Source organism: Brachionichthys hirsutus, chromosome 8, assembly GCF_040956055.1.
Source record: "Brachionichthys hirsutus isolate HB-005 chromosome 8, CSIRO-AGI_Bhir_v1, whole genome shotgun sequence".
NCBI lineage: Eukaryota > Metazoa > Chordata > Actinopteri > Lophiiformes > Brachionichthyidae > Brachionichthys > Brachionichthys hirsutus.
This window is the reverse complement of record NC_090904.1, coordinates 10,176,532-10,301,075: the sequence shown is the minus strand read 5'-3', so window position 1 is coordinate 10,301,075 and position 124,544 is coordinate 10,176,532. Positions and strand designations below refer to the sequence as shown.

At 48.0% G+C, this 124,544-nt stretch overlaps 3 protein-coding genes across 5 annotated transcripts; 1 reads left to right on the top strand and 2 right to left on the bottom strand.

Annotated features, from left to right (window-relative positions):
* Positions 1-1,322: 1,322 nt before the first annotated feature.
* On the bottom strand, positions 1,323-7,199 carry acad9 (acyl-CoA dehydrogenase family, member 9). The gene is made up of 18 exons (XM_068742355.1): positions 7,003-7,199; positions 6,242-6,335; positions 6,041-6,142; positions 5,849-5,955; positions 5,660-5,760; positions 5,307-5,385; positions 5,041-5,212; positions 4,889-4,962; positions 4,728-4,803; positions 4,548-4,618; positions 4,351-4,470; positions 4,147-4,275; positions 3,607-3,686; positions 3,337-3,463; positions 3,102-3,179; positions 2,253-2,381; positions 1,777-1,849; positions 1,323-1,523 (listed from the first exon to the last, which is right to left on the bottom strand). Exons 1-18 carry the CDS (start codon positions 7,162-7,164, stop codon positions 1,423-1,425), a joined length of 1,875 nt encoding a protein of 624 aa, XP_068598456.1. The 5' UTR covers positions 7,165-7,199; the 3' UTR covers positions 1,323-1,422.
* A 4,163-nt stretch (positions 7,200-11,362) lies between these two features.
* iqsec1b (IQ motif and Sec7 domain ArfGEF 1b) lies at positions 11,363-89,475 on the bottom strand. Of its 2 annotated transcripts, XM_068741927.1 has the most exons (18): positions 89,260-89,475; position 88,705; positions 87,195-87,222; positions 79,345-79,368; positions 70,964-71,071; positions 23,178-23,451; positions 20,258-21,516; positions 19,046-19,207; positions 17,944-18,066; positions 16,908-17,074; positions 16,348-16,487; positions 15,704-15,733; positions 15,460-15,585; positions 15,266-15,365; positions 14,587-14,748; positions 14,288-14,464; positions 13,122-13,171; positions 11,363-11,887 (listed from the first exon to the last, which is right to left on the bottom strand). In XM_068741927.1, the coding sequence occupies exons 1-18, from the start codon at positions 89,458-89,460 to the stop codon at positions 11,363-11,365; spliced, it is 3,657 nt and encodes a 1,218-aa protein (XP_068598028.1). In that variant the 5' UTR covers positions 89,461-89,475. The 2 variants fall into 2 exon arrangements, with proteins under 2 accessions (XP_068598028.1, XP_068598029.1); XM_068741928.1 differs by lacking the exons at positions 70,964-71,071; positions 79,345-79,368; positions 87,195-87,222; position 88,705; positions 89,260-89,475 and adding an exon at positions 57,504-57,544.
* An 8,893-nt stretch (positions 89,476-98,368) lies between these two features.
* On the top strand, positions 98,369-111,652 carry hdac11 (histone deacetylase 11). Of its 2 annotated transcripts, none has more exons than XM_068742545.1 (11): positions 98,369-98,502; positions 99,581-99,641; positions 99,760-99,908; positions 101,157-101,257; positions 101,915-102,031; positions 104,045-104,087; positions 105,259-105,335; positions 105,506-105,568; positions 108,233-108,329; positions 109,739-109,917; positions 110,472-111,652. In XM_068742545.1, exons 2-11 carry the CDS (start codon positions 99,607-99,609, stop codon positions 110,712-110,714), a joined length of 1,104 nt encoding a protein of 367 aa, XP_068598646.1. In that variant the 5' UTR covers positions 98,369-98,502; positions 99,581-99,606; the 3' UTR covers positions 110,715-111,652. The 2 variants fall into 2 exon arrangements, with proteins under 2 accessions (XP_068598646.1, XP_068598645.1); XM_068742544.1 differs by having other exon boundaries at positions 109,715-109,917.
* The last annotated feature ends 12,892 nt before the right edge of the window (positions 111,653-124,544 follow it).

The following is a 124,544-nucleotide window of genomic DNA, read 5'->3' as shown; positions in this document are numbered from 1 at the left end:
GGGGGGGGGGGCGTTTACTAGACTGTAAACTTCTTACATTTACGAGTGTGGTCATATGCATTTTGCTCCATTGGGGGCCTTGCTGTCAGAACTAAGGTCTCAATAAGTTAACATGCCAGCTCTGATTCACTTTGACTTTTCATGGTTGGTGTATAAAGATACCAAGGACAATCTAGAACCTTTTGGTGCCGATCCAGATCACCATGTGGACGGTGCAGATCCAGTTAGGAGGGGAATGAGCTGCTTGGAGGAGGTCTGTGCTTTTCTAGTGTGATGATGAAGAGGGGAGAACGAGTGTGTTGGACGCAGCATAAAGCATAAAGCCCAAGAGTCTCCAATACAGACTTTTTTCCTCTAACGGTCAGGACTCGGAACGTTTTCTCAGCACCGAAGGCAAATATCGATATGTTCCAAGTGAAGCCCCAGATGGCGCCGACTTTCAGCCAGAATCCGTTTTTCTTTTGCTCTTTAAACACTCCCACGCTGGACAATCGATCTGCCGAAGGGGACCTGTTGCATTTCCTGTCGCGAGCCAGCCAGCGAGGGGAAATGGATGCTTTAGGTTTAGCCCATAAACGTAGAGCTTCGGTGTAAAAGCTACCGGCTCACGAGTCCGCCGGGCCGGTTGGGCGTGTCGCTGATGCTCAGGAGACCTTCTGCAGCGGGAGCAGCTGGAGGCGGCCGCCGAGCGGTTCAGCCGCTGGATGGAGAAGCTGCTTCCTGGCGGGAGCGCCAAGCCGCCAGGCGAGGGCCCCTTCCCAGAGTTCAAGTGTCACATGGGAGGAAACGGTGAGAGGACTCGGGATATTCTGAAGGATGAACCCAAGAAGTATTCGCTGAGGAAGCCCGGCATGAGACTGAAGGTGCAGCATTTTGGGTTCGGATCTCGTCTTTGACACGTGAATTCTTTTCTCAAAAGTTACCTTGATGTTTGTGACCCGTCAGCCTTTGCCTCGCCTGTCCGTGCTGAACCTCGGTGACGAGGAAGAGGAGGAGAAGAAGGGCGTGGCCCTGGCGCCAGGCGACTGCACGGACTGCAGCCTCAGCAGCACGAACGTCATCCCCAGACACGCCTCGATGTTCCGCCGGTACCGCCACCCGTCAGTCAGAAATCCAGTTTGGTTTTATCCAGAAAGACACCAAACATGGACCCCGAAGATAATCCGAGGTTTTTGTCTTCATGCATGTTTCGCTGCGTCTTTCAGGGGATTCCCGGCGCCGCGGTCCTTCCTGTACAAACGGACCGCCCTGCCGCTGACCGACGAAGAGAAGAGCATCTTCACTCTCCACAAGTAGGAACCCAACAAAGCGGCACACAGCAATAATCATAGACCTTTGAATTTATTAAGCAAACCTACAGCCAGAGTCAGAACCGGAGACAACCAATCAGTGGAACTGTGCGTGATCCAATCAGAACGACGCTCAGAATGTTCTCTCCAGGGGGTGGGAGCAGGCGTAGGCTCGGTTCTCCAGAACCTGTTTGGCGATCTTCGTGATGCTGGCGTCGTTGTTCTCAGGAGAGTCTGGAGCAGATCGAGATACAAATTAGAGAACAAGCGCTAAACGACATTCCGATCTGCCCGGATCGGGTCACCAGATAACGCGGATCACACGCAGGCCGTTAAAATAAAAAATCTGCCGTGTGAAAATGAAAAGCAGCGGGGGGTCCGCCGTTGGTATGCGGGACTTGGCGGGGAAATTCCGCAACACGTGCAAGTCTTTTGTTCTCCAGATGCGACGGGGCTGTTCTCAATTAGCACTTTGTGTCGCACTTACGTTTTTGCAACTGAGCAATCATGTAGTTGTTCTTGAAGAAGGCCTCGGAGCAGAACGTGTTCGCGAGCAGCACCTGGGAGACAACGGCCATTCATCAAAGCCCTGCATGCGTGAAGCTGAACGCAGAAATCCGAAACCGAATCAGAGGCCGGGGGCGGGACATGTTTAGTTAAAAGCAAAATGAATCCACCGGAAATCATCCGATACAAACCCGAGTGCAAACGAGCCTCGACGTAAAGGGGACGAAAAGTCGTCAACTCAACAGGCGAAAATAGCTCGTCTAAATCATCCAGTCTTAAGACAGGAAGTGCTTCCTCTAATCAATTTAACAAGGAGCTAGCGCTGCTGCTAGCATGAATATTAACCAGCGGTGTGCAAGATGAATGAAATGTGCCTGAACTGATGTGTGCACCAATCCAGAGGCAGGGATTCGGGAGTGACGGTCAGATTCCCGGCGGGCGGAGCTCCTTCCTCACCTCGTGGTCGTGATTCTTGAGGCCGATGCTGATGGAGCGGCTGGCCCGGGACAGCACGGCCGTCATGGCGTACATGTTGATCAGCACGTCCGCCACTTTCTTCAGGACGAGCTGTTCGTCCACTATTGTCTAAAAAAAAAAAAAAAATGGATGAAAAAGGAAAGGATCGTGAATCAATGATTCGTCCACACGATTTGCAGTCGATCACGTGATTCAACCATTTTCCATAATTGGGGTGTAATAACATCAACACATCCGTGGTGCCTACGGTTCTGGGTCAGGACAAGTCCAACCCTTCGTTTGGCAATTGTAAAATCTTCTGAATCCTGTTTTGGTTTATTTTCCGGTGCCTTGTTGCCATGGTGATTAATGGGTTCTGTATTATTGTAACGTCTCCATTGTAACAGAGCAGCAGTGTGTGGTAAACATCTGTCTCCACATTTTCTATCCATTTCAGCAAATAAAAAAAATCTGACCTTTTAATAAATGAAGAAAGTATCTCGCACGAGTTGTCGACAATTAAAGCTAAATTTACTTTAGGAACTTTGAACTTCAAAGTTCTCCGGAGAAATGAAACCCTCACGAGGACATTCCGAATGCATCGGATCAAAAAATGACGTCAAATGATGCAGGAAGTAAGGATTTAGAGAGCGGAGCCGTGTCCGGGAGATTTATAGCTCGTTTGAGAAAGCCGTGATTACGAACCCGCAGCAGCTGTCCGGCAGGCCGACGGCACCGATCGGAGAAACGGACCGAACAAACGGAGGCGTTCAATCTTCAGGACCAATTACAAAACCGACTGAGCGGGAAAATCCCACAGCTGCTCCGGTTTGTAAAAGCAATCGTTACCTTTCCAAATCTGTACAGCAGGTTCTCCACCGTCGATCCGAAATAGCTGACGTTGACTTCCAGCTTCTTTGCACTTTCCTGCAAGCAGAAAATTCCAGAGTGTCAAGGAAGCACACCTCCGAAGGGGGCCCTTCAGGCAACCTGGAACGACGCCCCTGCTGCGGCGGGGGGGGGGGGGGGGGGGGGGTCGAGTCCGTTCCGAACTCCCAGCAGAGTTTAAATCCGAACGTCTCACCGTCAAGCTGGGATGCACCACGCCGTCCTTTCCCGTCAGGCCGTGGTCCTTCGTTCTGCCGACCAGGGACCCCAGTTTATTCCCAAACAGGCTCAGAGCCGTGCCGATATTTCCTTTCTTTGCTTCCCTGCAGGCAGAGCGAAGGAAACATTGATAACGCGTCTTTCACGGCCGCAGTCGCTGGTAATTGTGACGCTTTCCTCTCAAATGCACGTCTCTCTCTAGGAGACTGATCAGCGTCCCGGCGGCTTTGGAACCGCTGCCACTTACTTGATTTTGTCTGTGAGGATTTTGCCGGCGTACTGCAGCCCAGTGAGAGCAACGTACATCCTCAGGATTTCATTGGTCCCCTGTAAAAACACAGCATCTAGTACTAATACGAATGATCGGTTTCACATTTATGAACGGGGAATGTGGATGGAGAGCTCTTCTTTAGTTTATATACAATGCTGTGTCATCTAAAAAAAATTTTTTAAAGAATTTTGACTAGTAATCCCTACCTTCAGAGGAAGTGACAGAACAGAAACTCATCAACTCCCAACACAGATGCGCCACCTAGTGGCCGCCTGACCAAGGTAATAATACCAGAGTCCAAATTTCCCACTATAAACAGTAAAAACAAATTCCAAATTTTCAAGGCTAACTTTGGGCAGGAGGCGGAGTTCATCCTGGACAAAACACTGTTGGACCACACGGAAGAAGAAAAGGTCCCCAGTGCACCGACAGCACTCGGCTTTGTTGGCTGGAGGAAGCCGGAGAGTCCGTGGGTGCGTTTCACGTTCTGGCCCACGACCTTAATTCTCCACGTACCTCAAAGATGGGCAGGATGCGACAGTCCCTGATGTAGCGCTCGTAGGGGTAGTCCTTGGTGTATCCCAGTCCTCCGAGGACCTGAAGCGCTTCGCTGGCACAAATCCAGCCTCCCTCGGAGCTGAGCACCTGAACAGAAGCCGGAGAGCACACGCTGGGAGAAGCGCTCCCCACGGACGACGTTTAAAGACGGCGCCATCCGACCTTAACCATGGCGGCCTCGAGGGAACAGTCTGGGACCCCCGGTCTGTCCATCATCCCTGCCGTCAGATAGGCCATGCTCTCCATCACAAAGGCATTGAGAGCCATCAGCGCAAACTTGTCCTACAACAGCAGGACAACGACTCGGCTTATTCGCCTCCGAGCGGATTAACGATCCAGACGGGGAAAGTCGTCCGCACCTGAATCATGCCGAACTCCGACAGGCTTTTGTTGAACTGCTTCCTGGTTGCGGCGTACTCGGAGGTCAACGCTACAGCCAGACGGACAGACAGGCAGACAGACAGGCGCGATGTCAAAATGGAGGTATTTTGAACAGCAGACACAAGAAAGCTCTTAAGGATTTCAGTTTTTAATCCTACCAATGAGTTTCTTAATCATCCCAGCCGAGGAGCTGCCCATACTGAACCTCCCCGAGTTCAGGATGTTCATGGCGATCTGTCCAAACACAAAGCAAGAAGGTTTGGCGTTCAGAGAACCAACACAACCGCTAAGACAGTTTATGCAACGGCACGAATCCCACCTTGAATCCACCACCTATTTCTCCGAGGACATTCTCCACCGGCACCGGGACGTTGTCATAGGACACCTGGCAAGCTGAAAATAGCCACAAAGAGGACATGAAACGGGACCAAGCGGGCCGAGACACCGCCTCCAAACCCACGCGACACTCACTGTTGGAGCCTCGGATGCCCAGTTTGTCCTCCGGCTTGCCGCTGGTGACGCCCCCAAACGCCCTCTCCACAATGAAAGCAGAAATCTTATCCGTCTTCACGCCGTCTACTGTCGCCGCCGTCCTGGCGAACACCGTCATGACATCCGCAAAGCCGCCGTTTGAAATCCAAATCTAAGCAGACAGAGTAACCTGGACTTTAAAAAGGCAGCCGCTGCAGCCGCGGTGATTTTAGGATGTGAACGGCGGCGTCCTGGACGGCGCTCACCTTGGAGCCGTTGAGCAGGTAATGCGTCCCGTCTTCCGACAGGGTCGCACGGGTCTGGATGGAGGCGGCATCACTTCCGCTGAAATGTCCAAGACGAACGTAGATGAAGCGGATCCGACCTCAACACAAAGTCGCGATCACATTTGATCCTTCCGGTTCCCGGTCGATCAGAAAGACGTGCATTACGATCTGACAACGGTCGCATCGTTTACTGCGAAAGAGAGATTCTAAATAAAAAAGGTCCGACAGATGCTACTCGAGTCCAGTAAACAGGCCGACGGGATGCTAACATTAGCATTCAGCTTCTGCAGTCATGTGTCAGGCGCCGGCAGCGCCACATAAACCCGTTTTACCTTCCAGGCTCCGTCAGACAGAAAGCTGCAACGTGTTCTCCTGAGGCCAGTTTGGGCAGATACTTCTGCTTCTGGGCTTCGTTTCCTGCGATCAGAATTCCCTGGAAGCGCCGAAGAGACATTAGCGAATCGCACGGAGGCATCGCCGCATTCCCCGTCAGGATATGGACGGGCTAACGGCGGACCGACCTTCAGTCCGATGGCTTGATGCGCAGCGAGTGTCACGGCAATAGAGGCGTCCAAGGAGATGATCTCCGCGAGTCGGGCGTACATGGTGTTGGACAGTCCGAGACCTCCTGGGACGGAAAGACGAAGCCCAGCGAGTTCAAGGCGGGGGGGCAGGAAGAAGAAGCGTGCATCCACGCACCGCCACCGTCTTACCGTACTCCTCGGGAACCATGATTCCAAAAAGGCCGAGCTCCTTCAGCCCGTTTAACGTCTCTGCAGGGATGTGGGCTTCTCGGTCGATTGTCGACGAGTCGACTGACGGGAAGCAGAAACGAAACTCGTTCTCCTCTTTGGACACGTCATCGACGCTCGTTGCGTTCGCTCAGCTTCTTCTACTCCGGATTTCTCGCTTACCTTTCTCGTTGAAGAATCGTTCCACCGGTGCAACAAACTGGTTGAGCTCCTCCAATTCCTCATTTCCAATTTCTGGATACGGGAAGACCTCCTCCTATTGATGAGAAAAAAAAAAAGAAACATAAACACAAACACACGACCCAAATCGGATCTTTTCAATTCAGATTTGGGTCACTTGCATGGGGGGGGGGGGGCAGGTTACCTGTGGTGTGTGGGAGCTGCACAGGCCTTTAACAATTATCATTGTTAAAGGTCAAATGATGACCCCAACCTGTTTTAAATGTTTATAATAGTTAATAATTATCATTATTAAGGTCTAATGATGACACCAACCTGTTTTGAATGTAGGATACATTTTGTTTTGTCTTCCAGAGATCATAGTTGCAGGTCGAGTTGGCGTGCATCATCGCAGAGACGTTATGTTGCGTCAATTAAATAAATAAAACACTCAATCATTATAGTTTTCATTTAGTGACCTGATGCTGTTTTTTTTTTTTTTTTACCTATTCCACCAATTCTTTTCTTATATCGTGATAACAATAATCCAGATTATGACTGCTATGGTCATTCTAGCAACTGCAGAATTCTGGTAGACCGAGTGTTAAGGTGCGTCAGGTGTCAGGTGAAGCATCTCAGGTTGGGTCCACATTGTCTGATCCCAGGTCAGGTAAGGCAAAGGAAGCGAGCCATCCTCCCCCACGCCCCCGCAGGGCTCCGCCCGTTCCCCGCTATGAGCCCACTCGTCCCGTCAGTGACGTTACCTTGTTCATCTGACCGAGGAACAGATCTTTCGCGTACGCGAGGCTTCTTGAATGAGTTTTAATGGACCTCCGCTGCTGCAGCCGTAAAACTTCTTTCCCGGCATTCCTCGCGGTACAGGCGAGCAGTCGCTTTGACGAGACAAGAAACCTGCTTACATTCATAATTATTGCTGACACGAATCTTAAATCGACTTTATGTCGTCCCTGCTCAGAATGTTACAAATAGCAAGCTGAATGTCGCCCCTTACAACGATGAAGGCGCAAGTTTCCGCCTTCTCTGTCTCTGATTGGCTATTGTCTGTGCTGACGTCACTGTAAAGGTCCGATGATTTGCTAACCTTATCAGAGTGAACCAATCAGAGGTAGAGAAAGGCGGGCTATGGCTTCGGCATAGTGTGACCCTAACATGCGCAGGCAGCATACCTTTCACCCATTTCTGTCTCGGGCTGATGACGTCACCAATGTGTTGATAAACAATATCTATGCAAAATATTTGTATATAAGAATGAAAAGTTTGGAAATTTACGTAATTTATATATTTATTTTGTTTGTTTATTCTAAAAAAAGTAATTAATAAATTTTAATCAGTGCTATAGTATAAACTCAACAAAAAACAAACAGACAATTTATTTTGGTAATTGTTATTACATCCGGTTTCCCCAGCAGTCTATGAACGTTACATGAATATACGGAAAGGTCAATTGTAATGGCACAAGAAGGCCTCTTGGTGACGCAATAGCCTAATCCATATATAAATACTTTAACTAGTCGGCAGTGGCCCATAAATCTGACTGAGATAACTTGGTTAAAACTGGTTTTACTTTCATCTATAAACACAAACAGCCCTTTGATAAACTGCGTCTACAATGCAGAGGAAACTTAGCCCTTTGCTCGGCTCCTCCCATCAGCATGCTGACGTTTTCATGCTGTCATGATGACGTGGCCCTTCAAGCTGGGGTTTATTTTTAGCTGCAACATCAAGAGCCGCAGACAAACAGGGTGAACTATCACTGGGCGTGATGGTTCCCCCCCCCTTCCTGCCTGCACCGGCTGCAGGCAGGAAGGGGGGGGGGGGGGGGGGGTAAACAACAACAATGACAATTTACAAAATGACAAAATTAGTTGAATGTCTATTGAGTTGTTTTCTCTTATCTCAAATCCTAAGAATGTTTTATTGCATGCCGATTAAAGACATACCAATAAAGGAAACCCTCGACAGAGTTTACGGTAATATGAAGCCATGATACCGACATTAAAATAATACCTCATCCTGAGAAAGGAAATAGTGACACTGAAACCTTTGTATTTGAAAGTCTTTTTATGACTGTAGTCATAGAATAAATATATTTTATTTAATTGGTTGTACATCCACGGGTCGCTCCGGTCCATGAGGAGGAGGGTTACGGCCGCACTCATCGCCTTTGTAAGTAGAATAGAAGCATATTGGACAAAGTAGAGCAGAAGCAGCTCTGGTTTTACTGTATGTCACTTTATTTTGTCACAGTACTAGTTTTACATCAACTGTTTTTTTTGTTTTTGTTCTTTTTTTTGTCTACGTAGAAACAGAATGCATAATGAAACAAGATCACGCCTTCCTTCCCTGCGACTTCAGAAGTGGTCTGCGAGTGTGAGAGAGAAGCGGGGCCATGTCAGGAAATCAATCTGAAGCGGCGTCAACTGTAACAGTCGGCTGTTCGTCTCCGAATCCTATGATGATTCGGTCCTGTCGGAGGCAGAGAGGAGCAGGAACCCAGCTTCAGTGCAACTGCAGGATTCAGATTAGTAATAATTTACAGACTATTTACATGTGTTCTCTTTCTTTACAACACTGTTCAAATGTTTCCTCTCTTCCAGACTCATCAGGTTCGCCCCGACGGATTTGCTATTTACAGCCGGAAGTGAAGAACTGCCCCGTTTTTATACTGTACAGCGGAAATAGAGGCAAATGCATGCCGGGGTGACGGGGGGGGGGGGGGGGGGGGACCCACTAGTGGGCCAGGATTAACCAAAAGTAAACAAGCAAATCAAAAAGCTAAAGTGGAAGTTTAGGGGCGGAGTCAAAACAAGTCGCCATTTCAATGAAATGAACCGGTGGGCAACAACAAAGGACCCAGAATCCGGCCGGGATACGGTGCTGGACTAAACGCTGTGCTGCGAGTCTGATAGAGAGAGACTCTGGAATAATTAAACATAGTTCCACTGAAGCTCCTTTAGAGACGGTTGTAACTACAGTCAGATTTCATTCATGATTTAAATCTCTTTTCCCTGAGTGTGAATGTCTTGTTTTATAAAAGGGAGTACGTTTGGTGTCGTCATTTATTATTTATTTATATTTTAAATAGTGTCCCAGCCTCTTTTATGTATTTATTTTGGACTTGTGGTTCTTCTAGGCTAGTTAGCAGTTTAGCTCCCACAATCAGCCGAGCTGCTGAACGACTCTGGAGAATGTTTGGAAGAGCTTATCAATAGATTACCAACATGTACAGCATTGATAAATCATTTAAAACCCATCAATAAAGTTAATTAACATTACGAACCGTAAAAGGCGCCGTATTGGAAAGTGGTACCTTGAAATTGTGCGTCTCATGCTAGGAGACGTTGATCTTTTTGGACATCGTGTGAGACATTGACTGAGGTTAAATACACGGATGAAATGGTTTTAATCCCTGCTTGGACCTTTTCCATCTTGTAGCTACGCTAAGTATCCGGGAAGCTAATGTACGTGGATCAGGAAACTATACAAAAGTTGTCCTCCGCAGTAGCACAAATACGCACTGGAGTTGAGTTCGCTGTAGTACAGGAAGTCCAGACTACTCTACCATTCATTTAACAGCTGTCCACCGTAACACGGAGACAGCTCGGGAGTACAGAGGAGAGTTAGCTTTGAAATACATTGCTACATGCAATTATTGTCTCTGATGTTCTTCCTCCGAATAGAAGGACGCGTCTCGGATCCGCGAGGACGCTTCGCTGAAACGATGAGGAAGAAATGACAAAGGACATCGAGCGGGAAGACAAAACTAAAAGAACAGACAACAACCCAAACTGCAACTGCTCTTCGTCAAGGAAAAGTAAAGACATATATTATTGCACATAAAAAAAAAAAAAATCCCTCATAGTCCAAGAAGATATCGACTAACTTCTGCTGCTGATATTAACTAAGTAGGAGTGCGTCTCTGCTCCAGGACAGCGTCCCTGCCTCCGTCTGCAGACACTGAACAGGATAGCCGGGGGACGCTCAGCCAGCCATCCCATAATATGTCACAAAGACGATTGATATAAAGCTGCGGGCGACGCTCAGAATTATCACCGTCACACAATGATAATTGTTGATTTTCTGTCCTGCGGCGTCCACACTCAGCCAGCTGAGAGCTTCACGTCATGACACCCCAACCGTCGGATTGTTGCCGCTCCCCTGTGTCACCTCCGGTATCCAATGGAAACCACGTCCCCCACCACCTGCAGGACAGACGTCCACAGTCCTGCCAGTTTGCAGTCCAGCCGCGCAGTTCTCGTAGACCGTTTCCTGTTTGTTGGACTCCAAAAACAAATAATGCATGTTAAAAAAGAAAAGAAAAAAAAGATGCCGGACAAGCAGCTGGTCCAGTCCTGAAGGGCTGGACATTCGGATGAATCAGTTTGCAGAGCAGGTCGTCATGGCGATGAACCAAACACGAGACGAAGATGAGACCAAGAGCAAGTCCGTTCACCGAGTTCTGGCTCAAAGGCAACCGGTATCGTCCCAGCTCGCCGAACGCCCGACTATAAAACGCTGTGCTCGTTCTCATAACGGTGGAACTATGCCACCTATGTGTGAGTGCGGCACTGCACGTTGGTTCTGTAAATATAATCAGAATAAGTTGATATTTTATAAAATACTATGCACAATATACATAAAGCATTTCTGTGACTAAAGTTATAAATGCTTCAACAATTGGCACATTTATCACCGCTAACAGAAATCACAGTGCGCCGTGAGCTACCGCTACGCTAAATACTCGCACATCTACCGCTGAGGACGAGCGTCTGCCTCACGCTAGGTGAAGTCAATTTGCAGGCATGAGAATCAACAGGAGTGTTTGCTTATGAGGCGAGATGTTTGATCGTCGTCCTTTGACTTGCTGAGGAGGAACAGTGGGCGTGGTCTTTGTGCATGCTCTCGTGTTCTTGTCCGTTACTCTTGAAGCAGGCGGACGTGACTTGTGACCTGGAATGAAATCTGTTTCTACCGGATCGACTGTTCCCGTAAAGGAGGCGCAGGATCCCGTCTGGCGTCCCGTGACCTAACCGAAGATGCACAGTGCGAAAGTCTCAGAGTAAAACAAGACCTCAGTCAGAGAACCCCCCCGCCCAGTGCGCCTCAGACCACCGTGCTGATGCCGCTGTGCTTGGGCTTGGTGCTACTGGTTGATTGGGAGGCTGGTGGAGGTACGCCGTGGTGGTGGGCGCCATGGGCTGGGTGGGAGGAGTGGGCCGGGTGGCCCCCGTGGCCGTGCTGCACGTGTGGCGGATAGGACGCCTGCTGGCTGTGAGAAGGGGGCGGTTGGTACTGGTGCGGAGGGTGCTGCAAGTGCGCCGGTGGGTGGTAGTGATGATGGTGGTGGTAAGGCGGCGGGTTCTGGGTCACGTGGCAGAACTGGGCGTGGTGCATGGGACCCGGCGTGTCTGTCTCCACCCGGGCCGTGTGGTGCAGGTTGGTGGGGTGAGGCGCGTGGGAGATGAGGGTGGGATGCGGGGTGGGGCTGGGCGACTTCACCCGTCGGGCGCCGAACAAAGACCCAAGCAGAGAAGAGGAGTTGGGCAGGGACTGGCCGCTGTGGCGGGAAGGACAGTCTCGGCTGGACGGGGGTCTCCGCCGCATGTGAGGACTGCTAATGATGGACCCCTACAAAAGAGAAGACAGTCAGACGACAACAGGAAAAAGTGTAGGCTTCCCATTGGACCGTCAACCGAAAGACCGGCCGCAGCTAATTCTAGATTTCACACGGACGCGGTGTTGCCTCGTGAAAGCGGCTCGCTGTTTTCCTGCGCTGGTCCCCCCGCCTCCGTCTGCCCATCCACGGCGACGTTTCACTGTCGATTCCTAAATGGTCCTGGGGCTCGGTTTGCTGAGCTCGTCAGAGTCTTTGGAATATGCACCGTCATGACACCGAATCTTCAGACTGGCGCCGTTGGGAGTTCCTGTCACCGTTCCATCTGGTTTCCCGGACTAAAGTGCCCTCTTTAATTGTTATCCCCCCCCCCCCCCCAAACACACACACTTCTAAGCCTTTACGGAACAATCTGAAATCTCTGTCGAGCATCTCAATTAGTATGCAAGACCACGTAGGAGCGTTGACTTCAGGTTCACTGCGAGTGTGCTACGGATTTGACTGATGTGTTTTGACGTTCCCACTCAGCAGGATAAACACTTTAATTTACTAGAAATTATAGGGAAAATTTAAATAAGTGCACATTAACACAGAATAACATTGACGTGAAAGAGATGAATCAAAGCTGATCTTTGAGAAGCATGCATGGCATGCAAATTACATGGCCACTGTTAGCATTTTCACGAACTCTTTCATTCTGTTGAAAAGGACAATCCTATCATTTATCGATTCGTCCGACAAAAGCAGTTAGTCTTCCAGGACGTAATGATCTCCGACAGAATGCATTCATCGTCTCATGTCGGTGCCTTTATGCTCACATTTATTCACGCCGGTAAAACGCTGCCTGAGAGAAACGATAAGAGAGGAAATAGAGGAGCCTCTTTTCGGGGTCAGGGGTCAGTGAAAGGAAGCAGGGTGAGTCGATTCAAACTTTGAGGCATGCAGTAGATGGAACTGACAAAGCACAGCCAGGCCACTTCATACATGTACAGGATTACGGGCAAAAATCCAAACCCCGCCACACAAAAGAGAACGACTCAAAGGTGACAGTCCGACATGGAGCAGCCCTGATGCGAGTCGGGGGTATCGACGGTTGATGCATGCAGCGGATCATTCCGTTTCAAGCCCAGTTCATGCACAACGACAAAGGAGCTCGCATCGGAACCACAAGAAAACAGAAGAAATTCAAACGGCAAAGAAACAAACACAGAGACTTGTTGGATTCAGCGTCAGATGCATCCTACTTACTTCCATATTGCTGTCTAGTGATCCTGCACTGCTGCGTCTCCCACGCTTGCCTGGCCAGAACATGTGACATGACAGATTAGACACGCCTGGCAAAGACAGGAAGATGCACATATCCCTTTCTGTCTCGCACTAGGGTGACAAGAAAATAAAACAACAGCCAAGGACTAGCTAGCAAAGGATCGCCAGTATGGGAGGGGGGGCAAATAGTGACTAAAGGAAAGGGCACAAGCAAGGTCGGTGCTAAAACTTCACAACAAACTGGGGTAATTTAATCTTGAAGACTTTTTCGACATGTCAGGAGACCGTCCCATCAGGGAAAGATGCTTTGAATTACTTAACAGATTTCACATGCATTACTTCGTAATACTCGCCAGACAGTATCCGGAATCTTAGTCCAATATTAGGACTTGTGAGCTCAAAAACACGGATACTACGTTTCCCACAATGCAACCAATGCTATCTTCTCTTCCTGTTAAAATCAAAATCTTTCAAACTGATTACTTCCTGAGAAATATTAAACAAGTGTTTTCTTGGACCCCACAATTAGCACAAACCCGTCAATAGGTTACTGCTATCGGTAGACGTAGCGGTGTTAGCATGAGCCAGCGAGAAAAGTAAAAAAGGACCTCAAATCACCAACATTTCCTTGGAAAACTGGGCATCTAAGATCCAGAATTGGTTGGGCTCTATCTCAGGCCGCTATACAGTGTCTCATTCAAAAAGCTAATTAAAGAGCAGCTTGACTGGTCTGAACCGCCTTTCACGGGCCCCAGAGAAGCTCCTTGGCCAGGAGCCGACACGCCACACCTTGCCTGAATCAACCACGCCACATGAATTCTTCTTACTGCTAAGACGGGCGAACTGATCACCGTGACCAACATAAGGCTGCCTCCTTCCCCTCCAGCGAAGCGGGATCATCAGCTGATAGCCTGCAGTAAATTACACCTGGGCCCATTAGCAAACAGCCATTCCTTTCTCCGCACTTCATTTGCTTCCTGCCTTGCGGGGATTTCCATTCAGCTGCCGCTGCCAGACAAACTGCGGCAACGGGAACTCTTCCGAGTAATACCCCGAAATGAGGGAATAATACCTTCCAGGGTAGATGCTCTACTTTGCCTAGCAGAGGGATGGGATATTATGTTACCATGACAACCCTTGATTTTCACCTGCTTCCGAGAGGTCGCGTAGGGAACTGCTGAGGGCGCTCCTCTTCAAACCTTCGCCGATGGCGTAGCTGTCGTCCAGGCTCGCTCGGCTCAGGTTGCCGTTGCCCGTGTCCTTCTTCAACCCTGAACTCTGGGACATGCTGGGTCTCACCACCCCCTTCTGTTTTTCTAGTTCCGCTGCGTAAGAGACGGATTCGCCACAAGAACATTAGTCCAGCCAACTCCTTCTCGCCATTTCTCATTTAAGCTGAGATAGGAGTAGTCATGTTGGAATAAGGATATTTATTTAGCCTACTCACACTCTATCCGGTACTTCTCCATCTCCTGGACTTCAGCAATCGATTCTCGCAGATCGTCAGTAAACTTTTTGCGGTCCTGAGGATTGGGTGCATTGAAGTTGATGAGGACTTTGATGTCAGCTCCAGGAATGGCTGAAGTCAATCGGACTCCATTGGGGTAATCTAGAGGGTGATACAATCAGATCAATGGAGAAGTCCACACAGTTGAGTTGCGTCAATAACAGACAACAGTTCTGCCAACAAGAAGGTGTCAGTATGCTTCAAACTCAATGTTGGTTTTCGGTCCAGACTAACTTTCCAATAGTCGTGGATATCTTTAGGCTCTATCTCTGATTGGCTGCATCGGAAACATTGACACCAAGGCGGACATGCGAGCGTTTTTTTTTAGCATGACCCGTTGATGTCAACTGCTGTTACGGTTGCTGTCGTGTGGACAGTTTCCAAATGGCTCCTGTCAAGTCGTGTTCCAACATTGTCTAGTTGGCGATCCCTCATTTCTGGGGTGTTCCTCAAATGAAGCACAATCAGAATGACAACTTCATGTTCTGGCAATGGGCAAAACTCGCCCGCAGGCTTTACTGCCTTTGAGTTTGGCCGTTTTGAATAAGACATTTGCATTTGGACAAACGTGTGATTTGAAGCAAACCGAAGGTTTTGTGCAAAACTGACCGACACTTACACTGATTCTCAAAGAGCAACACTTGCATGCCATAAAGCGAGAAGGACTGACGGAAGCTGTACGTCACAGAGTTCTTTTTCTTTTGGAAAATCTTTGTAACCTATATGGAAAAGTGCAGCATACACAGGGGATTAGACTATTTCAGCGGAATGCCCAATGTGTTCTCAGCATAAGGGAACAATAAAGTCCAGTACCACAAGCAGGTCATTGAAGAGGAAGATCTCCCTTTGGTGCAGGCCCAACTTTTGTGGTTTGTTGGGGTCGGGTACTTCAAAAAGTCTGCAGTAACACACCAGCCTCCTGTGGGGTAGGGATAGTACCTGCACACAGAACCCAACATCACGGCTGATAGAAAAGTAACTTTAGACATTCCGCGGTGTTGAAATCGGCTCCATTTTCCAAACTCAAACCGAAAATGACAGAAGGAGGAATACTTACGCAGCCCAGGCCGTGGTGCAGCGAGCCAATCTGTGTGAGCGAGAGGCATTTTACACGGATCAGCGAACACATGTGGAAACTTTCAAAACCCACGATCGACTTAATGTTCAAGAAGAAGCATCGGGCCAATTTAAAAGCAGCGACTCTAAATAGCTCACGAAGGAAACGCCGACGTGTCCTTCAAAAAAACTTTAGCAATACATTTAGTTTCACATTTATGATCACGACATCGTCAAGTTGCCTTGGACTTGGAGTAATTATTGTCACTGCAGCAAAGCGAGCTTGACGAAGGGGACGTCACTTGACAGAAAGGTTTCAAGACAGCGCATTCAGGATCATGGGGCTGTTTATCTGATTTATTATCACAGCACTTGTCAGGCGGCGCTTTCCTCGGCAAGCACTTGTCGCAAGAGATATGACAGTCATTCGGCATGAAGGTCTTCTGCCCCGAAGAATTGATGTGCTGCGCAGTGACGAAAGCAAGTTCAGGTAGAAATACTAACTCATGAGGAGGACCATGACAAATAAAGTACTGTCTGCAATTTGGTTCGGCACGCTGCTGCTGCAGTCGCCTCTTGAAATGTAGGGGAAGATAAAAGTGGTCACACTCGACCGCGGCAGCCCAAGGGCACGCTCAAACTTACCGGCTTTTTCCCAACAATGAGCTTTTCCACTTTCTGAACCTGGGACACATGGTCTTCATTAGTCTTGAGCTCCCGCTTGTGAATCCGCTCATATATTCCTACCAGCATCTCTCGGGGGATGTCCTCCCCATCGTCCACTCCTTTACGAAGACGAGAGGAAAAGAGAGAGAAAAACGACGGATTAATGGTTAATGCACAGATTTATGCGAGCTGATGAAGCGCTGAATGTACTCGCATACTGCTGGACTGCAAATATTTCTCGCAGAAATGTCCTCCAGAACTCTCTGAGGAAAAGTATTTCTCCTTGTCTCTGTACTGTACTTTAATGACAAACACTCCAATGGGCAGAGTAATGAGTCAGCCCCAAAGCCCCTCGCTAATACCCTCAAAATCTGTCAGGGGCAACTAAAAACAGCTTAGACTCAAAAGCCGAGCTTTCTTGTCTTGGTCTTCAAACAAGGTAAAACACATAAATGCAACTCAGTTCATCCCTGGAGACTATAATATTGGTTTTGTAAAGTGGACCCAAAGCAGGAGGTGGGGGGGGGGGGGGGAAGTACCTCGAAGGTTCTTTACAAAGTCTTCCAGCTTCATCTTCCTCTCTGGCTTGACGTTGGGGCTGTACATGTCTGTATTGAGGAGGATGATGGCAAAGGCCAGGATGAAGATGGTGTCAGGGTTCCGGAACTGGCGCACCACGCCAGGATTACAGATGCAATAGCGCTGGCTGTGAAGAGAACAGAAGGACGCATTTTCAACAAGCTGCTGCAGGTCCTGATAGATGAAGTGGCTTTTTGCATAATGACTTTCACTCCGTAGTGCATCCTGGGGGTCAGACGGCGGCTCTCTGCTCGATGGCATAGGACACGCCCACCCAAAAAAACTAAATGTCTGTGTGAAAGCAACACGTTTGAATCATTGTTGTTTACACAAAAAGTGTTGAGAGCAATCAATAGATCTGAAAGCATGAAATCATCAGTATCCTCCAGGGCAAAGCGAATCAGCAACATCCCGTTAGAGATCCCCGACATCAATACCGAGGCTGAGGCAGCGCCGCTGATCACGGTCGCTCCGGCCTGCAGTCGTCCGACAGAACATTTCACTTCTGCCCGAGTCATCATAGAGTGAATTCACGATCGTACCTGGACTGGGCTCGCCTAACCATCATTTACCGTTCTCTTCGCTATGTAACAGTGACTGCGGCGTTTACTGAGGCGCCGATCGATGCTAATTCTCAGAGGGCAAAAGTATACAGCTTTCTACCAGAGGTTTAACGAAAATAAATGAAGGAACAACGTATATCCGTCAGCAGCTCTGGGGGACGCTTTCCTCCCCTTTCGGAATTCCTCTTTAATGGCATTTACTGCAACATCCCGGCGGAGTATTTGGGCTTAAAATGAAGACAGCGAGATTTGTAAAGGCCAATGAACCTGATGAAAGGGCGTCACGTAATCCTCAGATGGATCAGCGATGATGCAAGACCTGATGTCCAAAGGAATGTCAGCTGCGGGAAGATTACGTGACTGGAGATGATTCTGTTCCCCATCCAGCCTTCATTGAGCACAAGCTGGAGATAAAACCTGGGGGGGTCGTTACCTGTAGGCCTCAATCAGCCGCTCGACCTTCTGGGCCTCGCCCTGCACCCTGATGTGCGCCTGGAATTTCCTGAGCGCTTCATCCAGCTCCATCGCTGAGAAGTCCATTTCATCCACCACACAGCTGGAGGAAAGGGAAGTGAACAGAAGCGCAATGCAATCAGATAAAGACGATCACAATCCTTTTCGACAGGAATCTATAATTTAACAGAAACACAAATTAATTTCTGATTTGGGTGTTTCTGCTTTGTTTTTTAAACAACAACCTTTCCCAGTGGTGAGAATCTTTTAATCTTTTATTTCCCACCCTGACCAATCACTAACTGTTAGTTTAATCTCGTGATTTACGCTCATGTTTTTTTTTTGCATTTGCACAATGACATACTTAAACAACAATCACATTCAACGCAATTTTATGGCATACATTTTGCGCCCCCAAAAAATCTGCGTAGTCAAAATAATTGAAGATTCAGCCTTTAAAATGTGCAATTACGCCCAAAAAGATGATTAAGAGCTGAGAAGGCAGGCGATTGGACACCGTGGGAGGACATAATCCCCTGTTTATGGTTCATTCTTGACTTTGTGACATATTTCTCCGTTGTGCCGATGACGCTTTGACTTATGTAAACGTAGAGCCTCTAGAGTCTGGATATCTTCATGCCCTGTATGTCAGGATTTAAAGCTTTCTCGAGAGGCCTTTTAGATAAGGTTTGTCAAACTGACTCTGACGGACCTTTCCTGGCCTTATCCTCCAATGAATCTCAGCCGGCTCTCATATCGAGCGACTGTCTTTGAGATAGGTCCATTTGAAATATTCAAAGGAATCCTACTGGAAAATACAAGATGTTTTCCTTTGCTCGACTTCCCTGCCCGATTGAAAGGACTGAAGAATATAAAAGCATTCGTGTTCACCAGAGGAAGTTCCTGAGTGGATTCTATTTCTGTTTACTTCCTGGATACAAGTCAGGTAATTATGTGCTTCTCAGAAGCTGAAAGATTCTTTGAATGACTGAAGATTGCAAACTTTCAACCATTTTTATTTTTTGCAACCAGGTTCGCCCTCCTGGAGCGGGATTGAAAGGAGGGACTTCTTGAACACTCACTCAAGGACATCTCGGTTAAACTGCTTCTGCCTGTTGCCCAGGAACTCGCCGATCATCTGCCGACTCAAGCCTTTCCTCTGGAGCAGAAAGTGGGCCACGCCCACTGGAGTGTCGGGGACAAAGTTCCTCTCTATCAGATACTGGATGCCCTTTTCTGGTTTCCTGGAGACACCGGAGAAGAGAGAGAGAGAGAGAGAGAGAGAGAGAGAGAGAGAGAGAGAGAGAGAGATGGATTGAAGGAGTTAGGACAAAATCCAAAAGCAGTTTTTTTTTTTGGGGTGGGGGGGGGTGGAAAGAAAGGAGGAGGGAGCTAGTCTCCTCTCTGTGTTCACAATCATCTGTGATTAAATGGAATCACATAGAGTCCAATCAGTTTTATTGAACCCATCACTACATATTGATCATGAACAGACGGTCCTCGTTTAACGACAACTCAGAGTTACAACAGGAAATGTACGTGTTTAGTGTCGAGGAATCGCTGCAACGACAAGCAGGATGCACTGGTACGGACATATTACTACTACCGTACTTGTCCCCCGAGGGGTCGCCACAGCAAGCCAACGTCCTCCACTTCACCCTGTCCTTTGCATCGTCCTCCCCAACACCAGCCACTCTCATGTCCTTCCTCACTACGTCCATGTATCTTCTCCTGGGTCGACCTCTAGCCCTGTTCCCTGGCAGTTCCATCATCAGCATCCTTCTACCGATATAGTCCCCGTCTCTCCTCTGGACATGTCCAAACCATCAAAGTCTGGTCTCTCTGACCTTGTCTCCAAAACGTCTGACCTTCACTGTCCCTCTTATTGTCTCATTTCTAATCCTATCCAAGCTGGTCTCTCCCAAGGAGAACCTCAGCATCTTCATCTCCTCCTCTTCCAGCTCCGCCTCCTGTCTTTCCCTCAGAGACACTGTCTCTAAGCCGTCCATCATGGCTGGCCTCACCACTGTCTTGTAGACCTTTCCCTTCATCCTCGCTGACACTCTCCTATCACAGGGGACACCTGATACTTTCCTCCAGCCTGCCTGCACATGATGCTTCACTTCCTTTCCACGTTCTGCGTATGTAGTACGCATGTACAGTATAAATTGCATCTATGTATGCAAATATAAAAAAAGGTTTTCACCACACAAGCCAAGTTGTCGGCCAACAGGGGTTTGGTTTAGCGACGGGGCCGCGTCTTGTCTTGTCCCGTGACCGTCGTTCATACATACTTGTTGAAGAGGTTCAGCCCGATGCGGTAGTGCCTCTTGCGAATGATGTCGTTGCTGAACGCCGGAGAGTCCCAGCTGTTGCGCGTCTCCTTGTGGTACGTCTGCTTGCTGAGCGTCTGCTCCCTCAGGCTGTCCCTGGACGACGACTCGGAGCTGCAGTTGATGGTGTCGTTGGAGTTGGACGTGCTGTTGACGCTGTCGTTGTCGCCGTCGGAGAAGTCAGACTCGGACTTGCTCTGCCGGTTGGCGGTGCCGTTGATGGCCAGGTGGGCCTCCAGCTGCCGCGGCCGATGGCGGGCGGCGTCCTCTTCTCGAGGAAGCCCCCGGGGCGGCAGGCCGTGGCCGACGTGTTTGGGGCTGCTGCTCTGCGGGTTGCTGACGCTCCGCTCGTAGGCGTTCTGCCTCTTCAGGGAGCTGCGATCAGAGCGATCGCTCAGCTCCACTGAACTGTCGCTCGGAGGCTCGATGGTCAACAAGGGTAGATGGTCGACTCGCAGCCGCTGCTCTTGGCACTCCAGGGAGGGGGTACTGCGGCAGCTGGTGTCCGTGTCCCCTTTCTCATCCTTGTGGGCCAGGGACCAATAGTCCTGGGATGAGTTGAGGGAACGATGACGCAGGTCCGATTCTGTGCTGGAGGGCCGCTCTACAGACCGAGACAGCGGCGGCGACAGCTCCTCTTCATCGATGTAAAGCGTGACGTCGCTGTAAGACGCCGTCATCTCGTCCAGTTTGCGACGTTCGGAAGCACTGTGTGAGGGTTTGACCGGGCCGCTGACCTCTCTTTCCAAATCCTGGTGGCTTCTCCCTGGTTCCGATTGGCTGTCGTCACCGTGCACGCTGCGACAGTTCAGAGCATCGTCTATGGACTCGGCTAAAGATTTGACCTGTCTGGAGAAGGCATCCTCTAGTTCCGTAATAGCATCTGAGAAGTCGCTCTGCGTCGTGGCGCTCGTGGCCGGCAGGCCCAAATCCCCGGCATGCTCCGACTGAACCAGCGCTCCGACTTTGGCGTTGTCGTCCGATAGCGACACTTGCTTTCCCTCGAAGTAGGAGCTGTGGACTTTTTCAGGTCCTTCAAAGGAGAACTGCATTCTCATATTGGATAGCACGATCCTCCTGGACATGCGGTTCTCAGACATAGAGCTTCGGAGACGCTCAAAGTTTTTGTTCATCTGGTACTGGCGGAACGCCGTCTGGATGGTACGGGCTGCATGCCGGGTTATGAAGCGCCCACCGTATTTACGCTCTAGCATCTCCACCTGTAAGAACAGACAGGGAAGTTACCATCATATGTGTACTGTGTGTATATATACCGGTAGTTAGAACAGTATATATAGTCTCTTGGCTGTAAAATCCAACCGTGACAATGTTTCTCTGCAATGAGACGAACGGTGAAGCACAAGCGGTGCTCTAAAAGGTTCTGTGCTTTGGTTTTAGAGGACAAACACTAAAGTGATGGATCAGGCAGAGGAGGCGCCTCTTCCTGTTTGCGTTAAAGGTTTCTGTATTAGACACACTCGACTATATATTCCCAGGAGTCACAGTTCAACTCCGTCTACTAAAGGCGCAGCGCGGAAGAGGAGTTTTATTAGCCTTTAGCGAGCGCGTTTTGTCTTGTAAATTTATCACGTTTTTGTCCAGAGTATTATTTTAAGCATCTGTTCGGCTAGAAATTTTCACCTGGCTGCAAAAGCGATTACCACGGAAACGTGAGTGGCAGAATGAAGAATGACGAATGACGCCGCCCATGTCTCAGCTTGGGTCATAGCTTAGATAAATCAAGATCGAGTGGCCGGAATTTAGGCTGTTATGCTCCAATAGACCTCCAGGGAAGAGGGGATGTTGATGAAAATGCAGTTTGACTGATGAACTGGGAATTTTAACAAGAGTCAGAGGAAAAACAAACCAACTAAAATGTAGTACAGACTTGCCACACACCGTAGTTGATATTTAAGTTATATATATATATATAGTCTACTGCAAGTTTCCAATTACAGACTCAGACTCTGCACCATGTCGGGGCCGTGGAGGCCAAGGGCGTCAAACTGGCCACGACACCAGGACACCGAGTTTCCCCAAGAAGCAGCTTTCGCCATTTAATAAGAAGGTCAGCTTCCTTCCACAGAGACGCCGCCGACATGGCCACAAGGCCGAAGCAGACCACAAATATATGGCGTTGATTTGACCGCCACGAGAACCTGGAGACTTAGATGAGCCTCAAGTCATATAATAACCTTCAGATAATATAATCACGCTATAAAAGGAAGGGAAATGTAATAAACTTGTTAGATTACTCGCAATTTGTCACAGTGGGGGGGGGTTGTTATCTGATACTTCCACTAAATAATTCAGACGGTTGTTTATTAGTGTGATTAGATTGGACGACATTTCATGGGTCCAATCGGTTTGTCGGGTTCCATGTTTATCAGCGTGGGTCTCATTTCCTTCAGGATAATGAAAGTGTTCATCTCTGTCAACATGCAATGACGCGATAGATAAAAACAGACTCACGACTAGGTCGACCCGGCGCATCGGGAACCGCCCTTCATGGGTCGGTGGACTATCTGTTCATACGTGGATCAGACTGGTTGGATAAAGTCCGTTTACCCTTGAATTAACTTGGTGATCCAAATGTCCAAATAATGGACACTACGAGGATTTCTGCTTCGTAGTGCTTGAATAAAAGAAATACAACGGGGCAGAGCAGGAGAACTGGACGTGCGATTTGCTTCTCTTCATTTAACACCGGACAGTAATTAGCCACAGCTAGATAATCAAATACGGGGATTGATTTTGCATCGTTATCTTCATGATCCGAGGTTGAACTTGACAAGAAAAAACAACCAACAGCTAATTTTTGAATTGCTCTTTTGTACATTTTCCATATCATGACACGTCCTTTTATTGCTTTCCGTCTCACCTGCTTATCCTGCAGGTCTGATGAGAGCTCATAGCTCTCCGACAGGGAGCGGGAGCGCTTGATTGCCTCCTCCTCTGCCTGCTTGCGAAGGATGGACTGGGAGTGCTGTAGCTTGGGCCGGCGGGGCCGTTGGTGGCCCGGCAGGAAGATGTTTCCGTAGAGCTGGCTGTCCAGGTGGTCGGGACCGAGCCCGCCGCTGTGGGTCACTGGGACACAACTGTAGCCGGGGTCCACAGAGGCACCCACTTCGCTGCCAGGAGCATCACCTTCCACACTGAAAGACAGATGGAGAACTCTGGGTTAACCTGCTGACTCCTCTTCCTGAGAGCATGCGGCGCTCTGTGCTTCAGTGAGAAACACGTGACGGATCTAAAAAAAAAAAAACGAAAAAAAGGTGAACTTTGATTCCGCCGGAAGGGCATAAATCTGAGCGAGAGCATTTTCAGCAAGCAGTCTGCGCACGACCGAAGTCTTTACATCTTCCCGTCACGATTCAGAAAGCACAAGACGCACTGAGAAACCACAAATTAAAAGTATTTGACCAAATTATGAATAAAAAAAGAACCGAGGTAAAGCACAACAAACTAAAATCCCTATGATCTGCACCGGGCAGAGTTGCAGGCTGCAGCGGCTAAATGCCAGCCACACGTCGGGGTACTTCTTCCACACCTCTCAGACTGTTATGATTTACCTGAGAAGGCTAAATGCACTGCGCTCTGGAGCTTGAACGCAGCTCAATAACATTTATTTGAAGAATCAAACCTATTTCAGGAAGAAATAGGAAAATAAGTCAACTTCCTTTGTGTAAACTAAAAAAAACGTAGCTGTAGAAGCAAATCAAACACAGCCAGGCGCCATTATATATATATAGACTGCTGATTTCCAGATGTTCACCTCGCCAGTTACAATTTATGGTGTGGCGATGACAAGTTCTCTCTTACAGCAATCTTTTTCTTAGCCAAAAAATTAATCGCTATCATTTCATTTGGTTTTGTCATGAAAAGTGTAAAGGCTCAGAACAACGTCCACCCGGAGGCATCTGTCGCTGTGCACGACCTTGTGAAATGGCTCCGTGTGCGCGAGAGAATGTGCTGAGGTTAGATAATAAAGGCAGAAATAAAAGGCTATATTCGGAAAGAGATTAGATGTCAAGAGCAGGATGTACGTAGTACATGCAAGGTGAATGAGCAGTACAAAAAACGGTGCCCGTCATTAGCCTGGTCTTTTTTGTCCCTGACAAAAATAATAATGATGATAAAAAAAAAACTTGGTTCCTTTTTATCTGCAAGTCACAAAGAGCAAAGGGGTTCATATATGTGACACATATTATAAAGCCCCCCCCCCCCCCCAAGTGAAAGCTATGATTCTGGGCTAGAGATAAATAACTGTCTGAAATAAAGGATGATTTATAATCGCACACTCAGATGAAACGATCAGACCAGAAACCTTTATCAAAGACCTTCCTGCATCCTCTTCATCTTGAGTATCATAAATGAGAAATGTGCCCAATAGATAGTATTCATTATCATCTAGTGCCACAGCCTGCACGCCAAAGACACGTCCTCACAGGGAAAGCAGCAGCTTTTTCCTTTGTTCCCTCTCAACAGGACAGCACGGTGACGTTGCACAACCTCGCGAAGGAAAATTGAATTTTTTTCTTGAAAATATGCTTATCCGTGTTCTCGTCAAGAATTTGACCAGAAGGTCAAGAACACACATTTCTGTGAATTAAGTACAGAGTTACTCCAAAAAAGGTTCCCCAAATAATAATAATAGTTTGTTTAGGAAAGTATCGTTTTGTATTGTATTTCTTTGCATCGTATCGTTTTGAATCGTGTCATAGCACCATGTAGCTTAGCTTAGCTGCACCTGAAAGAGGTCTCGCACAAATACTGAAGAGGTTTTTGTTGCTTTGAAGTATAATAATTAGTGAACACAAAATCTGTACCTGTGTGTTCAAATGTAACTTAAAAGACTTACTTTAATCATAAATCATTTCTAATGGATTTGAAAGGCGAATCCATAGCCTCCCGAGTTACACAAGGCTAGCATTTCTTTTTGAATTGTTCTTAAAGATTTGTTGTCACCGCCGGGCAAACTAGAGATCTGTCATCTCATTATGTCTCAGCAGATAAAACTTTCTCCCTCAAAGCCATCTTGACTATTCCCATTTATCTTTGATGTAGTTTGTGTACTAAAAGGACCCAACCTAATCAGACTGAAGCAGTCCTTTAATTATACTATGGAGTGGGCTGTTTACCTCTACTCCAATTGAGGGTGTCTAATTGGAAATGTCCATTTGTTTAGATGGAAGAGAGGCTTGAAAATATAGCACCAAAGTCGAAGGAGTCTGCAGATGCCTCTAGGAAGTCTGGATGAAAAGCATGCTCGTCTTCTATTGGCTGGGTTTGTAGCATTCAATTCATGAACTGGACGTTTCTTGTAGTAAAGAACATGCAAAGCATTTAAATACATGTAAACAGCTTCCTCCAAAAAGAGGTAGGGCTGGTTAAGGATGACTGTTCTTTGCAAAATGTAAAACGGCACTTTAAATTTCTAAATGCTCGACGGCACTTTTCTTCATGCTAGCAATCCGATCCAATCCCTGTGGACCAGGCGGAGCATGGAGATGACCTTGGTTCAGACCCGCTGATTTACGAAGAGACCTCTACGGTCTGAGTCGAGCGTTCTTCCAGCCTCATAAATAAAAAAAATAACAAATCAAATTTTAAACCACAGTCGCGCTGCATAAAAATGGTGGCAAAAGACAAATTAGAGTGCAAGTTCCTAGAATAAAACGTGACTGAAGGAACCTCGTTCTGAAAGATAAAAGTCATCTTCACAAGAATGGAAAATCCCTCCTGTAATTAAATGTCATTAGCTTATCAGAGGAGAAGAGGATATCAAATGGAAAAGAGGATATCACGCCCCCCCCCCCCCCCCCCCCCTCTCTCTCTCTCTCTCTCGCTCTCTCTCATCCCAACCGGTCAAGACCGATGTCCGTCCACTACTGTAAAGTGCTTTGACATTACTTTGTTACGATCTGATGCTATAGAAATAAAAATGAACTGAATTGAATCTCATTTTATCAACATGCTACCGTTTGCAGTTGCTATTTGTAATTGTTTTCCCTGACAGATAAAGTTAACAAGGAATTCTACTGGGTTCTCTCATAACTCACAACCAACCAACCAACAAAATGTAATCGTAATTAACTGAGCCTTTCAAGGATGCACGTTGCATTCAAATGTTAGAAAGGACTGCAACGTTCCAACTTTTGAAAAACTGTAAACCCAAAACTAGGCTGTTGGTTTCCAACATGAACGTGATGCCAGATTTATGCACTAAGAATAAATCCAGCATCACGTTCGTCTTCACACTCACTCAACCTGACAAAAGGTTCCCGAGTTCTGCATTTCCAACCTGGAGTTTGTGGCCAATGGGATTACTTGTCACTCGGGAGGCATGGAAGGACATGGAAACAGCAAGAATGTCCACAAATATCAGCTTGTCTTTAACACAACAACAATGATTTGTAGGACGGACCTCTCATTAAAAATGTATAGTCTAAACTCCGGCTGACATTACATGAGTGATGTCACCTCGGAGACATGACGCAGTGTTTTCCCAGACGCTGCGGTGCAATGTCTCTGACAGGTAGGTCAGGTTCTATAAATTCCATCAATCGCTCTTTGCCATTTTAAGGCTGCTGCGAGACAAAAAGGTGCCAAACAGGCTTTTGAAAACTCTCCTACTGCTATCAGTAAACCTTTATTTGAATTACTCCGGCATAAAAAAGATGTAAACCAAGCCTCTGGTCTTTATTTAGGCAGGTAGATTACAGCATTCCCAAATCCACCAAGCACTGCAGGATCTAGTGCAAGTGCATGAATTGCAGGCTGATAGAATTTGAACGAAGTCTCTGTCGTGCGGATGGATGGCTCCGGAGAAGAGGGCATGTGATGCGAGGAGAGCTCCGTTGTAAACGTCTACCCTGGAGACGCCCTCATTGTGCCGCTGAGTGGCTTCTTCGAGTGGAGCCTCTGTGGCTCAGAATAAAGGGTGAATTAATTACTCCGACCAGCCGCTCACACACACACACACACACACACACACAATCTGCCTCTTCTGTTTTTGTGTGTACTCGCATAATTATCACTAGTAAGTAACTTTTGGAATTAGTTTAAGGTGGAAGGCGATGACTCGGCTGCCTTCGCTTGTTTGGCCCCTCAGCAGGAAAAAGCAACCGTTTTGTGCTTCCTCAATGAAGCACAAATCTTTGCGGCATCACAAACGAAGCAGCAAGTCAATTTGATCAGCAACTCTCCTCTGGCATAAAGTCCAATACAATCAAGGCAATTCATCCAATAAAGAGCAACGGCAATTCTGTGCGAGTTTAACAAATGCTTTCTCGATGGATGTCAGCGGATTCTGGCAGCCCCTGGACAAATGGGCGGCCATTAGCAAAATGCACAATCTGCATGATGAGGCAAACTCAAAGACAAATTGGACCGCAAGGGCATGTTGAGCAACAACTATTTGAAGTATCGACTTCGACACAATGCACCAGTGTGCACACTCAACGTGAGGCTTACCAGCCATCTGATTCCAGCTCCAATAAGGACTGCGTCCTGTCAGAAGTGCACTGCAGACACCACATGCTTTCCTAAACCAGATCCCGTCACCGTCCCGCCCTCTGTTGCTCCATCCCTGGGCAAAATGCAGCTTTGCAGCCTTAACCACACAGCTTCACTCTCGGACACCTCTCCGGCTCTGGTCTTCCTTCGGAGACTTGCGAGGAAGGGCGTTCGCAGGAAGAGGGAGGGAATTCCTCCAGAGGAAACTGGGTCGTGTGGCAGCGGGAGCACTGGTGCCCCGCAGATGAGGAGGGTCTTAAACAGGAAGGGGCAAGGAGTAAGAAGTAGAAATGGAGGCGAGACACAAGAGCCTGGCGGTGATGGCATCAGATAGGATTTATTAATAGCAAGAGAATCTGGGTGGCAGAGACGGAGCCTGGGGGAACCCCTGGATGTACAGTTTTAGATGCAGTGACTGGAGTAATGCGAGCTCTACCTCCGTACAACAGTCCTCAGACACACTGTTTAATAATCCCTACTCCAGACTAAAGACTAAGAAGTGATGAAAACGGTCCAATCAATATCAAAGTCTTTGGATAATGCGATACAGGGAGAGCAACAGCTGCTTGGCTGCTCGACCCGCCGAACCATCCTTTAAACAAACAGCCAAGTTAAAGGGGAACGTTTGAATCACAGCCCCTCCCATCTTTGTGCTGATGTCTACGGTGATTTCGCCCACTCCTATTCCCCTGCCGTGGTCCAAAACGAGAGCAGCAAGGGGCAGATCCCATTTCCTTGTAATGACATCATTACCCACACAACGGACATGCATCAACTGGACCAAAGATCTTACTGAAGCAAGGCAACCACCCAGCATAGAGGAGTCGGATAACACAACTAATAGCCTTGTTGTGGGAAGACATTTGTTGTGACTGGAAAGGTTCTGGAAATGTCGTGTGATAATGTTCTGTAACCACCGGTGAAGAGAGAACTACACAGCGCCTCGAAAGGACTCTCAATAGTGTGGGAAATAATTCTAATCAAACAGTCTGGATTAAGTAAGAGTGGAGAGGGAGCCGTTGGAGAACACCTCTCTGATTGGTCATTGCAGAGCTCAATAAACAGAAGGGAAATGTTTCCTTGGAATATAATAAGTCATGATAGTTAATTATAAGATTATCTCATAGCACAAACGTGTCCAAAAACTCTTGAACCCTCCTTTCTGTAATACCTAACAAATGCAAAAATGTGAAAGACAGAGATCCTAAGAATACAGAATCATTCAGAGGGAGTTACAGGGATTAAAGACGGCCTCTCAGAGGACACAGACGGAAGGAAATTCCCTGACGCTCCTGGTGAACCAGGGAGCTCAGGGAGATTTTGATTAGTGCCAGAAAGTCCCTGTATGGCCAAAAGATGACATTTCCAAGCGATGCACAAACATCAAACCTCAAGCTGCCCAATCAAATGTGCATTTACTTTAAACTGGACACCAATTTAAACATTCAACCCAGCCAAACGCAGGCTATGCCAGCTGGTTCCCTTTAGCGCCAACAGCGGCTGCGAGGGCGAAGCTGCAGCAGCTCACAGGCAGACTGCACCGGTTTGAACGTGGACAGGGATAGCTGGAGACAGCTGCCTTTAATCAGACCTTGGGTTATTTCTGTCCCTCTCATCTGTATCTTGACAGCAAACTGCCAGACTGTACACGCAGCTCTCAGAGACGTGGTGTTGAATCTTTGCCATCTGCTAAAGGGGAGGCACTCGGCAGCATAGCGTGGCTCCGTGACAGACCCTCCCCTCAACAAACACATGTGGCAATCCACTAAAACACTAAATGCAAAAAGGTCATTTCACGGGCGAGTTTTTGGTTTGGTTTGTTTCTCCACGTCAGCTGATTAGAAACTAATTCAGTTTACGCCAGCAGATCCTCTGAAGCCATACACGCTTTCAAAAGCTACTTAGGGGATCCGGTAAACAACTGGTCCTTCTCGGATAGCCGAGTAACTCCTAGCGGGTCGCTTTCATGGCGAGTTTGCAGGCGGACGACTCTACCGGCTGTTTGAAGGGCTTGTGTTTCGGACACACCTGTCGCACTCCGTCTAGACTCCAAAGTGTAAACAGCCAGAACCCGTCGTCCTTGAATTAATCCCGACATCAGTTGCAGCTCCTCGGCTCGTGGGCAGAGGGCGGAGACCTTGCCCTTCTCCCTCCAGGACCGGATGTCTTCACCTCCTCCGATGTTCAGGGAGTGACATGTCGCCACTCCCGCCGCGGGGATCCATTTCACATATTGTATGAGACTGGTTCTAATCCCCCAGAGACAAAAATAGCATCATTGACAGACACAGCATTTTCTGCTCTGCTTGCCAACCAGATTGACCGGCCTGGACGAGCGGGGCGGGAGACAAATGCGTCTGCAGCGTCCACCTCCTGAGATGCTTCAAGCTCAGGCCTGGAAACAACAGCGGCTCTGATTAGAAACGAGGAGGTCCGGCAGATCCACGACAGAGAAGAGACATTGGCGCGCCGGGAGATGACTCCAGAACCCAAACGGCAAAATTAAAAGGACATTAAAAATGATCGCCTGACCTTTCTGCTTTGCATCTGTGGAGACGTGCAAAATAAAAGAGCCGTGTCGCTTCTGTAGCGGGTTTGTTGCAGCTCGTGAATAAAGAGAGATTATATTTGACCTGATTCTTTTGAAAACCAACTCCATCTTATTTATGAGCCCAACCTGAAGGTGCACAAACCCAAACAACGACTCGTCGTGCCCTCGTGATACTATTGGTACAACTTGGACCAAAACACGCTTTGCACAGGGATTCATCCCCTGGTGTGAGCGTCGTGAACACACACACACACACACACACACACTAGGGAATAAGTTCACTTGAATAAAAACCAAGATCTGGGCAGAGGCTGGACCTCGGGTTCTGGCCGGCCTCCAGGTTCATTACCATCCCCGCCCCGGTCCGACAGGATGACTGCATCGCTGGAGGTTTGCAGCAGAAGCCGTTTGGCTCCACTTCAACCCGTTAATCCCTGAGCTCAGAACCCACCCACGTGTGGCCTTCAGAGGCAGGAGGGGGCCACGGCCACCCTCTCCACCAGAGAGCGAGGGACGCAGGGAGGCTTACGTGGACTAACCGCTGCCTCCTATGGTGCATTTTGAGAATAGCTGGTCTCTGTTTGCTTTCAAATACATGCACTAGTATGTCCAGCCAGTAGAAACACAATGACTCACCCTCAACTACAGCCACATTATGACATCATAAAGTATCAAATACCTGCTTCATGGCCAAAGCGTGCAAAATATGACAACAGCAGGACGTTTACAAGGTCTGAAAACATTTATATCACATCCTTGTCTCTTTGTTGACGCTGCGTATAACATTATTTGTGAATACAGTGCGCGTAAAGCAAAGCAACACAGATCCACTAGTGATTAAAGGCCGACATCACTGCGGGGTGTCGTTTCGATGTGTTTTGATCCCCGTTTTAACTTGGTGAATTTTGTTATTAATGAGAGGAATGGGGGAATAAATCTGATTTAGATTTGGTGGAATTTCATCCCAGCTAGACAGAATAGCATGTAGCTCTGCTTTTGCCTCAAAAGAAACTAAAAATCAACCCCAGTCATCCTCTAGATAAACCCTTCAACGTTGCTCAGTTGAACTTGTAGCGCTGACGTCTTTAAACTTCTTATCGTCGATTCCTATCTTTGCCGTTTGTTATTCTCAGCTCTTAAAGCGTCGCAGACAATCAGAGCTACCCCGATGCTATCTGGCGACAGACAGGAAGCGTTTTGAAGATGTCCTCCACAGATACCGAGCATTGTCCTGAATCCCCGACCAGATCCGTAACAGATTCGGCCCATTAAAAACTCCTTGAAACGGATTTTAGCGAATGAATATGACAACAGTTCACAAACATCGGCGCTTCTCGGAGGACATCCTGACACGATCGGAGAGCCTCGTGGCGACGGTGACCCGAGGTACTCCCAGACCAGCTGCCGGTTCATTTGTGTTCAGAAACGTTTTGTTATTCCGGGAAAGGAAGCCCAGCTGAGCGTGCTCAGATTGTGTCTGAGAAAGACTTCAGCTACATGGAGGAGAAGACATAAGACAAACACGGAGGAGGACGGACAGCACGAGGACGGCTGAACCCAGGGAGGAACAAACGGGTCACGGCTATAAATACCGCTTCATCGTGACATTTTGACTTCCTCTCCGATCCTTACATGAAACCAGGAGTCGACATTAAAAATGCATGGAGGTGTTTTTATCTTAACACACCAAACGGGACACACTGGACTCTTTTAGCGGGCAGACTGCCATCCCAAACAGGATTCAGGACCTAAAATCCACCATTTCAGCTAAACGTCACCCTCTTATTATCCAAATTATAGCATCCGACCCGTTTACCCATTAGCAAACGTTCAAATAGCTGAATTGCCTCGTCGGCAGGCTTTTGTTGTTTGTTTATTTTGTGCCAATAAATGAAAGTTTCATTGATTTTGTACCGCTGCGATCCGTCGATGCCTCACAAAGCTCCAACATCATCTTAGGACAACTCCTGCCTAAAACACGTGCTTAGATGCCGTTGTTGTTTTACGGCTATAGTGGGATCTTCTTTCCCGTCGATTGATCCGGGTTCTGAAGCAGCAATTAAAATTCCCTCGCCTTGCGTCACTGGTGTTTTACCTGGATGTTAAACTGTCTGCTCCTGCGATCAGATGTGCTAAACTGTTTAGTCTGAATGTAATTGTTGCCAAGTTTGAATTCCCAACACCTCTGTGGAAACTGTCCTCCTGATCCAATGTTTATTTTATTTTATTAGAGAACGCTCATTCACAGCAGAAATGAAACGCCAGTGAGCTTAACCCCTCCGGTGAAATCAATGAAAGAAGGTTGAAGTCACTGCACCGGTCTCCTCTTCCTCCCCTTTAAACCCCTTTCCTGCCAAAGTGATTGATGTCCCGTCTCCGAGCCGGAGCATGAGGGCGACATTATGCAGCCTGTGATCCGAGCAGAGCGATCATGACAGGTTCTGGATCCATCTGCTCCCCCCCCTTAAATGGGAATTTATGTCTCGACTAAATGAAACCCGGTCCTCTTGAATCATCCAAGCAAATGAGTCACAGGAAGAGCACAGCGACCAAACCTACCTGGTCGAGAATCTCTAATCTGACAGGCAGATCAAAGCAACCAAACCTACCTGGTCGAGAATCTCTAATCTGACAGGCAGATCAAAGCGACCGAACCTACCTAATCGAGAATCTCTAATCTGACAGGCAGATTACAGCGACCGACCCTACCTGGCTGAGAAACTCTAATCTGACAGGCAGATTACAGCGACCGACCCTACCTGTCTGAGAAACTCTAATCTGACAGGCAGATTACAGCGACCGACCCTACCTGTCTGAGAAACTCTAATCTGACAGGCAGATTACAGCGACCGAACCTACCTGGCTGAGAAACTCTAATCTGACAGGCAGATTACAGCGACCGAACCTACCTGGCTGAGAAACTCTAATCTGACAGGCAGATTACAGCGACCGAACCTACCTGGCTGAGAAACTCTAATCTGACAGGCAGATTACAGCGACCGAACCTACCTGGTCGAGAAACCTGCTTCAGCCTGACGTAACCAGCCCGAAGAAAATTCCAGAAAGATGTCCAAACAGGCTCCGGACCGCCACACCTCTGACTGACGGGGTGTCAGAGTGAATCTAGTTCTGGTAGGCAGCTCCCCGCCCCGGTTTTCCTCTGGCAGCTCCTGTGCCGGCCCTTTTTCCTGCGGTGTGGGGTGCACAACGAGGCTATTGAAGGACAGGCGGCCGCTCTGTCCGCCCGCTGGCTTCGGGCGTTGTTGATGTTGGCATCTGCGATAAAGGCCGCCTTTCTCTTCCCATGCGTGCCCCTCCTGCCCTCCTGCTGGAGTTCTCACCTCCGCCGAGGCTGAAATGCCGGCAGTTGCGTGGCTGCCGTCAGGGGAAGGGAGTGGCAGCCTGGTGGGACACTCTAGATTACACTGGTTGATTGGGGATGTGGATTATTTTTGGCTGCCGTTTGGAACCCTCCTAAAACTGGAACGGCACGCTGTGTGTTTTCTCCTGTAATTACATCCTCCAGTTGTCATGTCGGATTTACTGGCATTCACCTGCCTCCAAACGCATTCTGCATCATAGCCGGTCTGAAAGTTCAGGACAACACCCAGAACTTCCCCTCAGTGCGTCAGCTGACACCCTCGATTAAGAAATAGAGAACTCAGTGTGGGACACGCCCACTGAGAGGTGGTTAAGTAGTGACAGAGTAAATATAGCTCGCCGTTCATGAGAATAAACCATCAGTCGTGTGACAGGCTGCAGTTCTCTCATAGGCGAAATGAGCTCATATTAAATACTAAAACTTATTTTAATGGCTGCTAGCATAAACTACCCTCTAATGAAGAGTCATTTAGTTGTGAGTCACAGACAAGCAGCAGGAATTTATAATCTGGACTTCCCCTGAGCTACAGAAGATGCTTTCTGTTTGGTTTTTCTTTACTCTAATACTGAAACCAACTTGATCTCCCTGATGTTGAAATTTAATAAATGCTCCCATGAACCATGCCGTTAAGTCCCACGTCCAACGCTTCCACCCCGGTGAGATTATCAGGAAAAACCGTACGCAGTCAACACAGCCTCAGAAGGGATGCTGCAGCCTGGAAAAATGATCGTCGGTTCAGCGTAATCCCCAATGCTCCGAAAATGATTCTCTGCAGTATGTTAAGTCAATCTGCATAATACACTCCCCATTAACCTGCTGATGCAGGCTTACTAATGGCCGCCTTAAATCGCGCTTGGCAACACTAAAGCCACTGCAGAGCCAAATGCATTGGCCCGTCTGATCCGGGCAGCGAAGCGGAAACCGTCCTGAAGGTCCGGGCAGCATTTGGAATTAGAATAATTGTGAGTCCCATCTGGCAGAGCTCAGTTTCCGGCTTAATGAGGAAACTTCCGAGGTATGTATGCAGATACATCCAGACATCCACGCTTGGGAAAGTTCAAGGGGGATCTGTCTGATCTGTTCTGAAGCCGGGCTGGCACTCCGGAGTCGCGCTCTGGACACCTCCGGTTGACCCTTCCCGCCCCCGAGGGATCCATTATTCCCACCTTTCACTGCTTCCCCTTCAGATCCGACTTCTGCTGACCTCTTGAACCAGAACTTTGTCCACACGTCTCCAAACAGAGGGGCCCGCCTGCAGACCAGTCCACCTCGTGGACAACTTGTGCTGGCTTGTCTCCACGTGTGGGAAGGCCTCGCTTTAAAAGAAACGCCTCGGCTAAACCCCAAAAACATGACGCATCCGAGATGGAAGGCGAGGAGCGTTTAAACATGCCGGTCTGGCATAGACTAAACATTGCCCGGAAAGAAAGACACGTCTTCTTGCACAACAGGGTGTGATCGGAATGTCTTTTCAAAGGAAAAATAGTCTGTGTAATTTACCCAACAATGACACTTCTGATTGGTAAATGGGTGGTAAGTAAATCCCGTAGGATCTCCAATATGCTGGCTCAGCATGGCTGGAGGGATCGAATTCACTAATGTGCGGGAAGAATCTAAAAATCTCAGCAGCAGTGAATTATGATGTTGGACACGCGGCACAAGCCGTTTCCCTCGGCCGCGAGAAGGATGGGGAGTCGTTTGTTTCTCAGGGTGAGCGGTGAAACAAAAAACGGGAAGGAGCATTCCGGTTCAACATTCCTGAACGTTATTTTCCAGAAACGACTTCTTTGAACGGTGCTTTAGGGGTAGTTTTAGGGTGAGCCGACCAGCTCTTCAGTGGAACGGCCTGCGATGATGGGACAGCCTGCTGCGTCTCCGTAACCACCAGGTGGGAGCCCCTCCTCCCGTTGCGTTGCAAAGTCATTGATTGCAGTCAAGCATCTTCAACCTTTGCATGGAGCTCAACTTTCCACAGCTCTTGTGATTTCAAATAAACAGAGCTACGTGCTTTACAGAATCTATTTGGAAGATGCCAAAAAACATTTACTGGTGAATCTGTCAACTCTACATTAGCATATTAGCCTCTTGCTAAGGTGGGAGCAGCAGCTATTAGCCTGAGAGTCGCTTCAGTCTTCACCAGGTAACGTGTGTCTTTCTCTAAAGATCTATGCAAAGCCAGTAATCGGTTACAGGAATGATCACGACGCGACATGCCGACGTTCCCAGCGCACGCCGTCTCCAGAGCGCGTATTTCTGCTGACACCGACTGGTTATAATCGGAGGCGGCAGAGCGAGCGCCAGCAGAATAATCTCCTGCAGCTTTTCCCTGCCACATGTTAGCGGGGCTCATGGCAACATGCTGAGACCAATCCCAGGGACCCACGGGACGATGCCGGGCACGCGCGAACAGTCCATAATCCGAACCACACAGATAGAGGAGGAATGGGCCTTTGTCATAGCGCCAGGCAACAAAGGTTGGAGGTCATGAGTGCTCATTGGTTTATGAGACAAGATGACAGCAGATATTTGATTTAATGCAGCTTCCGTTGGATCTTAATCACATTTAAATTTCGTGTCGTGTCCCGATTCTGGAGCCCTTTCCCCACTTTTATTAACAATGCCAGCTCAAAACTACCAATGAGAAGCTCGATTCCAGGATTCCTAGGACAACGGAAGATGGAAGGAGGCAGAGCTGAGTCACCATGGTGACATCATCACAGTGCGCTCCGGTTCCAATGGCGGCAACACAAAACGGGAATGAGTTCTTTCAGAAGTTAAACCTTCGCCACATTTTGATCGCTAACATTATTGCCACGGTTACAGAGGCATTTTCTGATTTTAGGCTTCGAATGATCCGAGCAGCAAGCAAAGCTCTTTTTTTTCCAGCGGCGACAGGAAACAAATTCCCAATACAAGGTCTTTACAGAAGTAAAGGGAAGACGGATTCGGGAACTGTTGACCAAGGAGGCAAATCTCATTCATGACAGACGCGACTCCCAGAATCAAAAATCCCCAAGAAGGTGTATCCAGTAAACGAGGCTTGGATTCTCGGGCGTGTAAAACAGCAGATCTCATCCCGTTTTAAATCATCACTGTAGAATTATCTGATAGCAAGCAGCTTAATGCGGCATAATCTACACAAACTGAAAATCCGGCCCCGGAGGATAGAAACCAAGAACCGGCAAAAACAGATCTGGCCTTGGAGATGGAATTATACCGGCTAAGATCACACATAATCCTCGCCGGGGGCCACGGCCCCCAAAACTCATTATTGATGAATTAATGTGTGCTTTGCTAAAACCTATTAAACTCCATGAAGATATGCATGATGAGGAGAAACTCTAAAGCCAGGAGGGGGGGGGGGGGGGGGTCATCATTTGCAGTGATGGGGAGTAGGAGGATCCACTTCGGACCACTTGTCTAGGTCAGCACAGAGGAGACTGATGTAATCAACTATTCCTGGCGCTGGTTAGCGGATCAATACGGAGGCATTTGGAGATGAGCATACGGAACCGGGATAAGGTGGAAAATCCCCCCCCCCCCCTCAGTCAAAGTTATTCAGAGAGGAAGGCGAGTGGACGTGAAGGACGACAACAGTCTCAGAAGTTGTAACGTCCCTTCTGCCCTCATCTGCGGCGAGCGGCGGGTGTCCTCCGGCGCAAACATCAGCTGCCGTGACATCAGACTTAAACGGGAGAGATGGGAATGGGCGAGGGAGATGGGGCTGGAACGGGAGGCGGGGGACGAGCCGGTGCAGCTGCTACAGTTATCTCCGTTAAACCCGCCTGGATGATGGGATGTAAACAGCAACACGGCACACACGGGACAAACACGCACAGTTTGCACGCCAGAAGCGGGATGTGTAAGTGGATGACATTCAAAACATAAAAGCACAGAAGAAGAAGAGGAGAAAGCGGAGGCCCTACCGGCGGGAGGAGTCAGCGAGCAGCCCAGGATGCAGCCGACGCCGGTCGGATGAAGGCGAGGGACCATCCTGTCACATTCACCTCCAGCTTCAGAGAGAGACGGGCCCTCTCCTCCTCCTCCTATCTGCCTCCTGCGCTCTGAGCCCCCCCCCCCCCGCCTCCCCCGGCCCCTCCTCTACTCACTCTCTCACACCGCCTCCCTCTCCCTCAAGGTGGAGTCCAGGCGGATGCAGGCCGGCCTGCTAGTCCTTGCCGCCGCTAGCGATGCTGCAAGGTCACGGTCTGCTTCTGCACCAACGAGTCAGCCGGATCCCAGAGAGAACAAGTCATTTCGCCGGCTGCCGTTTCGCTCCCCGGGTGGAGTTGAAGTAATTAAGGGGACGAGCTGCTCGGAGCTTGATTGCCGGGAAATGCACAGATGTCTCTCGGAAAATAAAAAGAAGGGTAAATCGGCAGGGACGATGCAGCGTCGCCACGGACACGGATCAATCCGCCGTCTGAGAAACGGTTTGCTTTCTGCGTTCCGTCTTCCTAAAAAGGCCCGGTGCATCAGAAAGCAGAAGATTGATCGATACGATTTTGGCACAAACTGTGCTGGCTGTAAATTTCAGCATCAATCGAGATAATTATAGATTAAATACTCTCATTGTAGCGACAGAAAGGACGACTGCGCTCTCTGCCCATCATGAAAGACATTTCAAGATGGATAAAAGCAAAGTCTGAAATTCTGCATCGATGTCAAATTGTGTAACTGCTATTAGTCGGTTTGGTAAAAGGTTAGCGATCCAAATCTCCACCTTTAACCTTCGAGGGAGTGGAGAGACGGTTACGGTGCATCACCGATGTTATGCTAACCATTGGCACTTACACTGTAAAACTGTTAGACAGGTCTGCTAACATTAGCATTCATATTCTACAGATGTTAGATCTAACACTAGCTTCGTGTAACACTCCTCGTTATTGTTCCTTCAATTTAAACCAAGCGGTCAAACAAAACCTACCGCGTAAACAAACCATTTCTCATGATTTAAACAGACATTTGGTCGTTTTTGTAAGAAGAATAACACTGAGGCCAACATGACGTCATCATCAACAACACAGCAGAGCAACAATTGACACGAAGGCCTGAGGTTCCCTCTGTACTAAAAATGGTTCGACCTTGTGGGAATCATCCAACCAGACAATACGGGGAAGTTCAACCAACCGGGTCTGCAGGGAAAAGCATTCTTCGTGCCGCAGAGAACAAGACTTACTGCTGCGATTGTAAACTGCAGCTGGCATGGATTTAATATCCTGAGCGATCCTCCATACAACTGGGAGGACATTTGCAAGCGGCCGTGCCCCCTTCTAACCTTGGCACTCAGGGATCCGCCGCCACGTCAGTCACGGGGCGACCGTGGAACAGCGAGGGAGAGCGTGGAGGCCGGTTGCTAGGTTACCGCTGGGATACCGCTATAGGATTACGCGTAATGGGATTTCCCTCTGACAGGTGGCGCCCCGTTTAATTCCAGGTTCAACTTTAAAAACACCAAAGCTTTTCTCACCTGCTGCCGTGTTGTGGAAATATCCAAGTTAGGATGGCGTTTAGATCGCCGTGGAAAGATTGACCTCGGCTGCAAGCTCAGTTAATTATAAAATCAAGTCTGACAGACGTCACCTTAATGAAACATTGTAATGCGTTAACGTGAAAAGCCTCGGGCTGCTGCTGTTAGCACCTTTCATAAAGGACAAGTTTCAACAACCTGCTCCAAAGAGGCATTTCATTGATTCCGTGGCGAGGAAAATGTCTTAATAAACGACTGACCTAATCTTCCTCTCCTGCCTCACCTGACCTCTCCTCACCTGCATCTCTCTCTTTTCTCGTCTTCTCGTCAATCCAGTAAATTACAGGTCACCCAGCTTCGGGGGAAAGGGCAGAAAAAGTGAGGCGGCGCGAAGCTGCAGAAAGACAATATCTGGAGGCAGGTCGCAACGCGATGATGCTAATGGGGATAAAGCTGCTCGTTATCCTTAAGCCCCTGAAAGCAGGACAGCTTGTGACATCACAGGGATCAGCAGCACACTGGACAGGGAGCGCCGTGCGAGGTGATGATGAGGATGCTCAAACCCGACGAAGGGTACGAGAAACTTTACGCCCTTCCACACACAGACATCCGTCTGTAGAGGAAGTAGAAGTGGAAGACAAAAGAAGAGGCTGAGAAAAGCAGCCTCAGAGCGTCATAAGTACTACATAGCAAGACTGTATGGACTTTTTAGCTCTCGGGTACGCCTGGCAAGGCACAAGCAGGTGGAGTCTGTTAAACTTTAGATCTCAAGTTTAAATATCATATTAGACTTTTTTAGATACAAATAATACTTTTTTTTTTAAAGCAATCAGCGACTCTTTTCAGGGAAAGTGATAAAATGTCATATTTTTTCCTGACATCATTCTGGATCCAATCCAGACAAACTTCAGTTGTAATCTGAAGTTCGAATGTATCAAATTCCATCAGTCAATAATCAACCAAGATATTGAGGAACACATTTTGACACTCCATGCACTACAATGTTAACAAAAATGTCAAAGTGATCCAGAATCCAGGATCTCTTCTGGATCATCACCAAAATGTATTCATCTGAGTTAAAGCTGCTTTTCCCTTGTCATGCTGGCATGTGACCAGTAGAGGGAGTCATCATTCCAGACTTTCAGGCCCTTTGGAGGCCAGGAGCAAGAAGAGCGCTCTGATAATCAGTGCCAAGAATGAGAGGAAAAGTAGGTGAAGAACCAGCAGACGTTCGGTGCATCTCCTAAAAAGCGCACCTGACACCTCTCCCCTCACATATGCCCTCCGCCTCCGGCTCGGGACGTGCTCGCTGATGTAATCCCCAGGCTTGTGCTACCAACTCTAATTAGGGTGAGAAGCCTTTGCATTCGGACGGGGTGGAAATTATTTTGACCAAAGCATTGTCTCCTGTAAATCTCAAGTTTTTTTTCTTCTCCCACCAATTAGAGGCGGGACACGCTGAGCGAGGGGGAGGAGAGAGGACGGGCCATCTTCGTCAGCACGCTAACCACTCAGGGGAGCTCATTAGCGAGGCCCGCAGCCCAGGGGCTCGCCGTCGACTTGGCACTACTTCTGACACCACGTCCACACCGTCGCCGTCGACGCCGCAAAGATCCAGAGTGAAAGAGCGAGAGCAACTTTCAACCGCGCCTCCTGACAGCCCGCCGCTGCGCCGAGGTGTCCAGATGTGAGGTGTAGCCGGTGTTCTGAAAGCCGAGTGGATGCAAGACCCGTCCGGGAACCGCTTCATGTGAGCGGCCCTCCGAGGTTCCCGAACCAAATCGAGGTCTTTGATTCAAAGTAACGCAGTTGACGCTCAGAGGGCAGCGATTTCCAGCATCGGGAAACCACCGGTGGCGTGATCATTCTGCCACCGTCTCCTCCCCGGATGTGCAGCCGGCAGGTGGAATCTGAGGCTGTCGCCAACCTGGAGGACAAGAACAAAGTCTCCCCTTCCAGACGAGAAGCAAACGCATGCGAGCTGGAAGCGGCTTCGGCGCTCGAGCTTCAGCCGCTATCAGGGCAGCTCTGTTTCCATACAGGAAAGACGTGGTAGCCTTGATAGCTGCAGCAGCAGGAATGGCACGCCTGCAGCACAAAGGGCTGGCACGCCACGCCGCCTACTTCGGTGGATGGCCGCACTGGGTGCTGGATGAGGTCCAACGACTCGCAGAGTCAACAGACGGCGTGCGTGCAGAGGCAGCGCTGGCGAGGTGTCGGACACATCCTGCTGTCAAGGCTGCCGAGAGCCGCCTCAGGCCCGAAACGACGCCTCGCTCCGGGGTCGTGACCTCCGGGGTTAGAGGTCATTCATTTCGGCTTGGGTCTCATCTCAGAGTTTTAACCTTGCAGCGTCAAGTTTAACGACGAGCCTCGGGTGGAAGCATCTTTACATTTGCGTCACGGCGCTCGGCTTGACTTTTTAAAGAGCTGCCAAGCATTGAAACGTTTTTGAAACGCGTCGAACACGAGGGTCATTAGATCTGATCAGTAACCAGTTTGATCATCTCGTCATGACACGAGGGCGATTTAGGGAGTTATCAGAATCAGAAAAGACCCCGTTGGAGGAAGACGTAATGCAAACGAGCCTTTTTCTGAGTTACATAGCAGGAAGAGCAACAAACAAACAAAAAGGGATTGATCCGAGATTATTCTGCCTAACCGTCTTCGGAACAACTGCCGGTTCTGAACAAACATCCATAACCGGATGATGTTTGTTTACAACGTGCGTCAGACGGCGCTGATAAACCCGAGCGTCACCCAACAGGCGACCGGATAAAACGTTCTACACGGCTCCCTTTAAAAAAACAAAACGAGAAGCCTGTCAGATATTAGATTATTTGATGGCGCTTGAAAAAAAAAAAAAACACACACAAAGAATATTTAAGCTTTAAAAAGGTCGTCTTTCACCAGCGCTTATCTCTGGTGAGAAACGCAGAAGGGCTGAATGACATTGGCGATAACTTTGTTGTGAAAAACACGGATAAAGCGTGAAGTTAAGGAATCAGTCAGAAAAAAGGGCTAAGGAGTCTTCTCTCAAAGGGAGCTTGTGTTGACACGACATGAGAGCAGATTCCTTTCGAAGGGTTCGGATGAGAGAAATGCTGCTTCCATGCTAAAGGAGGAAGCAGCAGCAGAGGAGGGAAACCAAAGGAAAAGATCTCACAGCGAGGGAGGGGTGGAAAACACCGCTGACGGCCATTGTGCCCCCCCCCCAATGTTCATTATCATTTCTGTTGTGAGGCTAAATCTGCTATGAATTTCTCTCGTGTCATCAAATGCTTCATCCGCACAATCCATCAAGAGGACGCTTCTGCAGCGCCCGCAGAAAGGCACGCCGATGAAAGCGTCACACCTGCGCCACAATTGAACACGACTAGGTGTCCGTGTAGGTGCCCGTCATCAAGCCACGCCCACATTAAAAACCAATCGGATGTAAAAAAGCTTTTCATTCGAGCCTGACGAGGACGGATTGGTGCGAGGGGACCACCGGCTGTGCATTGCCCAGTAATGACCCCCCCCCCCCCCCCCCGGTCAAACACCTGCCCCCCAGTCACACAGCCGTCCCGTGCTACTGCTCCTAAAACACGCTTCCATAAATGAACCTTGAGCCAAAGCACTGACCACAACGTCAGCAGCGTTTCAGTTTCATCGCCAGCGACGTTCCGGCTCGGCCGGCGCCAACGTCCTGAAGGCTCCTCCCCGGCGTCACACAAGCATCATACGAGCAACAAATGGAAAGAGGAAAGAGAAAGGAATATGATTGATGAATTGAGAATATGATTGATCACAGTTGTTTTATTTGAACTATGTGGCCATTTAAAGCTGCAAATTGTTCTGTGCTGACAACGTGAGCTTAATTATCTCATTTTCATAGAAACCATAGTTTACATTTTCTAGACGAGGAACTATTCTAAGATTTCCTGCCACCTTGCCGCATGCAGAGATAATTAAACACCTCCCCCCCCCCCTTTCTTTTTTTTTTATTACCTAGCTTCTCTTTTTGCAGCGTACTTGCTGCGTTGCTCCTGATGTGGTCAAAAAACTAATTTAGGCTAATAATCTACAGCTAGTGAGCAATGGGCTCATTTTAGCTTCATCTAACAGTCAGGGTTTTTATTTTTATTTATTTATTGTTTTAAGGGTCCGTTGGTGAACCGTTGTCTATACATGGATTTCTATTGACTTTTTTGTCCGTCATTATTAAATTAGATAATTTTGAATTAAATGTGCCGTATTTCGATTACATAACTGAAATAACGACTAATTACTGTGCAGATATTGATCTGATTATGATAATACAGCACTGCCCCTCAGTCTATGGAGTGTCGAATGCATAATTCATTTAAACACTGCATTCGTTGGATTCAGTGGCAGCTGTTTAATTTATGACATGCATATCGGATGAGTGCAGTCCAGATGAGCAGGAGACGATAAACCCAGGAAATCAATCTCCTCTGCATTATGACGTCAAAGATAAAAGGGAGCGTTTAAATGGGAGGAATCGCAAATGAGCAGGAATCTACTGGGCCTCCTGTCACGCTCATTGATTGCAGACTTCATCCTGCAATGATAAAAGAGGAGGCAAGAGAGAGAGGGAGGGAGATAATTAAAGCTGGGTAGAGGTTAAAGGCTGGTCCACCTGGGGGAGGCGGGGCAAGAGGAGGGGAAGATGCAAGTAGGAGGTCAAAGGAGTAAGAAATTGTTGGCCAATAAACAACCACGATTACCGGTTTGTGATTACTGTGCATAATTCACTGGGGTTTTCACAGCAAATAATTTGAAGGAGTGAGAATCCAGAGGTTGTTACCCAACATCTTGGTTGGGTAACGGATTTATGGAATTATTTCTTTTACTGATTTATACCGTAATCAGCCTTAGGGAAAACGAAACATCCTGCAAGTCTGAAAAAGTCAGTCAACATTTAAATATATCTGTAATCTAGTCAGAGTTTATCGTGTCTGATGATTCACATTGTTGGCATAAATCCGTATATTGATAAATATCAAGTCGTCTTGGAAGAGCTATTAGTAGCAAACAAAAGTTACGTCTGGTCTCCAGCACCAAATTCCAGGATCCTCGAACGGCAGCATCCAGATATGATGCAACTTTATCATAACGAGCAAGTCGGAATGTTTGAATTCAACAACATGCCTGCAGTAGGAGCCGGAATCATCCGGCCATACAGTGAAAATTAATGGTATTTACCCAGAATGCTTTGCCAAAGGGGTTGTAACAGCAGGGGGCATTCCAAGGAATTATTATCCCCACAATGATTTGTTACTGGATGGAAATAATTAACGACATTGCTGTGATATAAACTGTCGGTCTTGAAGAAAATAACTAGCAAACAAATTCCTAACTTTATTGTTGTTGTATTAAAAAACAAGACCTCCTTACATTAATTTTTTTGATTTAGTTGTTTACTGGGTCTAATAATCCCGTAAAAAATGTCATTAACTAAACCAGGAAAAAAAATCAACCCTCTTGTGTTTGTCCAACCCCTCCATTTGACTTTCCTGCGGTTTGGGGCAACAATTTCTGTCAGTCCGTGATGAATTTAACAATTACGTATGTGACTAGCTGGATGTTGGTGGTGGCGACATAATGATGGTGGAAAACCCCACGTGTTTCTTCTGGGCCAGCTATACAAACACTCACAACCACAATCCAGCTATCACCTCCTCCGGCCTTTAGTCGCATTTTAGAAATCCTTTTTTGAAAGGGATGGACTTTCTGACGACGCACTGGGAAAAGCACTTCGGGAGACGAAGGTCATGGAGAATGCGGTCAACAGCTTCGTCTCTAAGTGGCTGCAGGGTCTTCTGAGTGCTGCTGTGTCTCTAATCTATCAGTGACATTTGCAGAAGGCACATGATTGATATCAAAGACAGGCTTCACCGAGCCTCGCAGGGTATCCGGGTCGGTGGTAAACCCTCCCCCCCCAGACCAGGGTCGGACCATCGCTGGATGTGAGCCATTAATGTTAGATGAGTTTAGCCTCATTGAAATGCATAAATATGGCTGAGGACCCCAGGTGGTGGCTGCATCCCTGAAAGCCCCCACTGCTGTCCAGCCATTATTGACTGATCCACGGGTCACCACTGACGCAAGGACCGGCCCAATTATAGAACCTGACAGCGATGCAAAAGGACTCGGGGCGCTGATGACATCACAGTTATTACGGTGACATTTACTCATTGTTTGGACAATTTAAATCCATTCCAAGTCCATCAAAGCACAAGAGCAGTCAGCAGATGTGATTTGTGCTCAGATTTTCTCAAATCTACTGCAAACACCACACTAGAAATGTGTCGGGAATCTAAAGAGGCAAAATTAAAGTGAACTACAGGCAGAAATACGACACTGAAATCCCAAAATATTGAGAACAGACTATGACAATACCGGCAAACAAGTCAAACACGGTGCAGAAAACAAGAGGAGACAAGCCTAATAACGATGAGAGAGAATTCTTTGCATGATAAAGAAAACAACCTTGCAATCAACTGATCACAGAAGCCAGGCTCGCTGATGGATGTCCTAAAAGAGAGCCGTCAAGTTCTGCCAATCACACCCATACCCACCGGACATCGAGGCAATCCTCGCCTTTGCCTCAGGCGTGTTACAGAAGAGCAGGAGGCTCCTCCTGGGATGTCACCGGCGCTCTTTAAGGGCTACAGGGAGGTGCTGGGAGGCAGCGCCCGGCCTTCATCCAACTGTTCTGTTGACAAAAGATAAACCGGCGATCCAATTCCGCTCCTGGCCGAGCCGTGAGCAGAAATGTCTTTACCGTAAAAGCGAAGCCTTGTTCAGAGAGCAAGTTAAGCCTTACTTCAAGGTATTGCAAAGCTCACCGCGTTGCCAGGAGACCGACGAGACACCAGACAATCAGTCATCCAGTTCGGAAGAGATATTGTACTCCTGTTCCTCAGGGAGACCACGGTCGAGCGGGTCACCTCGAACTGGCAGCTCCGACTCCAGCCCATAGTTAAATAAATAATACCCTGAGCTCCTCTGGTGTGAAGTCGGCAGATCGGGTTCCCTGACCTTTACTGATTCAAAGGCAAACCTTTTTAGAGCCTGCGTGCCTTTAAAAGGGTGAATAGTCGATCGACAAAGAGAGCAGTCACAAAACTATAAAGGCTATTTATTACAAAACAGCACTGGCGAGGCAGGTTGAATATTCAACACCGGTAGCGAACGGTCGCCGGGTCAGAGGAGAACGAGAGCTGCGGTTACGGAGTTATAGAGGGATGACGGCGGTGTTCGGGAATGCAGCGATGGTAGACAACACCGACGTCTCCGCCAAGTCCATCTGTCAGTCCCAACAATAACACCGCGAAAGGCCTCAGGTGTTTACAGAGACACGACAGTAGCCTCGTTTCCTGGAGCGCTCTATGTGCGGCGATATGAGCGGGGCACGATGAGAGGAGTCTTTTGCCGGAACTGTGGTTTCCTAGATACAGTCGGAGATGCGGGGTTGTTTGCTTATGTTGCCAGAGAGACGTCGGTCCAAACCACAGCAAGGCAAATCACCGAGCACAATATTTTCTTCATATATTGTAGCAGATTTGGACTTGTGTCAACGCATCAGAGGTTTGTGGGCTAAGAAGGGCAATGACATCACCGCACTCAGCTAGCTGGCTAGCTTCATACATGAAAAACAGCCACAGAAAAATGCCAGTGATCTTTTCAGGCTTGCAAGACTAAGATGTTAAAGAAGAAAAAAAAACACATACGGTTATGTGCCCGGTTGTAAAGTAAACGTCCTGCTAACAGCAATCAGAAGGTGATAATATATTAAAATCAATGAACCCAACTTCTACTGTCTTTGACACGGCCCTATAGCTAAAAAAAAAAAAAAAGAAAAGGCGTGGAACTTGATGCTCAAGTGACACCAAATATGGACAAATAAGATTCAAGCTATCTGTACAAGCACCGCCCACTTGACCTCGATCTAGATGTGCTGTTTACATGGGTGACTATCAGAACAGACAGAAGAGACTCTGAGCCAAGAGGAAAAAACATGTCGCCATATCGTTCATGAGAAATCAGCACGTCTGGAAAATGTCTGCTGGCCAAGTTACACTGTTGTTCCAGACAGGGATAAGTAAGGCAATAAAACTGGACCCACCAAGAGAGGGGAACATTTCTGTGTTAAATCCTGAACTCCGAGCTGTGGCTGCAGACCCACGGAGACTGGAATTACAGACCAGTGGAGTTTATGAATGGTGATTGGCTGCTGCTGACTCAGGCTGCTCTCGCCACAGCGCCCACTAATTTTAGTCTTGCTGTAGTGGAATTGCTGTGTGGAGCCATTAATGCTTTAACCGGTCCCGTTTTTTATTGTAACAATCAAATAACTGTTTAATGGCCAAAAACAAAGGCATTTTAGAAGGCAAATTAAAATTGGATCATTAAAAGTCATTATAAAACTCTAAAACATGCAAAAAACAGTGTTTTATTTTACTTTTAATGGTATATATGGGCTACAGATGGTGAGGGCTTCGAGAGAGACAAAACAAAATTGCTGGAACATTTTCTAGATCCAGCTTCCCAAGAAGGAGGATGTGATTCCTTCCCCAACTCCGATGATCAACAGCTGTCAAAATAAGGTCATAAAAGTCTTTGTGCAACTTCTATCAAGTCAGAAGAAGGCTCCTATAAGGAGTCACTTTAAAAAACACCAACCCCCTGATTTCCTCATCTCCAAACTCCGGACGGAATGTATGTTTTCCAACCAGAACTAGAACCAGCGCAACCATCGTTCTTTCGGAGCTCCGTAACGGAATCCACCCACCTTATGGTCCGCACTGAAATGCAGTACTTCCACATTAGATTCCACATGCCGCTGACATCGCACCACAGGAAACTAGAGATTCCGTACTGGTCGCCTTCTCCGACGGGAGGCCGAGCGGTAAATCGGAACCCAGTGGTTCTCCGGGCTGAAAACTGCCTGCATGAAAGAGGAGCAGAAGTCCTCCGACCAGCATCCTCTCCTCACTTGGACCACATGTGGACTTGTCGGTTCTTGCTCCCGAGGACTAACGAGTGATCCTCTCTCCTGGTGGGAGGTGGGTTTACTCCCGTCACTGCTCCCCTGTTTTGTCTTACTGAGAGTAGACGCAGCAAGCGGTTCTTATTTCAGGAAATCTGAGCAGAGATTTGGCGAGCATTACCAAGTAAGGAGGGAGTAAAGGGAGTAAACTCCCTCTTTGGTTGAGCATGTAACACTAGTGCATTTTCACATTCCTCCATCCGGCTGCTGCCCCTTCCTCAACAGCCCATTACTCACCCCCGCCATGCAACCGCCCCCCCACACTCTAAATCATCCATGTGATTCTGCACAGGAGTTCCTCTTGTGCTTTCTTGGCATGTCACTCCCACGGTGTTAGATCTCACCCGAAGGGGCTGAAACTTCTCGCAGCCGCTTTTTTGGATACGCTGCACCGTGTCTCGGTTTCGTCATTCCTTAAACATTCCAAAACAGAGTGGGGGGGGGGAGAGAATAAGACATCACACGGAAAGCGTTAAGTCATTCCGCTGAGTCAGCAGAAGGAATGTGTAGTGAAAGTAGCTGGATGAAGATCTGCTGCCAGGAGGTCAGGAACAGGAGGTCGGTATTGAGAACGGGCCTGACGCCGCCATGTTTTAGAACGATGTTGGGCTCCATTGTCGCGTCCATCAGGATGTCTCTGGTGGTTCAGGAGAGACAGGAGGTTGTCCACTAGTTGGAACCGGACAGGAAGGTTTGCTGCTGGTGTTCTAATCGTTGGGAACCACGTGACTTCAGTCCGATGTTTACCTCCGCCGAGGCCGTCCGATATGAACCATCATGCAAAATGTCTTCTGGATCTGATCCAGAATGGGGTCTCAGAAAGAAATATCTTTTTTTTTTTACCATTGAAAACCCGTTTGTGGATTCAAAAATCTGTTGAAAATACACATAAACTCTGATTCACTTTTACTTTTCAACGACAATTTAGAACCTTTTGATGATGATCCAGATCATGTGGACGGTGTAAATCCAATTAGGAGGGGAATGAGCTGCTTGGCGGAGGTCTGCGTTCTCTGAGTGCTGTTCTCACTTGGTTCTCATGAGTCCAAGAATTAGCTCAGTTGAGATCTTGATGGCTCCAGCGTGCCAAACGCGACACCCGTAACACGAACCGTACGTCCTCGGCGCTACGTAATCGATCAAAGTTAGTTACAGCAAATGTTCAAGAGCTGCACGTTTAGAATACGCTGACGCACGGTAAGGCAAATCCCGACACGCTCGCCTTTGTTATTTTAAGCGCTTAGGCCTCGTTGGCCTTCGTCTTCGCAGCTGCTAAACATCTCTCTGTCAGTTTCCGCCTGACTCGCTCTCATCTCTGGGTCAGCTCTAATACTTAAGGAGATTACGGTCGGGGAGAGGAATTCCTTGCTTCCTCAAGTTTGTTGATTCCCCTGAATATTCAATACACGGCGAAGAATGAAGATTAGAAGCAGACAAGCATTGGCAGATATAATCACAGCTAGAACAGCATAATCAACCAAGGCAGGGTCGATACCACTCTGCACTCATACCGGCTTAGAGTTTGTGCCGAGCACATCAGGTTTTGAGGTTTCCAAACCGACAGCTACGTAGCGTAGCCGCAGCTGGGAGGCGGAGACGGTATGAACCGATGCACGGCGAGTGCCATCCACACAGCCTGGATGGAACAAAAACCCACAGCGCAATCAGTCATTCACCAAAATAAGAAACAACGCACAATGCTGTCGCCTAGATTTATTTTTTTATGGTAGCAGTTATCACCAATCCAGGGAGGAAGGGAGGGATTTGTGGCTTTCAACATCCAATCACAGAACGGTATTTAGATTTGTGACTTTCGGGGCATTAAGCCTCTGGGGTTTCCTCCCCCAGAGACACAGCTGTGGAAGAGAGCGTGGGGGATGGATGCATCCTAATGTGTGATGCCCCCCCCCCCCCCCCCCCCCCCATCAAATATTCCTCTTTTTGATTAAAACTTCCTCAACGAGAAGTTTGCTCACTTCAAATGATCCCATGGGTTTATTTCTCATTACAAGCAGAAAGAGTTGAGAAAAGAAGCTAAAATGTACTTTCAGACCAAGAGTGAGTTTATTTTATTTTATTGCTATATATCCCAAAAACATTAATTTTATTTATATATTTTTAATTTTCAACAACAGCCTTCAGTGGGGTTATTTGATAAAATATTCTAGTCTAGCTAGTTTTATATTATTTTAGCTTACAAAGGAAATTAATTCATATAAATGCAATATATATTTTTAAATATATAAAAAAATATTTTTAAAATCGATCTCAGTGCTGCGCTCGAGCTTGTCGGGAGCAAACCACAACAAAAAAGCCCCCCCCATCCAGACCGGCTGACCCCCCGACACGTGGGTATTGTGTCCCATTCGAGCCGCTCTCAATGCTGGAGCTCGTCATCGTCTATTATTCATGTGATGACACTCACTTAGCACCGGCTATAACACGTTACAATGCATAATAACATATTAAATAAGGCCCGTCTTTGCCGTAGGCTTGATAAAGATAAAAATGAGAGTGGACAGACTGGATAGACGGAACTCGTCTTACCTTCTGTAGAAACCATGCAGAGGCTGGAGGCAGAGGAACTGCCAGTAATCCAAGCAAAGCGCTTTCAACTTCAACATTTTGTCACACAGTTATAAAGTTAGTAAAATACTGCAGCACATCAGATGTCTGTAAAAAGAAAAAAAAACTTAAAAGAAAAAGTTTTTTCAAAAAGAATGGCTTATATCGAGAGGAACAAAACAAATCCTGCATATTTAAGGCTGTGTGGGAATCATCCCGATCCCACATGGCGAAGTTCCATCTGTAGCTGCTCTACGTGGAGGAGACGAACCTCCATCCTTCTGCTGCCCGTCCTGTTCTCCCGCTACGTCCTCCTGAAGCTACTCCGCCCTCTGTCCCGGTCAGTCAATAGCACAGGAGTAGGTCTGCGTCTCCGTCATCACTGCTCCTCGGAGTTGGGCTACAGCTGCTCCTATTGTCTACACGGCCACGCTGACAAGGTCCGACGCCGCTGCGCCTCACTGGGCCAACAAAGCACACAAAGGCCTCCCTCGGTGGCCATATCAATTAGGCTTTATCAGATGCGACAGAGCTCCTGCCAGCCTGGGCCGCTCTGAGACAAGCTAATCAGGACCAGCACATGGTGCACAGAGGGACCAAGCGGCACCCACGAGGGCCAGAAGGACAAAAACCACACGCACACATACACAAACGTGCAACGTAGACCCTGGGCTGGTTGCCCGGACAACACAGCAATAAAAGATGCTGATGGAACCCCACAATCTGAAATTTGGTGCAGAGCAATGAATATTTTTCTGCATTTCGTGAAAACGCAAACAAAACATAGCAGAAAGTCCGCATGAAGAGGAAGAGGAGTCAGGTGCAGATGCACGGATGAATTATTGGCGACTAAAGAAACACGAGTCATCAATATGCCCCACAGAAATACTAATATATGCAACAAAAATATGTCGTCTGAACTGTTAAATCTATTCTACCGATGTTAAAGTGACAACAAGGACCTAGCGCAACAACAGAGCTGCATGGTCGCTCGTTGTTTGACGCAGAAACCGCCGCTGGACGTGCTCCGACGACCCGGATGTCAGCCATAACCTGGCAGAGATGTCGAACAACAGAGGCTGGACGCGATAGAGGCGATCCTGCAGCGCCAGCTCCCGTCAGCTCCCAGTGACCGGGGCCGGGCGGGGAGCTGTGCAAAGCGATACGGCAATTATTCAGCCTGGCACCGAGCTTTGAAGTATAAGAACAGACATCATTTTGTAAAAGGCTGCGAGTCATGAAGACAGCGAAGGGAAAGTTACAGTACTGAGCTCCAGCGGAGAAGCACAGGGCGCCATGATGCTGCAGACCAACACCCGAAACGGCGTCTCCTTCCACACGTGATACGGACCGAATAGAAAGGTCCAGATGAATGAATGTGAAGCACTTTAATGCACAAGATTTTCAAGTCAACAAAACACTTGAATCCAATGAATGCGGGCTGCACAGCTTAATGGAAATGCTAAAGGTCTCCACAGTAAATTAGCGTCTCATTTCAAGCTGACATTACTGCAGCAGCATGTAAAAAGGTCATAAAAGGCATGAGTAAGAATAAGAATGGAACATCGATGGTTTTCCCCTCTTATTCCGGGAGCGTGGTTTTGTTTCCGTGTTGCCGATGACACGTTTGTGAGAGAAGGCCGAAGATATAGAACGGCTGACTTCAAAGCAGAAGTCAGGAAGTTGAATTATTTCTGACATTTACTTTGACATTACAGAACTTCCCAATCACGCAGGGACAGAGAAGACAGCCCCCCCCCCCTCCGTGTTACTCTTGTATGCTCTTACACGCCTGTCGGGTTTGTAGAACATGTTTCCTTCTGACAAAGTCATTATTGGAAAAAAAAAAATACAGTGTTTTGTGTTTCCTCGAGAAAAACCATCTGAGGCAACAAAAGCTCCGCCGGCAACCACGCCGTTCTGCCGAGTCAGCGGGCAGAACGGATCCCATTATCTTGTTTATCCTCATGGAAATTTCACAGTTTGCCGTGTGACCTACATTTCCCCAAACAGATTTAGGTCTCAAGCGGTTGAGCCCAGAGAGAGTCGGGACATTTCCTTGATCCTGCAATCAAGAGTTTGAAGCGTTGCTGGTTCAACCGGAGACAGAGTGGGAGACGCATCGGCGCCTCAACCTGACATGCACTCCGGGGTTCATCAAGAGCCTCGCTGGTTCCTGTCGGATGCAGGGCGGGTTCCGTCCCCACCCGCTGCGTCCGAATGTGGTCTTTAAGACCCCCGCCCTGCCGGCGAGCACCGGCCTTACCACCACCAGCTCAGGAAACCACTAAAGATGCCCCCCCCCCCCGACACATCTCTGCTCTGGCCCCAACGCCCCCCCCCCCGTGAGCCTTTGTAATTGCTGCTGCTATTATGAGGCCGCGAGGATCCAGCTGAGGTCCAAGCAGGAGCGATGAGGAGTAAGAGGAGGTCCGGTACCCCTCCTCGCTCCCTCGGGCTCCGACTCCGAGGATTGATCTTCTGATTGAAGACCTGGACCCAGAAGCTGACTACACATCCTGACATTCCTGGCCCAGTGAGAACAGAGATGTATTTTTGGATGGGAAAAAGAATGTCACAAAAATGAATCCATAAAAGTGCAGAAAGTAAAACTCAGTATGACGCCTCAATTCTCTCTCAGGCTGCAGCAGCTTGTTTTCAGGACCAATCAGCACAATCATCCATCAAAGCGCCTATTTTCTATTTATCCAGAGCCATTATCTACGTCATCAAGTCTCCCATGCAGCCGCCTGGACCGGGCCGAACCGGAAGCCTCGCGGCGGTGCGCCCTCTAGTGGACCCACAGCTCACTTCCTGACAGCTGTCAGGCTTCTGTCTTGACCTCGTGGAACCTTTTTCTAAAGAGAATTGAGATTAATAAACGACACAGATAGCGTTTAGGATGGCCGTCAAGCTAATGAGGTATAAATCTCCTCGGATTAATACCGTAATCGATCGTAAATCAGCAGCAGACTGATGTGGAGTTTCCGTGGAGATATGACTTGTGAGTTTAATGTTTTTAATGGTGATTTATTAGTAATTAAACAGCCAAAGTTACCTGATCCATGCTGTTATTGTATTTACTGTTATCTTTGATAAGACAGTTTACGCCCAGGTACTTTTTTAAATAAAAGACAAAAGTGACGACAGCGTCTCAGGATGTTAAAATGAATTAAATCAATGTTAATAAGGACAAGAGGGCAGTGCGCTGGCACAGTGGGTGGCGGTGTTGCCTCACAGCAAGCAGGTCAAAGGTTTGAATTTGACTTGGGACCTTCCTCTGAGGAAATTGTTCACACTAAAATTGTCCGTATTTGTCTGGCGGCTCATCCAGGGTGTTCCCCGCGTCTCACCTGCAGGCAGCCGGGATAGCCTCCAGCAACAGTTTGGAAAAGGAATGAATGGATAAGGACAAGTAAAAACACAATGCATTCATCAAGGCTGCTTCTTTTGCTCTTAGAAATAAGTCGACTCGGTAATAAAACAAAAAATATAGGAAATATCTTTTTAAAGAAAGATTCTTAACACATTTCCACACGTCCCATTTTCCATCCCGGCAGGCAGAGAACAGTTTTCCTGTGTCGCCTGCAGGATTTCTGTGTGTTGTTTTGCATTAATAAATAAGCATAAATGTTAAACGCGGCATTAAATGTTTGTCTTGAGAGACGCGGCAGTGTTCGGCGCTTACGGCGCCTCAGGCCGGTGAAACAGACGCCTCGCTCTCTGAAGCCGCTCTCTGAAGCCACTTTGAGTGACAAGTGTTGGGAGACGCCACGGAGGCGGGGAGAGGTGAAACGAAATGTCACCGGAGCCACACTATCGGCTAAACGCCGCCTCGACCCACACGCTTCAAAACAAACATTTTGTGTGCCGTTCATTTTCCACACTCACACTAAGAATGAAATCATTTTGGAAAGGGATGTTACGCGTTTGAAATCTGAAGCAGGGCCTCGTCTCTCGACACGCAGACGGATGCGATCGATCCCCAGGGAATCTTTGCTGCCGATAACAAGTCCGATCAAATTTAATCTGGAAGAAATCTCCATTTCATGGCTTTAAAAAAAAAAAAATTGCAATCCTCTTTTGTAATGCATACGCTATTTTAGCAATCAGTCAGTGAACATCCTCCGCCTCGCTCTGCAGGGAAACAGTCATTAGGTCCGTTTGGAGAGCGACGCAAAGCAAGAAAAGATGCAGCAGCAGGAAGCAACCTTTTCCTCGGAATATACAACATGGCCTTTTGGAGACGTCTGCAGTGAGCCAATAACTGGAAACGTCCCAAACGTCAGGCTTCCCCCCCCCCCCCCCCCCCCCCCGGCAGAACCAGAGAGGAGCAGCACAGCCACGGCGGTGACGGAGCAAACCCAGCGGCTGAAGGCTGACGGATAAATGTCGACCAAATCTGCTTGGAATTCGAAGAAAGAAAGGAAAAATCACAGCGGAGCGAAGCATTGGGACCGAAGGCGGTTTTTAAATCACAGATTTGTGTCAGGAAAATCGGAATGTCCTTTTATGTCCCCCCCCCCCTCCCCGACCGCTAGATATCCTAACACCGTTAATCTTCCTGACAACTGGTCGGCGATAGCGATGAATGAGCGTTTCACGGAAACAAACAATCGTGCTGGCGTGGGATCCGGCAGCCGGAGATCGCCGTGTTCCCGCCACGGAGCAGACGGGCCTGTGACGAACGGCGAGGCAGCGCCGCGTCGCTCTGATCATGAGATGCGTGTTTCTAAAGGTACATCCAGAGTGTTTACCGCAGCCGGGTTTTGGCGCCATGCGGATTCATGGGAAAACGCGGCTGCTTTTGATGTCTGATAGTCGCTGCCGCGCTCCGAAGCGCCGCCATGAAAGAGACTTTTCAACTAGATCAATTCAATGCAACGCGCGGCGGCAGGAGAGCGAATCAGAAGCCTGATCGATGGCGACGCTCATATGAGGTTCCTCTTAATTAGCCCGAATGTCTCTGCTTTTATGCGCCAGCTGACAATTTCCATCTGTAATTACTGGCTGCTGGAAGCAGCTGCGTCCCCGCGGGCGCCGGCTCTTGTATCGCCGCGTCCATCGACGGCGGCGCAGCTGAATGCTAAACGCAGACGCGTTTCCCCCGTGACACACGCCGCGGCTAAAATAAAGCAGCTCCCGCGTCGCTTGCTTTCCACGCAGACCTCGGAACAACCTGGGCTCGCCGCCCGCCATCTTTGAAGACGTAAAGGTGAGTAAGGCATTAAAAATTAACCAGCCGTCGATTTTTTCGTGGGTCCATTTATTACAGACGGCGGGGCAGGCTCGGGATTGGTTCACGCTTTTTGATAACAGCAGATTGGGAACAATGTTGACTCCCGAACGTTCTGAAGTATGTTACCGTGGAAACGCAACGACAATAAAGTCCAATCAATCAATCTCCAAGCAGCGGCGCAGCTCTGGCGGCTTTATTTGATACCGCTGTCATGGAGAGTGATATATGTGGCCTTATTAGGCCACACACACACAGAGACACACGCACACACGCACACACACACACACACACACACACACAAGGGCGTTACCACAGGATGTCACCATGACACCACGACCACAGAGGGTAATAGTTTGAGAAACTGATCGGAACAAGCTGAATTTAGCAGTTAAAATTTATAGTGTGCACCGTGGCCTCACAGCAAGAAGGTGCCGGGTTCAAATCCCATCTTTGTATGTTCTCCCCGTGCCCCTCCCTCTCCGGGTTCTCCGGTTTACTCCCACCTCCAAAGTAAAATCCATGCAATGCAGGTGAATTGATGACAGCATAGTGTGTGCGTGAGTGGTTGTCTGTCTCCGCAATTCACTGGCGACGCAGTCGGGGTGTAACCCCGCCTCCCGACCATAGCAAGCTGGGATAGGCTCCAGCAACTTCCGTGACCCGCAAAGTGGAAAAAAATGGATGAAGGGATAAAAAAAAAATGGATCGACTGCATTGCAGTTCTGCTGGTTTCCACGGCGCTGAACGGGAACATAAACCCATCCCGCCTTAGCGGCGAGCCGCGGGTGGAGCTGATGGAGGCGCATTCGTTCTTAAAGAACTGGTGAAGCAGAAAATATCACTGTTAGATGAGGAGAGGAGCTTTGTGGACGACGAACAGCGGGATCAGGAGGAGGACAAGACGGCCTCCGACCCAAAAAGAAAAGCCCGGGCCCGCAGATCGGAAGCATTTTTAAATATGTGCAACAAATCATAAAAGACTGATGCATGAAAACATTCTCTCCAGTTCCTGCAGCTTTCGAAAACCAGGTGTCATTTTTAGGACAAAACAGACAAATTAAAAATATGCATAAAATCGAGCCGCGACAGCTAGACGTCACAAATGGACAAAACGGGTGAGATTAGAAGAATGAGAGAAGAAGATGGAATAACTCTAGGAAGGAGAGGAAGAACAGCCAGCCGTCTTTAGACCTCGTTCTAAAAATAGCCTCTGGCGTGACGTCATCAGTGCTACGCAAACTCCGTCCACCTTTCCCTCTGTCGGTGCAGAAAACTCAGAGTGCCGTGTTTTATTCGACGGCAGCACACGCACATAAAGAAAAATCTACCTCCCTGAAATGTGATTTTCCCCTCCCACACATCACCACAAAAACACCTCATCCGTCAAAATATCCCAGCATGCAACATTTTACAGTCGTACTCACGTGTGGCGGAGGCGTCTGTGGGTCATGGCGCCGCTGGTCACTTCAGCGTCGGGTCTGGGGGAGCAGGAGAGCAGGAAGCTGAGGCGGAGTGCAGTTACACGCACACACACACACGCACGCACGCACGCACACATACACACACACACACACACACACACACGCACACACACACCCCTGCCGCTGCTCATTCAAGCGTTTCTCACACTGGGGACGATGGATTTACGGATGGCGGTTTCAGGATGTAACGGACGCCACGTGCATCTCATTAGCGGACCGCTAAAGCGTTTACCCGACTTGATCCGTATTCGTGTGTGTGGACCGGTTCTGTGGGCCCATTAAGACTTCTTAATCCTTTCTGTAGGGTCAACAGCTGTTCGAGTTTGGAGGTGCTGCAGGTCTCCATGGAAACATTCACTGCGTATCCCGGTGGACGTGATGCTAGTAGATGCTATACATCCCCACCCAGTAAGAAGCTCCACCAGTAGCTCAGGAGGGATATCCGGCCTGTTTCACGGACCGCCGTGACATTCCCGAGGACGGTCATGGTCCCCAGAGGACGCATCCTGCAGCTTTAACCTTCGGTTTGATCGTGCGCCCCTCAGGATGAAACGCAACACCTTTAGTGAAGCTTTAACTTTTCAATTCATGCAACGATTAAGCCAAATCTAATGTGTCCAATAGATTAGGACATGCAACAGTCCAGTTCCAACCGTAATCCCTCCCTGCAGATACGTTCACATCGAGGCGTCGGGAGTCACGAGAAAACTTCCGGGACTAACATGGAGCCTGCAGGCGGATGCTGGGGCTGCAGGTGCAGGAAGCATTATGGGAAGCAGCCGCGTTCCCAGGCGAGGGGAGAGACGGGAGGCGGCGCAAATACTCCGTCAGGTCAAACGTGGAATGTTTGAGGAGAACGAGGCCATCGCTTCGACCTGGCCACGTCTACATGGATGCGTTTTCCGACTCGGGTCAGGAGAGCTATTCAGGAATAGAGAACGGTTTCATTTAGCAGGAACTGGAAGTACCCGATCCCATCCGCTGGAACATTCGTAGCCTAAAACACGGAGGCCAGCTGGCCGTTGCACCGCTGGCATTTTATCCACGTCTTCCATCATCCCCGTAGCTTGGAAGGTGCATAATCAGGGCTAAGGAAGGGATGCTGGCTCGGGACAAAAACACGCTCAGCATCGCTCATCGGATGTTTCCCACAGGAACGCAAGCCGTGCAGAAAGGACCGAACCTCTGACACGACAAGAGGCGAGGCGGAGGGATGCGTCCAAACATCAATCACAGCAGTTGTCATGGCAATAGTGGAGTGTGAAGGACCATCCCCCCCTCTGGAGACTTACTGACATTCATTCTGACTCCAGGTAGACGCAGACAGGGGAGAACCTCGCCATAGCGCCCCGTCCATCAGACCCTCAGCCCCCCCCACCCCCCGGACACCGTTTAGTGTCCCCGCTGGTCCTGATGGGGGACGCTTTTAATCGTCTCGCAGCCAGGGAGACTGCCAAGGGGGAAGCTCGACAGTTTGATGGATGGCGCAGAATCGGTCGTGGCGACTATCCATCGTTAATTCGTGCTGGTCCGGCTTCCAGCAGACGAGAACCCCCCCCACCCCCCCGTCATTAGAGGGCTTCAGCAACAACGGCTGAATTTGAGCACAAGCTTGACGCCGGAGCTTTCCTGTGATCTTGAGCTAGTTTTGTCAGATAAACAGAACTTTGACTGGATTTAAAAGGCTCGGCGGAGGGAGAGAAGCGCTGCTGGACACGCCTGCTGGAACGCTTGATGTCAATCAGGTCTGCCTCCGGTCGCTTGAAGAGGAAACAACACCGGATGCATCCGTCCTGTAATCAATGGAGGACAATGTCTCCGTCCTCCAGTCTCACCCTCAGGCCAGGCCCAGCCCAGCGACTGCTGGTAGCGTCACTGCTAACGTTCAACGCCACCAAGGAGGTTCTGTTTGTTGCTTGTTTGTTTGTTAGCAGGATTACAGAGAAACGGCTGAATGGATCGTGATGGAAAGAAATCTGAAGATGAGTCTTGTTATAATTTAGATCCCGTTATATTTTGAGAGCGATCCGGATTCCCCTCTGGATACAAAATTATCCAGATTTTCCCATTTACTTATATTTGAGGCTTTTTCAAAAATCATATTTTTCCAAATCTGCATTCAATTTACTCACCAAAGATAACAGTCATAAAGGGGTCCGATATGAACCGTCACGCAAAATGTCTTCTGGATCTGATCCAGAATGAGGTCAGGAAAAAATAATAATTACATTTTAACATTAAAACCCATTTATGGATCAACCCTGATTCACTTTTCATGGTTGGTGTATAAAGACACCAAGAGCAATCTAGAACATTCTGGTGCTGATCCAGATCACCATGTGGACGGTGTTGATCCAGATAGAAGGGGAACGAGCTGCTTGGAGGAGGTCTGTGCTCTCCGGGTGCTTTTCTCGTTGTCATCGTGTATAATCGGACTGCAAGGCTTCACACTTGTCCCCAGGACAATCATTCGAGTTTGCACCAACAGAGGGCAGTGTGTTTTCAGCCAACCTGGCTGTCCCTCCGGGCGCCTGCTCCACAGCAGCGCCGGCGAATCGCTAACTTAAACTCTACTTCATCATCGGCTGACATCAAGCCAAAGGCAAACCGGAATATTTCATTTTCATTGTCCCGCAGCTCCGTGTTTATCCCGCACTGCTTCAAAACCGCTGCTTCAAAACCACCTCCAGCAGGACAGGGTGCGACATCGTGAAGCACACACAGTCCACTTCATCACAGCATTTCAAGGAGCGCCACCGCTTCTCCAGCACGCCTTTGGAAAGCGAGTGAAATCTGGATCTGGGTGGGAATATCATTTAAATTCTAATCTAATCCGTTTCATTCAGTATTATTCATGTCGGGTCAGACTGGTAGGACATGAGACCAAAGTGATGCTCGCCGGTTAACGGCTTCGCTCATGGACAACACTTCTCTTCTTTTATCATTACTGTAGGATGGAGGAGGGCAAGGAGGGCAGGGGGGGGGGAGGAGGAGGGCAAGGAGCGGGTCTTTGATGCCTTAAAAGCATTTTCCTTTCGTTGCAGAGGGAGTCGTTTTAACTTGAATCAAACGCTCCCACTGCCAATTAGCTTCATGATCAAAAGGTGGAGGGGGGGGGGGGGGGGGTCACTAAACCCAGACTAGAATGCAGGTGCCCCGCTCTGCTGGCGGGGGCGTTTAGAGGCAGTATAACTGTCAGTTTGTGCCACGCTGTTTGTCGGGGGGGCCTGACCTCTTTCCAGGTGGACCGCCGAGGCGACCCGGTGGGGGTCCGGGTTAGGCTGATGCATTAGACGCATCCGTCTCTCGGGCCGGCTCCCGTCAAGGACGGATTCCTCCTGGCCGAGCCATCCTCACCAGCAGCAGAATGACAGTTATGGATGTAACTGTGGTTCTATGAGTTCAGGGTGACCGCCCAAAGTTCTCTGTAGCCTACGTCAGTCAGGCGACTGTTAGCATTAGCACATGAGCCCATCTGCAGCTAAGTAACGGACATGCACGTTATTAAATAATAATCATGTAATATATATAAGAGCAATATTTGTAATTGTTTTAAGGTACAATTCAATCATTTGTGTTTGTGCTGCAGTTCTTTTCCGTTCATTGGAGAACTTTGAACAGAAATTAACAGTTTCATCGCGCTCAGGTTTTCAGTCCCGACGTCCTCTCCATCATCTCCGAACAAACGAGGAGGAAGGAGCTCCTCTCCATCCCATCGCCCTCGACATCGCCACTTCCTACTATGATGTCAAGTCACAACCAGACTACAATGTAGTAATGATTAAAATGATGCTAATCGAAGCACCGAATGGCGGCCATTATCATCACAGTTAATTACCCCCCCATTCCACTGTATGGAACGTGTGACAGCGAGCGATCACATCCAAATGAACAAAGAGCGGAGCAATAACCGGGGTCATTAGAATGGAGTCTGCGACTCTGCGGGAGTCAAAACTGAATATTTCCTTTTGATTTTGGCGTACAGTGATGCACCGCTGATCCGACTCAGGGGATGCTCACGGGATGCCACAAGCAGACAATCATTCACACACACCTACAGATAATTTAGCATTTCCAATTGACTTCATTAGCATGTTTTTGGAGGTGGCGGGAAGCCGGAGAACCTGGAGAGAACCCAGACTACATTTTGGGGGGGCTTCTTTCCCCCTCGCTGCTCAAACAGACATGGGGAGAACGTGCAAACGATGGGCAATGCTGTATTAATTCGCAATGCTAGCATGCCCGACTAACAATTCTACTGTGCCCACTACCGGTACTTCATCAAACAGCTGTGTTTTATTTATTTATTTACTTATATTTTTGGGAAGTTTAAACTTCCTCAAACCATCAAATATAGAAAGCTTTCAAAAAAAATGCAGGATTGAGTTAAAAATAAAAGCAATTTAACAGTATTATCATAAAATGCAGAGAAATATCACTGCTTTATTTCCCATCCCAGCGACTTCTGTCCGATTCTTCCATTGTGTTTCTTATGAATGGACTCATTGTGAAGATATATGATTTCCATTTTTTTGCCAGCGGAAGTCAAACACGTCCGATTACAGTGGACCCAGCATTGTGCACCCCCCCCCCCCCCACCACCACCACCACCACCACCCACCCCCACAAAAGGTTGACTACAGTAACAAAGAACAGAAAGTATTTCTTCTCCGAGATACAAGACAACGTGAGCTTCGCTCCACGGGGGCTGACTCTTTAGTCAAACAGAACGAGGCCACGCTGTGTGCACAACATTTCAGCTGGCGTGGATCAAAACAAGCCGTTTGGAAGTAGGCTAATGGATGTGGAACATCAGAACCAGCTTCTTCTCGGAGCGTCGCTACGGATGTCAGAGCTGAGCGAGGGAGCGATCCCAAGATACAACATTTTGGGGGGGCTTCTTTCCCCCTCGCTGCTCAAACAGAAACACAAGCGCTGATCCATCGTTCCTAATCTTTATGCACAGACACTAAACCGTGTCATCGGTCTTTTTCTGCAAAGATTCAAACAACCGTGCGAAGCAGTTCAGCAGTTCAGGTAGAACGGATGCAGGCTTTACCTGGAAGCTAAAATCTGCATCGACTTGATGACATGTTCCAGAGCCGATTCGATTCGCTCTGCGATGCAGCTTCTCCACAAAACACGTCTCACGGCAGTTAAAACAATAGACAAATAGATGCAGGAAAAAATATTGCATGTCAGACATTGCTTGTGTTCATTTTCCAGGGATCTAATTATTTTTTCCCCTCTGCTCTGGAGAAAGATGACATGTCCCATGTTGAAAACAATGGTTGAATGTGTTTACAAATGTGGAGCAGCACCGCCGGGTGTGTGTGTGTGTGTGTGTGTGTGTGTGTGTGTGCACGCTCAAATTCTGACAAATTGTCTCGCCGGCTGTCAGAGGAGTCGGAGCCGGTTGGAGCTGCAGACTCGAGGCTATGCTAGCACTCGTAGCATAGCGCACCTTAATCGCAGTCTGAGCTGTCAGTGTAAACTTGCATTGTGGGTAAAGTAGTTTGACAGGTGATGTGTCTGCAGGAAGGAGAATGGATATCATAAATAAATACAAATACCCATGGTTCTAAGAGGAAGGAACCCGTTAAGGCCCTCGCAGCTCGTCAGGAGATGCTTAAAGGGACTAAACGTAATCTGAGCCCAGCGTGATTCCAGCCCTCCTTTTCATTCCCTATAATGCCGCCTGACACAATCTGACATTTTTCCTCATTCCGTTTGGAAATCCAGGACAGGATTACAACATGCCGAGATGGAATTAGAATGGCATGGCAATCCAATTTTTGGTTGCAGGGATGAATGGATCAGCGTAATGCCCTCGCCGTGCAAATGGCTCCGTGAACTGGGGCATTCTCGGAGTCCTTCCCTGCATTCAGCGCGTGAAAGAAAAGCAAATGATGCTTCTGTTTGGGGAATAGAGGGCAGATGAGAGAGCACATGAAAAGGCGCTTCCAATTTACACGGCAAGGCACATTAAACAAGCTGTGTTAAAAGAAATAGAATTAACATGAGGATGTAATATTAACCCGAGCGAGTCAAGCAGTTGATTAAGTCAGACGCTGCACCTGCAGTCCCCCCACCAGCAGAGGGCAATAGGCGAGCACCATTACGGATTTATTCAGAAGAGGAAGGCGTCCCACAGGGAGACTGAAACGTAGCCATAGATTGCATAAGGAGTGAGCTTCATACGGAAGCTCTGATGGAGGTGTGTGCTCTCTCGTTTGTTTTTAACGGCGCTTTTAGAGATTAGACCTAATCTGGCAGACAGGTGTTCCTGAAACTTGTGCAAACAGCAAAGCTTTTTGAAGTTCATATTTCACTTATTACAAGATCACACTCAAAACACACAAAGCAGCCAACTTTCTCTCAGCATCACCGGTTAGCAGTTTGAATTAACCCGAGACAACCGCTGTTGGAGGTCTCGCCGGGGACGATGCGGGAGTGTCCCCACGCCGAGAGAGACACACATTCCTTCCATTCATGCACCTACGGTGTGGGTTTCATAGAAAACGGAGGAGAAGGTGTGAAAAGAAAAGACTTAAAGCTGCAGGATTGACACGAGACAGAAATCTGAACATCCTTTTCCTGTGCGGATGGCAGACGGGAAATGAAGCGAGCAGCTGCTGCTCCTTCGGCTCGGCCGGAGGTGACCTCCGGATGGACGCGGACGTCCACAGCGACGAAACGCAACTCTTTACTTCACAGAAATTAATGAACGGTTAATCCGACCGCTTTACTTTTTCAATTTATTCCTGTAATACAGCGGAAGAAAATCCAGATCCAGATTGAACAATCACTCCCCATCTGTTCCAGACATTTGAATACATTTGTACATTTATAGAAGAATCCATTCTTCTTCTGCTCGACCCGCCGATCAATGCGTGCTTCCTGTGGACAGCGAGCGCAGCAAACATGCGGCGCTGCGTGATGCTGGTTGGCGATCATCACAGGCGCACCAGATATTCTGATTTATTCAATGCGAGGGCACCATCCTCCCTGAGGGGGGGGGCATCGAACCCCCAGAGTGGTGGCAGAGATATGGATCTATTATAGGTCTTCACATACGATCCCTGGTGGTTACAAGAATATGCTTGGTTTGTGTTTGTGTAGGAGGGGGGTATGTTGTTGCACCGATGCCAGACAGGACTGCTGCAGCTACAGAACTAGAAGAAACTAGAAAAGCACTCCGAGCGTGCAGACCTGCACCAAGCAGCTCATTCCCTTCCTAACTGGATTCACACCGTCCACATGGTGATCTGGATCATCCCCACCCTACACGATTGTGCCAATAAACATCGGCCAATAATCAACCGAGAGTTTGAGGAAATGTTGAAAAATCGACAGATAATCTCAGGCAAAAAACAACCTCCTTGGCCGAGGTAAAAAATAATCACCCCCCGGAGACCGAGGTGGACAATATTGTCAAAAGGTCATTTTTGCAGCGCGGCAGTCGGAAGAAATGTCAGGTTTCATATTCTGACATATTCTCCATATTCTTGGAGGGAGAGAAAGCTTTGCTTTAAGTCACACTGTGCTGCGATGTGTTAAATTACTCCCACGTCAGAAAATAACAGCCCTTCACAGTGCAGCACACGCCCTAGTCATTAGGGGAGGCGGGCGCCGAACCCGGGCGCGCTCCGTCAGCGGGGGGGATTCGTGTGCGAGGATCTGGGCGGGCGTGTGCGTCGTACTGTTCATGGAACTGCCGCACATTTCCCTTCGACAAACAATCCATCATTAATTGCTTTTCACGCGAAGCACACGACAGCAAAGGCGCAGATGTGATTCAAAAAACAGAACTACAGGCGAGGGAAGCTTCTGCTCATAAACCGGTGGAGCGTGACACGTCGTTTTAACAGGTGGAAGCTGACCTTTTGTCACAAAGGCCCGGCAGCAGAGAAGTTACACAGTTAACCCTGGATTAACTGATCCGCATTGATCCAAACAATTTTTGTTTAGCTCACAGCTAATATCTGTTAGCTAAGCATATTTTTTTGTCTTTCATTAGGTCAGTTATCACATCTCTTCAACTGTGTGTGATACATTTCAATATGGAACACTCGTCACACGTGGCAGTAAATTACCGTGGAAATCCGCTGCCGAGGATAAAGGATCCAGTTTAACTGACAGTGAATAAACTGCCTCAGGCTGAAAGCAATAAGTCATGTATGGAATAATCTGCATCTCCGACCCAGACTCTCATTCAAACCTGGGAAAGGCAATTTCCATATATTCAGCAGTGCCTGGATGCATTTCAGAAAGATCCCGTAGCGTCCTTATTACCAAAGAGAAGTCGATGTTGACATCAGGAAATTTATAGGCTAAGTATGATATAAGCGTCGTCTCCTGTGAGCATCGAGTGTAAATAGAAATGAAGCAAGACGTTTTCACGGTTCGGTGCTCTGAAGATGCTCAGGCTGATGAGTACACGGAAGACGAACATCCTGCAACGTTGTCGATCAAGTGCCGCTTGCCTCGGTCTGAGAATGATTCGCCATGGCCCTGTAGCCGGAAAATACTTTAATACTTTAACTGTTGCTTTAGGACAGAACCGTCTGACCCGGCCTGGGGGAGGCTAGCACTTTAAAAAAAATTGTGCATTGGAATTCTAAATTACAGAAGCTGTTTCCAGAGGGAGGAGCTTTTATTTTCTCCTTGTTGAGGCTAACTGCAGCAGCGAATGCCACCGAGCATTTGGACGAGCTCTGGCAGCCTCCCAGCATGCCAGAGAAGAACTAACCATGCCTGCAGAAAAATCCAATATGCTGTCTGTCCAAAAAGCCGGGGTGAAACTGGGTAAGTGAATACTCAGGGATTACATTTCAGTCTCTAACCTCCCAGATGGCCTCTAATCTCAAATGACAAACTGCCTCTCGAGAGCTGGAGAAACGTGCTGGACTTTGGCGCTGAGGGTCGTCTTCTTTATCCACCTCTATAGGAGCAACCGCTGACAGGAGAAACTCTTTTTAGATATCATCTTCCTTTCCTTTCAGCCACAGCAAAACAAGCTTCTCCACTTCACCCTGTCTTTTGCAGTTATATATATTATATACATCTAAAATTTATCATTTTAAAGGTGATCAATCAACGTAAGTGCGAGCCAATTTGTGTGGTGAAGTTTTATTTTGTTTTTTTATTCAAAAACACAGAACTGTATCCAGGCTGACAACTCGCTCTAATCAAAGTTTACGCCAACATAATATGTGGTATAATGTTCGTTGAGGTCTTCTCTATCCATAACAGCCATGATCCTGCATTTAAGGCTGAACCTTAAATAACATGGAGTTGATTTTCGGGGTTTTGTTTTGCTGATCTGCATCAGCGTGAAACTGCATTCAGGCACATCGAGCAGCGAGAATGAACGGATGTGAGAATCTGTCCTAAAAACTGAGCGCAGATTAACGCTTAATTAATTCGTTTCTGCGCTTGTTGTTAAAAATGAAGGTCAGAAATGTGCGAAGAGAAAACTACGCACACATTTTACCGGGTGTCAAACACATTCTGGCGTGGGTGGCGAGCATATTGTGTGAGCGACACCAGCTGGGAATTTGTCGAAGACGAGTAAGCGGCGCATTTTGGCGCTTCGTTTCATCCTTCCTCGTGATGTGGAGCTTCTGTGTCATCTGGTCAGGGCTAATGAAGAGAAAGCAGGGGGATCGATGTCGATGTCGCTGCAGCAGCTGGCTGGAAAATACTTTGCAAATACTCTCACATAGTGCCAAATAGTGCCCTGAGAGTCTAGTTCAACACGGAGAAATCCCGAAAGGAATGCAGAAAAACTACCCAGCAGAGCCAAATTCAATCGATCTGCTTTTGCACGTCACGCCACTCGAGACGGCAGAGGGAGGTCTGAGTATTTAGGAGCGTGCTTCAGCCATGTGGCCGGCTTAACTGAGAGAAACTAACATCACAGCGATGGAGGACTTCTTCCATAAAGCGAACATTTGTTGAGCAAAAACAATGGAGATGAGCAAACGCTCCGCCAAGTCGAGCGATTGCGACTTCAGGGAGACTTGCAGCGACGCTCTACCGTATGGAGAAGAGGACTCTGCCAGGGTGAAAGGACATAACGAGAGCAGCGGCGTTTTATTGAGCTGGAGTGGACTCACAGGCATTCAGCAAACGGAAAGGTTGTCAGAGCTGGTCTGCTGGGCGGGACAAGTCCCGACCAAATGCCACCTAAAGGTTCGCCACAGATGTTTGCAGAGTTTACACCCTGTGGACGTTGCGTCGGTGAATGCTGACATGTGTATGACTTTGGTGGAGGCGGAGCTATCTGAGGAAAAGACAGGAGGAGGAGCTAGAAGTGGCGGAGATGAAGATGCTGAGTGCTGAGGTTCTTCTTGGGAGTGACCAGGTTGGGTAGGATTAGAAATGAGACAATAAGAGGGACAGTGAAGTTTTGGATACAATGTCAGAGAGACCAGACTTTGATGGTTTGGACATGTCCAGAGGAGAGACAGGGACTATATCGGTAGAAGGATGCTGAGGATGGAGCTGCCAGGGAACAGGGCTAGAGGTCGACCCAGGAGACGGACGGACGTAGTGAGGGAGGACATGAGAGTGGCTGATGTTGGGGAGGACGATGCAAAGGACAGGGTGAAGTGGAGAAGCCTGGGTTGCTGTGGTGAACCCTCACGGGGCAAGCCGAAAGAAGAAAAAGGTATTTATTATTGTATGGATGCTGTCGTTTGTCGTCTGACAGCACAGGAATGTGACCTCCAGAACCTCCCAGCGAGTTCCGATGGAAAGTTAATTAACTGCCTTTCGCAGGCGGCGGGCGCGTAATAGCTGGCCGCCGTCGCGCCCCTATTACCCAGCCTTTAACAGTGATGAATTAGCGCTCTTTTCCCGCCGCCTGCCTCCACCTTCGGCGTCTTCAGCCTGCTGGGACGGTGAACGCCATACATCACCTGGCTCCCATACAGCCATGGGAGACGCAGGAGAAATTAACCGGAGAGAACTATTAAAATGGCACGAACGAAAAATCACGGACGCTCTGAAGGGAAGCGAAGGTGTTTCAACAAGGCTAAAGATGCGCTCAGTCGAGGCCACGGACTCAGGTGGAAGAGCGTACTTCTGCCAACGCTCGCTTGTGCTCAGATGAAAGCAACTGGGGCAGAGCATTCACAGAAATCTATAAATATCCCCGCAGCTCCAGCGATAGGCATTGTGGTTATTTTTACATCCCATCCCGCTGAGTGTTCCGAATGCTGCGTCATAATCCCAAACAATCACACAGACGGAACGCGACGATCTGCAACTTTTTGGGGTTTTTTCCCCCACCACATACAAAATTGAACATTATTTTAATTACAAATGACAAAAAAAAAGAAGAAGCTGCTGCTGCTGCTAAGAGACAGAAAGGAGGCGGTGGCCTCGCAATCAGGAGCCGCGGAAGCGCAGACGGGCCGAATCCCAAGTCACACATTGTTATTTTGAACGACTTCAGTAAAATCTCAGAGCGAGAGGGCCGATAATGACGGTTTTGTTTTTTTCCCCCATGTCGGTGCCACAGAGATAGAGGCGGCGCAGAATGGGAACTTAAGCTGACAAGTTTAATAATGGAGGGCCGCAATTTGGAAGGGGGGGGGGGGTGCAACGGTGATCCAATCAACATGAAAGTGCAGCAAGACGAAATGTAGGTGGCGGCGTGAACGCACGCCGCCACTTCCATCCCACTTCTGAGGCAAAGCCGCTCAGCCGTTCGTCGAGGCTACGGCGGCTTGAGTAAATGAACCGTTTACTCTGCATCACGGCACAAAGTATCACCGAAGTGAGCCGGAGGCCGATTCAGATTTTGAAGCATAACGCCGTCCATGAGCTAGTTTTAACGTTAAAACGTGATATTCTTTCCAGACCTCATTCTGGATCAGATCCAGAACACATTTTTCAGAACACATCGGACCCCTTTATGACTGGGATACTTGGTGAGTGAATTGAACGCAGATTTTACAAGATATGATTTGTTTCTTCTTTTCAGTAAATTGGAACATCTGGATTTTTGTGTGTTCAGATGGGGACCCGGATCGCTCTCAAAATTGAATGGGATCTAAGTTTTATTCCAATAATCCCCAAAACATTGCCGCCGTCCCAATGTTGGGTCGATTCTCATGCATTCTGCAGAGGTGCTTGAAAAGAAAAGTGAATTCAATACTCTGTGAGGTGTTTGAATCATCATAAATAATTTGAGAGACTGAACCCAGAGAGAGACGTAATAATCGGCATGGAGCGGGATTCCCGCTACGCTAAATGCAGGAGAACAGAGCCTTCTCAGCTCCACCCCGAACGTCTCCAGCTTCTGGAGACGCTCCTTTAATGTTGTATCTGACAAACATGAATCCGGATGACCCTGACTGCGGAGCTGCTTGACTACACGGCAAGCAGACGGCTGCACAGCGGGAATCTTCCTCCCCGCGATGGGCTTCTACTTTCATGCATCTCCTACTGTAAGCTCCGGCTCGCCATTCCAAACACAAAGCCCACGGGAAAGTTTAATCGACGTGCGCTTGTTATCCGCGTTGCTCTGCAAATGACTTAATAGAGTGGGACAGCTCACGACCTCACTGTAATCACAAGCGTTTAGCGCTCCTTCTTCGCACTCTCTTCATCTCCACGGCTAATTAGAATCAATAAACATGGCGAACAAACAAGGCTCATTAGGGGCTCTCGCTATCTTTGTCCTCCTTCCCCCCCCCCCCCGACCGTTGGGGTGAAATGTTTTTGGAGCCCCGCTCCACGAACCTTCGTCTCAAACTGCTCCCCGCTCAGTTCTGGATGCTCAACGAGATGCAGCGGCTTCTGCAACAAGAATATTATAAATCCTTTGAAATTGCCACAAAGCTTTTGAAGCCCGCGTCCCCGCTGCTCGCAGGGTTTTCATCTCTCCTCATTTGCTGAGGAGCTCGCGGGGGCCTGGAGGAGCAGCTGTAACGAACTCCGGGGGAAATCATCCACGGGGAGGCGAGCCGCATCAGCGTTACTGTACGGTACAGTATGCGCAAGATGTTTTGTGCTAACGCGCCGCAATAAGCAAAGCTGTAAAACAGAGCAGCCTGGAGCCGGGCCTGACACTCTGTGTCTTAGACGTCCTTTGACTATTTCACCGCTTGTGAAGCAACTCTGTTCCCCGACCGCGCCCTGTGTGCAGCTGCAGTAGGCGTCCTTCAGCTACAATCGGAAGGGATTTGGGGGGCTGAGGCGCCCTCCCACCAGGTTGTGCACAGTAGGAAGTGGAAGTCTCTCCAGGAGGAAAAGGAAAAGACTGACAAACAGAAAACTCAGCACCGTCACGGGGATGGCAGGGATGTTTCTGGACAGAGTGGCTTTCCAAACTGGCAAGAACTTGGATCAATATGAATAAATAAATAAAAACAACTGTACAATTTTACCCAAAAGATGCAGACTTCCATTCGTGACAGGGGTAACTTCTTCTACACAGAGGGGCAACGAGGCTTAGGGGAATCTCTGAGACCGCTACGGGCAACGAGGCGTGCCGTCTGCAACACAAGAAGAAAGAGGCACATTGAAGAGGTTGGTGACGCACAATTCATCCAGTTCACGACAATCAGATGCACAACTCGTCCGTGGATGATGACAGCGGGGAAATGTGCGACAACGCCTACCGAACCGGAAGCAGGAGCAGGAGCGAGACAAGAGGAAGAACAGCAGAACAACTTCCTGTTATCCAACTTGTTCTCGTAAAACCGTTCACATGTTCGAGTTCCAGTACGGGAACTACCAACAATACACGTTGAATACAATGCGATAGATCAAGACGTCTTAAAGTTAGCCAGGGGCAGAAGGGGCAGAACGGGGGCATCAGGGGTAATTCAGGGCTGGGCACCTCTTGTTGCCTAGTAGCAGACGCCGGCCCTCCTGAGGACAAAGTGAAACCTTGTAAATTCAATCTCCAGCTTTTGTTTTTACTTTTTTTTTTGCGGTTCGGATTCTTTTCTTGCAGCAGCAACCGTGTCGGCGTCCGTCAGCGTCTGACACACAAGCACCGAAGCGATCACACAGAGGCAGAACATTTTCTACCCATCAGAGGAGCTCGGGGGGGGGGGGGAAGCAGCCAGATACCCACAGCTGCCCGCGGGAATGAAGACGCCTTCAACTCTTGGACAGATTATAACCCTCCAAGAGTGACATAAGGATGTGCATTTAATAAACCAGCGCTAAACACTGACATCCAAGCATTAATGTACAAGCAAGACATTTATTAATGTAAAAGGCGGCACCAATAACGACATCCTACATTCTGTGTGAGCCGACGTCACAAAATGAGGATAAGAGCCTCTTTCTGACATCCTGCCTCATTAAGGACTCTCTGAATAGGTTAAAAAGAAAGAAAGTACACTATGAGAAGAATTTCCCACTGTGGCCAGTTATGTTTAGATATATAGGCTGAATGAACCCGTTACCGTGGAAATGGAAAAAAGAGCCGAACTCTATGGACGGAGATGCTCCCGCGTCGTCCTCCTTGCGTCGCTCTCGGTGGGGATAATAATAAATTATCTACCGGGAGCTGCCTTCACAAATGCAAATGGGAAACTTGATTTCCTTGAATTGTGACGCAGCTTGCGAAGGGGAAAAACCCGTCATATGGAAATGTGACAGCGGTGCGGATGAACGTGCCCCAAGGACGAATAGGTTGAGCCCTTTTGTGACCCACAGCTGCCAGTTATAATCTCCCATCCGCGGAGGTTAAGAGCTGGATGGAGATTTCCCACTGCCTGCCGTATAAGCCTCCCGTTATCGCCGGAGTGCAGGTTCTCCGCTTACGCAACACGGGCGCTCCCAAAAACTTCCCAACCGCCTGGCAGTAAGTAGCTTCAAGGACTAATAGAGCTTAACGATTGTGAAAATTCTGTAAACACACGATTAATCACAACAGATATACGGTTTCTAATTCTGCTGCTGAAATGAGCTCACGTCACGTGAAATAAGAAGATCGTGTTTTCCCACAAAAAAAACGACTCAAATGGAAGAAGAGCATTTGTAAACTGTCCTTTTGTCCAGAGTATTTTTGATTACATATATGGTGCATAAAGTTTGTAGAAGTTTGTAGAAATATTACTCCGAGCGCGCAGACCTCCGCCAAGCGGCTCATTCCCCTCCCAACTGGATGATCTGGATCATCATCAAAAGGTTCTAGATTGTGCCGCCACGCCGACTGTGCACTGCTGCATTCGGGTTCCTGGGTGGAGGGAGGGGGTCGGGTTGCAGGGGAATTGGTGTCGGAGAGGAATCAATACGCTACACCAAGGTCAGTTCATCTGGAACGCTCCGACACTATCCATCAGGGCTCAGTGTGAACCGGAGGCAGCTTCCAGGCGAGGGTGAGATTAACACAAACGCAGGATTGTCTGAGCATCACTTCAACGCAGCATCGTTGAGGGAGGCGGGGCTTTCTGGTGACAAATCCCCCCGCCTACACACTCACCTCTTTACTTCCTGGCAGGAGTGTACTTCTGTAGGTTACGCAACGGCCTAACGTGTGCCGCGCTTCCTAAAAAAAAATCTGGTTTAAGCGGTTTTGATTTACATAAAGCACAAATCCAAATCTTTACACAGGATAAGCAGCTTCATGCCCCGCCCCCTACAACCGTGGTATTAGTACTCCAGAAAGGAATATGATTGATGCCGGAAATCCTAAAATACTCTTATTGGATTATTCCAGGGGAAGTCTGGGAACAACAACCATCAAACAGTCCCGTCAGAAGTTGTTGTGCATCAAATATGACAAGATCAAATGATAAAAACCGTGGCAGGGTGAGAGAATTAAACACTATCAGGTTTACAGAATCCAATTAACCTTTGCGTCCGTGTGAGGACTTTGGAGATCAGCTTTGCCGTAATTCTCCTCGTTGTTATCGCTCCATCAGTCTCATCAGCATCACATCGGTGGAGTCCAAAGCCTCTCTACGGAACACCCTGATTTCATTACTGCACGCCCCCTTATCCTAGATAAGGGGGCGTGTCCAAAATGAAGGCTACCTAATGATCATCACGCCTTTGAGCGCTGGGATCCATGGTACAGCAAAGGCGACTTGGCGTTCCACTGGGCTTCCTCTCCTCTGAAAGTCCGAGAACGACCCACTTCGAAGCGCGTTCGTGGACTATAGCGCCTCCTCCAGGAGCGGATCAAGGAACAGAATATTGAACAGGCCTCGTAGCACACAAGCATAATCAGGAACGTGGGAGCTAGGGAATGGAAGATTTTAGGATTGAGAGTAGGGACTTGGTGAGTTGGGCTAGTGTTGGGGAGGGGGCTGCAAAGGACGGGGTGAAGTGGAGAAGGTTGGCTTGCTGTGGCGACCCCGGACGGGACAAACCAAAAGTACAGCAATAGCATCACGCAAATATTAACCATCTTAAAGCTGTCAGGAGTTACAGGAGCTCCCACAAAAATATAATTTGCCTCATTACTATGCAAACATATGCGCCTCAGGACTCTAATGAGGTCGTTGCCTTGATGGTCAGAACCTTTAGAGTGGAAGTAAAACTTTCAATCATGTATAGTTCTGGACTATGTTACTCAGTGAAACACAGCAGGGTTGAAGGCACCACATGTTCCATTAGCTCAGGGAAATTGTCTTACTCGGGTGTGTTGGTGCATAATATTGCACGCCGCTGTCGCCCAGTTACCCTTGACCCGCCCCCACCGAAAGGCGCCGTGTCGGCATGTGAAGCGCAGCGGACTGGTTTGAGTCTGGGCTGTTTCCACACATAAGGCTAACGCGGAAAAGCAGGCGACGGTGCCGGCTCAAGTCCGACATGTGGGGCGACGAGGCGGCAGGACGCCAGATGAGGAAGAGGAGGCTCAGGGCGAAGCTGTTCTCAGGCCTGCTTGGCTGCTAAATGACAAACCTGGACCACCTGAGTTGGGAAGAAGCGGCAAGAAACTGAATGGATGCAAGATGGTTTGATCAAAAATAAGCACATTTAATATAAATCGGGATCCACGAGATTTAAATGATGATCGCAGGTCGACGCGTTTGATTGAGACGACTGGAAAACCAAAACAAGGAGCTAAAATAAGATGCAATGCTCTGCAGAGCCGAGATCCTCAAACACAACGGATCATGGATGTTAGCATCTCCGGCAAACAAAAGAGCTGCTGTATGGTGGACTCTGGTTGTCATGGCGAAGAGATAACATTATATAGAAGTAAAAATCCGTCCCTTAGCCTCAGCGTGAAACCCAAATATCAAAGGTTTCAGAACGCCCCTCCGTTTGACTGCAGGCCACATTCACGTATTAGTGAGAGTTTCCACTTAACCTTCGCAACACAAACAAGCTAAATTAGAGTTTGTGTCTCGGGGCTTTCATTAAACTGTCAGGAGGAGGCAGGAGGAGTTTTGGAGAGGCTTATCTGAAAGCAATGAGCAGCAGCAAAATGTCAAGAACGGAATGAAGGCGTCTGGACCGGCCTCCTTTCCACACAGAAATGACGCTAAACGGTTTGTCTTGCTGGCTAATGCCAAAACGGCGTTGTGCAGACACGAGTCCAGGAACGGAATGTTAAATCTGAACCGTGTGACCAACATGCAGGGTCGCAATCTCCTCTGGAGTCGAGGAGGTGACGCCAAACAAAGGAGGTACCAGTCAACAAGGAGCAAGCCCAGCATTAGCTGAAAGCTATCCATGCTAGACCCTAGAAAGAGTCGACCAATCAGAGCTTTCGTAGAACGGATTCAGATTGGGACAGTAAACGCGATCCCACCTTACATTCGACATCGATTCCTCTGACCGGGTCGTTAATAATGAGAGAAACTTTTCTTTTTGTGAATTGCAGCACACATTGTATTGATTTCATTGATTAAATTGAGATGACAGTCCTGGATGTGAAGCTCCTGAATGGGTGGTCCTGAGATGATCACAACAACAGGAGTCATCAGATGGTACCCCCCCCCAATCCAGTCTCCGTGGGTGTCTAAAAATAGACTAATTAGCTTATCGGAATCAGCTTTGTCTCTCAAACTGGAGTTGAGGTCACCGTCTAACCTCGGAGGAAACGGCAAGTCGTCTAACGGCCTCGCTGGAGACGTGCCGAGAATACTGCTGAACAAGTCTGTTTACTAGTCCTCTAAAATTATAATGGGTTAACGTGAGAAACTAGAAACTCAGCCTGTGATTGGCCGATAGAGCGAGGCGTCGCCAGCGCCAAACTCTCAGGAAGACCTTCGTGTCATCTGTTCATGTCGTCCGACGGCGAGTGGAGCGACACAAAGGCAACGTGGACCAACCCCGGAGCAGTAAACCCTCCGACGGGAGTCAGCTCCTCGCACCGACATCCAGGATTCGAATGGATTCCAGTGACGCGAAGAAAAACACATCAAGACCCGGCGCAAAGAGTCACAGATGCAGCTGTGAACATTCAAAATAAAGCCTAATGGGGCGCTTCTTTGGCGAAAAACAAAAATGTACAGATTCTAAATCACTTTTCCTGCTTTTGTCGGTTGCAGAGAGCGATTTGCCGTGCGGGCGTATGGAGAATGGCGGCGCACGGTGTGAAATCAATAAAAGAATGTGCACATCTACAGGGCTCAGCGGGAAGACAGACACACTCTGCCTCACCAGAAACATTTCTAAATGCAAAGTAGGTTACAGATCCCCGAGATTTGCCTCAATATCTGAAGTCTGAAAGTAAATTAGTTACATTTGAAAGCAGAAAAGTCATCAAATGTTAAACTAAAGATTCACAGACGTCTTCATAAAACAAACAAATAGCACTTAACTTGAAACTTTACCGACTCCCGACAAATCCCTTCGATAAGCCACGCCATCCGGCTCCACGCCAGCCTCTCCTCCCTCGGCCTTCATCGGACGAGCGTCGCCTCTTTGGCTTCACCGAGGTGGGTGACACAAGCGCTCCCACGCCGAGGACACGCTTCCGAAGGCCACGACCATTTTCAGAGCACAAGCAGAGCAAGGAGAGGGGGGTGGGGGGACCCCAAAGGGAATCATGAGACGTCAGCGTGAGACCAACAAAAAGATTCACCTGTACTTTGTCAAAAGAGGAATCGATGCTGGATTGTTAAACAACCGGGCCGCGGTGGGAGGAGCTCTGACCGGACGTCTGAGGCCCAATCAGAAGCGACGAGAGCCAAGAGGAACGGCCAGGATCCGTTTTAATCGAACTGACAACTCGCAAAGATGAGATAGTCACAGGCCCGGATGGAGAGATGAAGATCAGTGGCTTGATAGCGCTCAGTTAATGATCTGACGGCGGAGGAGAGAAGAGCGTCCCTCAGATTTCATCAGGGCTGAAGCGCCGAGTCGGGGCGATCGGAGCGGCGTGCGTTGGTTTGTCTGACCGTCAGCAGGACAACTCACAAAGTTATACAGATTTGGGATTTATTCCGCCCTTCCTCATAAAGGCAGCCTGACCTGACCGGCTGACCGGCGGCTGGGCTCCGGCCGCAGCCGGTCCAATCGCGGCGAGGATTAGTATAATGAGCCTTTTCTACGGCCCCAGTTTCTCTAACACGTTCAAAGTTTTAATAACCACAGAAAATGAAGAGGGTCTGGAGGGAATCACGCAGCCCACTTGCTCCAGCACTTCATCTCAGTGGAAATGACCTAAAGTCTTTCTCTCGGTCAGTTTCAGACGACAATGAAACGGAGCTCAAACCGAACCAGAGCGACGCCTCGGCTCGGCTCGGCTCTGGGCGGGCAGATACGGAGCCTTCCTGGTTTCCTGGCTGCAGCGAGGACGGCAGACCCTCTTCATTTTCTGTGGTTATTAAAACTTTGAACGTGGTTAGCGGCGCGGGCGAAGGCGAACCAGGCGTCCTGTAATGAAGCGTTAAGCGACTGCAGTCAAGCCAATGAAATGATATGATCCTGCCAATAAGTGGTTCTCATTTCACGAGCTGAAGAAAGCCACGCCGGCAACGAGGAACCCTCGCGGCTTCACTCGCAACTTCAAGCTCACCACAATCGCCGGAATCTCAAATCTTAAGTGCCTTTTTTAAAAAAGGTTTAAATAGACGCCTCACTTTCTTGTGCGCTGCAAACAGCAACCTCGCTGCGAACGTTTCCGCTTCCCCATGAGCGTTTCCGTCCTATTGGAAGGAGCCACCTCGCTCTGCCGGGGCTCGATTACGACTCCTCATTCTGTCAGTGCACGACGCGAGTTCTCCCGTCTTTGATTGGACATTTTGGAGGGTCAACCAACCAACTCGAGTCACTTCTCAAAGCGATAATTGGCTGGCGGAGCCGCAGTGAAAAGAGAAGACGGGGCCGGATGCCTGCTGCGTTTGCTCTGAAGTGGAACGAGGAACTTCCCATCGTGACTTCCAGGCGTTTCCAGCGGTGCGACTGTCAGACTTTACATGCGACGCCGTCCTGTTTGCCGGCTTTAACAACTGCTAAGCTGCTTTCACACGTACTTCCTGTCTGATCACTGCAACATCCTTTCAGACGCCACGATCGATTTCCTTTACTGCATTAAGGAACATGTCCGTCATGGTGATGCCAGAGTAGGGTGGGGCGGGGGGGGGGGGGGCTGCATCCGTGGATGCAGCATCCTGACAGCCAATCCAACCGTCGGATTGGCCTTCGCGATTCGAAGGCAGCGGCCACGAAAGGAGACGGCGACGAAGAGCAGGTTCCATCCGTCAAGTGGATTTCTATCGATTCCTCGGCGTACGACCTCAGCAGGTGACAAACGGCTACAAGAGCTAATTCAATCTGTAACTCACACCCAGTTAAATCCTGATTTTAGATTTTGTGTTTTCTCCTCCAATTGGATTCATTTATACATTTTAAGTGTTTGGCCTGTTTTCAGACTCGACTCAGTCAATTCTTTCTTGCCATACAGACCGATTTTACTTTTTCCTTCGTCCAGGTATCGAACCAATCTGTGCGGTTTGTGGTACCAGGAATACGAAGGAGTTAAATGGAACTCATTGTTTAGGAAAAATGCCCTAAGAATTCTAGCGACAGTGAATATTTAGTAGCTATTATAGACGTGATTCCAGGATCGCTGCGCTGACAAACGGCGCCGTAATTCAAATCGGTTTTGTGCAATCAGCATTCTTTCCAAAAGAAAATAAGAATTAAGTCAAGACACAATTTCAGCATTTGAAGTGCATCCGTTAGCTTGTTAGCGCTAATTAGCTGCAGGATATTTCATTTCGCATTTAGACTTCACTTTTAATTTGACATTAGCAGCAGTATTTTATCCATTAAATGTTTTTTTTAAAGAGGAATAAAGCTCCAGAGGAACTTTAGCGGCAATTTGCGAGACATTATCAAATCAATAAATCATTTGGAGAAATTAGTATGATTAGCAGGAACAAATGAGATTACCTTTGAGAGAGGGCCTGGCAGGCTCTGAGCTATTCTCCGCTTTCGCTCGAGCGCTCCGCTGTGGAACATTTGGCTGCAAATCCACTGGATCGCTCCGACGGCACCGAAACAAGGCGAGGGCCTGCTGGAGTGCCGGTGCGGATGGAGCTAAAGCTGTCGGAGCGTTTGCCAGTGGCAGATGGTGGAAAGAGGAAAAAGCAAAAAAGGGACTGAGGAGAGGAAGAAGGACAACATCCTCTTCAATGAGGCCGGATAGGAAGACCCTGGAGCGAGGAGGTAACGTCCCGTGTGCGACCAAGCGGGCGACGGGGTTTCACTGCGAGCTAACGGTGAAAAAGATCTGTTCAAGTGTTTGATTTCTGCACGCGATAGAAAGTTAACGCTAATCTAAAATAAATAAATAAATAAAAACTATTTGCACCAGATTTAACACATCAAAAGGAATATCTACTTATCTTGGATTACGTTTGGGAAGCTGGCGTGTGAAATTTAAGAGACAATTATATCGTCCCGTCGTGTTTGTGTCACGGGAGATAAATGTGGCGCGTCGGATGCTAAAGACCCTGCTCTGCTTGTGCAGGAAGGATGTCCTTTGTTTACTATTGTCCTGCGCCGTTTGTGGACACACAAATAAGGATGTAGACGAAGTGGAGGTCACGCTTCCTTTTCTTTTGCCGCCGTCGTTGCATCTCTCTCTCCCCCTTTGAAATAATGATTTTGTTACATTTCTTCTTTGCATGCGACGATTAAAAAGGTCACAGAGAGCCACGGCTGCCTTTTTAATCTGGTCTACAAAACCGCACGGACAGTGGTTACCACGGCAACAGGAGAAGCATCTGGGTATGCGGTCGACGTCGGGGATGAATGCATTGCACCTTCCCAACTGTCTGAAACAATTCCAACCTGGAACTTTTATTTCACGACGTCTCCACTGAGCTCCGCCTCTTTGTGTCCCGCAGCACGGAGGCGTCCAGCGAATGCAGTCGTGCTATGAGACACCAGAGGACTCTTTAATAATGGATGGAGGCTCTGATGTCATTCACGGACCCTCGGCTGCACAATCCGCAGCGAAGGCCATCTTTTCCTGCTTCCTTATCGCCTACGCCGCTCACTTCCTGCCATTCAGACCTCCTTCCAGAGCCGCGCTGCAGCTCCGACCTCACTTCCTCTGACATTTCCTGCTTGAACCCCGCTGACCGATGCAGGTGATGCACGACATGACTGCGTGACGATGGCGTCTGCGAGACGAGAGCGGATCCGTTACCTGCTGTGAAAATTAAAGCTTCTGAATTTGGCAATTCTGTCCAATCATTTGTGATATTTGAAGTGATTTCTGTATCTGTCTGTTCGCCTTTTCAAAAGGGAACAGCAGCTGCACGCGGGTTTTGTGTGCGTCTGCAGGTGGATGTAGAGGATGATTAAAGCAACGTCTTTGTCATTTAATCTCCCGGATTTATTGATCAAAAGCGACTCGCATCCGCTCCACGACGGACAAATGAAACGTCTCCCGGGAAGCAGAGGGGACTGACGGATGGGTTTATTCCTTCAGCATCAGCATCCCATTCACAACACATCAAGAGTTTCGGCTAGCAGTCAGTGGAGCTTTTGCAACGGCCCATAAACATCAACCAACACGGAAATGAAACTTCCTCTTTAAATATCAAGCCTTACATTTCCTCGTAGGAACAAACGTCTTCTTTAAAACGGCTTTTATTGCTTCCGCGTTGACGTGAATGTGTGTGTTGTGGTCGCCTGAGTTCTGCCTCCATACCTGTCCGCCGCCGTCCGGGGGAGGCGGGGTGGGGGGGGGGCGGCTGTTTGCTGTCATTAGCAGGTATTCCAAGCAGACACAGTCCCATCTTGGAAGGCTCAGATGAAATGGCACAAATAATGAGGCACATTATCAATCACAGGCAGGGGGCAGCTGGTTCAGGCCGTATGTGCAGCACGCGCACACACACACACTTCTATCCCAGCCTCCGGCAAAAAGAGCGGCGCCGAGGAAAAGGCCCAATAGCCCCACAACAGAACCAGAGATCATTACCCGAGCAGCGCTTTGATTCAGCTCTGACAGAGCAAGGTGTTGCAGCCAAACTAGCTTCTGATTGGGTGAAAGCAGCTTCCGAGTGTCGGAATATTCCTCCATTGGACGGCGTGGGAATCAGAGAGAGGATGAGTCTGGATATGATCATCCGTGCAGGACCAAATTCAGGTCCAAGTCGTCACTCAAGACAGTCCAGGTCCCGCCGTTATCCGTGCGCCCACAGACGACAGGCTGTCTGCTGCCGTTTCAATGTTTGAACAGCCGGGCTGAACATTTTCTCCCACCAAAACGTTATCCATATTGTCCTTGTGATTTATTTAGATGTTACATTTGGAGAAGGTAGAACGACCATCTGAGAAAAATGGTTTCCATGGAAACCACAACAATTTGGACAAACATCCCCCCAAAAAAGGCGCTTCTCATCAAGTTTAATTTATGTGTAAAGACTAGAATTGAGATGCGACGGCACCTCGTGGACCCGTCTCAGAGATCACATTGCCATGGAAACCAGAATAGAAACCCATTTGTAGCTAATTCAAAAGGTCAAAGCATCAAAAGACGCAATTTGGTGAGGAGACGCGATCCGGACGCCAAATGTTTGCTGACAGACGGATGTTGGGACCACAATAAAAAAAGAAACAAAACTGAATTACTGAAAAGCAAACTCGATTCTTTCCATTATCAATGGTTGCTTAACTTTATACGCAGGTGCCGTCGTAATCCGTCAAATGCGTAATCCAGAACGCTGGGATTATAAATCCATCTCTGCGGCAGCCCGTCTGTTGCGGGATTAAAAGATACGATCGCTGGGCAACACATCCGTGACCGACGGTCAGCGTAAAGGATGCATGTTGGATAACAGGCCTGTCCAAGCTGACGTCAGCGCACGGACAGAGATCACAGGAAGCGCCTTGGTGTCCCTTCCTGTCCGCTACAGCGTCCAGAACACGGACGTCCCTCCGCAGGCTCTGGGCAGTGATTCATAAAAACGATGTGTTCAGTTTGATTTATGTTCTTACCCAAACCTCCCGGTCACACTTTAACAAAGTCACTCTCCATTTACAAAAAAAAAAAAAAAGAAAAAGCTGGGATTATAAACGATGATGCAGATCTACACGAAAATGTTTGCCATCGGCTGTGAACTGGACGATCCGCAGAGAGTTAGACGGATTCAGTCCTTCCACTGTCGGGGGGGGGGAAACAAACATCCAGTATTTTCTGCAAGGAAACAAACCACGCGGCAAATAGGATCATTTAGTCATTATCCCAGCTCCTCCGCTCTCGGTTCGGCAAGCTCGGGTGCAGAAAGACGATCCCAGCATTCCGTAATGGAATAAATAGACAGTCAACAAACACCGTCGAGTCGTCCTGTCCTCTCTGGACGTGGCGTCACATCACAAACCAAACCGAGCAGCCAGAGACTATAAGGACGACCTCCTCGGCCTGGATCAATACTTTGATCAACAACGTTTCAACCCTTCCTCTAGAAAGGTACTTGACCCTTGTGCTACACCCCTGGACATTCTTGTCCATTTCAGAAACTCAAAACGTGATTTTTGGTGAGGCGGTGTCATTCCCAGAATGTTACCGTGTATTCCATGTTGAACCTGTCCGTGACCCCTCGGACAGAAATGTCCAATATTTTCTAGAAAGTGTGGGTGGTGGGGGGTAATTTTGGGTTATATGTGAAAATCTCGATTGCCAGAAATAAAATTCATAATTTAATCCATAAATAATCCGTAATGCATTTTTAAAATCATCCGTGACCCTTCAAGTGGACGAAACTCTCCGCCTGTTATCTGACTTTGTACTTATCATTCTCTAAATATTTGAGTTTCATTAAATCCCCTTTGATATGGATTTCAGAATTTTAACCCCTTCCAGGCCATTTTGAACACGTCCAGGTGCTAAATGATCCCCTCTTGCTAAAGAATCATCCCCATGTGACCTTTTCTTGAACTTGGACACTTTCGAGGCATTTTTGTCCACTTGAAGGGCCATAGATGGAACATTTTTCAAGCTTTAAAGTATCTTTTGACAACAAGTACTGATACCGGCGTTCATCCGTTAACATTAAGTGACTGCACTAAGAAGTACCGTGGCACCCTCGCTGATGGACTGCAAGTTCTGGTTCCGTCTTGGCTTTAACTTGTCTGTTAGCGAACCTTACATCCACCTGGAACCAGCCTCTGATGGAGGCGGGCTTGTTTAAACGATGCCAAGTTCCTCCTCGGGAAACGCATCTACGCCAGCTCGCAAGATAGGTGTAAGCTCCACCCGACGTTTCATGGCTGTGATTTCATTCGGAGTATTCGGAGCGAGGCAGCTGAAACGCAAAGAGCAAATGAGTCACGGCTCTCTGGCAGCCAGTGAAATACCAATAAGCCTCATTATAGAAAAATGTAAGTATGTGAGCATGTTGGCATTCATTATCCCGAGAAGACATTCAAGATCTCTTCCCCTACAAAGAACTCCGAAAGGAAACGTGGGCTTTTGACTGGCGGGGAGGCAAAGGTGCAGCTGGCAGGTGGGGAATGGAGGACATGCTTGCTGTAATAAAGTCTTCATCACCGACTGCTTCGGAAGACATCACTTCGAAGTCTTTGGAGGACAAAAACACACATTATGACGACCGCTGTTCAGATTTCGATAGATAGTGCTCGACTTAGTTCAGATAATCCTGAGGCGAAACTTTTGAGAGAGGGAAAGACAATCCAGGGATCTTTAATCAATGAGACGGTCCTTGGCTTTGTCTGCCTGAATGTCTTATGGATGCTTATTACCTTCATGCAGGGCAAGAGCGGGTCAGCCCTCTGCCTAATTAGCCGGCACAAAGGCTTTTCCCCATTCGGCCCCCTCGACAACGAGCTGCAACTCGAGGACGAACAAGGAATCATAATGGATACGATGCCATTGAAGCAAATATGGCCTGTGGAAACGCACTCGTTCAGAAGGACACGGTCGTTTAAAGGTAGATTGTGTTTTGGAGAATAAAAGGAGTGATATAATTACAGCTGGACCCCGTCGCTAAAACAATTTCATCATTAAACAAAGCCCCCGCTGACGGACAACTTGGCCGACCTTTTGCGTGGCATACGTATCGTACTGTACTTATGTACGAATACCACCCTTTTTGTTGTGCAAAGACATGAAGTCACACTCCTTCCATGCGTGCTGTAATCCAAGTTTCTGCGTTCTTTGTTTCGGAAGCTGGTCCGGCGGGTAGGTGTCGGTACACGCGTGTCGGTACATGCGGCTCGGGAACACGAGTCCCCTTTAGGAAGTATCTCAAATAAAAACTTCTGACAAAGGCATTGGTATTTAATGAATTAGATTCAGAGTGAACTAAAACACGAGCCTGAAATCATTTCAAACGTCTGTATCCGACGCCTGTCCGTTCCATCGTCCACCCCAGCAAAGACAGACGTGGAGCGCCGACGGACGTTGAGATCCAGAGCAGTTTTCTTCAAAAAGATTATTCAGAACATTTCAAATGACAGGAAGAGAAATTCTGACAGTAATTCTGTGAGCGGACCAGCAGGTAATCTGCCAGGAGCTCGTTTACACCCACAGCTGACCTTTAGATATTCTGGACGGATGACAAGTACCTCATCAACGCAGGACTGTTGATGCAATGATGGAGGAAGGGAGGAAAAGTGTCTGGTTCTGGTACGGCTGGAAGATCACAGCTGGTCGGACCGACGTTCGTCAAAGACACGAAGGCGCTCATGTGTTTCATGGAAGGGAGGAAGAAGATGGAAGCCGGGACACGCCTGGCTTACGTCCTCGTGTATGTGAAAACACTTGAAGAGGAATCTCACCCATCATTCCTCTTCTCAGACGCAGATCTGGACCGGTCCCTCGCCTTTAAACGTTGCCAGCCTGATCCAACGTTACATTTTGCTTAAACTAGTATCTGAGAGATCAAAATCATAGCCGGGTTTAAACAACACTTTATTTTCACGTTTGTTTTGTGTGTTCCAAATGCCGAAGGTCCTCGTCCGGCTGCCATATCGATTCAGGATTTAATTCTTCATTACGTGAATGAAAGGGGAATTTGTCACGTGAAGCCTGAAAACAACTCGATGGTCTCGTCTCGGGAGAAGACGTCTCAATCCACCCATGGTTGCGCAGCAACAATCAGAGTGATACCTCCTGTCCCTCGTGCAATCTTTACGGGCTGCAGGGAGCACTCAAACTCAACAACACTCATGTTTTATTAATCGTCTCATTTCAGATTTCATGTTTTCATTCTGCACAAATCGCCCATGTTCAGCAGGGAAACAGCTGGAATGCGAAACAACTGATTAATCACCAGATCAATCAATGCCTTTTATCATAATCAACCAACTATTCATTTTAAAGTAAAGAAAAATGCTCTGATCTATGAAAGCGCTTTACATTCATGGTTTGAGGTTGGTCTACCTGAAGTAGCACCAAATGCCATCCCAGTCCTACGACGTCGCCTCACAATAAGAAGGTCCTGGGTTCAAGTCCATCGGGGGCTTTTCACCAAAAGCATAAAGGAATGGATAAACCTTTCCTCGTCGGATGAAATAGAGGACAAATGAAAGCAAATTCAGAAGAGACCACTTTTAAAAATCAGCGTTTTCCGGAGCCACACGATGAATACTGAGAGACGACAATGCTGCCTCAGACATGAACCCGTCTCATCTCTACCTTATTGTTCTGCTCCTGTAAACAATACTCCACCAACCTATTCCGACGATGATCAATACGCACGACTCGACACAGCCGTCGGATGGATCCGGTATCATATTTCAACTTACCGGTATTTACATTTTAATATTGTTTCTAAAATGCGGCGGGCAAAGTTCACGAGCCTGAATCCATCCATGAGCGGGACCGATCGGAACGAGTGTTTCCGAGTTTCGCAGATATTTCGCTCCTTGAATGCCACTCGACTAAAAGGTTCGGGAGAATCCGATGCAACCCGAGGCCTCCGTGTGAACGCTCGACGTGGGGTGAGGCCGTTTGGCGATGACCACGAAGGAAGAAAATGTGTTTTCAACTGGAAATCAGATCCGATTGACATTAGAGCCCGGAGTGAAGCCGTTACGCGCGCGCAGATTAATTAACTTTCACAATCTCATATGAGGATTTCACAGCCGGGAGCAACTTCGAAGCGAACGGTCTAAACCGGATTCAGAGGAATTCCTATCCCTTACACGTGAAGACCTGCCCCTAGAAATTTAGAATCAGGATGAGTTAAAAAGCAGGATGATCCGGATCGCTGCGGGTCGTTCCTATTCGGCCCATTTTGAAAATGTCGGACTGTCGAGACTGCCGTCGGGCCTGCAGCGCTTTCTCCGAGTGAAAGTCGTTCCTGCTCCGTCTTTAAATGCAGCACAGCTTGCCCGCAGGATCTTTGCCCTTCGTTGTGTGTTTACTCAGAAAGTCAGAATTCCGTTATATTCCTGACCGGTCTTCACGTGTCCTCGGGCGGCGTTGGCTTCCCTGCACTGTCTGAGCTACGTATCGCCGAGGGCCCGTTTCCTGCAGCGCCACGTACGTGTAAACACGCTAAACCGATGGGTGGAAAAGCTCTCGGTGAGACGAGGCTTGGAGCCGAACATGTAGGAAGTTCCTCATTGTTGATTCCACAGGAAAGGTCTTCGGAATAGTGTGGATGAAGACACGTCGGACAGAAAGTCTGTCCGTCCATCCCTTTCTTCTACTTATGCGGCGTTCCCAGGACACGTGAGACAAGTAGTCCCTCCAGCGATGTCGGTGTCCACCCTGAAGGCTTCTCCCGGTGGGACCTGTCTCTAAACCGTCCATCACGTCTGTCCTCACCACTGTCTTGAAGACACTCTCCTATCACAGAGCACACCTGACACTTTCCTCCACCCATCCCAAAACTCTCTGTATCCCGCGTCTCGTCTTCAACGTGTCGGCCGTCTCCCGTTATATTTAACAATCCACCCGTGGAATCTTTCTAACAACGCGGCATCTACGAAAGTCTGACCTTCACAACAGATGTGAGAACACCGACGGCTAAATAAAGCGCCGAGCAAACACCAAACAGCTGCCGCGCCACCACAGATCAACTCATGAAGCCGAGTGCGGCGGGGACAAGACGTTCTGACTCCATCAAAGCAGAAGCACGACGGCGACGCGCCTCGCCCCGTTCACTTCAGTCAGTACCGGGAGCAGCGGGTCGACCTGCCGGGCCGTGTGGCGTGGAGGGATAGAGAAATATAATCCTGTGTGTGTCAGAGCAACAGAACTCCAACACCCCCCCGTCAAGGCCAGGACGGCATTCTGACCGTGGTCGGCACAAAAAGAACCGCTGACATGGCTCAAATGTTCACAGAGCGTTCACACCTTCACTGTGTGTGTGTGTGTGTTTAACCCAGAATATGTGCTTGATTCGGAGCCGCAGAGATGAACCAGTCAGGAGGATCCAAACACTTATCTGTGTCCTTTACCACTCGGGCGTTAAAAAAGGCAAAGCCCGGATGGAAAAGCAAGAAGGTTCCCGTCATCCTCTGCCGTGCACCGATAACTATTTATAGCCCCGCGCAAACGATGAGCGAGCAAATATGGTAATGATGTCAAAGGTTAAAAAGGCCTTACGGTGATGCGCTCAGCACAAATACCCAGATTGCGGGTATTGCTGCAGCTGCACGGGGGGGGGGGGTACATTTTGCGTAGACAGTCTTTTCAGCAGGAGCGGGGTAACCGGTGGCGACCACGCGCTGGGATCACAAAACCGTTAGCCTGCGCTTACGCCGGTCGCCGTTGGAGACGCTGCAGTTTCATCGTCACACGGAACGGGAAGGAGAAAATGCAGAAGTCGCGGATTTGAAGGACTGGATTACAGCGTGATGAAAAGACTCGAGAGTGAAGTTCACCTCGCTCAGCACGAAGAGCACGACTGGTTGAAGGTTCAAAAATAGCTCCGGTGATGTCATTTGTGTTAGCTTTGCTTTAGCTGGAATCATTTTCTCCTTAAAATTTAGGCCAAACCCAGGACGGCTTTCTGCGTGGGGTTTTTTTTTTTTTTTTTTTTCCCTGGAACTCAGACATTTAAAAAAAAAAATCATCCAATTTGTTGCAGAGAGACGGTTGAAAACACAAATTAATGTGTTAATTACATTAATTAATGGGGGGGGGGGGGGGGGGCAGGAGCTATTGGAAAGTGATAAAAAGAACTTGTTTTTTTATTTGTTTAAAATCATACAAACCAGGATTCTAGAGGTGACTTTTCTTCCTCGACTTCACCAATCATCATCATCATCATCATCTTAACTCACTGGTGGCAGCCATCTTTGACTTTCCATTGATTGTGTTGACTTTAATGAAAGACAACCGACCCAAATACCGATTCTCAGTTTAGCAACTCGCTACGCAGCGGTCGGAGCGACCTGCTGACAGCCGGAGGCTCGGATCCAGACATCAGTTGGGATTAGGGCTGGTGTATTTAATCTATTCATAAAAAAAAGAAAAAGAAGCTTCCAAGAGCCAAACATGTTGTCTTGAAGCTGTTTATTGGGGCGTGACCCACAGCCTGGAGCCCAAAGGAGACTCAACCCAAACACGTTGGGGAAAGTTCCAAATCCTCTTGTTAAACCAGGGAATGTTTCAGAACTACAATGTCCATCAGTCCAGCTGTCCGTCCTCTGCAGGGCTGCAGATGGTCTTAACCGCTTTATCCAATAGAAAGAGGTTATATATTCACCTGCACGGTTTAGGACTGTGAGGAACCCAAACACACACACGCACACACACACGCACGCACACGCTCACACACTCACACACTGTACCGCGGCAGGCGGCGAGTGTGACGACACACCTCTGATGGAACATCTGTCGGCCGTGACGGCAGAAAGGCGCAGCTCTCCAGAAGGACATTTAAACCTCTCTGCGCGCGTGAACCGGACATCAAATCGATATTCCCAAAACGAGGAGGATCTCAACCAAACACTGGGAACTTCATTTCTGACAGAATTGAGATTTCCTCCCCTGATCGTCACACCCTCCGATCCGGACTTCTGCCTTCCTGCCCCGGGTCCGGTTTGCGCTCCTGGATGAATGGCGCGACAGAGACGGCAGCGCGCCCGACGGGGCTCCGCGTTACGCAACGCGCGTGTGAAGCAGCGTGGAAACGACACGGACCATTAAATGACCGATGCGTGACCAAAGTGGCGGAGACGCGCGTCAGGCGGCGACGGCGCAAATAAACAACAACAAACAATCCGGTGACGCGAACGAGCACCGTGAACTTTGGCTTCGCCCCCCCCCCCCCGCCCCCCCAGAACCATGTGGCGGGAACGCGACTCACGTTTCCTGCGTGACCCTCTCCCTGCAGGTGGCCAGGTGCCGCAGGTGCTGGTCCGCCAGGCACGCGTTCTCCTGGCACAGATCCGTCACCTGGAGCTCCAGCTCGCCGATGCGGACCCGCTGCTGCTCCAGCAGCCCCCGCTGGGTGTTGATGATCTTGTTCAGCTCCTTCAGATACTCCGCCGCCTTGCTGGGGTTCTCCGTCGGGTTCTCCATCGCGTAAGAGTCCACGAAGGCGAGATCCACGCAGCCAGAAAGCAGCCCCGTCTCTCCCCCCCGTCACGCGCGCTCAGCGGGGGTGAGAGCGAGCGCCGTCACATCCAGAGAGCCTCGTCCTCCGCGCCGACATGGCTGGCTTTGACGCACGGTGCGGCTGTGAAGTTGGCCGGGTTCGTGCTTTTCTTCACGCCGCCGCCGCGTCCACAAGCTCCGCGCCGCCGAACTCACCCCCGGTCAGCCGCCCCGTTAATGGGGCGGGGGCTATTTAACTCTTTCGGGGCTGGGAGTTCAGCGCTCCGGCTGCGCGCTCCGCCGCCTCGTTCGAAAGGTTCGCACGCGTCGCGGGAAGAAGACGCGCCGAGTTTTGCTCGATGCGTGCGCAGCCACTCAACAGGTAGGCTGGGTTTTCTGTTGTGTGCAACACACAGGTGTTCATTCTACGCACGGTGTCAAACGTGCGCCTGGTCACGCGTGACGCGCGGACGCGGCAGGTCGATTTCTCCTCCAATGAGCCAAGCGGCATGAAGAGGGGTTTGGTCGTTTATGTAATCACGCGTAATATGGTTCTGCGTTATATAAGAATCATTTTCCAACCTTTCTATCAAATTATTACGTGGGGGGGGGGGTTGTCTTACATTTGGCAGAAATGTAAGACAATCCATCATTATTCCATTGTTGTGTAATCACAACACGGAACTGTTCATACTGCGAGCCTCCCTTCCACGGATCGATGGAGTTCAGTCGTCAGTGACTCCAAGCCGTGACCTTTGACACGCATAGAACCTCCCCGAGGGTCGCTCCATCCACAGCCGGTGATTTACCGGTGATTTACCGGCTGCGTCGTCACATCATCCACTCCTGACCTTTGGAGGGTAAATGGACAGATTTAAAGCGCCTGGTCACTCGGGCAGTTCCTCCTTCAGTGTATTTCCATTCAAGCTTTAACTTTACTACCCGCTGCCCCACCCGCCGGTGACGTCAGAGCATCTCGAGCGGTTCCGCTCCATCCTGACAGGAAGCGGTGAGCTTCAAAGTCGTGAAAGGCGCCTTTTGATTCATGCAAACATTCAGCAAATCGTTTCTCGTTTGATTCCATGTTAACTGAAAATCGTGTGTGTGTGTGGGGGGGGGGCAAAATGCAAATGTGAAGCAGCTGGTTGCAAATCAGGTTCTTTGCATGCCTCTTGGGAGCGTCTGGTTGTATTACTGCAAAACTATCTTTGAGCTTCCACTGTGCTGCGCAGGTCTTCTTCCTCAGCCAATCAGAGGTAGAACGGCGTAAAACAGAAGCTGACTCATAAACATCGCTCAATAATCAACCGAGATTTTGAGGAACACATTTTGAAGCTCCATTTACTGCAACGTTAACCAATATGTCAAAGTGATCCAGAATCCAGGATCTCTTCCGGATCATCACCAAAATGTCATCATCTGTTCCTGGAAACATTCCCAACATTTCCTGAAAAACTCCTCCTGTGGATTTCATCGCTTTTTGAGTTGTGGTGCTAACAGGCAGACAGGCGGGGGTAAAAGCAGCCGCATGCGTCAGAGAGCTGCTATTACCCCTCTGCAGCAGCTGGGCGGTTATTTTACAGTGATTGCCCTCTAGTGGTTTGCCACACTAAGAACACGCTGCAGGACGGGACTGGTGCTGTTTGACAACTTGGAATCAATTTTGCAGCTCGATATCCGACTCCTTGTGCTCTGCGTTAAATCTGTTCTGCTCTGCTCACATTGTCCACGGACAGGCGCGGCGCGGCGCGGCGGGCTAAGTCCTCCTCCTTCACCTGCCAACCCGTCGGATGCAGGTTCCCCAAACGTGCGTGCACAATTCACAGAAAAAGATTCTGTCCCTTGCAGAAATCTTCAAAGCGCTGACGTGTATAGCAGAAAAGGATGTTTCTCCATTTTCCAGAAGTTCTATTTAGAGTCAAAGGAGGTTTGTTTTTCTTTCTCCTCTCTCCTCTCTTGATGCCGTACAGCCGAAGCAAAAGGCATGCAGCTTTCTGATGGGTGTAATATTTTCTCCCGGGCTGACGCCGGTCGGAGAGTTTTGGGATTCATCTGACAAAAAAGGCGAGCTATATCAAAGGTTGCTACGGCAACAGTGACAGCAGCAGCTGTAATGATAAATCCCACATGTCCTCCGAGATGACAGAAGGATGGGGCCGGGGTGGACGAGGCAGTCGCTCCATACTCCACCAAGCTATTTAGGATCCAGCTGCTGTTTTGGAGGTGACCTTTGACTCTTGGAGAAGCATCCTGAGGGTTAAAAGGCCATTTTGAATTTTTTACCACTGATAACGTGGAGACGAGATTCTCCTCTCGTAGATGAACGGGGTGCATGACCGTGAAGCTGTAACTGAATAGGAATCGGTGCACGGTTCAAGCATTGCTCAGTGACTATGGGCCGTCTTTAGACACACGACGCCTGGAGAATACAATGCAATGCAACTGAAATTGCATTGTCAGCGTCTTTGTGTGCCTGACAAAACCCTGTCCTGGAGCTCGGTTCTCATGTCCATCAGCACCAGTGTGTTTGATTTTTCTTTGCTCGGCATGGTGTCAGCGTGGCTCCTCATTATCTTTCTCTGATGGATGGGCATCGAGCCGGAGCCGCCGGCGCTCACGCCGGGGCGCTATCAAGCATCAGACGCCCCGGGTGGGCCTTTGTAAACAGGACGAAGACAGGCGCTGCGACTCGCCCTGGTCCTCGGTCAAACAAAGACGACGGCATCCGCCCTGCTTCGCGGCCATGAAATGTGATGGTCCGATACAGAAATGTTTTATTCATCTAACAAGACAATCAGACATAATTCTATTTGTATTTGTTTTTGGAACATTTGGTGCAGCAGTCGTAACTAAATCTCAGCCCGGGTTTGCACCGGCTTCAATAGACGAGCATTAATGAGATTTACAGATACCCAATTAACCTGCATGTTTTTTTGGACTGCAGGAGGAAGCCGGAGCACCAGGAAGTCCCGCCCACTGACACTGGGGATAATGCAATGGGTGACGCGGTGGTTTAATGGTTAGCACTGTTGCCTCACAGCAAGAAGGTCGTGGGTTCCAATCCCAGCATTGTTGCGAGCGGTTCTAGCTGGCCCGGTGTAACCGATCCGCCAGCCCGGCCTCTAGACCCTTCTTTTCAACGCTAACACTCCATTCTAACTAATTCTAACCTTATAATTTGGTTGTACAAATCTGGACTGCTCTCTGCTCTAGAGTTGCTACAGAACTCAACCGAACATGCACGGAATACCGAGCGATATTATCAGCGTGTAGTCTCAAAGTAAACATAGCCTGGCCTGGAGAGTTCTTGAATGCATCACAGGATGTTGCTGCGGCGATACGGTCTGGATTGCTAACGCAATAAAGCCCAAACATGGACACGCCGGATCTCTTCACACTAATGGGAGTTATTTATCTGTAGAGCTGTTGAACGAGGCAGACTGAAATAAGTCGCCCCTCTGGGGTCAGTAAAGACGTCAGGATTGCGTTAGACTTATGTTTAAATAAATGCTAAATTTAAACCTGTGTGCATAAGTGTTAAATTGAGGACTGTGCAGTTAAAATGTGCAGCTATAATGATATTAATGCACACCCCCTCATTTTAAATATTATGTAGTTACTTAAGGGACATGAAGCTGAGAGGTGTCCATGGTTTTTCCAAAATAAAATATTAATACCTGCCTAAGATTTTCTTCCAGAAATCTACTTCATGCTTTAAACTCTTCTTGAAATTCATGTTTGTGAACTTTGCAGGATGAACAGAGGACATCAGAGATTCGTTCCGACACAAATAGACATTTACCTGCGATCAAACTGCAAATCACGCCTCAAATTTCAGCCGGCGATGTCATTAAAAAATAGAGATGCCAAATTTAATGAGCAGCCAACACCCAAGGTTGAAACAGCACAACACATCATGAAAATCTGCATATATTTGTGATTTAAGACACGGCTGTCGCCTGAATCCTCTTTTATGCAGTCATTTGACTGCTCATTGAAGATTAGCATTGATGACTCACCTGCATCACAATGGATGGACGACCTCAGAGTGTGTCCCCTGGCAACAGGTGATGCATATCACATTCATTTGTTGCGACAACAGAGAAAAGCGACGATGCGCTTTGCATGGCCGATTAACGATTCTGGAGCTCATCCTGCAGCTAACGTTAGCTTCTTGTGAGTGTGGCGGTAATCAATGTAAAATATACTTGACAGACAACTGATCATGCACGATTGATTACAATTATCCTAAAAAGGTCTTGTCTCAACTCAGTTGGGAAGCTTTGCGTCTTTTGTAGGAACAAAATGCTTCGGCAATTCGCTCTGACACCAACGTCGCACTCTGACTCGCAGCGACCATGAAGCATGAACCCATTCGGCAAAGAGGATGCGGCGCACTCTAGACTCCCGCGGTGTCTAAGGAGGTGAAACGGAGCCTAATTAATCTCATTTTTCTCGAGTTTTTTTAACCTGTCTTTAGGCGGCACCAGAAGGGCGCGTGGGTTTGATGAGAGGAAATCACTTAATATTGTGTTCAACTCCTTGTTGAGCGCAAAAGAAAGAAAGAAAACAGCAACTGGGATTTAGACTGAGGCTTTTCACAGTAAAAGCTTCTTTATTATTTACTGTAGTTTCTAATGGAAAGTTGGTTATAGTGACAGTACATTCTTAAAGGGTTTGTTCCAGGTCAAATTAACTCATTTTAAACTCAGGAGACTTTTCAATTGAAATCTAAAATAACAATAATTATTTTTGGATAATTGGAGACGAGACTATAGTGTTCACCGGCGTCGGTTGGGTTTGTCTGTCTTTTCACAAAATAACTCAAAAGGTTACAGACGAATCTTGACCAAATTTTTAGGAAATGTTGGGAATGTCACCAGGAACATTATGCAGCTTTATGGCTGCATATTATTTGTCACCTAACGTCATGACTTGGTTCCTAAATGCATCATGGTGGGATTTAAACCCTCCCTTTCTGCTCCCAGCGCTTGGGTTTTGTTCGCCGTTACGTTATCACAGCACAAGAAGATTGTGGCGAAAGTCTCAGCAGCTGCAGATTTCTCACCGTGGCGTTGTTGCATGGCGGCGTGCAGCAGAGGGGAGGCCACGATATTCGGATCATGCTCATCAGACGCTTCCTTAATGTTAATAGTATAAAAAAAGACACCAATCTGATTTCCTATATGCACAAATCTGAATCCTTTCGGACGTACATTTACCATGGAGATCATGGACATTTACATTTCGCCCGGTGATCTTCTGAGAAGGATCAGATCAGGATTTCCTCAGCGTGAGACTCGGCTGAGGGATGTCTCACAATAAAAAAACGGTCATTCAACAATAATCCACCCGGATGAAGGCGCCCTCGTCGTTCCAGACTACCCATAAAGCTTCCTGCTATCGCCTCCTCATTCATTTATCACACACTGGCCATTTAGCGCCGGAGCCTGCAATGATTGACTGTGCTTGTTTGGAGCCTGCTGTGTGACTGGTGAAGTGAAATGCATGCGTATAGCGTCCTGTGGATGGCTGTCACGTTCGCTTGAGGGCTCCTTCGGCGCCACAGACGGAGCCTTGCAGGTGAGACCACGTTAGCTTTTACAGGATCCCCCCCCCCCTCGCTGCTCTTTATTAAAAAACAAAACACTATTTTATCTTTAATTGAAACGCTTAAATTCAGCATATTTACCAGATCGGCCATCTGGACAGCGGCGACGGCTCCGCCTATGGGGAGCAATTGGTTTTAGATTAAGCATTTAAATGAACTCAAGCAATGTGTGAGAGCTTGTAACATGAGACACCAGGTGAAATGTGAAGTAAGGGACTACTAAAATAATGGTCACGTAATTAAAAACTGAGCTTCAGAGTGAACTCCACTTGTAGTTTCCATCGGTGAGAAAAGGCCGGATCCTTCAACGTAGGGTGAACGTATTTGAAATCTCCTGCGTTCTACATTTCCATCACGCTCCGTCTGCCATCCGCCGCCCGACACTCGACGATCACGGGCTCTTATCCGCTGGTGATCCGGATACTGCATGTGCATGAGGTTGGGGTTTGGCATCCGACGGAGCCACAACAGAAGGTTGGACGGATGGCAAGCCAAACGACCGCAGAGGCAGTTTCATGAGATCGGCGCCTGGCTCAGGTGTCGGTTTGATGTTTGCATCGGGCCAAGCAGATTCTGCAGTGGTTGAAATCTGTGACATTAATGTTGAGATAATTATCACACATTTCAAATGAATCCAATAACGCAGCAGTTTGGCAGCGGACCTTTTCTGATGGAAGTTGGATCAGATTCAGGCTCCCCTTGAAGACATGGACGTATTCTAGTTCTCTAGAAACCTGTTGCTGCTTCCGGTCTCGACTCCTGACAAACCGGACCTCATTTATAAAGACAGAACCAAAGAATGGGGGGGGAAACAGCACACATTCTCTGAAGGGCAAGACTACCGAGCACGTGTTGGGAGGGCAGGTCGTTGGAATCGGGATCGGATCCATGTCGGGCTTCAAACCCAGCACCGTCTTGCTGTGAGGTAGCAGATCTAATCTCTCTGGTGTTCGGTGCCAATCGAGGCAGCAGCATCCGGATGGGATAAACATCTGGAGCGCTTTAAGGTGATTTAAACACCCGCATCTCGTTGGAAAGCGATCCATCTCCTTTGAATAATGTAGATCATCTTGTCTGAAGCTTAAAGCGTCTTTCTTGTTTTTTTGATTGCCGGTACCAGAAATCTTCCTTTGATCGAGCGTTCAGGAAATAGCCGGTCCCTGCCTGAGATAATTGCTCCTTCTGGCTTTGGCGGTGCAGATGGAACGCATCATGTTTGCTTCTCCAGATATCTCTCCGAAGACGTCTGAAAGCGGCGGGCTCGTCCCACAACACAACAACCAGGAGTGATTTTGTTCCCTACGGGTTTATCGCAGCCCCGCCGCAAAAAAATAAGTGCAGTAAATCAGGATTCGTCAAGTGTTACTTTAGATGTTTCAGTCCGCTCATACCGGCATCCGAGTCTCATTCAGCAGCAGGGCTCTTTTCTCATTTACTCTCGCTCATATCGGCGGTGTCAAACGTTTGACAGTCGCTGTGGAAACAGATGCTCGCTTCTTGTTACAGAGGCGTTTATTGCCCCTGGAAGAGCGTCCAATTCACGCCAATCACATCTACCGGAGGTAGAAAAATGTAATTACAGGCAAACCAGGAGAAATAATTACGAGTGTCTCACATATTAGCATGTAGCACTACTGTACAGCACTGCTGGAGTCACAGCGGTGCGTCTAAACCAGGCTGCAAATAAGTCATCAGGAATATCTCAGCAGCAAAAGAGAGACGGCGTGAACTAAGGAGGGGCCCTGCCCCGTAAAAGCTGGGTCAGGGTCTCCTTGGATGTTCCCGCTCTGGAGGGGTTAGTGCAGGGAATAATCAACAAGATCACGGGCGGGCATCCGAGGGGAGCGGAGGCGAACCCCCTGTACTCTGATCCCACAAAAGAGCAAGTTGGTCTACATCGCCTTTCAGACATGAACATTTGGTGCTATTCGTAGCCATCGGGCCCGTCGGGGGCCAATAAACCGGATTACAGTTTGATTATAGGATTACAGGTAACGTCTTGCTCCTCTGTGGTGAAAACTGTGGCGTGTGAATTCAATCTGCTCTGTGAAAAGGAGCACTCAGGAAAGCTATTATGGCAAATTCACCGTATTGCTCCTTCTGAAACAAATGAGATGAAACTTTATTGATCCCAGGAAACGTTCAGCGTGCCTCTGAGCCAAGTGTAAAAGCTTGCTCCTCTTCCCCCCCGATGATTCTTTGCTTCACATTCTCTCTTTGCAGACAACGCTGTGTCGATCCAACTGGTCAAACTGGTTCCGCAGCTTGCAAAAGTGCTGCTGAAATAATAATAGTAAAAAAAAAAACTTACGTGTGAAGGAAAATGCTATATTAAATACAGATTAGTAGCTCTTATGTCTGTGAGAAAAGTTATTGGTAAGTATTCGAAACTTATTTGTCACACATCAGGGCAGTTTTGTAAATAATTAGCCATCGTCATATTTTAATCTTAAACTATTGTCATTATCTTGGTCCGGGTCCCTCTAATTTAATTTAGTACTTCTTTTTAACTAGCTTTATTATTTAAATAAGCAACTGTTTGTTACTTAACACATTTAGCCCTTGATTGCTGTTCTGTACTTTGCAATGTTTAAAACTAATTTAAAAAAGCAAATTAAAGTGATTAACTTGTTTACACTAAAATGCTTGAGTCTTTTCTTTTACCTTCCAGCACACTGTGATCAAAATGCCACACAGTGCTGGATAACTTTGAATATTAAAGCGTAAATTAACACCAAGAATAAAACCATCGAAGATATTTTTGCTGCTCTACAAATAAAATGTCAGAAGGTGAACTGAAGCCACAATTAAATTACACACCGAATTCTAAACACGATTAGGCCTCAATAAACCTTTAATTACATTTCTTTCATTGCTCTAAAAATATACTAATATACAGGACACAGACTTTGGCTCCAACACGGAAGTAATTGTCTTACTAGAACATTTTAGTAATGTACTTTTGTTTATTTATTTTTTACTTGTATTCCACTACATTTCACATGGAATGTAATTTTATATCAGGATGTCAGTATAAGTTCACACTTCATCCTACTCCTTTTGAGCATCCTAAACATGTTTCTGAAAATGTGTTTGTTTATTTTATTTTTTATTTTTTTTGTGTTCATTTTGAGTTTATGCCTAATGTTTGATGCTCAAATAAATAAATAAATATATTCACGTGCGTCTACAGCGCAACGAAGGAAGGGCACTTGCACGTAATTCTACGTAAACACACGCATCATACGTAGGGTTACGCACTCTACGTAGCGGTGGAGGAGGAGGGAATGGATACTAGCTAGCTAGCTAATAACAAGTCACATCGCCATTCCCTGTCGGTGAGGACAAACGCTGGCGATATCCCGTGACTGAATTCCCACGAGCTTGTCCGCGTTATATTCCGCGTGGAGTAGCAGGTGAGTCAAATCGGCTGTTTGCGTCTGACAAAAACATTCCCAATCTTTTTCCATAACGCAGTGGGAATAGGATCGTTGTGTTTATTTCATGCTAACCCCGAGCCGCGTTCAAACATTTGAGGCCAACACACTCCGCGGAATCACTTCCGTATGTTGTTGCGTCGGAAATAAATAAAGTCACGGCACTGCGCATGCGCCCAGAATGTAAACACCAGCTCTGGATCGTTTCATCCCGAATTCTTTCACATAAATCCAACATAAATTATGTGACGTCATTCATTCACGCTTACACATCCAATGTAATTACCGTTTAAATCTTGTTTTTAAATAATAATAATAATATGCTTTATTTATATAGCACTTTTCTAGAAATAAAATTCACAAAGCGCTTTTACAGACAAAAAAACAAAAAAACCAAGAACCATACAAACAAAAAATACATAATCAATAACCAAAACAGTGCAAAACAGATTTTTAAAAGCAACAGTGGCGTCAAGGGACACTGAGACGAGGTACCCAGTTTAAAAGCAAGAACCATAAAATAATAAAACAATGTTAAAAAAAATAAAAAAATAAATGAAAAGTATTTAAAATAGAGGACACCATCAATTAAAAGCCAGTCTATATGAATAAGTTTTCAGAAGTGTTTTAAAAGAAGTTACTAAATCTGCAAGCCGTATATTATGATGAAATAATTTGGTAAATGGCTGTTTAAGACGTAAGGCTGCTGGAAAGACCTTAATAACAGAAACACAATAAAGGACATAATGTAAAAATAACTTGGTATGTCCCAGTTATGAAATATAGAAAGTGGGCCCAAAGATAACGAGCATCCAGCTAAACACACTGTGAATGGATGAATAATAAAATGGACGCCACACCTGCATTAATGGAGCAGCAGGTTACAGACAAGGAATGCTAATAGCTGTACCCTTCCAAGTCCCGGTGTCCCGCAGGGAATCGGTGCACACCTGGGTTTCATTGCGTCATCCACATCGCAACAATCATTTATGATCCGTTGAGTGCCGCCGTAAATATTTACAAGCTGTCTGTGGATAATCTCTGCCCTCGTCTTCAGATTGAAAGAAGCGATGCCTGAACAACATGTCTCACAAAGAAGATAACGAAGGCGAGAAAAGGTGAGCAGCACGAGCATGACAGCCCCCCACGGCACTCATCACCCCGCTGGGGGGAAATCACCTCATGGAAATGCAAGGCAGCGGTGGCGAGTTGAATCATCTTCTCTCTCTCTCTCAGCTCTCACCAGACGGAGCTGTACGCCGGCGTCCCTCGGACGTGTTTGCCCATCGTGTTCCACCCGGAATACAACATCACCTTCATGGGCCTTGAGAAGCTGCATCCGTTTGATGCGGGGAAGTGGGGGAAAGTCGTTGGCTTCCTGAGAGGTAAAGCGCAGGGCACAGCGAGCGGCATGTGGGGAGTGGAGGCGCTCAGAGCAGTGGAGAGGTGGAGAAGGGAAAGGCAGAGCAATGGCGCACAGACAATTAGAGCAGCGGTCCCCAACCTTTTCCCCGCCACAGACCGGTTTCATGGCGGGGGGGGGGGGGGAATTAAATAAAAAAAATATGAATATGATTTTACCAATAAACTTTATATTATGCACTTGCAATAACTATTAAACAAGTATTACACAATATCTACTGACCATTAGTTGTGGTCGCAATAATTGCTGTCCTTCATGTTCACGTTTTTTTGTTTCATAAATTCCACATTCTTGTCTTTTACTTCAGGGTTCTTGGTCTATCTGTGCCAAATCAGCTTTGACCCCTTTATTGACTCGTTAACAAAGCTAATCAGCTGGAGATAAACCGTGTTTTATGTCTGACTCCTGGTTTGTCTGTTAAAAAGAAGCCTCCTCAGTTGGGCTTTCCCATTAGCAAAGAAGCTCTCCAAAGACGTTTGTTTTTTATTAATCTTCACTAGTTCACGTCTGTTTTTAGTAACGTATCACGTAAAGCATGAAAATTCACAGGCGATTGTTACGTTGGAGAAAATCCGGTCGTTTTTCAAAATAAAACACCTTTTAGACGCTAATAATCGATACAACAGAAATTGAAAACGTTAGTTATTCTTACTGTGCGGCCCGGTAACAAATGCCTCACGGACCGGTACCGGGCCGCGGCTCGGTGGTTGGGGACTGCTGAGTTAGAGGACAGACTCCCTGTGGGATTCTGTGCAGGTTCCACAGACGAGGCCGGCGAGCCAGCGAGCGTGCTGTGAAGCTGCGCTGTGGAAAGTGCTGTACACAGCTTAATGAATGGACAAGACTTTCAGAAGCTAAAGAGTGCAAACAAAGAACGAAGCCCCTGCAGGGGGGGGGGGTGCAGAGTTACTCGCCCTGTATTTAGAAAATTGTAAAAAGGACTTTGTTGCTGCAATGGATTTTAATGAGCCCCTGATTTTACAGTAGAGTAACACTCGTTCTGTGTTCCTGCAGTAGAACAGCTAAAGTCAGGAACAACCTGATCAGACAGATTCTCACGGCGGTATTGATTGATTATTATCAGTAAGTCAGGGAAACCATCCACAAGCATCGCCTTAAAGCTGCACTGATACCAGAATACCAGGATGTCGGTATAGTTTCAGTCTGCTCGGCTTCCGATGACCCTGATCCCTCCGTGCCTTTGTCTCAGAGGAGAAGCTCGTCACTGACGGGAACATCGTGGAAGCCCGGGAAGCGACGGAAGAGGATCTGCTGGTGGTCCACACCAAACGCTACCTCAGCAGATTAAAGGTTCGTGTGAATGTTCTCTTTCACCAGACTTTACCGTCGTCTCCGCAGGTCTTCACGTTCCGCGTTTGCGCTACGTTTTATTTGCAAAACAAGCAGGTCAAACTCGATTATTCCGTAGAGGAATTAGCCCTCATTCAAATGAGCGATGTCACAATTACGGCGCCTTTTTCTGAGCCATTAGAATCGATGAGAGTTTTTACACTTGTAATCCGTCGGATGCTTTCGTTTCCTTCTGAAGACGGATTTGCCGGCTGCATGTCGGTTGTTTGTGGACATGATAATGTGGAAATGTTGAAATGCGATTGTCGATCTCTCGTAAATAAGCGCCGGCTGGCAGATAAATAAAGCAGACAGCAGAAGTTCTGTCGCATTTAAAGCTGCGGTATTCATGCCGCATACACACGGCTGCATGTCGGCGCGCTCAAGTGGCGTCCGGCAGCCGTGTGCTTTGAATTCCTATTATTCTGTGCTGTCAGGGTTTAATGCGAGAGCTGCAGCTCAAGCTCAAGCCTACCAGCAGCTTTATTATTACATCTTCCTTTAGTCGGCGCTCCGAGACCTTTACCTTCAAGCCCCCAATAAGAAGGTGCTGAACCATGATGCACTGTTTGCCTCCCCCCCATGTGACACCTGGGCTTGTTATTTCTCTCTCTCTAGTGGTCCATGGTGGTGGCGTCAATCACAGAAATCCCACCGCTCATATTTCTGCCTAATTTCCTGGTGCAGCGGAAGGTGTTGAGGCCTCTGAGGACGCAGACCGGAGGGACAATTATGGTAGGAGTCTCAGAACCTCGTTTCCTCCGTCTTCACGGTTAAGGGCGGTGCAGATTTTTAATGTTTTCTGTGTAATAAAATCTCACCTGTGGCGTGAGCAAATGTTTAATGAGATAAACCTAGAGAGAAGCAGAATTCTGGCCTTATTTTGTCCTTTAATTGGTCCAAATCGAGACAATTGCTTCATTGACCCTCCGACACTGGACAGCGCCCTCTGTCTTTGTGATCGATAGTGACGCAATGGAAACAGAGTTGCCGTTTCAGAGTTGGTGAGAAGCTTTTTTCACAGCTTAATGTTTTGTCCTTGTCGACAGGAGTGAAGCTAACCGCCTGCGATTGAAGGTTCGGGTAATGACTTCTGTTGTCATTCTGTTTCAAGGAGAAAATGTAATATCTGCTTTTATTGCGTTCTTCACAACCAGTTATGTTGACCAGAAAGAAAGCCGTAAGACTTCTTCTGACGCCGGCTAATATGTGATTCAATTACGGATTCACGTCGCAGGTTTGGAGTCGGGAGAGAGATTTCAGTGACTACTTCTCACAAATTCTACATGATCTCCCAGAGGTGCGATAACAGAAGTGGGCCGAGTACTGAGCCCTGATGGCTTTAAACTCGAACGTAAATGCAGCTGCTGGTCAGAATCGTTGCTGTTAACGGCTTGTTACATGAAGCTGATGTTGTCACATCTTCACCTTATTTCATGCCGAGAGATGCATTCTGGTTCTGATCGTCGTGCAGATGCAATCACGGGGCTGAAGTCAGATATGTTGCTGCTGTCATGCTGGATTTCACCATGCAGTGTTGTCATGGCCAGAGTGAGTGCGTGCACTTTGATGTGTGCTATTACTCCTCTATCAGAGCAACATATTGGCAGCGACACACAATCTCCTCGGCTCCTGTCTTTACTCGTCAGGCACAGCAGGAATATATTCTGGATGTCTGAGCCTGAAATGAGTTTTCATTTGGAACCCGTCTAGCAAAACTACTTACTGGACACTAAGTAGTTCGCCCTGCTCCTATTAGGATTTCTTTACGTTTACATTTACATTTTTAGTTCTCCATGCAAGATGTTCTGGCCATCTTCTTAATAACATCCACTAACGATTCATTTTAGGCCAGATTACAACTCTGTGGTTTGAAGGTTTTGTAGCTACGTTGCTGAGAACGTCATTCGTCTGCGAAGAGTTTCTGGATCAGCCCACAGCGGTTCCTTGAGAGAACGATTCAGTGGAGCAGCCAGTTCTAAATGACCTGTTCTCCATGCAAAGCCATGCACATCGGGATTGAGGACGATCAACATGCAAGACAAACGCTATCGGCGTCGTATCTCATAGGAAATGAGCTATTAGGGAATAAACGTGGCGCGAGGCAGGGCGGCACCACGACTCCCTGTGGGATCCACGCTCAGTGTCGTTCAACAGGGTGGACTCCGAATGCAGCAAACACATTCTTATTTAACGGTTCGGGATGTTGGAGAAGATATTTTGCTCTTGGTCCGAGTGTGAAGTTTAAATATCACAGGTCTGTCCTGCCTGTTGAGGACTGTAAAAACAACAACAACAACAAACGGGTCGCTGCGTGTTTCCACTGAGGACATACGAACCTCGGTTCATCACCTGGTTTATTATATGGGTGTCATTTTCACGAGGTCTTAAAGGTCTTTAAATCCATGAAATTAAATTTCTATACCTGTGTGGGGAAAACAACACGCAGGGGGGGGGGGGGGCAGCCTTGTTTTTCTGACTGCAGCTAAACACTCGGATACGGTCGTGATATCGATGATCTCGTCTTCTTATTTTAGAGTCAGCAGATTGAGGTTCCATATTGAGCTCCAGAGCTAATGGGATTCCACTGGATAGCCTATACCCGTCTGATTATCCAACACTGTTTAGGGTTTAGAGGTCAAAGGTCAGTGTGCAAACATCAGATCTGAATTTGAGCCAGTTTATTAATCGATGCTTGAGAATGGTTTTATTATTATTTTACAAGTTTTGTCATTTTGTCGTCCGCAGGCAGGAAAACTGGCTGTTGACCGAGGATGGGCCATAAATATCGGTGAGTTTCAGGAACTGACCAACGCTGCTGTAGATATGTTTTTTTCATACTAATGAGAAGCGGCTGAAACATGAGCCGTCAGTTTGATGCGAGTTGGACAGTTTGGACAGTTCCCAGACGGTTGAAGGACGAGCCTGTTGTCCGAGCCAAGCGCTCCGCCCCGGCGTTGGAGACGGGAAGTTAATTTGACGTGCCTTGTGATTTTTCTCAGGAACGCTGCCGTGTGTCAATGTGCAAACACAGCGCCATCATCTCTGCTGTTAAATAAAGATCATTATTACTTTCAGATACTCCTCTAATCCGTTTCACGGAGCTGTGATCTGATTGGATTTACCAGCAGTAACCGAGCAACCCAACGACTGTTCAATATGTAAAAAAATGACCGTCTCAACTTTCTGCTTCCGAACGGCACAGAAAGAAAGAAAGAGAAATCGGAATCTTCTTTCTGTCGGAATCTTCTTTCTGTCAAGCGATCAGGCCCCTCCTCCCTTTAAACTAATTTCTTAATCTGATCATCACATGACAGAAATCATGGCGGTCGTTAAACGCTCTTTCATGCTGTCGTGATCTGTCGGGGAGTTTTTCCTGACTGACGGCCATCGGTGGGGTTGAAAAGGAAGATCTTCCTGACGGTCCGGGGTCATCCCGGGATTTACCAAGCGAGGAACAGGAAAGACGCTAAGCTCTTAAATACCTGCTGTTGACTTCTCGCGCTCTTTTGGATGCATCGGGGGACTTGAATAAAGATATAAAGGCTATCTGACAGCCGCGTAACGTGCGTCTCAACAATATGAGGACGCAGACTTGAGAAAAGGACTGTTTTTTGGAAGGCAAGCAATAAATGATAATGGCCTTTCAGCCGTCGCCTTTCCGCCCTACGCTATAGCTTAATGAACATGAGCACGCAGGGGGGACGGGGGGGGGTGGACCGTAACTCTTAACCTGAATGAATCGGTTGCGTCTTTCTCCAGCCTGGCCCATTGCAGACGTTCTAGGAGCGATCGAACGGTCCACTTTTGGTGTCAAATACCCCCACTGTGTTCCCGCAGGGGGAGCGGCAGCAATTTTCATGCGCCGCAACAAACTCAATGACGGCAGTTATGAGCGTTTAGAATAATAGACTTCCTCAGATGTGCAGTGACCCGCTCAGCTTGTCCATTCTGTATCCCAGGAGGAGGCTTCCACCACTGCTCCAGCGACAGGGGAGGGGGCTTCTGTGCTTACGCCGATATCACTCTGGCTATCAAGGTAAGACTCCGGCTATCACCCCACGTCCTCCTTTTCACCCCTTGATGCTCGAGTTGCCCCTCAAAGAGCGTGAAGAGGGGCAGCGGAATAGGAAAAACACGCCACACAAGCCTTGAATCTCGCTTGAATGCATCATCAGCGATAACACACACATCCCTTTCATCCCTCAGTTCCTGTTTGAGAGGGTGGAAGGCATCTCCAGGGCGACCATCATCGACCTGGATGCTCATCAGGTGAGCCGATACCTTTACCTCCGTCTGTGTCGATGTCGACGGTCATGACGGCATCGGCCGTAGCGCCACATCCAACATGGCCGCCGCTGTAAAGTGGCCCTCTTGAGCGTCGTCTGGGTTTCGTGCTTCAATGTCGGCTGTTTGTAGGTTTTAGTTGAACACGGAATTAAACTAAAAGGTTCTGAAAACAATCAATGCAACTTTTACTTTTAACAGAACCACAGTGGAGCTGCAGAGCAAAAGAATCATTAGAAGATTTAAAAACAAATGGACGTAAACGAGTAAAAGAAACTGAGGATTGCACGGATTTAGGTTTTATTCTGCAACACAACCTTTCATTCTTATTTTGAAGAAAAGTTTAAATTAGAAGAATTTCTCATTTCTTTGCAAAACTGACAGCCGAAAGAAATCTTTTGATCTTTTGATTCCATCTGAATTAAAAAGAAAAAGAAATGTCACAGTGACCTTCAGCGGGACAGAAGTGTGTGTTCAGTTCGTAAAGTTTGATCCGACGCCGTCTGACGGTCCGTGTTTATATTACAGGCCTTTAACCCTTCGTGCTGCGGCTGATAGGCGACGATGCTCCTTCGTCTGTTGACACCAGCATGGAATCAATACAGAATCAATACAGTCAGTCAATAATTCACGAAGAACGACGTGAGAGCGTGCAGATAGCGCCCCTCTCAGCAGGTAATTAGGCAGATAGAAATATTGTGCTCACGCAGTGAAATCCTAATTACCACCCGGTTAACGTGGCGTTCACTGCGCTGCTTCCTGGCATAAATTAGGATTATGGCCTGAGCAGCTGTGTTGTTTATTCACGGCGCTAACAGCACAACAGCAATGATGCGTTTTATGTACGCTCTTTAAACAAGCCCGACAGGCGCCCTGCTGTGAAGGCAAATCCTCAGAAAGGTGCGATGGCGCCCAAAGGAGCGTTTCAGGAGGCCGACGCATTCATCATGCGTCGGATGAGCGGCAGTTTGCCCGCTCTCCTTCTGACAGGAGGAACACGCCAAACAGGCGGCGTCCTGACGGCACAGTGGTTTAAATATGTATTCAATATTAATGAGACTGACTCAAATGAAAATCCGAAAAGTTGAGAAACAGACTTTAGTTTGGGTGCGAGATGAAAATCACTTTGATATGGCTAACCGAGCCGCCGGAGGAGCACGAGAAATGAGAGTAACAAGAGAAAGCACACGAATGGGAAATGAATCAAATCAAATCAAGGGCTCATTTTGATCGAGTTCAAAAAGATTCCAGCGCATTGGCCGAGGGCGGATTGTTCTCCAACCTCAATCAGAGCAATACCGGCTTGTGTGGCTTCTCTCCAGCGCAGAGGAAAAAACATTAAAGAGGCAAAAATCAAGAATCGGTGTGAGATAATGTTGGTTTCAAAGTGGAGTCGCCTGCAGCTTTGAAACGCGCCGCGTCCTCTGGATGCGTTGCAGCTTTAAATTTCATGTCGAAGAAGTTCTGCAGCGTCGACACTTGGAAAATGTGCTGATGAGGCTCGCTGCTCCGAGAGACAAACGCATCCTCGGTGGCAACGTGGCTTTGTGTGCCGCCGGACTGGCATCGTCTCGCGTTCTGCCACGCCTCTCCTCGCCGAGAGGACGGAGCAGGACAACGGCGAATGGCGGGCCCTTCGAGGCGCGGGCACGAGGAAAACGCAGCTTCTTAACTCAAACTATCACCTATCGTCCCGTGCATCTCGTGCTGCACCGTTACATCGGTCCAGGGTCGCTCCTCGCCACGATCCCAGATGTGCTCAAAACAACATTCATTCTCTAAAGAAATAAATTCTATTTTGGGGTTTATCTCCTCCTCTTGACCTCTGGGTCGTGTTTCGTTAAATATTGATAGATGGTGCTCTAAAGAACGGAGGAAAGGCCCGTTTGAAGCTCGCGGCTGACACTAACAAATGGTGCCGGAGCAGCCATCTTTTATTGTATGGTCTGTGTGGGAGAGGACGAGATTAATAAGACCGAAGGCGGCAGGCGCTCCGCCGGCAGATGTATGGTCTGGAGCCGCCGTTCCGAAGCGCAGCAGAGCTTTCAGTTAAAGGTTGAATGAGTCCAGTGAGCATGAATGTTAGCCACATTGGGCTAGCTGACTCCAGTTTAAGCTGGTACGCAGGACAGAACTGGAATCCGTGTAAATCAGGGCTGGAAGCTGGGCTAACGGGAGCATGAGGATGCTAATGAGCTTCCTTCTTCAGCGTCGGAGCGGATTGTGTCCGACGGAAGCCCACGTTTCTATTTCGTCACACTGATTAGAAGAAGAAAGCTTATTATTGAAACGTTGACCACTACAAACACACTGCAGCGAAATTCCTTCACACACTACTACAAGGGGCCCCTCGAAACCATCGCACGTGTATATGGGCCCCGTAGCACGCGGAGAGGGCGCCGCCATGCTCAAGGGCATTTTTACATTGCCGGTATCTTTGGCTCAAACGCATTTTTAAAAAAGTTCTTGAGTCCCATGTAAAGCGGTTCTTACAAGACATGCTAATATCCCAACATGCTAGCAGGTCAAAGACGGCATTTAAAATACAGCCCTGACTTTAGAAAGACAAGAGAACAGTTTGTCCTTGACGAGACTAAAATAAAAAACGGAAAGAAAATCACTCCTAAAGTGACTTTTGTTTCGCCGCAGGGAAACGGACATGAACGTGACTTCCTGGACGACGAGCGCGTCTTCATCATGGATATGTACAACCGCCACATCTATCCCGGGGACGGACACGCCAAAAGTGAGTGAACGCACTTTTGTTGCTCCGTGTTTCCGGTCGGATGTCGATGTAGCGCAGGGGGGGCTTCCGTTCCGGCCCCCAACTGTCACTCAATGCTGTTTTAACGATGCCATGTTTTCCCTGTGCGTTCCCGCCCGCTCCATTAGCACTCAGCAGGAAATCCATCACACACTCGCGCTCTAATTGTGACCTTTACACAAATACATCTGTTGGAAAATGAACGCCGATCCGACGGCATTTAACCCCGGTTGTCCTGCGACGGCTCTGCCTGTAGAATTCTCCCCGGTCGTCTTTATTTCCTACCATTAATTGAATTGAAGACGTTTTATCGTTCGCTGTCCCCCGGAGGAAGTCAAACAAACCTACGTTCTGGCTTGTTTAAGATAACGGACCCGTTCTGCTTCATATTTTTCCTCCAAGACACATTTACTTCCCTCTGAATTTAAGCAACTTCTTGGACACTTGATTCTTTTTAAGTCTTGAAAACCTGCAGGAAGCGACTTAAGAAGGCGTATTTCTGACGCCTGGTCCTTCCTGCAGCTGCAGCTTCCCCTGGTTTGAATTTAGAACATGAAAGCCTCTTAATTAACCCTTTTATCGTCAGGTTTAGTTATTGGAAATGAACAATTCACTCAAGAATACTGAATTAATTTTTTGCGTCCGTTATTTGCCTTCATGCAGAGCGGTTTCTGCTCAACGTTACATTGGTTGGTTCTTGTCCAGCCGTATAACACAGAAGTTTATTTTTACTAACTTTTACAGTCTCGAAGGATCCAACCCTTAATGACCAGCATCTCCAGTTCTCCCTAGAGACCCTTTAGCTGCAGGCATGATCCAGACACCAGCCAATCTTGGCCTATTCCTTATGGATCCCTGTAGTTCGGGAATATTCCTGGTTCACCTCTGTACCGCCTTCTTCGGATCTCAACAGAGGTTTTGGCTGGGTTGCAGTCAGGTGCCTCTACTGTGATCCAGGACTTCTTCTGGAACCAGGACTTCGTGGACTCTGAGGTTTGGATTGGGATTGTCTTCTTTTTGGATCGTCCAAAGATGTCCGATCTTCATCTTCCCCACAAATGAAGATGTTTTATTCCAGGATTTCCTGATTCTTGATGGAATCCATCTGGCCCGCTTCCGGCTGCAGGTTTCCAGTGGACCAGGAAGCAAAGCAGCTCCAGAGCATCATGTTTCATGTAGGGAGGGGGTCAGCTTCATCCTTCCTCCTCCAGACAAACCGCTGATCCAGAGGACCCAGAAAGTCCAGTTTGAGAACCTTCTGGGTCTGATCTAGATGATATTCAGGGTAGAAGTCAGTGGAAACTGTTTACCTCGTTTTGTGTTGAACGAGGTAAAAATCCATTCAATGAAGAGCATCTCATGCCCAGGCGTCTGCAACTCTGCATCTCCAGGAGCCATAAAGAGGAAGGTGGAGCTGGAGTGGGGCACCGAAGACTCGGAGTACCTTCGGAAGGTGGAGGTCCACTCTGAAGGAGCGCTGAATGAGTACCGACCTGACGTCATAGTCTACAACGCGGGGACGGACATCTTGGACGGGGACCCCCTCGGAGGACTCTCCATATCACCGCAGGTGCTGCAGAATTTTTACATTTATGGAGTGTTTAACGGGCGCTTTATAAAGTAAAATGAAGGAGGGGGCCCTCTTACACAGGAGTCCTCCTACAGCTAAACTCCAAGCCTCCAAGAATAAAAAAGATCAATTAGTGATTGGGTCTGACGGTAGGTTTGTTTCTAGCACGGCCAATTCTGGACTCAAGTTGGTTGACTTGCCGATTCCAGCAGCTTTAATAATGAAATCAGTTTGAACATGTTTGGAATCGGAAACAAATGGCTGCAGGACGGATGAGGTTCTTGTTTTTTTGTTTGTTTCCACACTCAATCCTGATACGAACGAGGATGTGGGTGTTCTTCATTCCTCCCGTATTTGTCGCCTTCAGCGACTTCAGGGACTCAGTGAAGTCGTGAGATACGGGAACGTTTGTGCTGCTTCTCGTTTCTCAGGGGATGGAGGGGAATGTAGATATTTGTCAGCTGGCAGCCTGACAAATTCAGAGGAATTGTTAATACTATCTGCAGCCGTTGATAGACTGACAGGCCAGCTTTTCTTTCGTCTTTCTCTACCAGGGAATTGTAAAAAGAGATGAGATTGTGTTCAGGGCTGCCAGGCGACAGGGCGTCCCGATACTCATGGTGACGTCCGGCGGGTACCAGAAGAAAACGGCCCGGATCATCGCCGACTCCATCCTCAACCTGCACCGGCAGGGCCTGATTGGAGCAGAGGCTCTGGAAGGGGAGGGGTCGTCGTCACTGGTAACCAGTATGATGTGCAGCTCTGGATCTGCAGGATCAAAACTCACCGCGGTTTAATTCGCAATAATCCCCGAGTTGAGACTCACAGGAGTGTCGTCTACTAACTGACATTTAAAAGGCCCCGGAGTGTTGGACTGTATGTCAGAGGGGCACTTGAAACTAAAATAACAAGAGCTGAGGTTCTTTTTTGAAACTAAAAGGGAAAAATCACTCAAAGACATCACTGCTTTTCTAAACTTTGACATGTGCTAAAGACTTTTTTTGTTTGTTTGGTTGATGGGTTTTATGTTTAATATTTGCAGCAGTGTTTTTGAGAGATGTTCTTATATTCTAGGAAATGTAATGACGCCATGAGAGAAAGCTACATTAACAGTTCCGTTCACTCTTGGCCCGAGGTAACGATGTGAGATATATGAGATCCGTAACCATCAAATAGCTTCTGACGGTGAGCTTTAACCTTCTCAAGGTCACGTGTTCTCCTGTAGGTACTCGCCTTTTGTGTGTGAACGAATCTAAAGCACTAAACGTAACTGTTAGCACTTTTAAGCTGTGTGATGTGAAAGAAAGTTCATCAACATTCTACAACTCCTGAAAATCAATGATATGGGGTCTATAGACCGGCGTCCAAAACCTGAAGAGTGATTAATGAGCAGGTCTGAACGGCTTTGCTTTTGATTGGTTCGGAATCAGACACGCAGAACGGCTCTAATGAGGTTCACGCAAACATTAGTTTTGGAAAAGGAGAAGAAATCAATCAATGGATCAATATGATTAATGCAACAGCTAAAAAAACACAACACAGCTTTCAAAATGCAGACAGAAAACCAATGTGTGTGAGATGCTAAAGAATGATTTTTATTTTTCTGCCTAAAACAGACAGACGTTTGAACTTCAATGAAAAATGAGGTTTCTTTTTTTACATTCTTTCTTTTGTCTTAGAAAATTCTAATATTTATGTTTGAAAAATAAAACTCTTGTTTTTCTCATTATCATGATCAGAATCTCGTAATTTAAGCACACAAGATATATGACATACATAAAATAATGCAGGCACACAAATAAGATCAGAAAATAGGTAGCTAGAACTTCCAGCTAGAAAGATAGATAGTTAACTAGTGAAAGTATAGATAGCTGGATAATAACAATTTATAATTCTGGTTAGCGGTTGAAGACACTTTTAGCTTCCTATGGACCCAACATGAAAACAAACATGGCTGACGTTTTTTATAGAATATAAAAACATGAATCTGCTACCAAACGTGAGGCTGGATGCATGACGTGAAAGAGAAAGGTGAGTAGTTAGCCCCGCCTTTAATGATGCGTTGAGTGCTTCCTTTCGGTTTCTGTCATGTCTCCAGTTCTCACTGGTACATACTGAAACGTATTACGACTGGTGAAAAGTTCTTATTAGCTCCAGCCAGCGTGTTTGTCACGACTGCTGATTCATCACTGTGGGGGGGGGGGGGGGTTCACATCAACTCATGACCCACTAGAACTTCACCTCTGTGCCCTACTTTGTGATGGAGATCCAATTATAGACCACTTTTTTCCCCAAATTCTCCACTCATGCCGACTGGCATTCTGACAATGAGCTGCAGCGGCATGGACGGATAAACGCATATAGGTATTCTGATCCACCCCACGGCACTGAATACATGTTAGAACGCTCAGCACAAAGAACAGGGAACGCAACACAAAAACAGCAGGCGGAAAGCAAATTTAATTGGAGCAGATAATTGCTTCAACAGTACAGAAATGTATTCATTTTTTAGTCTAATGTAGAAAAGACACAAACTGAAAAAAATAAGAACATCATTTCACATTTTCAGAACTAAGATTTGAAATGAGACACGCACGCACACGCCACATCTAAAAACATTTCCTGGGTTGTGTGTTTTCACGTTCATTGTCTTCTCTTGCTGGGACATTAATACAGACGCTCCATTTACCGGATTAACGGGCCCGTCTTAGAACAGCAGTGTTTCGGTGCTTATCCAGGAGGCCGTGAAAGGCGGCCCATATTAGCGTCGGTGCCAATTACCTACAGGCTTTGATCTGGTGCTCTGCTTTTGAACGCCGCTGGAAGATTTAACGGGGTCCACCTTTAATTAGGCCTCGGAATATCGAACTTACTTAAAGCGGGCGCTGTCAGCCATGCTGGATGCCATCCCAGATTCCAGCTCATCAAATTCCTTTCTGCGCCGGCCAGCGTTTTAGCCATTTCGAGTTGCAGGCCGAGAAAAGTAAAAAAAAAAAAACGAGCTGTTGAAAGCTGTACGATGTGTTTCTGGGTGTGCTGACATTAAAAACCGCGACAATGCATTCAAATGATGATGAATAAATTCACAACAATCAAAAGGTCTATTTTGCTCTTTCGTGTGTGCATATTTTAATTAATTTAACTGAACATACATCGGAGTGTAGTTTGTGAAACATATTACATATTATTGCTGTGGTGTTTATTTCAGAATTGAATTAATGTCAGGTTTAAATGTGCAAGCAAAAACAACAGAAAAACAAAATGCTAATGTTCAATTAGCATCAGGCTGCAACTGTTCAGCGACTTTGTTGATTTTAATTCCAAGCTGATGGGAATGGGTGCAGTTTTAAAATCACAAACTCCCGTTGAACAAAATGTGGTCACGGCTAATTGCTACATCAGACGCCCTGAGACGCGTCGGCGCTAAAAACGCATCGTCCACTCGATTCCTCCAAGATCATAGCTACGTGATAACAAGGTGGCTACGCTAATGAGCTCATTAATAGCACTAGTTTTGATTTATGCATATTTGATCAACATTGTGCTTGTCACAAAAGACACGGGTTGAATTTATATTAACTCTTGATATTATTAAGAATTTGGTTATTATTTTGGGTTCTTATATCCCAGCAGGGTGTCTGACAGGCAGACATCATTTCGTGCTGGCCATGTACCTTGCAGTATGCTTCATTAAACGTGGTTCCCCGGCTGTTTTCCCGGCTCCTGGATGCCGAGTCGGTCGAGCGCTCGCTGTCTGGGTGCTTCGATTGGGATGTTTCCACTTTCCACCTCCCCTGACAAACCGGCCCAAGTGGGATGTAAACAGTCCACAATCAGCAGCCCTGAATGAGGCAGGTGTGGGGAAAAAAAGCAATTACTAAATGAATCCTCTGCTCAATATGTTTCTTTCAGAGAAGACCGTAATAATGAGGGTTTTATGGTCTTTAGCGACATTAAGGAGGCGCTCAGTTCTGCTCCGTTTACGTGTCACCGAGTAGGCTGGTGAAAACAGTTGTGTAATGTTCTTTTTTTAAAGCTTCCCTCTAAACAGAAAAAGTAAACCGAATGAAGTCATCAGGGTTTTCTCTGCTTGCATTCACACTAGCAGTTTGGCTCTTCGGCTGGTCGGTCCAGCAGGAGATTTCTCAACGAAGTTAGCGACGCACAGGCACGTTTTTACCTTCTGACTAAACTGCATCATCTCAGCTTCATAGTGGTGGCAACGTTACGTCTCCTCTCTCGTTACATGTGCTCCACCCTATTTAAAAAACAGAGGCGATCCAAAACGGGTGCAAAGATTGCGATATTTTCCCATCAGCCTCTGCAGCAGGCGGCGTGCTAAACCTGGTACGACTGCCGAGCATCAAAATGCAAGCCTGCCGAAAACATGTTAGCATGTTAATGCTATCCTCAGATAATCTGGTTAAAACCTGACCCATCAGCTTGTTAGCATTGTGACTACTAGCATCTAGCCTAGCCTGGACGGATCCTCATTGCTCACCTTCTAGCCTCATTGTGATCTAGTTATGAGAGCTGAGAAATCTCACCCCAAGACCATAAACGTGAACAAACTTCCCTGCTTTTACCGCAACAGAGGAAATGCATCAGATTTCAATATAATCTACCGGCGGCGTCATTAAAGACATCGTTTCTGAGCAACGTGACACTGTGGCTCCCGGCTGTGCTGTCAGAGTAAAGGGGCCAAACTTGGCTAAATGGGGACGTGATTTAATAAAGATGGAAATTTGCTCAGGCAGTTGTCCTGGAGATTGTTCAGGTGTTCAAAGTGAGTTAGAGATCACTGGCAGGCTCAGCGTAACGTGAGCTCACTGGTTTTATTTCTGAAAGCGAGGCTGTATGGGAGAACTCGTAAACCTTGTCGCTGCATTGTTTATACCTCGCCGTTTTCCGGTCTCCACGTGCCGAACTCACCAGTCGTATTGAAATCCGATCTGAAGATACAGCTGATAGTACTGACTCGAGGCCTGATTTGTGAAGCGTTGTGTACGCCTGGAGTCCTCGAACAAAGGTAGTGGGTCTGGGAAGTTTTAATGACTGTGTAGTGCCGGAGATTAAAGGGCTTTTCCTGGCGGCGCTGCAAAATAACTGGGAACAAATTATGCATGAAAGTGCCCCCTTTGTCTGGGACATTGGTTGGAGTCTGACGAAAACACGCCGGGAGACCTGGGAGGTTCTGGCCTGCAGAGAAGCTCGGAGCGTCGGAGCGATGCTGCCGGATATTTAAAGTGACTCGGCCTCGCTTGGTCACTTACAGCAGGAATTAAAGCAGCAGCTTTCCTGCCCTCTCGGAGATAAATGGCAGCCGTGGCGAGCAGTAATCTGGAGTCGTTTTTGTATTGCAGTTTCTTTAAGTCAAGTGGTTTCCAAAGGTGGTATTTTCTTTAATATGGCGGCATGGCGCCCGATCGAAAGGGGCGGGAATCAGCTGATTGCTTGGGCTCTGGCGCTCATGCCGAACTTCCCGGCATCCTGCTCTGAAGGGTCATCAGAAGGTTGGGATCAAACCTCAAATTAGCCGAGGACTCATCGACCATCGCCACGGAGATGGAGGGTCAACCCGGCCTCCATCTACACGTCTCTGGGATGATCTTTTTTTTTTTTTTATCCGAGGCATGTGTTCTCTCTTTACCTACCTTATCAGAAAAGTTCATCCTGATGAGTCGTCAAGCCTTTAGATCCGGGGCTGAGTTCAAGGACAGGATCGTGGATGCTGAGGAAAGGCAAATGGAAAAGAGAAAACACGAGGACTAAATACAAAATAGACAAATTAGTCACAGGTGAAATGAATGCGGGGGGGGGGGGGGGGGGGAAATAGAAAGACAGGAAGTGGCAAGCAAAAGAAATGAGAACAGGATGTGATTAAACAAAACCAGGACCTGCTGAGCATAATAACTGGAAGATTCACATTCTCTGAATCAGTAAGGAAAATGAAGCTCCACTCAGATAACCAAACTCAGCTTCGGGACGGTGCTTCTGAAATCTCCGTGATGTCATCATTCCCTCGTCAAACTCATTTTCCTTCCGAAGCTTACAAATGGAAGTACCCTGAGCGTGATTAGCGGGTAAAAGAAAAGCCTGCCTGTACGCCGATAAAGGCCGGTTACTATGGGATGCTTTCCGTGTGATGACAGGAAAACACAAAAGCTAAATGAGAGGGAGGGCAGCGGAAGTCGGAAACCAGAATGTCGGCACGTGGCGCTCCAGAATTTTCCCTTTTCTCTCTGGGAATAGTGATCACCCTAACCCCATTGATTGATCACCTGTCTCCTTACAGACTCCTGTTGTGTTTTCCCTCCATTGCGGCGTCAGCTCGGCCCTGATTGATGTCACCTGCGTCCCATTTCCCCTCCTTGAGTTTTGTCCGCGTGTTCCTCCCTTCCCATCTTCACTATCGTTGTTCCGTCCTTCATGGCAGCGTCTCAGTCCGATTGCTTGGTTTTGGACGCCGCCCTTGGTTCCTCTGTTATTCTCTGATCATGTTTAGTTAGTTCTATCATCGTGATCGCTGCTATGATGCTCCAAATCAAATCAAATCAAATCTTAGAAAAAAATATTAAAAGTCATTAAAAGGAATAGAAGATTAGGCCTATTAAGCAGCTGGATGAATTGGCTTCACAGGGATCCAAAAAAGAAGAGAAACATAAACTCAGCTGAAGCGCTGTGGAAGCTCGTAGTGGATTTATTAAAACAGATTTTAGAACTTAAGAAAACCAGTTTAATGATATGATAAAGAAGAAAAAACAGTCCAGACGTCTGACACAGTAAAATGCTAACAGTAAGTCAGTGCTAAAAGTGATGCTGAATCTGGAAGCTGAGGGATGCAGGTAATGGGAAACGCATTCACGACGCAGGTCGACCATCTCAACGCCAGGCAGATGTGGATGTTTTTCCCCCGTCTCATGCGGGACATTTCACCATTTTTCCAGGACATTTTTCCGTTCTTCCTCATATTTATCAGCAGAAGAGGCGCCGCTTTCCGTGTGTCACGCTGATGCTTTGGATGCCGTGACTTGGTCTGTCCTGCTGTTTGGATTCTCAATGGCTTCCCACCCTGCAGATGTGCGCGAGTTTATTGTTGTAGTGCTAAACCTTCGCCAGCAGGGGCGCCGATGAGACGCTCCCGCCCACGAGTGATGGAGCAGGTGTTCTCATTATGTGGAGGGGAGCTGTGTGTGAGTGTTCGGCTGCATAGGAAGCGACGGGGACACAACAGTGGGTGGATAATGGTTCACACTCGCATCGCACGAGCACCACAGAGCACCGCTCTGACCCCCATTTGTTAGCAATGCTAATTAGAGTCTCCCTCTGGAAAAGATCCCATTACGTCTGAGGCAGGACCAACGTTTTTCAGAATAAGACACCAAAAACACGACTCGGAGTGGAGCCTCCCCTTCCTCTTTACGTCATCACAGCGTTTGTCCTTTCCGCGCCGCGGCCCTCGCCTGCCGCTCACCGAATGACCGTTGGTCGCCATTGTGTGAACCCGCCTCTGCAGCAGACAGAGCAGTTTCCTGAACTCGCCCGCATTGTGTCAAAGGCCTCGTTCTCCGGCCTTCACAATGGGCGCTCGGTGGCCGCTTGTTCTGGAGGACAAAAGGCTTTTACAGTTTGTCTGCAAGCTGCTGTGCACATCCCAGACGTGCAGCAGAGCCGCCGCTCGCAGGATGGCGGTTTCTTCCCCCGCTGCAGTCTGGATCAAATGAAAGAAATGATGTCCAAACATTTCCTGAGCCCTTCCTGTGATTACTGGCACCGGTGGGTGAGTTGTAAGCGCTCTACTTTACAAGGACTCAAATTAGACACGTCGCACGGGAAAATACATTCCTTTGCCCCAGTAATGCATTTCCCTCATTTTGGTCTCACAGGTGAATTTGAGAAAGATGTATGCACTGTAGGCGTATCCGAGGCCGGAGGAGGCTGTCGGGGTGCGGAGGCCTCTGGAGCTGCGGGACCACCCAGGCTTCCAGACTGAGCTTTCATCCTTCAATCCAGCAACAGCCACAAATGCGTGGCCGTCTGCCTGCAAGCACACGCACGGTAATCAATCAGGCTCGTTGTGCCAAGGCGGGCGGCAGAGAATCATTTTCCTTGCTGTGAGAAATTGCTCTTCCTCTTTCTGGGAACGTTCTCCTTAAAACGAGTTTGTTTCTTTTAAAAACATCTTTTGTGGTGCAAGAGTTTGTCTCCGAACAGCAGTGAAAAATGTTTCAGATCTCCGACTTTCAATATCAGGAATCCTGAAATGTGAGGCGTGTAGTGTTTAAATAGCAAAACAATAAAGCACCACAGGATGCTGAATCCAACTTTCTTTGGCCGGAGTGCTAACTGGTGTTCAGGGAAGAGGGGGATGTGCGGACATTCTGTCTGGAGTGATAGAAGAGAAGGGGAACGTTCGATCCATTTCCATCGATGATTTAAGAGAGGCCTGTTAGCTTATCCTCAACGCGGAGTGGAAGCAGAAATCGAGTTTTGGGGGGGGGAAGAAACCATCCCATCGTTTCCAGACCTGTAAATTATAAATATAGAACAATACAAGACAGAAGCAGAACAGCAGTGTTGGGTGCAGAGGCTAAGCGCTAGCATAGCCTCTGCATAAAAGAAAAGAAAAAAGTCAAATTTGAGAAGCTTTTCTTGGACTCGATGTTTTTCTTTTTTCTGATTCGGCACCGACATCAGACGTCCAGATGGCGACGCCTGGAGCTTCACACGCCTGCCGCTTGTTTCACAGCTTCGGTCTCAGGAATTTTGGCGAAACAAAACAGAAGAATCTGATTGATAAAACTCGGTAATGAATTCAAGCTACACGACGTCAGGGATTGCAAATGATCTGGAGCGTGACTCCTGATTTATTGCACATTAACACGAGAACACATGCCAACCAGGGATTATTTGGACTTGATTTTATAGGATGAGCCGAGGATAGAGCCAACAGACCTGCTGGTCAGATCCGATTCCCTGATGGTCCTGAAGTAATGGACGCTCGTTCAATTCTTTGCTTCCTACGCGAGGAAAAACAAGGGATTGACGAACAGGACCGATACAAGCAGCATCTGCGCCTTTGATTTAGAATCGGTTATATTGCGTAGGACAAAGAGACGGTCAGCAACGTCTACCAGGGCTATCAAAGTCAGCGCTGAAGGAGGACATCAAGTGGGTCTAGCATGTGATCCGAAAAGGAACGCTTCAAAACCCCCTCCGATGCATCCGGAGGGGGTTTTGTTTTGGAATAAAGAATTGCTTTTGGCCCGTGCTTTGCCAACTGAAGAGAGACAACGTAGCGCTGTATAAGGAGAAAAGCCTCTATGGACGTCCTGTCTTCGCTTTCAACCAGAACCCTAAGAAAAGGGAAGCGCCGGGAGCCCGAGGAGAGAGCAAGGAGTTGTGGGACCGCTGATTAGCTGCTGAGACAGATGGAGCTGCGCTTCCAGTGAAAGCCGTCAGTCCACAGCCTCGTCTCCCGGCGGCATTCCGGATCACAGGAAACGCACCCCGAGGACGCGCCAAAAGGTGGTTCTGAGGATGCCGTTTAGGTTCCACGCAGACATCAACAAAGACTCTAACACAAATGTTTTATTCCAGCAGCGCACGCTGACGTCACATCGTTAAACAGAACAGGAACCGGAATCGTTCTGGAATTCTCCTTCCTGTGAAGGCGCGGCGACAGGCGGACCGATGCCGATCGGGAAAAACCTCCAGGGCCTGAGCTTTATTAGGGCCACCACCATGAATAAAGCAGCGTCATCATCAGAGGTTAGAAGGAACGGATCTAATCCAGACTCGGGTCAGTGTGCACCGCCAAAACCGTTTTATTAGCACCTAAATCTGGATTTCAGAAGAAATTAATGCAAATCCTGAAACTGGGCTAGAAAATGAGGCTTTTTTTTTTCATCAGTGACGACATCAGATTTTAAGGGATGTAATTTTGCAGATGTGTGTCTCTCCAAACCCTGAGAAAATTTCATATTTTCCGTAACTGAAACAAAAAATCGCTTTACTTTTCTTAAAATGACCATGGAAGCACGTTGAGGCTAATATGTCGTTAGCTCGCTAACGCCTGATGGATGATCAGCTTTATTGCTCTTCTGTTAAACATTAGAGCGAAATGTCACGTCTGTCTAATCCTGCCGAGACAACAGAGAACACAAACAGATGTTCCGTGTTTCGGCATCCCACATTTAGGGCCTCCGCCGCGGCTTCCTGGCGTTCCATGATGTCATCTGAAGAGCCGGTTCCATCTCCTCCAACGAATACGTCATGTCAACATGTTTCGAGTTTACGTTTGGAATGTTTACGACGGGATGTTTTCATGTCCAGTTGTAGTTTGTGTTGTGTTTCCTCATGCAGCATCACACGACTCCGTGATGTCATCGCTTCCTGGAGGATCCTCTCAGGTACAGACCTCCAGGCTGGATCATGTGGATCTGCTTCCCATATGGGAAGAGGATCTGCTGTCCTGTTTTACTCAGTCGCTGCTTTTTAAATCTGCTTTGTGGGGGGGTTGCATAAGACAATCTCGACGGTTGATTGGGTCGACCTTTTCAGAGATCAAGCGCTGCTCATTTGAATATTACAGTGTTAAATTACGAGAGGAGAAAGTGAACAGTTATTTACGGCGTTGCATTTTCTCCGGACGGTTTCATCAACTCATCAGAGACGACTGAATTTGGTGTCTATTTTATAAAATCATTGGATCATGTCTGACGTTTACGGAACAGCACTGACTTTTCTTCAGGGTCGATATGAAGGTCAGGCTTTTGTGACGGTATTAAAAGTCCCGTTTTGTTCCCTGCGGCCCGAGAGGAGGAGCAGCCGATGCTTCCTCAGGCGTCGTTGTTTTCCTCAGCTTTCCTGAATGCCGGCTTCCATCGTCTCAAAGAGAGGCGGTACGGATGCTCATTTCATCCGAGGAAAAGCTTCCCCTTGCTTGAATTCAAAGGCTCTCAGCCTGGATCTTCCGAGCCATGACGGGGGGGGGGGTCCGCTCTAGCGTCAAACACGGGGGGGAGCCAATTTGAAGCGATTCATAATTTGGATTTCTTCTTCGAATCCAGGAACGTTCCCTGGAAGCCTGGGCGCTTCCCGTGGAGCGTCTTCTGGTAGGCCATGCATATTTCATGAAATCAGAAGCTGATTAAGTGAATGGATGCGAATAACGGCAGCCGAGGAAATAATCAGCAATGTGGAGAAACATCGTCTCGGTGTGTCTGGATGCAGGTCAGAGGTCGCGTCTGTCGTCGCCACGTCAACCGCACCACGACGGCGACCTCAGTCGATTATCTGTGAAGCAACTTGAGGAGCCAATGCAATACCTGGAATGTTTCTGTGCCCTTCACGTGCCGACGCTTTCCGAGGATCTCCAGGACGGAGGACTAGACGGGAATCGGATCCATGCAGGAATCATTTCCCAACCTTTTCCTCTCCCGGTCAGTCGGAGATCACGGAAGAATCGTTCAGCCGGTCTGGAAGGAATTTCATGCATTTATTAACCAAAACCTTTTCTGCGGAATTAAATTTCTCCCTTTGTGATTCACTGTGATTTATTACCCCTCACGATCAATTAGAGTCATTTCAGGATAATCCCAATATAATTAGTCGAGACGTCAGTAGAGCTTCACGCCAGTTATAACACGACGACATTAAAAAGGTGCGGCATTAATATAATTACTTTTATGTGTGGCAATAATAAATAAATGTCTCATTAATTCATCTTAATAGCTTCACTTAATCCCACAGGACTGGAATTGGATGGTGGGACTGTGGTTGTTACCCACTGACATCATCATCATCATCATCGTCATCATTGTTATAATGAATACTACTACTATAGTAGCTGTTATTGCATTTCCTCTCATGCCTCTCACCATCGTCTTCCTCCCTTTTTCTCACGCCAACCGGGTTTCACTTAAAACGCTCCACACACGAGTACGGAGACGGTGCCTGGGATTCATTTAGTCTGTTATATATTTATTTATTCATTTTGTTTCCATGGTTACAAGGTGAACGCAGACTATATTGGTCATGGTATTTAGATTTTGCAGCTGCACCGGAGAAGCGTTGGAGATATTTAGGAGATTTTAAGCATTTTTCTGGTTTAAAATTGTCGATGCAAATCAGTGAGGAGTTGAAAAACTCCCCCCCGCCTGTCATTGCGGTTCCTTTAAATGACAGGCGGAGGGGAACCCTGGGGGGGGGGGAGAGTTTCACATTTGTTCGGGAAATAAAATCCATTTCATCTCCGCAGTTGATTTACACGGGATCCAAAAGCCCCCCCCTCCAAACGTGATGCTGGAATCATTTGTGTGACCCCTGCCAGGCAGCCTCATTGTGAGCCAGATTGCCCCCCCCCCCCCACCCCCCACCCCCACCCACCCACCCACTGACCCCAAATACCAGGCGGCTTCTCTGCCTGGTATTTGAAGGCTCTCCCAGGAGATCACACCGAGTTCCCACAAATCTCACCTGAGCGTTTGGCGAGTCTCGGTCGGATCATTCTCAGGGCTGGACCTGTTTGTTCACGACGCCATGGCAACCCCTCTCCGATCTCGTCGCTCTGTTGAGACTATTTTCACCAGTGATAAATAGCAGTTCAGCAGGTGTGGATGCGCCCTCCCGCTCGCCCGGCCCATTAGCATCTCCTCGCTATCGTCTCGCCTCGTCTCCCGCTGAAGGCCGGCCCATTCCTCTGGCAGCCATCTTATCTGTGATCAAGCCGGTGTGCTTATCACCACTTCACCCCCCCAGCTCCTCTTTAGGACCTAGGAGCTTGGGCGGGGGGGTCCGGCCTGCGGACCGGGTTCAGACATCCAGCCCACCGCAGGATGTCATGCAATGTTGGTGAATTTACAACGTCCTCCAAAGGCAGGGTGGCTGCTTCAGATAAAGGCGGGGGCAGCGTGACCCTGCTGGGGGGGTCACGCTCCCTGTAGAATGGTTTCACTGTATGAGAATGAAGGATTATTTCTTTATGACACATCGATTCAAAGGCGCGCTCACCTGAAGGGGACAGAACCAGAGCGGGGGGGGGTTGCTTCAGAACAGAACCTCACTCTGAGCCCAACCGGGCCCATGCTGAGTGAATCCCATATTCCTGATCCGTATCATGTAAAAGCCTCCTGATTGGCTGACTCTGGAAACCTGCGCCTCCCATTGGGCATCATGTGTTTATCATCAGGAGTGAATCAGCCCTGATTTCCATCCGAATGGATCTGAATCCAAACACCGGATCAGAATCCACCTCTCCACGAACAAACCAAACAAACGTGCGGGATGACGTCACGTCCTCCGGCTCTCATCGTCGGAGGTAATAAACCCCCTCCCCGTGTTTACCTGCGGGGGTTTTACGGGCCCGCCCCCGGAGTGTCCAACGGGGGAAGCTTTCTATATACCTCCTCCTCCTCCTCCTCCTCCTTCTCCTCCTCCTCCTCCAGCCAGTCTGTCTGCTTCCAGCAGCGCTCCGGTGGTCAGCAGGTTCGGTGCCGCGGTGCTCAGCCTCGGAGGACCGGCAGCCGGCGGCTCTGCAGCCCGTCAGACCGACCCGCTTCAGTCCACAGCTGATCGCCGAGCCTCCGCTGACCTGGCGCAAAGATCACCTTTATTCCATGGATGTCACGGTAAGAACCGACGCGTGACGTCACGCCGGGTACTTTATGGAAACTTCACGGCTGCAGGTGGGTTCGGGTGAGAAGCTGCGTCTCCGGGTCCTTCACGGATGGAATAGTTTCTCAGACAAGAGAAAGTTCAGTCAAGCGTTTTGTCTTCATCATTTCCACTTTGTTTGTGGCTTTAATTTATTTTTTGCATGGAAAAAAAGCAACTTTGACAAATTCCTTTTGTTCATGCGAGTAAGAAGTCATAGTGTTTGTGCAAGAAGAGAAAGAGGACCCCCCCAACCCCCAACCAGCACCTTCACATCTTCCCTGTTAAACCCTGCAGCCTTGCCTTGCCTCCTCTAACCATCGCTCCATTGGATTTACTGCTTAGAGCTCAGTTCGGTGACACAGAGACTTTGGGGCAGGTCGGGTCTTCTTGACCCCCCACCCCCCCAAGGGAGGCTCTTACGACCCAGAAATGCCAACTATCAAATATAGCTTACAGGGAATTAAAAGCAGGCCTCCTTCTGTAATGGTCCGGGAGTTGGACCTTGTTGAGATTTTGTTTTCTTTAGCTTCCCGGATGAGAACCTGAAACTTGAGAGCTGATAAAACTGTTTGTTTTGATTTGTGTAAATTCAGATAAACATCCACATTTGATTTCGTGTGAGACTAAAAACTGTTTGTGATATGAACACATCGTCTAGTAAAATATTTTAACCACGGAGATCACTCTCCGGTTCCCTCGTTAACTTTGAAACAGAATTAATTTAAACCGGTTATAAGAATATCTGTCCTCCTTAGTCCTTCGGGTCACACTGGCAGAGGTAACCAGGTGTAAAACCCAACGGCGGTATCATAAATGGGGTGTGGTTATAGATGGCGCCGCTCTTTAGTCCCGCCTCCACTCGGAGAATGCACTTCCACGAATGTACATTTGCTTCCTGTGTTCGGCCATTGGAGTTAAGGATTGACAACACAAGATTGTTATTGCAATGTTTCTTCTTATGGAGATGT

Bases quoted from the DNA above. Each gene is read 5' to 3' on its own strand.
- iqsec1b (XM_068741927.1), bottom strand. From the start codon at position 89,460: ATGGAGAACCCGACGGAGAACCCCAGCAAGGCGGCGGAGTATCTGAAG. The intron at 71,072-79,344 runs GTAGATATTCCT...CTTGTGTTGCAG, and splicing joins CCAAACGTAATCCAAGATAA to ACGGCACGCCTCGTTGCCCG. The intron at 21,517-23,177 runs GTGAGACGGAAA...CTGTTCTTACAG, and splicing joins CAGACCTGCAGGATAAGCAG to GTGGAGATGCTAGAGCGTAA.
- acad9 (XM_068742355.1), bottom strand. From the start codon at position 7,164: ATGAATGTAAGCAGGTTTCTTGTCTCGTCAAAGCGACTGCTCGCCTGT. The intron at 5,386-5,659 runs GTAAAACGGGTT...TGGACATTTCAG, and splicing joins TGTCTGACGGAGCCTGGAAG to CGGAAGTGATGCCGCCTCCA. The intron at 4,804-4,888 runs GTGGGATTCGTG...GTGTTTGGACAG, and splicing joins AAATAGGTGGTGGATTCAAG to ATCGCCATGAACATCCTGAA.
- hdac11 (XM_068742544.1), top strand. From the start codon at position 99,607: ATGTCTCACAAAGAAGATAACGAAGGCGAGAAAAG. The intron at 105,336-105,505 runs GTAAGACTCCGG...TTCATCCCTCAG, and splicing joins ATATCACTCTGGCTATCAAG to TTCCTGTTTGAGAGGGTGGA. The intron at 105,569-108,232 runs GTGAGCCGATAC...GTTTCGCCGCAG, and splicing joins TCGACCTGGATGCTCATCAG to GGAAACGGACATGAACGTGA.